Source organism: Copadichromis virginalis, linkage group LG3, assembly GCF_057382275.1.
Source record: "Copadichromis virginalis isolate Kocher_CV1m ecotype Utaka linkage group LG3, C_Virginalis_male_GT1.1, whole genome shotgun sequence".
NCBI classification, from domain to species: Eukaryota; Metazoa; Chordata; class Actinopteri; order Cichliformes; family Cichlidae; genus Copadichromis; species Copadichromis virginalis.
In genome coordinates, this window is record NC_140620.1 from 37,053,589 (window position 1) to 37,158,009 (window position 104,421).

The following is a 104,421-nucleotide window of genomic DNA, read 5'->3' on the forward strand; positions in this document are numbered from 1 at the left end:
GGTAGACACAGGGTGGTCCTATAAACATAAGCAACCGAAGTTCATATATACAGGTATATAAAGGTAACAATGTACAGGATATGTATAGAAAAATTGAAAAATTGTATGGAAATATGTATAAATTAAACAGGGTTATGTATCAAATCTACAGAGCTATGTATAAAATGTACAGTAAACAAACAAGCTGGTGAGTACGATGACCAAAAGAATGTTAAGCTGAATTATAGAGTCTGACAGCTGCTGGTAAGAATGACCTGTGGTAGTGCTCCTTCCTATGTGGATGTAAAAATCTACTGCTGAACGAGCTGCTCAGTGCTCGTACAGTCTCATGCAGGGGGTGGGAGGTGTTGTCTATGATGGATGCTAGCTAAGATGGATGACTTAGCAGTACTAAAACTCATAATGTAGCCTGTCTTCTGATGACTGCTGTAGAGTCTGTTCCAGCTGATATTTAGTTAGCAACTGATTTTTCCACATTCATTTCCATCTTTTTAACATCGCATTCTGAGATGTGCAGTCTGATCTTGCAGCTCACCCTCGTCATAGAGCAATAAAAAATCTTACTCTGTGGTTCTGAGCTTTGTTGTGGACACAGACACAGGACACACAACTATCTTTGATGGTTAAACTGAATGAAGAGGTAATGAATACTTCATTCACACATATCATCTTGCAACAAGATGATATGTAAAAAAAAAATACAGTAGTTAATTATTCTGCTGGAATATTAGTGACTACAGATTAGGTCCTGCACAGAAGTGGACAAACAGGAAGAACATGATGTAAAGTGAGACACGTAAAATGTTTATAGGAGAAACAGAAGTAACATCAAACCTGCCTGATCTCTTTGTGTTAGCAGCAGCTGTACTTTCACTGATACTGACACAGGAAGTGCAGGTTTTTTAAATATCACGAAGCACAAGACCAATAATAATAATAATAATAATAATAATAATAATAATAATAATAATAATAATAATAATAATAATAATAATAATAATAATAATAATAATAAAGGCCAAATTACTCAGTGTTGATCCCAGATAAATTACTAAGAACACTCAAAACTTGTTCACAGCCTTGTGCTATGAAATTCACAAGCTGCAGTTCACCTATCTTTAGATGTACAATGGTCAACCACAAAATGACTGTGCTACCAGTGTTCAATTTTTTGCTTTTTTGTTCTGTGGCCACAGTGAAGGAGACAAAAGAGCGCAAAAGCATGCAAGCTAGTAGATTAAGTGTAACATTCACAATCAAATATAAACAGGTGGAAATTATCAGCAAGCATCAAAGGGGCTACAATGCAGCACAACATCAGATGCAGAATCCCCAGCATTGTTGGTGGTCTAACTTTCAATGGTGTCTGATAACAGCAAAACTCACAGAAAGAAACCTTTATAGAAATGGAAAGTAGAGGATTTAAAAATAAATCAGTGGCTGACCTGTACAATGGTTTTGAAGCACCTCATTTATAAATAGTGTTAATTTAACCAAACCATGCCTCAAAAACAGGCATTCAGAATAAAACACTGTAGCATTCTACCTTGTAATCATGTCATAGCTGTGGCAAGTTAGAAAAAGAAGAAGTTAGTCACTTTTGAGTTATCCTTCTGCGCAAATTCAATTTCTGTTCATATCTGCTGAAGTTATGCTGTTGAAATATTTCACAGAAATGCATGCTGTTCACTTCTGATCAGAGAGCATATAGTCCACACAGCTGTCACATACAGTGGGCAGGCAGAAGAAAGTAAGGCCAAAATTCATTCATTATACAGCAGTATTATAAAATTCATAAAAGTCTGTATATATACACGCCCAGGTAACAACACTGTCCACCTTTCCAATGCATAAAATACAATTATGGAGATGGATTATGAAAAAGTCAACACAGTGATGCATATATAAGTATAAAAGGTTAGCTTTTAGGACAACATTCATCTGCATTACTATATAAAGTATAGTCACAGTAGTTTATCAGGCTTGTCAGTAAACTATAGTTACACATCAATATAACTATTTATAACTGCTAACTAATGATCAATTTAGATTTAGATTTTAGATTCAGACCTGACTAGAATCTAAACTAAAAGTGACAATAATGAAGGGACTCAAATACCTGAACTGCTGTCACTGCTGCACAGTTTCATCAGCCAACAGCGCCGTAGTTTCACTGGTCTCTTGTCATGTTAATGTGACGGAAGTGAGAGAACACTAGCAGTTTGAAACTCTGTGTGGTTTTTCTGAGCGAAACACCTGCGCATTGCATGTATGTGACCTACATACAGTGTTATCTTTTGTGTTTCTTATTAACTTAAAGGAACACCTCACAAAACTGACAGTCACACAATTTGGTTACCACTTCAAAGAGAAGTCTATAGTTTTTTAACTGAAAATGTAATCAACATGTTAACTGTTTCCATGTTTTATGTTTTTACATTCATCGTTAGCTTCATTATGAAGTTGATCATTCAGAAAAATAAACTGTTTGAGTGCTGAAACCATGAAATCTAAAACATGTTTGGTGATATTCCCAAGTAGGTGATGAGGTCCTGAGCAGTTCTAACTGAGCAAAGCAATTCTGACCAGTCAGTCATTAAAGAAACAGAACCAAGACAGACTACATATGTATAATACGCACTCTGAAAATCCTTTTAAAGATAATGCTCCAACACAGAGTTAAATCATTTATATCAATATATCTTGCAATAAAGTTTTCACCAAGTTATATTTATTGTAATGACTGATTTCTGCAAAAATACATTCATATTGTCACAAAATCACCAAAATAACACCTGCAAAGCATATTTTTCAACTGATATGTTGCTATTCACATTGTACTCATACAAAGATTAAAGGAGTGCTCTTGCTTGCACTCACAGAAGCACCTAATTATTAAGGTCAACAAACCACCAAGCAGAAAGTAACTAAAGGAAAACCACAGGAAACCATCAGAAAGTTTAAAAATGCAATCTTTTAAGAAAGCCGCTGGGAACTAAATAAAATAAGAGGAGAAAACACACAGAACAAAACACACAGAGAAGAATGAACAATGTATAAAACTTAAATAAGAAACTCCACAAATATTACATATATACAAAACCAAGACACCACTAATGCAAACAAAAAGACAGACAGGAACTGAATATGGAAATACCAAAAGACAAACAAATGACAAATCTCAAAGACAGGATTTAAAATTCCATACATTTAAAACAAAAACTTATATTCCCAGTTGATGCCTTGACTGCTAAATCCTGCATAATAGGCTGGTCAGAAGCCATGGCTCAACAGTGAGGTGAGAGCCCTACTAAGAGCACGTGATCAGGCCTTCAAATCAGGCCTTCAAATCAGGCCTTCAAATCTACAAAGAGTCAGTCACTGCTTAAAGGCATAGAAGAAGCCAAGCGCAAAATACAAACACCGTATCGAGGAACACTTTAACACAAAGAACTCCAGAAACATGTGGCAGGGGATCAATAATAATAATAATAATGGATTGGATTTATATAGCGCTTTTCAAGGCACCCAAAGCGCTTTACAATGCCACTATTCATTCACTCTCACATTCATACACTGGTGGAGGCAAGCTACAGTTGTAGCCACAGCTGCCCTGGGGCAGACTGACAGAAGCCAGGCTGCCATATCGCGCCATCGGCCCCTCTGGCCAACACCAGGATCAAGACACTCACAGGCTACAAAGACAGTTACACACAAACCAACTCCACGGACATCACCTTACCTGACACCCTAAAACATTTCTTTGCCCACTTTGACCAAGAAAACAGGGACACCATCACTCATCCTGCCGTTACAGAGAGGGACGATGCTCCCATCCAGCTGGAGCAGCATCAGGTCAGAGCCACACTGCACAGACTCAATGAGAGGAAAGCAGCTGGTCCTGACGGTGTAGCTGGTAGAGTGCTTAAAGCATGTGCAGACCAACTAGCAGAGGTTTTCACCACCATCTTCAACCTCTCACTGCTACAGTCTGTAGTACCATCCTGCCTTAAGTCAGCCACCATCGTTCCAGTGCCCAAGAAGAACACAGTGAGCTGCTTGAATGACTATCCTCTAGTTGCTTTAACACAGAATTGCCTATTTTTTTGAACAGCTCATCATATCACACATTAAAGCTGCCGTCCCTGCAGAACACGATCCATACCAGTTTGCATACAGGGCAAACAGGTCGACAGAGGAAGTTTCTCGGAGTCCACATCTCGGCCGACCTTACCTGGTCCACAAACATCTCCCACCAGATAGGGAAAGCACAACAAAGGCTGTACTTCCTCAGGAAACTACGTCAGGCCCAATTACCCCAAAGACTGCTAGTAAACTTCTACTGCTCCACCATTGAGAGCCTTCTGACTTACTGCTGCCCACTTTGGTTCAACTGCTGCACCGCGGAGAACAAAAGGAAACTGCAGTGGATGATGAGGGCAGCAGAAGGGGGCAATCGGCACTTCACTAAACCCCCTCAGAGACATCTATACTGGCAGACTTCAGCAGAAAGCCAGCATCATCCTCAAAGAGCCCTCGCACCCTGGACACTCACTTTTTTCCCCCCTTCCGTCTGGTAAACGTCACAGGTCCATCAGGTCAAAGACAAACAGACTCAACAGAGGTTTTTACCCACAGGATGTCAAACATGCCCTTTCTTCTTATTATCATTAAATTTTCTGCACACTGTTTTTTACACAGATAATGTACTGAAAGTGTAGTTATTTTAAATTGCAGAAAACATTTAAAATCATGGTAATGACTTCTTTAATAACCACCACAATAGCTATCAAGCCAAAAACGACACATGAAATGAAATGTAAAGTCTCCTGTAGCAGTCATATCACCATTCACCATTCCTGAGTTACTATTTATTGCATCATGTGCTGAAAGGGAACATGTACAGTATATACACACAGATACTCACGTGTGCATGTGTACATATATACATATACACATACGTGCACAAATAACATAAAGAACCAAGATAAACTAAGACAGAACAGACCCATAGCCGGTTTCAAAGGGACCCAAAAGCCTGTGAAAATAGCTAGGTCTTCAAGATTGATTAAACAATTTCCAAACAGGAGGGGGACTTTACAAAAGAGGGGAGACTCAGAGAAAGACCTCTCACCTTTAGATTTTAAGTGGAAGTGTGGACAAGACTGAAGGACAAGCAGAATTCAAGTGGAAAAGTGCAAAAGTATAAAAAAAAATGAAAGAAGCAGCTTTAACATCAATCCAGACAACTGTAAGGGCTACAGATGCAAAATATGTTCAATTACAGAGAAAATCTTCCTGGACCCTCTCCCAGCTGTCACAGGGAAAAAGGTGGGATACACCCTGAACATTTTGGCTAACACAGTCAGATGACTTTGGACATTCACAAACACAGTTAACCTAACATGCATGTCTTTGGACTGTAGGAGGAAGCAGAGTACTCTGAGAGAACCCACACAGGCACAAATAAAATGGAAGCTGCACACAGAAAGGTCCAACTAGGTCGATTCAAACTCAGGAAATTCTTGCTGTAAAGCTGAAGCTTCTTTCTATGAACTTGGATGAAAATATATATACAGATGATGTATATTGTACATAGATGAAACACACACACACACACACACACACACACACACACACACACACACACACACACACACACACACAGACAACAGACTTAATATGTGCCTATATTACCAAGAGCTGTTTTCCTGTAGTCTGACTTCAGAATAGATAGCGCCATCCGCTGCTGCCTGTGATGGTCTACCTGTAAATGGAGACACCAGTTAAGGTCCAGATTATGTGTGTTAGATGTTACATAAGATGTTTAAAGTCTGGCCATTTAATAGCAAATTGTGGAGCCTACAAACAGAAACAGTCAGTCTTGAGAGTTAGGAGTGTGCCAGCTAACAAAGCCGATACAGGCGTGGTTTCAAGAGCCAAAACAAAGCTCTGTTTCTTCTGCCACAAACCTGGCCACCTGGTTGCTCACTGTTTGAAAGCAAACTCAAAGCAAAATCGATCTGTTTTCAAAAGAGTGAACTGTGGTTCACAAACCGACAAAGTTGCCAGTCCTAGGCAACAGTTGGAGCATAATTGCTCAGTGGTGTCATTTGGTCACTGTCAGAGATCAACTAATTGTAATCTGCCACCTGATGACGGTCTCTCGGGTCCAGATGACCTACAGTGTGATAGATTGTGTGTGACACAACCATTTCAACCTGCACCTCTGGCTAACCAGCATGCCTTTTGCCATGACCTAGCGAAGAAGCGTCAGAGAAGTGTTGCTGTAAGGCCTTCTAGCTGCCTGATGGGTTCTCCATATGTGATGGCTCAAAAAACATTTGGCTGTCATTTGGGACACTATGTTGAGGGACTTGAGCCAACCCCGTGCAGTGTTTTCAACCCATCAAAAAGGTCTTGGCAGATTCGGCAGGGTATGCCTAACCGTTATTATGGTGGATGGTAGGTGATATGTTTAAAAGCTGGGTAGGACGTTCTATGACAAACCACTGGTTTGTATTTATGGGAGGGGGTGTTACGGCCCTAGCTGGGCCTCCTGATACTGCCCTTGTGTGGGCGTGGTGTTTTTCTCCGCCTCCTCCTCTTTTGCTCCACCCCCCGTCTCTCTCTTGCTCTTCTCTCTCCCCAGGACACAGCTGCTGCTCATTGGACTCATTTACCACCTGGGCCCAGTCAGCAATCACCTCTCGGAGGTCATATAAGCTGGGGATGAGCTGTGAACAGGGTGGGGTGTTCTCTGGTGTCTCTGCGTTGTGTGTGGTTAACCTGCTCAAAGTGTGGAGTTGTGGAAACAGCATAGCTGCTTTGCGTGAGTAGTGTGGGCTTGTGAGCCTTGGCAGCAGCAAAGCCAGCTGCTGTTAGTGACAGGGTGAGCTTGTGGGCCCCTGGAAGTACCTCCTCGTGGTGTGGAGTTTTTGTTTGGTTATTGTGTTCTTTGTTGTTGCAACCCTTTTTCTCTTTTTCCAAGTGTTATTGGTAAAACGGCGTTGCCGGCTCTTTATGTTAAGATGATCTATAATAAAGACTATTTTATTTACTCAAAACACTGGTCTGTTTTCCTTTCATTCTGTTCTGGACTCATTTGTTACTGGTCCCCTCACTCACATGCCTAGACCCTTTCGGGGGGAACGTAACAATAAATTACAAAAACAATCAATCAAGTTTAACTAACATGAACAGAAAATTGAATTGAATGCTAGTTTAAAATACCTGCATTGTTCTGGGTTTCACCTTTGTTTTTGTGCATTACCAGGGCATACAGCAGATTATCATCTAAAAGATGACAGAAAACAGACAGTTTAATGATATTTCAGAAACTGAAATGCTGCAAAAGTGGAATCTAATTTTAAAAATATGTCCGTACATTTAAAAAAGGTACATCATAAAGGTTTTTTGTCAGTAACTTTTAAAAACTTTTGAAGATTTGGGTTAGTTAATCAAAACTGACCATGGACTTCAGAGTAGAGCGCTTCAAGCTGACATGCATTCTGGCTAACCTCAGAAACTGCAGAATCAACATGGGTTTGTTTGCACTGTGTTCTGTAAAATAATTGAAAGAAAATAATGTTAAGAATATTGAAAAAAAAAGTGAATAGAAATAATTGATAACTAATAAACATGTATGCTCTTTAAGATGATTACTCAATAATTTTTATAAGGAAAATATATTATTTTGCATTAGAAACTGAAGGCAGAATCAGATTTTAATCAATTGAAAAGGCCTCACCCTTTGACTTTCAGATAAATCACGAGTAGGATAGCAATCACTAAAATCCCACAAACAAATCCAATAATCATCTGCGCAGTAAATGAAGACTTTAAAGGCCTGGATACCGCTACAATAAAAAACAAATACATTTTATTTTTAAGTTTTATGTTCAGTTGTTTTCACAAAGTATGAATACTCACTACTATTAGTACATTAATGTGATTTAAAATGATCCATATTCACATAAAAACACCAAAAGTGTTGTTGCAGGGAGTATTTGCAAAAAGAAGGGCTGAAGAAGAGTTTTAAACAAACTTACCCTTTACTGACATCCAGCTCTGTGGTGACTGTTTTTCTGAATATTGACACTTGTAAAAGCCTTCATCTGATTTTGACACTGCAGGGATATTCAGCCTCCCTCTGGTGTCATTGCTGATGAGGTTATCATTTCGAAAGAAAAGCACAGAGGATTTTAAAGTTTTGTTCCTCAGTTTGCAGTGGAGCGTAACAGCTTCTCCCTCAGTAACTGGGTGGACCGGGCTCACAAGTATTATATTGCTTTCTGTAAAACAGTCAGACAATGTCATATCAGAATACGTACTAGAGGACGGCCCTGGTTACAAAAGACTTGTAGAAAATTCAGAGCATTGTCTGACAGATGTTAAAAGACCTCAGTTGCCTCACAAAATAGAGAGAGCTCTGGTCCATCCTGTAGAGTGGAGTTGTGCTTTTAACCCAGTCCAGTTTATTGTCAGTGTGTACTCCGAGGTATTTATTGTTCTCCACACTGTCTACACTGTCGACCCCCTGCATAAAACAGGGTTTACTGGTTTCCTGGTCCTCCTAAAGTCCACAGTCACTTCCTTGGTTTTTGTCACATTGAGCTGCAGATTATTCTGCTCCCACCATGAGACAAAGAGTGAACCACAGCCTGATACTCTGTCTCATCATCCCCACCGATGAATTCACCCTTCGCAGAGTTATCAGAAATCATCTGAAGATGGCAGGTCTCAGTGCAGTGGCTGAAGTCTGTGGTGTAAAGGTACCAGGACACAAGAGAAGCATCCATCTGCATTACTGTCAGCTTATCACCCAGGAGGGCTGGCCTGATGGTATTGAATGCACTGTAAAAGTCAAAAAGTGTGACCCTCACAGTGCTTGCTGGCTGGTCCAGATCGGCATAAACACAATTGAGAAGTTAGATGATGACATCTGCTGATGTCCGAAGTGGAGCTACTAAGATAAGTGAAGAGGTTCCTAATGTGGCCTGACTATAGATCGGAGCTGGTCGATGATGGAGGCACAGCCCTTGATGAGGCAGGGACTCGCCCCATCTGTCCAGTAGACTTCCCCAAGTGGAGTCTTACTATTTGTCTCTGAACCTGGTTGTGAGTGAAAGTGAAAGGTGGGGGAGAGGTGTCTGTTCTTTCATACTAGATTATGGTGCAGTGAGGAGACGGGAGAGAGTTGCATGGCTGTGGGTTGCAGGCTGACTACAGCTAAGTGAGTAGAAGGGTGAGCATTAACTACAGTGTCGAATCTGTTGACGATTTGACACTGCTGAATGTAACTGACAAGACAGAGGAAGTAAATTGAACATCACGTCACATGAAAAGAGGGACTGTCAGAGCAGAACAGGAAGTGGCTAACAGAGACCATAACAATGTACTAATATTGCAAAGAAATAAAAAAAAAACAACACTTAAACACAAGAAACCAAATACTACAGAAAACTTAAAATACTGTGTTGGAGACACAGGACCATGACAGGAACAGGAGACTACTAAAATAAAACAGGAAGTGACTAAACAAAGAAGCACCTAAGACAGGAATCTAAAGAGCTTGGAAAGGTTTTGGGTTAACCTCGGCCGATTGACAGGGACAGAGATTTAATAACAGATTTAATACAGGGAGGCAAGGAGAATTGAAACCAATGAAATTTGCAAAAGTCTAAAGACAAAATTGAGCAGATATCCATAAAGAACCAAACCAGAAATAAATAAAATTCAAAACTCAAAGACTCAGAACAATTAAACACAAAAGGTAAATACAAAAATTCAAAACTCAGGCAGAAAGATTGGGGCCTGTGGTAATGTTTTCACATTAATGACAAATTGAATAAAAAAATAATAAGATAAAGGTGAGGAATGATGCATGTTGCATTTTTATATTTACAGAAACATAACTCTAACACTTTCAAAAATATAATCTTATTGACTGAAAGGATGCTTACTGTGACACAATGTGGGCAGAACCTGCAGAGTCATACAGGAAAACAAACAAACAAACAAAAAAGAAAAAGAAAAAAAGGATGTAAAAATACTTACTTTGCACCGTGTTGTTGACAGCATTGCTGAAGCCACCCAGTTTAGACTCACACCAGTACACGGCTGGTTTGGTTGTAGCATTTTTGATCATGCAGGTGGATCCACTCATTGTTCCCCAGACAGAACAGTTTGCAAGGTAGCCTGCTTCACTCAGCCTCATCACTCTCCACTCAGAAGGTTTCCCCTCACAGCGCAGTGAGACAGACTCTTCAGAGAAGTGCTGCACTCTGTCAGGAGTCACTTTGACAGTTGCAGTTGCTGAACTAGAATCTTAGAAACATGTAATGTGGGATCAAAACAGCCACTGAGATATTATGAAATTAGGAATCTAAGTGTTTCTTGAAGTAACTGTATTAACAGAAGCTGTATTGTTATGCATCATGGCAATGATATTACATTCACACTTACCTGCAGACCAAACAAATACAGGTTTGCTGTCCGAAGTGAAATGCTCTGGCTGTTGTCTTCCAGCTCTACATGCATATCCTGCCGTCTGTTTCTGTCCATGAACAATGTAGGAATTTTGTGCAGTTCCATTTTTACCACCTGGTAGCAGCTCAAAGTAGTAGCCCTTGCTTGAATTTTTGAAAAAAGCCTGATACCAGTAGAACCTCCATTCTGCAGAGTGATTTCTAACACTGCAGTGTAGAGTCACTGATGCCCCAGGACTCAGCCATGATGAAGACACACTGAGATTAGGTTTGGGTTTATCTTTCAGAAGGAACACATGCATGTCCACGTAAGTAAAGCAAACAATACTCAGCAGTTCTTCAAGATATTTTTGTCATTTTCTTACACAATCTTTAGTAACTATGTTAGTTTTGTGTTCCTTGTCCGTAATACATTGTCAAAGAAACTGCTCAAGTAGCAAAGATGAGTAATCACAGCACGCATAAGTAGTGTTTGTGTTAAAGAAATAAGATTTTGCAGAATTACTGCCTAAACTGGCAGTAATTCTGCAAATAAAATATGGTTGATGGTATTTATGTGATATATATCTATCTGAAGTGATGCAACAGAAACAAAAGAAAAAGCATTCAATCACCTTCAGTTTGTCCGCAAGACAGAAGTGTGTTCAGCACTGAAATAGAAGTTAATACTTATAAAACTTAAAATTAACCTTGCATTTAAAACTTCCTGGTGGTTTACTGATGACAGTATTGTGTGTAATTAACAATGTCACTACTAAGTTAAGTTAGACCTGTGCCAGCTACCCTGCATTAACTAAAAGGTGATCAAAGTGAAGTGGATAAAAATACCATACTGTCTGCGCTCTTAAAGAAACTAATATAAAAATAGACATTGCATAATGTAAATATTCTGTATACTTACAAACCAACCCAGATGCACAGAAGAAAGCATGTCCCATCCTGACATTCAACACTGAAAATGGTGAAAATGTCTCTGTACTTGTGAGAAATGTTTCCACTTTGATGCTCTGATGCATATGAACAAGATAAAAAGAGAAGTGTGGGTGAAAGGAAGCTATATCTCTTATCAGCGTGAGCACACTTGCTTTCTGCGGAGTCCTTTTCTCAGGCCACACCATCTCTCCTCCCTTTCCTGTTTTAAATAAAGCTCTCACAACTGCAGTTACTTCAGTTTTGAACATGTCCCCTGTCAACACAATAATGATAAATAGTAACTCATGAATAGTGACTTGACAGCTGCATGAGGGTTTACATTTTATTTCATGTGTCATTTTTGGCTTGGTAATTATTGTGGCTGTTATTAGAATAAGTCATGAGAATAACTTTAAAGGGTTAAACTAATGTTTTCTGCAATTAAACTAATGACATTTTCAGGACATTGTCTGTGTAGAGAAAACATGTTAGAGCAAAATGAATAATATACCGTATTTATGAAATACATTTCTACATAATATATGTAGGAATATGTATGAAACAGTAGTTTTGATTGCTATTTTTAGTCCCTATTTAGGATTACAAAAGATGCAATTTGTACTAAGCTGTTACTGTGATACTGCAGGGTTTAGCAGACAGGTTGCAGTCAAACACTGACTGATAGGTCTTGGAACCATTTCTACCAAAGGTTAACATAGATTCAATAAATTCTAAATGACATAATATCACCCTCTAGTGCCTATCTGCTGTAAACACAGTCCATCATTGTACTGTGCTTTGTGTTATAAGATTGACGTAGGAAATATGGGACAAAGAGCTAGAGCTGTATAGTCGAGTAGAGTGAGTGATTTATTTATGTTTTAGGTTTATATTTCGGAGATTTCTTCCTATTAAAAAGGAGTTTTTCTGGAGGGGGTGGTCTGACTTTTTTTTGTTCCTGTATTATTATTTTTGTGATTTTGATGCTTTAAAAGTAAAACTGAATTGAATTGCGTGTAAAGTTAAATATTTCATTGTTTACATTTTTTACAATTTTGATGATTACAGCTTACAGCCTAAAAAAATACATCTAACAATTACAGACATATAAACTCAAGTCAAGTGGCTTTATTGTCATGTCAACCATATACAGTGGTTCAGTACACAGTGAAACGAGACAGCATTCCTCCAAGACCTTGGTGCTACATAAAACAGTAAATCAATACAGGACTACATAAAGTGCACACTACATTGGATCAATACCAAAATGTTGTTGCCCATCGTTAATGCAAGATGCATAGCAAAGCATGTAGAAAGCAACAAAAAATGACTCAAGAAATCATGCTACATCCTGGCTTGTCCAAGTCAGAAGGCTTTAAACAAAAATCCAGACAGAGAGCAATGGAGAGGTGTGACTGCAGAAAGGAGGGCACTTTCATAACCAAGCTCACTCAGAACAGGGGTACCTCAAGCCCAGGTGTTCCAACATTATATGCAGAGATGAAAGGATAAAGCTGTTCAGTTGGTCTCAAAATTGCGAAAAAAAAAAAAAAAAAAAAAGTTGCTTGGTTGATTTTTGACCAACCCAGATTGCCAAAATTTTGAGATTTTGAGTCTTTGTTTGAAAATAGTATTTTCCCATTTTCAGTGAAGATCGGAAGAAAAATGGTGCATGAGCAAATTATTAGGTCCAATATAGAGGAAAATTTTTATAGCGGAGAATTTACTCTGATTGGATTTTCTAAACACTCATTTTTCAAAAATAATAGAACCCCAGTACTAAATGTCTATTAACTTTAAGCTGTCTCTGTGATTTGCTATTCATATTGTATACATGTTCATCTAGTTGAAAGTTACAAAAGATAAATCCTTTACATTTTTACAATTATATTGTAGAGCTATATCATGATAGAACAAAAACACTGCTCAGGCCAAAATAAAAAAAGATAAAAACCCAAACTATAACTACATACAATTTCCATGAAGAAATGCATTTATTCACACATTTAAATCCATACAGTATTACATCAGTCCTCTTTTAGGTAATGTTCAAAAACTTTCAATACATGCATTTATAGTATTTCTTTATACCCATAGATCTTATGTTACACTGCAAAAGCTAACTTTAAATCATGTTTTATTATTAAATGAATACAGATAATATGAACACTAAATGAAAACACCTTGTCTGTACCATATATTATATATATTGTATACTGTATATTATAATGATGATGACTATCACTAAAAAAACTGTACAAAATACTGAACAAGCTACAGACATTTCTGTATAAGAAGCTTGAGGTTGGTTTTACTGCTACAATTCGGTTCAATGACCTGTTAAACAGCCACAAAAAGGACATAGGGATTATCATTTAGTAACAATATTATGAGCTAAAGAGTACAAATAAATCACTAAATATAACAGTCATGTTAGCTTAATTACAGAGGGCACTTCCTAATTTAACTTCAGAATAAACTGCTTCATCAGCTGATGCATGACTCGAGTTTACTGTGACTGGAGAGAATATTATTTAAAAGGCTTAGCTGTAAACTCATAATAAAAAGTAAGTCTTTAACTCACAGGTCAATTAAGTTAGTTCTCAATTGTATCTGAGACAAATACAGAGTATGACATATTAGTGATACAAACTAAAATGTATTCAAGTAAAAAAATAAGTAAAGCAGATTTTCATGTTATTTATTCCAGTCAAATTTTAAGATCATCACTGGAGAGGATGGCAGGCTTTACTTACGCTGGTTGTTCTTGGATGCTCTTTTATTGTGACGGTTGACCTGGGCATACGTTGGACTGTCTTCTAAAAAAGAAATGAGATCTCAGGATGCATTTATGCCGCAGAAAACAATGATATACAGCTGCTGAACTTGTGGACAGCCTTAGAAGTTGACATAAATCGTATGAATTTCATAATATTCTTTACTATTATTATTATTACACAAAACTGTGTGTTTGTTTGTTTGTTTGTTTGTTTGTTTTAACCCCCCTGTGTGGCACCATTCCAGGAAGCATATTCATCAAACTCTGACTTTAAAAACAAACAATAAGTTGATTAACTCTGAAATTGGCAACTCTGTGTCTTCTGTTCCAGAACAGCTGATCAGAGTTAGTTCAGTCAAATCTGAATATGTTCACCCGATGCATGAGCAGAGAAAAAAGCAATCATCAGTGGATCCCCAATACTGCAATTCAACATGCCAATGGGTAAAAAAATAGCAGACCATTCATTTTAATACAGAGGACCAAGAAATAAGATATGACAAGAGATTGACATTCACAATATGAATGTCAATCTTTAAAAACAGAAAAGAAGACAACAGTATATATATTTTTTTCTTAATCCTATCCTGTCTGGCAGCGTTTGCAATCAATGTCATGTCCTCAACAGTTGACCTGTCCTAAGTGGCTCAGTGCAGGGAGTGAGCACTGCTGTAAATAAGTCATTTTGGATTAATCTTGCACTACGGATCGGGAGGAGAGCACTGCACAAGAGTCGGGAATTTTGCCACGGAAGAAATTGCACTGTTTGTTCTAACACTGTAAATAAATTCACTGCTGCAACCAGGAAAGTCCTGCATTTGGGTCCAGTTCCTAACTAAATGTGATAAACTGTTGTTCCAAACACATTTTGGTTTTTCAAGATCAGCTCTATAAATTTGCTATGGGCGCTTCCTTTTCAGGGTTTATCTGTTTATTTTGTCACTTTTATCCATGTTATTTCAATTATTACATTGTATATGGTACACAATATGACAATGTCTAAGACAGGACAGCCGGGCAGGGGAGGGGGACCTAATAAAAGGAAAGAGTACAAATAGAATTGCACAATGTATCACCGACTGCCACACCAGTAAGAAAAATGAACATACAGCACCTGGAACACAAAAATTCAAAAAATGCACCTATACTTGGTACTAACTAAATGAATGTGGAAGCAGTCATGGTAAGTACACAAAATAGCAAACTAATTCAAGTCTAGGATTTCAGTTCTTGTTAAAACATAAACTTCTGCAAATTAATTCACTTGTCAATGCATCTTTATGAATGAGGAAATGAATGTGTCAGTCAGCTGGTTCAAGTCTGGAAGGAGGGGAGGAGTCAGAGAAACTCAGAGTTTATAGAAGAAAACCTGCCAGTGAGCAGGTTAGGTTTACAGAGACTGTCACCCCAGAAACCGACTAAGAGTTGAAGTTAACACTCTTTCTGGAACAGAAAACCCGAGTTTCACTCATTACAACTCAGAGCTGTTAGCTAACCCTGCTTCCTAGAACAGGACAGTACAGACACTAGATAATGCAGAAGATGGACTATAAGACAATCTATGGGTGCACCAACTCTTTGTGTAAGGTACAGATAGAAGAGAAACTACCAAACAAATCTCTTTGAGACTCAGAAGGAACTGATGCATACAGTTGGCCAAAAATTGAAAGGAAAAAAAACCCTAAACCAAAAAACAACACACATCCACAACAGAAAAAGGATCAGGCAATTGACAAAGCCAAGCAAACATCAATATCACAGCTTTTGTTAGTGATTTAAACTGTGAGTACATACAAACAAAAAAGTAAAATAGATTCACAATTTTAGAATTCACAATCATTAATTATGACAGTAAATTATTAATATAAACTGAAATGCATACACAAATAAGAAAAAAAGACTTCATTTTTAATCAGAAATTATTATTTTTATAATAATTATCAAGTTCAACACTGGAGATTATAGCAGGCTTTACTTACCCTGGTTTTCCTTAGCTTTTGCTTTATTGTGACGGTTGATCTCGGCATATGTTGGAATGTCTTCTATAATAAGAAAGGAGATTTGAGAATATACAGTGGGGCAAAAAAGTATTTAGTCAGCCACCGATTGTGCAAGTTCCCCCACCTAAAATGATGACAGAGGTCAGTAATTTGCACCAGAGGTACACTTCAACTGTGAGAGACAGAATGTGAAAAAAGAAATCCATGAATCAACATGGTAGGATTTGTAAAGAATTTATTCGTAAATCAGGGTGGAAAATAAGTATTTGGTCAATAACAAAAATACAACTCAATACTTTGTAACATAACCTTTGTTGGCAATAACAGAGGTCAAACATTTACTATAGGTCTTTACCAGGTTTGCACACACAGTAGCTGGTATTTTGGCCCATTCCTCCATGCAGATCTTCTCGAGAGCAGTGATGTTTTGGGGCTGTCGCCGAGCAACACGGACTTTCAACTCCCGCCACAGATTTTCTATGGGGTTGAGGTCTGGAGACTGGCTAGGCCACTCCAGGACTTTCAAATGCTTCTTACGGAGCCACTCCTTTGTTGCCCGGGCGGTGTGTTTTGGAACATTGTCATGTTGGAAGACCCAGCCTCGTTTCATCTTCAAAGTTCTCACTGATGGAAGGAGGTTTTGGCTCAAAATCTCACGATACATGGCCCCATTCATTCTGTCCTTAACACGGATCAGTCGTCCTGTCCCCTTGGCAGAAAAACAGCCCCATAGCATGATGTTTCCACCCCCATGCTTCACAGTAGGTATGGTGTTCTTGGGATGCAACTCAGTATTCTTCTTCCTCCAAACACGACGAGTTGAGTTTATACCAAAAAGTTCTACTTTGGTTTCATCTGACCACATGACATTCTCCCAATCCTCTGCTGTATCATCCATGTGCTCTCTGGCAAACTTCAGACGGGCCTGGACATGCACTGGCTTCAGCAGCGGAACACGTCTGGCACTGCGGGATTTGATTCCCTGCCGTTGTAGTGTGTTACTGATGGTGACCTTTGTTACTTTGGTCCCAGCTCTCTGCAGGTCATTCACCAGGTCCCCCCGTGTGGTTCTGGGATCTTTGCTCACCGTTCTCATGATCATTTTGACCCCACGGGATGAGATCTTGTGTGGAGCCCCAGATCGAGGGAGATTATCAGTGGTCTTGTATGTCTTCCATTTTCTGATGATTGCTCCCACAGTTGATTTTTTCACACCAAGCTGCTTGCCTATTGTAGATTCACTCTTCCCAGTCTGGTGCAGGTCTACAATACTTTTCCTGGTGTCCTTCGAAAGCTCTTTGGTCTTGGCCATGGCGGAGTTTGGAGTCTGACTGTTTGAGGCTGTGGACAGGTGTCTTTTATACAGATGATGAGTTCAAACAGGTGCCATTCATACAGGTAACGAGTGGGGGACAGAAAAGCGTCTTAAAGAAGACGTTACAGGTCTGTGAGAGCCAGAGATTTTCCTTGTTTGAGGTGACCAAATACTTATTTTCCACCCTGATTTACGAATAAATTCTTTACAAATCCTACCATGTGAATTCATGGATTTTTTTTTCACATTCTGTCTCTCACAGTTGAAGTGTACCTCTGGTGCAAATTACTGACCTCTGTCATCATTTTAAGTGGGGGAACTTGCACAATTGGTGGCTGACTAAATACTTTTTTGCCCCACTGTATTTCTATCAGTGCCTCACTGGCTTACTAAGAATTTTGATTCCCTTGTAGTTGGAGCACACCCTCTGGCCCCCTTTCTTAGAAAGGGGAACCACCAACAGTGAGTGTCCCAGTTCAGAGGCAATGCCCCTGATGTCCATGCAATGTTGCAAAGGAATGTCAACGAAGACAGCCCTACAACATTGATGTTCCTCAAGGAACTCAAGGTGAATCTCATCCATCTCAGGGAACCTGCCACCAAGGACCTGTTTAACTACTGACTCCGCCTCCAGTGATGGGTGAGTAATCCCCCTCGCCCCAGACTCAGCACATGATGATTTAATCTTTTTTTTTCTTCTTTTTTCTTTTGGGCCTTTAAATAAAGAGTTTTGTTTTGTTTGGGATTTTCCCCAGTTTACACAAATGTGTACATATGGGGTCAAAAGTATACATACACTCTTACAAATAATTTGGTAAGAGGTCCTTCAGCAAGTTGCACCTTGATCAAGTGCTTTGGGTCACAATAAGCAAGCTTCTGGATTAATTTTTGAGATCAGGCTTTTGGGAAAGCCATTCCAGAAGTTTACTTTTAGCCTGCTTTATCGATTAAAAAAATATCTTTGATCTGTGGTTGTTATCATTGTCCTGTTGAAACACTCAGTTGTGCCCTAGTTTAAACCCTCTAGCTACTGAGTAAGGGTGACGTTTAAGAATTTAGAGGTAGTCCTCCTTTCATTATTCTAACCACTTCCAGACCTTGGCAAGGTGGTGAGAAATTTGAATAACTTGTACTTACATACAGTTGTTTAGGACTGTCCCATTGGAAAGTTCATTCCAGAAGCTCAAAGTTCTGACATTAGCCCAATTGAAAATATGTTGACTACACTTAACTGTGTCAAAAGAAATTAATAAAAGCTGAGAACTACCATGATACTCATGCCCTTGATGAGTGTATGTAAACTTTTGACCACAGCTATATGTGTATGTGTTTAAATACATGTATGTATGTTTATATGTATGTGATTAAATGTGAATGCACTTCTATAACTTATAGATTTTTATATAGACTTATATATTTATTACCGAGACTGCTTTCTAATCTGACTTCGGAGTAAAGTTCCTCATTAGATGCTGCAGGACTTGATTTTTCTGTGAATGGAGAGAAGATCATTTAAAGCACTGATCTGCAGTGTTATGATTACCAATTATAATGTACTTGAAAAGAAGACAATTGATATCTCTACTAAGGAAAAGAAAGAAGGAGTATGATAGCATCAACTGATTTACAAATCTTGACGTAAACTGTGACTACAGACACAAAAATGCATAAAAAGATTTATATTTTCAAGAAAAGATAAGCATATTGAAAAATATTCAGTGGGACTGATGACAGATGTTGCCAGTTATTTCCTTTCTTTACTTTTTTGGGTGGTGTGTGACCTCAACATAAATCAGACTCATATTAAAAAAAAAAGTCAGATTTTTTTCATCCAAAATGTGATACAGAGCTGTTGAATTAATAGACAGATTCAGAGGTGGACTAAAACTATTTTTAAGACACTGAAAAGAAAATCAGCTTTTTGTCACTGACACCGCAGCTAATGCATGCTTATTGATTTTATATATAAGATAAAACAATGTAACAAAAGATTTCTTTGTAAAAATAATTCTCAGCAATAAATATTATACCATTGTGAATCCTGTTTATTTCTCCTTTAATGGTGTCACATTTGTAAGGAAAATGTATTTGTGAGTTGAGCAGCAGCAGAGCTGGGGTGGCTGTAGCTCAGGTGGTGGAGCGGGTCACCTACTCACCGGAAGGTTGGTGGTTTGATCCCAGGCTCCTTAAGTCTACATGCCAAATATCCTTGGGCAAGATATTAACCCCATTTTGCCCTCTGATGCATCCATCGGAGTGTGAATGCGAGTGAATGTTTGATAGAAACACTAAAAACCTTAGATAACGCGCTTGTATGATTGGGTTAGAATGCAGCTTAGAATGCACGAGTTGTATAAAGTGCTTTGAGTGCTCAGTGAGAGTAGAAAAGTGCTATATAAGAACCAGTCCATTTACCATTTAGTTGAGTATGTGGCCTGCGTCCATGAAAAAAATCCATGCCAAATGTTCTCTGCCAGTGTAATGGTAAATGGACTGACTCTTATATAGCGCTTTTCTACTCTCCAGGAGTAAGCACTCTTTATAACATGCCACATCACCCAATCACACCCATTCTCACAAGCACTTTCTCTAAACTCAGTGCTTCCTACATTCATTCACACATTCATACTCCGATGAATGCATCGGAGAGCAAAGGATAGGTACTAGTTGCACATTCTAATCTTGATATCTCTCTTCAGTGAAATGACCGCCAATGATGAAAAGACTTGTTTTTCCATTGAGGGAGAGGTTGCTCCCAAACCGTCATACTAGCTCTACCCTGTCAGTCCAGCATATAGCATAGTGCTCTTAGTGTCTTCTCCACACTTTGACTCTATAATCCATAAGTAGAATCTTGACTCATTGCTGAACACAACTTTCCTCCATATGTTCAGGTTCTAGTGCACAAGTTGCTGACACCAGTATAAGTGGGCCTGATTGTGAAGAACAATTATGGCAGGGCCTCCTGGCAGCTCCACGAGACTGGAGATTTGGTCTGTGAAATTTATTTTGGGTACAATGAGCTATCAGCTATATCATTCTGCAAACCTTAACTGCAAATCTGTAGAAGATGTTTCCTGAGTGCTGAAAGGGTGAGGAAACGGTCTTCTTGTGGTGTGATCTTTTTGGGAAGACATCCTCCATTACAAGGATCTTCCTCTTCAATTTGGAGATGGTACCAGGGCCAAATCTGAATAACACTGGAACATTTTGTGGAACTCCAGCTTGAAGTTGACCTATTGCATGGGCAATATCAGTCAAATGTGACATGCTTGGTGCAGATACCAACTGACAGCTGTAGCAGTCTATCCTCACAGGCGCTACTAATCAGGCCCCACTCAGTCACCGGACTGCCAGCCCCTGTAGTAGTTTTTCATGGGCACAACCAGCATACTCAGCTTTATTGCTCAAATGCAATTTCCTTACAAATGTGGTACCATCTAAGGGACCATTTAGCAGACTTAATTGCCAAGAAGCCTTTTACAACAAAAAATAATCAACCACATAAAAACGTCCTCTTTTTTTCTCATATATATATATATATATATTAGGGGTGCAACGATACACAAAATTCACGGTTCGGTTCGGTTCGATACTTTGGTGTCACGGTTCGATATTTTTTCGATACAAAAAAAAAATGTTCATGCCTTTTTAATTTGTCATTTATTAAAATTATAAATATATGTTTTAACACAAAAGTACAGTTTTTAAATTTAACCCTAACCCTTGTGCGTGTTTTTTTATTTTGACAGCGAATACACACCTGTGGACCACTTATGTGCAGCCCTGGTTATTTAGCTCGTCATATTGCAGCCACAGAAATTCTTTTGTCCATGAAACCATAAAGCTGCACTTTCTTTGAATCACTCATCTTTGGAAAAGAGAGTTTATTACAGAGAAATGTCTCTTTCCAAAATAAAAGCTATACTATCCGCTTCTTCTGGGCTATATTCTCAGCAGCATATTAAACATATCAGGTCTCCATAAGGAGAATCCTGTGCTAACAGCTGTCTAAATGACTCGGCTAAAGTTTGTAGCATGCATGCTTGTTGTTTTTGTCTTTGCACTAGGATGATGTCGGTGTAAATGTGCAGTCATATTCGTTGTGTTCCCACTAGTGCTTTCAGGTTAATCTCGTTGAAATAACCTTAACGCCACAACACGGCAAATCTCCGTTAACGAGCTACCCTATACAGAGGGGCTAGACGGCCAACACGTTAACGAGCTAACTGCGCTAACACACTAGCTCCCACCCATGTAATTGAGCATTGCATGGCACATCCAACATACTGTTTTACTTTAGTCCATGACTCGCTTACCTTCAGGGTCATACGTCACATGAAAACCAAAATAATTCCAAACGCCAGATCTGAATGAGGGTGGGGAGGTCCACTTCTGTCTCGCTAGCTTGCCCTGGGCTCTTCCTTCTGACCATGCTGTCTGTGTTGAGTGCTCAGTGAATCTGCGTTCGACTACTCCGCCTAGGCTGCACTCTCGAGCCTAGGCGGAGTAGTCAAATGCAGATTCACTGAGCGCTCAACACAGACAGCATCGTCAAAAGGAAAGTTGATAAAATAAATTACAAATTTTGTATTGTTCTTTTTTTTTCTCCCCTTTGGTTTTCTTTCTTTCTCTCCCCCTCTTTCTTTCATTCTTTCCCCCTGTCCTATCCCACAGTCATGTCTGTCCCGTTTGCAACTGAAAATAAAATAAATTCATAATTATAATAAAGGTCAATCAAATGGACCAATATGATGATCTACTTGGTAAAATAAATCCTCTTGGCATCTTTCTTGGCCTCAAGACAACAATTCTGATGGCTATAGATCCAAACGGGACACAAAAAAAAAAAAAAAAAAAAAAAATTGAAAAAAATTGTATTGTTCGATACATATGCGTACCGAACCGAAAGCACTGTATCGAACGGTTCAATATCGATACGAATATCCCCCCTAATATATATATATATATATATATATATATATATTAGGGGTGCAACGGTACTCGTATCAATACAGTGCTTTCGGTTCGGTACGCATATGTATCGAACAATACAAAATTTGTAATTTATTTCATCAACTTTCCTTCTGACGATGCTGTCTGTGTTGAGCGTTCAGTGGATCTGCGCTCGACAGTGCAGCCTAGGCAGAGCAGTCGAATGCAGATTCACTGAGCGCAGGGCAAGCTAGCGAGACAGAAGTTAAGCTCTCCTTGCAACATGGCAAATTGAACCTCCCCCACCCTCATTCAGATGTGGGTTTGGAACTATTTTGGTTTTCATGTGAAGCATGACCCTGAAGGTAAGCACGTCATGGACTAAAGTAAAACAGCATGTCGGATGTGCCACGCAATGCTCAATTACATTGGTGGGAACTAGTGTGTTAGTGCAGTTAGCTCGTTAACGTGTTGGCCGTCCAGCCAGATCAGGGGTAGCTCGTTAACGGAGATTTGCCGTGTTGTGGCGTTAACGTCATTTCAGATTAACCTGAAAGCACTAGTGGGAACACAACGAATATGACTGCACATTTACGCCGACATCATCCTAGTGCAAAGACAAGTGGAAGCAGACAAAAACAACAAGCAGCATGCTACAAACTTTACCCGAGTCATTTAGACAGCCGTTAGCACATGATTCTCCTTATGGGGACCTGATATGTTTAATATGCTGCTGAAAATATAGCCCAGAAGAAGCGTATAGTATAGCTTTTATTTTGGAAAGAGCCATTTCTCTGTAATAAACTCTCTTTTCCAAAGATGAGTGATTCCTCAATCAGATATATTTATTTTTTTTATTACTTTGTTGTTTCAGCAGCATAAAATTTAAAAAGTATACTTTTGAGTTAAAATATATACTTATAATTTTAATAAATGACAAATTAAAAAGGCATGAACAATTTTTTTTGTATCGAAAAAATATCGAACCGTGACACCAAAGTATCGAACCGAACCGAATTTTGTGTATCGTTGCACCCCTAATATATATATATATGTATATATATATATATATATATATATATATAGCATACAGTATGTATGAGTTCATGTACAACCTGAATGGTGGAATATGAATATGGAATATGAATAGAGAGTGAAAACATAGGAAAAAGCAATTTATCTGTCATGCATATATCTAAGAAACAAATGGAAAGCAACTATAAATCACAAATTGGTTTAAAAATACTGTATATAAAGCAGGCAAATGTAATAATATCCAAAATATCCAAATGATCTTCGATGTGTGCAAGATTCAACTCTGGTAATATTTATTAATCCTATGAAAGTAGCCAAGCTTGGTAACTGCTAAGCTGACCTGAAACTGCATGCAATGCAAACAATGAGACTGTTATGACTTTACCTTCAACTCCCACCTTCACCTCTGAGTAAATAGTATGCTCCTGTGATTTATGATGCTTCCCTGTTTAGATAATCATATGAAAAACTTTAATAATTTGAACTTTCTCAATTATGAAAAATTATATATTCATGTTCAATGTTTTTTTTACATACTCACTCTTTTTTCCAACATGTTTAAGCTGAATTACAGAGTATGTAATATCTTGTATTTCACCTGCACCTGAAATGCCAACATATCACACAGAATTAGTTTCCTTAAATTAAAAACAAAAAACAAAAATAAAAATACTAACAACAAGAAAATAGCTTTATTTGTAACTACTGTATATATTAAATCATCTCCAGTTTTTTTTCCCACATGGGTTACTGATTCATAGAGCTTAGCAGTACCTAAATTAAAAAAAATAAAATAAAATAAAATAACAAGCCAAGAGTTATTTTGTGCCAAGCAGATATCAGCTGTTTTTAAAGGTAATTACAAAGATAGAAAATCCTGAGGCCTTTTTTAGAGATTAATGAAGATTTTAGATTCATACTGTATAAATAAAAATAAATTTTCATCCATTGAAGTCATAATGATGTTGTAGTATGTGTAATTAATATACAACAATAACATTTGTAGATTCTTTCAATCAAGTAATAAAGGATACAATCAGGTATAAAAAAAATCTGGTTTAACTCCGATCTGTTATTGTCATTTTACTTTAAGTTCAACTGAAAAAGTTTCATTCTCACAGCTTTTGATTTTTAAATATATATTTTAAATAACATTCTTTTGAAAACAGATGACCAAAAACTGAAGCAAAGAATTACAGTTAGGGTAAATGAAAACTTAAAGAAGAACTGACCATGGTCAAGAGAGTTGTGTTTGTGAATTTCACTCTGGTTGACTACATGATTGGTGGTGGTCATTGGACTGTATGGCATAATAAAAACATAACAATTACATGCAAAAAGTCTGATAAACGCATGCACTGCAGGTTAATAAATATATTTACTACAATAAAAAAATACCAACCTGATGAAGCCTGAATCTGTAAAAAAGACAATTGTTTCGCTGTTAATGTAAATACAATTCCCTGTTATAAATGTCACAGTTATCGTTACATTTAAATTTTGAAATTTGAATCAAGGAAAAGGTCTCACCCTTTTTTTTTCTATAGTGATAAAACGAGATTAGGACAATAATAAAGACAGAGATTCCACAAGCCAATCCAACAATCAACCACACAGGCAAAGAAGAGCTTTCAGGACATAACACACCTACTGCAAAGATAATTGCAAAAGTAGAATCAAATGACTTCAAACTTCAAAACACCCAAAATTCTTTATGGACAGCACATCACTTTATTCTTTATGATGACTGTACTTAATGATAATCATGCTAGTTCTCAAATATCAAAATGGTTTACAAAAAAACATGCGTCACATGTCTTGATCCTGCTCACCTTTAACTGACATCCAGCTCTGTGCTGACTCTCTTCCTGAGTACTGACACTTGTAGAAACCTTCATCAGACTTTGACACTGCAGAGATCTTCAGCTCCCCTCGGGTATCATTTTGAATAAGTTTGTCATTGTGATAGAAAAACACATTGGAAAGTATTTGTTGTGTTCTCAAACTGCAGCTCAGACTAACAGAAGCTCCCTCAGTCACAGGATGAACAGGACTCACCAGGATAGGACCATTACCATCATCTGTGAAACAATCACACACAATTGTTTCAGTCACATCAGCTGGTGCACACTTTTAGAAAAAAAAAAAAAAAGAAGACATATAATATAGTAAGAGATAAGAATAGATTGCACAAATGCTACAAATGGCTTTTAAAATCAATCTCTGATTTCCAATCCTGAATATTTAAAAACTATTTTCACAAACCAGTACAAATTAATTGGGTTAGGTTATAATAGTAGTTTTTAATAGTTAAAATAGTTGCGAGTGTGTTAACCCTTTGAGGTCCACACCAAGAAAAAAAGCAATGGAAAAACATTTTTCTTTGCATTTCTTATTGACTTGGGTGAGTAATAACCACAATCAATATTTTTTTTCAATAGACCCTGTAGTTTTTCACCACACTGTGGTTGAAGGTGGATGGTATCATGAGTGTCATGCCACAGGACCATGTGATTTTTAGCCATATAATTGTTTAGCGTCCATATAGTACTTATTAAACATGAAATTATAATTTTGACTACTTAGAAAAATTAATTTACCAGTTACTGTACTTTGGTTAAAGGGTAATTAGTTGTGATATTTGTGATTTCCACATGTTATTCTTGATTTTTACAGTATTTACTAATATTAACTCAGGAAGTTACAAAAATTACTTACTGAGGAAATTATTTCAGCATATTCTTGCTGTGCTAACACTTAATGGGATTTATCAACAGCAATGGATAAACAAAATGGGTCTAGTGGTCTGATATTATGGCAAATAATGAATATAATAACATTAAGTTTTGTTAGCATTAGCACCATAAAGTGACAAATCAGCCGTTTGGTTGGGGAATCATGTTTAAATGATTAAACATTTAATTTCACATTTTTAATGCTGTCAAGTGACATACATCTGTTTAGTAAGTCCTCTAACACTATCATATATCAAAAAATTATATCTTCCTTCCTTAGTTTCATCAAAAACACTCAAAATATGTTGGATGATTTTTTGTTTCTGACTTCCTGGTTGGGAGAGCGATAAGAAGAGCCAACCGTTTACATTCACAGTGTCTTCTGGTGGATTTTTTGGCATTACAGATGTAAACCAATTGGTAGAAAAGATTCAATAAGGTAGGTCAATTTCAGTGAAAGCCTCCGTTAGATATAGGGCCTGAAAATGTACTCTACCAGTTGGTTGAGCAAAACTCTAAAGGTTAAGAGAGGTTTTATAAATACTTTGTTAATTGTAAGTCATGGTTAAAGATATTTTAAATCAGGGGTGTCAAACTCAAATACACAGTGGGCCAAAATTCAAAACTGGAACAAAGTCGCGGGCTAACATTAATATTTATTTAAAAAAAAAATCTTCCTCCAGATATAGGAATGAATCTTTTCTTATGGACTCAAATAAGTTTTGCTGGAAAACTGAATATGGAACAAGCAAAGCTTAATACCAAACAATATATATATTAGCTGTTTAATACCAGTAGGCCAGCTCTAATAGTAATTTGGTATGGCTTCGCGGGCCAAATGTAATTAGGCTGCGGGCCAAATTTGGCCCGCGGGCCAGAGTTTGACACCTATGTTTTAAATCATAACACTAGATGTACCAAGTGATGCACTGTCATTTACGCCAGAATTTAAAGCTAAACACACATGTAAGAGCTATATTAAAACAGATATTGTTGCTGTTTTATGATCATAATCGCTGATTAAATAGAAGCTAAAAAGGAAGTCACAATACATACAAAAAGGAGAAAATTGTGTGAGAATTGCTGCACTAAAATGGCGTTATATTAATCTACAGATTTACTAACGTGTTAGAGTAGTATTTTGAGAATTTTGATTTCATATGCATTATGGCCATTGAATACTGGTATTTCTAGATTTTAAGGAAGTAACATTTTTGTTTTACACAGACAAAGATTTTGATACTCTGGGCTGACAGACTGCTTTTTCCTCCAGGAGCACCCACCCCTACCCGGTGGAGCTCAAGTTGTCTTCAGCTTGTCCTGACCACCCATGCCAGTCTTGTCCCCCACCGGGAAAGCAGTCAGTTTTGTCAGTTCTCAGGCGAAGAATAAAGTTGGAGTGAGAAGTGAGGTCTCTTATGTCATGTTTGTTTACCTCCACATTACTATAAAATAATTTTTACAGCTGTTTTTAGGATCTTTAGGCCTTTAGGATCACGAATGTCAATTAAAAAAAAAATACAAAATCTGACGTTACAGAAAACATAAATGGGTCAATGTTGTTGCCAATCATTCAGCCAACTTAGGACCTAATGAAAATAATAACCAAAGACTTCTTGAAATGTAGTTTATAGAATATGTCTATGAAGGTTCTCAGTCATCCAGGTCATCGTAGTCTAAGCTTGGAAAGAAAAGCGTCTGGACTTCTTTAAGTTGCTTGAAGACATGGGATGGTGGGACTCTCCACCATTTGACCCTAGAACTGTAGAAGCTTCTCGGATGACAGGTGAAACGTCTTGTGGAGATCAGAGAAATATTTTACTGCTATTATTCATAGTCATCATCATTACCATTGCATTAATAACATTAATAATATAATCTACAGCATTGATATTGTATTCAGATGTTTAAACATATTGGCACCCAAATAGCCTTTATTACAGGTGCAGTTATAACCACTTTAAACTGTTGAGTTAAATCTATAATCTTAAATGCTTTGGAATGCTTTTTATAATCTTAAATGTTTATATGTAGATTACATTGCATTATAAAAGAAAGGCCTAACTGAGTACACTCTGTGCCAAAGTAGACAGGAAGCGCAGGCTTTTGCAGAGCGTGCTTGTGAAGGTGAAACTAAAGCAGAGTCTAAGTGTAAGTTACTTTGAGGAGCTGTTGGGAGGATGCTATTTGAATAACCAGGTTATTCATTATTGTCTTTTATTCATTTATATCTTTTGATTAAGCTTTTAGTAGAGGTTCTTGATTAAAACATTTATTCAACATATTACAGATATAGTTTCAGTTAGGTTATTATGCACATGAGAATTGGCCTCTCTTCTCATACAGTGGGGCAAAAAAGTATTTAGTCAGCCACCGATTGTGCAAGTTCCCCCACTTAAAATGATGACAGAGGTCAGTAATTTGCACCAGAGGTACACTTCAACTGTGAGAGACAGAATGTGAAAAAAAAATCCATGAATTCACATGGTAGGATTTGTAAAGAATTTATCCGTAAATCAGGGTGGCAAATAAGTATTTGATCAATAACAAAAATACAACTCAATACTTTGTAACATAACCTTTGTTGGCAATAACAGAGGTCAAACGTTTACTATAGGTCTTTACCAGGTTTGCACACACAGTAGCTGGTATTTTGGCCCATTGGATAAATTGGATAAATATTCACAATATGTGTCTTCTAAATGGTTGAAATGAAAAAAAAAAAGCAGTTAAGGAAATGTGTGTAAAAACATACCATGAACAGTGATGTTGACTGCACTGCTGAACTCTCCTGATCCAGACTCACACCAGTACACTGCAATATCTGACTTTGATGGGTTGATGTCACATGTGGATCCAGTCATTCTCCTACAGTCAGAGTACAGTCGGCCGTCCTCAGAGAACTTCCTCACTCTCCACTCAGCGAACTTTCCCTCACAGGTCAGTGAGACAGAGTCAGAGGTGAAGTGTTGCACTCTGTCAGGACTCACTGTGAGAGACGCTGCTGAATGAACATCTGGAAACAACATGCAGTGAAGACACAAAGCTCACAGATGTTAGGATTCAAAATATCGTGATGAAAATGTACTTTGTTTATCCAAATCCTATGTAAGAAATAATGACTATGTAAATAAAATGAATTTAAATATCCAAAATAAAAATACTCATTGCAAAGAAAAAACTAATTAAAAAAATAGTTGTTTCCATATTATCACATTATACAAGTGCAAAAATAATGAAAAGAAACAAAATCAGTTTGATCATAAATAAAAATGGAAATATTCAATATACACAGACATTTAATTGTCATTATTGAATTTTAATGAGCTGATATTTGGTGAAAAGAGTTGACATAAAATTGGTTTATTGTGATGATAAACAGAATCAAACTGACCTGCAGACCAGACAAATTTTGGTTGACTGTGATCAGTGTGATACTCTGGGTCTCCTCTTCCAGCTCCGCACACATATCCTGCTGTGTGTGTCTGTCCATGAATGATGTAGGAGTTGTTTGCAGTCCCATTGCCATCAGGTAGCAGCTCATAACTGGAGGATTTCTGTGATAGATCAGGAACAGCTTTATACCAGTAGAAGCTCCATCCTGCAGACGGATGTTCAACCTCACAGTTCAGAGTTACTGAGGCTCCAGGACTCAGCCATGATGGAGACACAGTGAGGACAGGACAGGGTTTATCTGTTGAAAAACAATTTTCTCAGAAAACATGTCTAGTAGCATTTCTTAAGACTGAATTCAACTTTTCACCATATATACATACACACATATATATACTAGGGGTGCAACGATATTCGTATCGATATTGAACCGTTCGATACAGTGTTTTCGGTTCGGTACGCATATGTATCGAACAATACAAAATTTGTAATTTATTTCATCAACTTTCCTTCTGACGATGCTGTCTGTGTTGAGCGTTCAGTGAATCTGCGTTCGACTACTCCGCCTAGGCTGCACTGTCGAGCGCAGATCCACTGAGCGCTCAACACAGACAGCATCGTCAGAAGGAAGAGCGCAGGGCAAGCTAGCGAGACAGAAGTTAAGCTCTCCTTGCAACATGGCAAATTGAACCTCCCCCACCCTCATTCAGATCTGGCGTTTGGAATTATTTTGGTTTTCATGTGACGTATGACCCTGAAGGTAAGCGAGTCATGGACTAAAGTAAAACAGTATGTTGGATGTGCCACGCAATGCTCAATTACATGGGTGGGAACTAGTGTGTTAGCGCAGTTAGCTCGTTAACGTGTTGGCCGTCTAGCCCCATGCACGGGGTGATCAGGGGTAACTCGTTAACGGAGATTTGCCGTGTTGTGGCGTTAAGGTCATTTCAACGAGATTAACCTGAAAGCACTAGTGGGAACACAACGAATATGACTGCACATTTACGCCGACATCATCCTAGTGCAAAGACAAGTGGAAGCAGACAAAAACAAGCAAGCATGCTACTAACTTTAGCAGAGTCATTTAGACAGCTGTTAGCACATGATTCTCCTTATGGGGACCTGATATGTTTAATATGCTGCTGAGAATATAGCCCATAAGAAGCGGATAGTATAGCTTTTATTTTGGAAAGAGACATTTCTCTGTAATAAACTCTCTTTTCCAAAGATGAGTGATTCCTCAATCAGATACAGGGCTCGCAATATCGCTAGCCCGACGTCCCGGGGCTAGCGATTTTTCCAGTCGGGCTACCAAAATCTATCTCTTCCCTGCCCGTCGGGCTATTGTAGGAAGGAAAAATATATGTCAATGCTTTTGCATTCTTTCAGAAATGTAGCTGGGTAATTATGTCATTGGCATCGGTGAGCCACTGTCAATATGTGACATATTGAAATCGCGTTTGAATTTGCGCTTGTTTTTTTGCTTTCACTTTGCAATCGCGCGAACTGTGTATAGAGAGCGACAGCACTGATCTGTGAGTGATGATAATTTGTGCACCAATTCCTCTGACATCGTCTTATTAATCGTTAGCTTACTATGCAAACATGACAAGTGAAATCTCCCGCAGCAAGCTTAAACATGTGAGAGGTTGATCGCGCAGAGAATCGCTGAGCTTATGTGAGTGCGTGTGTAAAAGCAGCAGGATATATATTTCAGTTCTGCTGAGCCAAATAAGACAGGTCAGGGTGAAGAAGTGACAGCCAAAGAAAAGCTTACCACAAAACGGAAAAGTAATGACAAATCAGACTATAAGGCAAAAACAAAGTGCAGCTTTATGGTTTCATGGACAAAAGAATTTCTGTGGCTGCAATATGACGAGCTAAATAACCAGGGCTGCACATAAGTGGTCCGCAGGTGCGCATTCGCTGTCAAAATAAAAAACACGCACAAGGGTTAGGGTTAAATTTAAAAACTGTACTTTTGAGTTAAAATATATATTTATAATTTTAATAAATGACAAATTAAAAAGGCATGAACATTTATTTGTATCGAAAAAATATCGAACCGTGACACCAAAGTATCGAACCGAACCGTGAATTTTGTGTATCGTTGCACCCCTAATATATATATATATATATATATATATATATATATATATATATATATACATACATATATATATTTACATATATACACACACACACACATAATAATAATGCCAAACAGGTTAAAGAAATATTATGCTGTTGTGTCTTCATCTAAATGCTGAATCGTGAATTCAGCACGATCGTGAATTTATTCTACATTGTTCTTTAAACCCCAAATCAAAACTTCACTTATTCCCTGTTGTACTCTGTGTGGTAAAATGGGTTATCCTCTTCCTTCTCTGCATGAAGGAAGAGACCTTCCCGTGACACACTGTTTTGTCCACTCGAGTTGAAAATTGCAAGGCTTAAAGGATTTCAAGTCTCATTACAAGTAATTCTATCATGACTCACAAAGATCAGTCAGTGTGACCTCCAATGTGAATTTTTTATATTTAATTCACTGTTTTAGGAATATATTTGTTATAATAATAGTAAATGTTATACTTGAAGTGTGACATAATTTACTGATCACACTCTAGAAGAATCAGATGTTCTACTGCAGAGAAATGAACACTTTCTAATCCTAAATACATTTAGTGGATACATTTTATGTACTTTGATTTCGTCTAAGAGTTAATGTCAATAATAATAATAATAATAATGTAAATGGAGAAAAATGATAAATCATATCAGCACCAGCCAAATCTTTAAATAAAATTAGGCCATTTTACAGTTTTAAATCACAGCTAGACTTTTTCCAAATTTTCTATTTAAAAAAAAGTGTGTCTAGCAATCCATTTAAAAATAAATTTAGACTAAAAACTGAACTAACTACACCATAATACAGTAAGTTGCTGGAATAGGTAAAACTCCACATGTGGAGCCACAGGAAAAATTCTCAGATACTCAGAAGACAAACCAGTGAATATAGAAATGGAGGAGAAGAAGAATAAAAGGAAGAAGAAATAAATAATAAATTAAGACAAATACATATTTTTTTCTTAGTGGATGTGCTAAGACAGGTTCACCATCTGTACAGTAGATGTTGACAGGGCAGATAAGAAAGATGATGCTGTGATACACATTGTTCTGTACTGGATCTTTCACTGTGAATACTATTATTCAACAAAGAAAAAAAAAACTACTTTTATTGCCATCTGAAAGTTGAGCAGCACTAAGATAGCTAGAAAGCTGTATCATAGAATAAGCCTTTTTTTTTTAACCTATTATAGATGAAACATCTCGAACTTACACAATACAGTCAGTGTGATGATATCACTCCACTCTGAGAAGAAATAGTCCCTCCTGCCCCGGCAGCTGTATCCTCCACTGTCAGACTCAGTAGCTCTGATGATTCTGTATTCATTGGATGTTGGAGGTGTGTTTAACTTGGCTGCTCTCCATTCATACGTCCACTGAGCTCCTTCACCTCCCTGAATCTCACATCTGACAGTGACTGTCTCACCGCTGTATATCTGAGGCCAGGATGGCTGCAGGGTCACAGTGGGCTTACTGAGAACTGTTCACAGAAAAATATTCATAAAATAGAAACAAAATCAACAGAGAAATATTAAGATATGTATTTCATAATAATGGTAAATTTGTTGTTTTATAGTTAGGAATGGACCTGCACAAAAATAAAAAGATCATTTTCTGTTCATTTAACAGATGGAGAAAAACAGTGAGACCGTGAGGAGAAACTGTATGACTATATGACTGCCTTTTCTGGTGCCACTGTGGCTGTGGGTTTATCTGCTCTTATGAAAAGGACATATACATGTCATGAATCGCTGTGCGGCAGGCAGGAGTTGGACCCAAAATGCAAGACTCACAGACTCAGGGGATGAACTCAAAAATCACAGCTTTATTTGCTGGTAAGACAAACATACAAACTAAACTAAACTGGGGAAACAACAAACTAAGAACTCACAGAGAGACACAGGGAGATCCACACAGCATGAGGGACAACGCGACACTGACTCAGAGAAACACAGGGTTAAAATACACTGGGAAGTAATGAGGGGAATGAGACACAGAAGGAGGGCACAGCTGGGAGAAATCAGGACTGACGAGACAAGCAAAGCAGGACACATTCACATAAGACACGGACCTTCAAAGTAAAACAGGAAGGATCACACAGAGACGCGAACTTGACACAGTGGAGACAGCAACTAAGAAACACAGAGACATAAACCATAAGGCAGAGGACTCTAAGAACCGAAAGACACAGAGGGGAACTCAAACATGCAGACACAGACTTACACAGAACAGAGGGGACACAGAGAAACATGAAGGGCAAGGGATCGAAACTAGAAACCATAGAATAACTCACACAAGTACAATAATACAAACATCACAAAGAACTAAAAACGCTGGGTCAGGAGACCCAGGACCGTGACAATACATACATACACACACATATACTACCAGACAAAAAGTTGGACACATGTTCTTATTTAAAGGTTTTTTCTTTATTTTCACGACTATTTACACTGTAGATTCTCACAAGACATAGCCACCCCTCGCTTCAATTACTGCTTTACACACTCATTATCTCAATGACCTTCATGATGTTGTCACCTGAAATGGTTTTCCAACAGTCTTGAAGGAGTTCACAGAGATGATGAGAAATATCAAACAATCAAACACCAGTTTTGGTCAAGTTACTTGAAAAAAGTAATCAGTAACTAATTACTGATTACTTCCCCAAAAAAGTAATCCCGTTACTTTACTTATTACATATTTTCAAAAGTAATTATTTACTTAGTTACTTTTTTAAAACACGATTTACAACCTGAAGAGGTGAAAAAGCGATAGATCTGTCAGCCCAATTCTACTTTTTCTGCATAATCCATCATACAAAATGTAATCAAATGGAAAAGTCCCTTTTTAAAACTTGTTTTATTAGTTTTAATCTTTTAACTTTATGCATCAAGCAAAAATTTAATTATATGCACCATTCTCTGACTGGAAGAAATTTGTTTAATATTTAAACCTATTTTCTGCACATTGCAGCACATAAAATATTTTTTTTTGTGTGTTAACACTCACTCTTTCAAATAGATGCAAGTAAAACAGCAGAAAATAAATAAAATCAAAGACTAGCGGTCCTGTTGCTCTATTTTCACCTGTAAAGCAGGAGTGGGGTAGGCGGAGGTTTACCCTGGTGCAGGTGTGCCGCAGCGGTCAGTGGAAGAATCCGCAAGTTTCTCTGTGAATTTCCCATTACATCGTAGCGCACTCGGTGCTTGCTTGGAAGTTAAGGGGTTTTTTTCGCTATAAAAAGAAGTTTTCTTCCCACTCACAACGGACACTAATGTTTTTGTCACTTTTTATGGAATCAAACTCAAAATAAGGTCAGTACTTCCACGCTTTAACCACTGCACGCTCATACTCTCTCCCGAACTCGATATATGATCCATTGTTGGTCTGCACACAGCTGTTGTCACGAACGTCGCACTCGCTTACGTCAATGTCGTGAGACATTCTCGCAAAAAAATCACGGTTTTAGTAATGCAGTAACGCAGCGTTCCTACGGGAAAGTAACGGTAATCTAATTACCGTTTTTGCAATAGTAATTCCTTACTTTACTCGTTACTTGAAAAAAGTAATCGATTACAGTAACGCGTTACAAGTAACGCATTACTGCATATTTCTGTCAAACACAAGAAACACAAGCCGGATGGGATAGCACATCGCTGCACAACTCTGTGATAACCATGCTGGTTCAGCGTGTCTTCAATTTTGAATAAATCCCCAACAGTGTCACCAACAAAGCCCCACACTATCACACCTCCTCCTCTATGCTTCATGGTGGGAACCATGCATGTAGAGACCATCTTTTTACCTTTCCTGAGTCGCACAAAGACACGACAGGTCGAACCAAACATCTCAAATTCTGACTCATCAAACCAAAGCACAGATTCCCACTGGTCTAATGTCCATTCCTTGAGTTTCATTGTCCAAACAAATCTGTTCTGCTTGTTGCTTTTCCCTAGTCGTGGTTTCTTAGCAGATATTTGACCATGAAAGACCGATTTGCACAGTCTCCTCTGAACAGTTGATATAGAGATGTGTCTGCTACTGAAACTCTGCGTGGCATTTATCTGGACTCCGGGCTCCTGTCAGCTGTGTACCAACCTGACTTCTGCACAACTGATGGTCCCAACCCCATTAAGAAGGCAAGAAATTCCACAAATAAACCCTGACAAGGCACAGCTGTGAAGTAAAAACCATTTCAGGTGACAACATCATGAAGCTCATTGAGAGAAGGCCAAGGGGTTTGGAGCACTGTAAACAAAGCAAGGGGTGGCTACTTTGAGGAATCTAAAATATAAAACTGTGGCGGAGGTGTGGTCCGGGGCACGGCTGCAGGGGAGGAGTGGTGCAGTGAGCTCAACGGGGCGGTGCTGGTAAGAACAGCTGATGGCGATTTTGGACTGATGGTGGTTTTCCTTCCCTTTATATAGTGAGGCGGAGAGGAGTGGAGACAAGAGACGCTGGGGAAACCGACCGCTGTCAGACGGTGTTCTGTTGTAATTCAGTGCACACTCTTAATAAATGTGGGATCTGATGACAACGACCTGTGTGTGGGTGTATCTGTGCCTAGCGTGTGTCACAAAAACATATTTAGAGTTTTTTATGATTTTTTTCTTTGAATTCCATATACCTTGCTTCATAACTTTCATATCTTCAATTGTTTGAATCTACAGTTCTGTCTGACTAACAATGTAACATGCTTTGTAGACCATTGAATTCATCCTGTGCTGACCATGATGACATTTGTCAAATGGAGATCACACAACAAACATGACTTACTTGATGCTGACAATGTGAAGGCTTCACTCCACTCAGTTGAAGAATATGAGTCATCTCTGCGTCGACTCTTACACATGTAGTCTCCACTGCTGGACTCAGAAACTCTGAATGTCACATCATTATTGTGTGTCCACTGTGTGGGTGTGCTGGGTCCTCTCCATTCATACCACCACTCAGTGGTTTCACCTCCTTCCTGCACCTCACATGTCAGAGTGATCGTCTCACCTCTGAATATCTGAGGCCAGTTGGGTTGTTGTTTTACAACAACTTTATTGGAAACTGTTTACACATATTAACAGTTGAGATACAAACAGAAACATGAAATCAACACAGAAAACTTCACATTGTATGTTTGATAATCATAATGAATGTATATTTCAAACTAAATTACTGAACTCACTGGTTTTCTCAATGGTGACATCATCACTTATATAAGTGTAGTAAACTAGGTTTCCTCTTGTTCCTCTGCAGCGGTAGATTCCTCCTTCAGATACTCTGATATCTCTGTTTTGTTGATCTCTGATTTTACCTTCATAGGTTGTTTGGGTTCGTCTGAACCACTCATATTTCCATCCATGAGAGCTCTGCACAGAGCAGGTCAGTGTCACACTGCCCCCTACTGTTATGATTGTTGTTCCTGCTGTCAGTGTGGCCCTGGGTTGATCTGCAAGTAATTTACAGGAAAAAGTAGAATAGATTGTCACTTGTCTCAGGAAGAAATTTCTTACAGCACTGATCACACTTTAAATATTCACTTTTAGTAGAAATGACTAATTACTCTGCATGTGACATATTGGACTATGTTACAAAATCAAACTCGCTCTGATTTATTATTTATTGAAAGAGAAATATCGGATATAACAGCTTTAAATTTCTCATCATATCTGTTTCCCTTTTCATTAATATTTTAATAGTTTCAGTACAGTTTCAGTATTGCTGTCCCCACACCTGTGTCCCGTGGATGCTTTACAGGACAAACGTTACACTGGTGCCAAAACCCTGGCGCGATGTCCAATCCCCAGCCCGCTCCGCCTGCTCTCCCGGCGGCTCCGCTGTCCGCCCAGCCACCCGCCGAACCGCTGCAGATCTTGGGCCAGATGATGTTGGACATGGCAGCGATGGCGGCTCATCAGGCTGCCACGCAGGACCACCAGCTGGCGTTGCTTCACCAGCAATCGGAGCAACAGACCGCGGCTCTGGGGCAGCTGCTGGGGACTGCGGCCCCCCTCCACTGTCAGTGACGTTGCACCGGATGAGGGATGGGGAGGACCCGCTGGTGTTCATCGAGGCTTTCCAGGCCACGGCGGTGGTCTGTCACTGGCCGGAGGAGGAACGGGCCGCCCGGCTGCTGCCGCTTCTGTCGGGCGAGGCCCAGACGGCGGCGCTGAGCTTGCCCCCCGGCTCACAGGGGGTGTTTGAGGATGTGTGCTGGGTGGTGCTGGATTGTCTGGGCCTCTCCCCGGGGGATTACCGTCAGCAATTCCGGGCCAGCAGGATGACGGGAGGGGAGCGGCCATTTGGATGGGCTCGGCAGCTGGAGGATACGGCAGCGAGGTGGCTGCGACCGGGCCCCTCGGCTGGGGAGGCTCGGCTGCTAAATCTGATCGTCCTCAAGCAGTTCGTGGGGGGCCTGCCTGAGGCAATGGCTCATTGGGTCCACTGCCACCGCCCGGCAGATCTGACAGCGGTGATTATCTGGCGGCCAACCCGGGACCCAGCCCTGAGGAGCTGCGGCGGAGCGCCTGTAGTCACAGCAGAGGGACGGCGGCCCTGTGGGAACGGAGCCCCAGGAACCCGTTCCGGCCGCTGCTGTCCGCCGGAACCCCGGCGGCCACCGAGGTTGCCCCGGAGCCACGGGGAGCCGCACAGACGCCGGGGCTGGACTGCTGGAAGTGTGGGTGGCTGGGGCACCTGCGCTTAGAATGTCCGGGCAGGTGTTCCGTGTTGCCGGCGCTCCAGCGCCCGCCCCTGGTCCAGGAGGGACGTACTGCGTGCCGGTAAGATGTCAAGGGTGTATTCGCCATGCGTTGATGGACACGGGCTGCACGCAGACCCTGGTCCACCAAAATTTGGTTCGCCCAAAAATAACTTGAACACCAATTTTGAAAACACAACTTTCTTTTTCTTTTTTTTATAAAGCTCTGACTTGTAATATGAGTATGAGTCTGTGGTCTGGGAGAGAGTCCTGTAACTCTCCGTATGCAAAATACATTACATAATGACCAATGTTGGGCAATTAATTATATAGTTACTTCTTCAAAAAAGTAACTGAGTTTTGCAAACACCAAAGTTTTTTGCAACTGTTTACCTAAAAATGCAGCCAAGGTAGTTTTTAAAACAAACATTTAAAACAATTTACAGAAGAATCAGGTGTTCTGCATCAAATTTGATGCCACACAAATTATTTGTGCCACTCCAAAAATAATTTCTGTCCACTATGAGATAAAGGAGAACAACAGCCTGATACCTGCAGGCCTGACAACTGGAGCTGTATCACTCCTGTAACACCTGTAACATTCAGCAGTTGCCTCATTGTTCTGACACACACAACAAAACTATTGACTACACTACACACTAACTTTAGACTCCAAACACACTAAACGTCGCAAATCTCTCACATCTCAAAACACCACCGTCACTCCTAAAAATTACCAACTTCCTACACAATTAAATGCCATGTTGCTGTATCATTTTTTGATGGGTCGACATGGTCCATTTTTCCACCAATAGGAAAGGGTGGGGTTTTTAGGGGGATTTTTTGCTCACAGGCGGAGAGTGCTTTCGAGCGTTTTCCTTATAAAACTCTGTTTTTAGCGTTTCTTCCCGCAGTAAATATAAACAACAATAGTATTCAGGAAAAAAAACGAACATTGCATATATTTTTTATTATAACTCTGCTTTTACGTGGCCTATTAACAGAATTTAAAAACTGGTATAAAGTCCACACTTTGACGGTCAATTGTTCCGTCTGTCCTCCTCACATCCCCAATGGTTGTACACGTTGTCATTAACGTGGCTTCACTCCACATCAGCCACGCCGCTTTGCTAGCTAAAACACCGGTATCGGCACATAGAGACGCTGTCATAGCCTGTCAGCGACATTGATTAGCTGCGTATATACGAATGTGAATCGCATCATTGACTGGAGCAGCCAGTCACCGGTCACTTACTGACTCACACTGCAAAAGAGAATGAATTGTTAACGTATTTATTTTAATTACAATTTAGATTCGATTTTTTTTTGTGTGCAACGCAGCTTTTCTGTGTGCAGAGACCGGGCCAGCAGTGCGCAATTGTGCACGCGTGCAGCTTAGAGGGAACATTGGTGGTTTCCCATTTTGACCTCAGGGCTTCCAGGCCATACTTGGCGCAGATGTTTCTATATACTATGCCGGCCACTTGGTTATAGCATTTCATGTGTGCCCTGCCTGCTAACATCTTGCACCTCGCTGTTATGTGCTGGATTGTCTCAGGAGCATCTTTACATAGCCTGCCCCTGGGGTCTTGCCTGATGTGGTAGAGCCCAGCCTCTATGGATTTTGTGTTCAGAGTTTGTTCCTGTGCTGCCATGATTAGTGCCTCTGTGCTGTCTTTCAGTCCAACTTTGTCCAGCCACTGGTAGGATTTCTGGATGTCAGCCACTTCCTCTATCTGCCAGTTGTACATAACGTGCAGATACTATACTATATTTTCATCCTGTTTATTTATGTTATTATTGTCCTCAGGTGATGGAGCAGCAGGTCAGCATTGGCGTCTCTATACCAGTTGAAAGTTCATGACACAAAGTGGTGACAAACTGTCTACAATGAGGCTACTATCAGCTGCAGCTCTTTGTCTGACTAACAATGTAACATGCTTTGTAGACCATTGAATTCATCCTGTGCTGACCATTATGACATTTGTCAAATGGAGATCACACAACAAACATGACTTACTTGATACTGACAATGTGAAGGCTTCACTCCACTCTGTTGAAGAATATGAGTCATCTCTGCGTCGACTCTTACACATGTAGTCTCCACTGCTGGACTCAGAAACTCTGAATGTCACATCATTATTGTGTGTCCACTGTGTGGGTGTCCTGGGTCCTCTCCATTCATACCACCACTCAGTGGTTTCACCTCCTTCCTGCACCTCACATGTCAGAGTGATCGTCTCACCTCTGAATATCTGAGGCCAGTTGGGTTGTTGTTTTACAACAACTTTATTGGAAACTGTTTACACATATTAACAGTTGAGATACAAATAGAAACATGAAATCAACACAGAAAACTTTACATTGTATGTTTGATAATCATGAGTGAATGTGTATTTCAAACTAAATGACTGAACTCACTGGTTTTCTCAATGGTGACATCATGACTTATATCAGTGTAGTAAACTGGGTTTCCTCTTGTTCCTCTGCAGCGGTAGATTCCTCCTTCAGATACTCTGATATCTCTGTTTTGTTGACCTCTGATTTTACCTTCAGAGGTTGTTTGGGTTCGTCTGAACCACTCATATTTCCATCCATGAGAGCTCTGCACAGAGCAGGTCAGTGTCACACTGCCCCCTACTGGTATGATTGTTGTTCCTGCTGTCAGTGTGGCCCTGGGTTGATCTGCAAGTAATTTACAGGAAAAAGTAGAATAGATTGTCACTTGTCTCAGGAAGAAATTTCTTACAGCACTGATCACACTTTAAATATTCACTTTTAGTAGAAATGACTAATTACTCTGCATGTGACATATTGGACTATGTTACAAAATCAAACTTGCTCTGATTTATTATTTATTGAAAGAGAAATATCGGATATAACAGCTTTAAATTTCTCATCATATCTGTTTCCCTTTTCATTAATATTTTAATAGTTTCAGTGCACTAAACAACAACCTTTATTTCTGTTGGAGTCTGGTGAGTGTTATCATGAATTTTCAATGTAAAATGTTATTTAGCAGTTGTTGCGCGTCTATGAATTATTTAAAATGGAAACATTAAATCAACGTAAATAACTTCCAGTCAGTTTCAATGTGGGAATTTTGCCACTGATGGCCGACCATAAGTGTTCAATGCAAAGTGGTTTATCTTCCTTTTCCCAAACAATTATTTTAAAAACGTTTTTGATAGTAGTTAAAAATAATAAAACACTACTATTAATAGTTCTATTTTAATATAGTACTATTAAAATAGTACTATTTAATAGTAGTACAATTACTTTATAAACTCTGATAAGGACAAATAGTCTGGGTACAAGAATAATAAACCTCTCCCACACTCCAAAAGAAATAAAAGATGCCAGTCAGTGCACTGTAACTATTGAAATATGGTTTTCTGATTTTCACTGATTCAAATAAAGTCTCCAATAATATGATCTTGGTGCACTTTCTCCTTCTCCCTTTCCCTTATCTGTCCTGCCTGGCCCCACATAGCAGACAGGCATCTGCAGCTGGCCCGTGGCTGCACAGAACTTACACAAATGCCCGGTGGGCCGATGATAGTTTTTCGTTTTTATGGGCCGATGTTTTTTTGTTGTTGTCTTTTTTTTCCATAACGGTGTAAACAGTGAAAGGTGGCGGATTGGACAGATGCTGGCAGATGTGTAAAAATAATTCAATTGTTTGGTAGTGGCTACGGTGAAGCTTTCACAGATTCAGTAAAATTAGGTGTTGGAGGTCAGCAGGTGGATGAGGGAAAGGGGAGGCGGAGGGGCAGAGACCCTAGGCGGCCGAGTGTCAGGTGAACTGAGCTTCAGGTAATAAGTTATGACCTGCAGTCTATCTGGGTCAGCTATAAACCAAGTTTAGGTGGAGTTTATTTTCGTTATGCTGACTTTTTACCGTCAGTTACAATAACTCGTACTGCGTGTTAGCTAGCATGACGGGCAGGTGCTATGATGTTACTGATAGTGAACTTTATTTTATTCATAAGGTTAGTTAGTAGTAGTGATGGGTCCTGCAACACTGACGCACTGACACATGTATCAAGCTCACAGAGCGATGCCTGTATCGGTGCGTGTGTCGCTTTAAGAAAAAGTCACGTGATTGATACAGCCGCTGTATCGATCATTGCCAACGCGCCAAACTGTGTTTAAAAGGTACCGCATCCACATCTGCCAACGGAATGAGTCGCGACCAAAAAACCCCACAAAATTACTCTGGTAAAGATTAAAAAAAAATAAAAAATACACATCTCTCCATAAAAAAATGGAGCCCGAAAGAAAAAGAAATGTTTCTGCTGTGTGGGTTCATTTTGATCTTTTAACTGCAAATAAGGTAATAGTTTGTCTGTCTTTGTTTCAGTGTAATCTATCAGAATAGGAAAAACAGCAATGTGACTTGAAGTGTAAATTATTTATTTCATTTTATGCAGGTTAAATGTCGCATCTGTTCTGCGGAGCTTTCTTACACAAACAAAAGCACCTCTTCAGTGTTTAGGCATTACAGAGCCAAACATGAAAATAAGACAAACACACCGAGAATGAACACAGGTCGGCCTATATAGACACTGAACAGCTTTATCATCATTTTTTTTATTAATATGTGTTTTATTATTTTTAAATCAAGCATCTAGGAAGACTGCTCTGGACCAGGCAGTCCTGAATTTTATTATAAAGGACTGCCAACCCCTTAGTAATGTGGAGAGTGTCGGAGAGAAAAATTCCAAGATCAGAGGATGCTTTAACGTACTGAGGGAATAGGAAGACATCTTATCCGAACCTTTTCCACCTGGCTTTACAGCTTTTGTGTACCCCAGCTTCATCTGTGCCTGTGAGATTTACAAAGCTGGGGAAATGGTGTAAAAAAATAAACGCAATAGACTGAATGCAAAAACATTGGACAAACCTATTTTTCTGAATAGAAATTTATAATAAACTGAGTCAAATGGGTAATATTACATTCACAATACTTTCATTTTAATGTTCACTTAATATCAGAAGATGCATATTCTCTGTCATATGGACCTGCATGAATAAACTTTCTGAATCCTTTATCATCTGGAACCGAAAATAGTTGTGGATGATTACTATACCTTTCTAATGTGACGTTGTTGTCCCTGGCTCTTTCTCTCTCTCTCCCTCCTGCTCTGTTCCTGTGCTACTGAGTGTAACTACCGCCTCCCCCCTCTGCCCAGCGTAAAGCACAAGGCTCGCGTGCGGAGTAAAGCGGAAAAAAAGTGCGAGAGAGAGAGAGGGTGAGAGAAAGAAAAAGAAAAAAACCCACGTGACGGCGCGCGTCGTTCACGTCAAAGAGCCAGCTCTAAGAGCCATTTCGTTCGCGAACGACCCATCACTAGAAGTCACTGTGCATTGGCCGGGAAACTGTGTCGACACAGTATCGATACAGTTCGGGAAATGTGCTGAAACGCTTCACGAGGCCTCATCTACCCATCACTAGTTAGTAGAGTTGCCAACTGTCCCATAAAAAACGTAATCCTCTGGTATTCAGAGAAAATTTTACACGTTTCGTATTGAGCTGAAAATAGACGCGATTTGTCCCGGACTTCAGCTAGAATGAAAAAAAAAAGGACACAAAGCTGGAGTTATTCTGTGTCTTTGCCACACAGCTGCCTCTTCTCCTCTCATTCTCTCCCCCTCCCTCTCCTGTTTCTACTTCAATCACGAATCTGATCAATGATGAGCTGATCGGCGTTTCTGCCGCAAGTCCCGTCTCTCTTGCTTATCGCCCACTCTTGCTTTATCGCCCACTTTACGCCAGAAAGAGGAAACTAGCGGAGGTCGAGTTAAACAGCAGAAGCACGTTTAAGCTTGATCAGCTGTTGTTAGAATTTATTTAATATTACTTTCTAGTGTGTGAATGGGTGTGTAAAGCGCTTTCGGGTTCTCAGGGACTAGTAAAAGCGCTATACAAATACAGGTCATTTACCATTCTAGTATCAGCTGATGTTTGTTGGAGCCACAGCTGTAAAAGCTGCTGCTCATTGTTAGGTTTAGTCTGCAAAGACTTCGTGTGCATTCCAGAGTGCTCTGGCATTCACACCCACACCCTGGGAGCATGGGAGAGGTCATACCTTCTCTTATTGTTTCATGGTAGGATAAACATATCTATGTCAGTTTTAGTCTAAGTGCCTTTTGTTTAGATGAACTGCTGGACTTCCAGACCAGGGAAGTCGTTTATGGGGTCATACTCTGACCCCCCCCCCCCCCCACACACACACACACACACACACACGCACACACACTTACACAGTATTCTTTGTCCACATGTGTACCTATATGAAACGTCATATGTTAATGAACCTATGCATATTAATGTAACCTCAATAAAAGAGCAGTGTTACGGGGGAGTGGATGAGAGTCTGACGGAGGTCAAGTGGGTGGAACGACACTTGGCTCCAGGCAGGCCTCCCTCATGCATGAGTAACACAAAGAACTTTGCCTACTTGTGTCTTGCTTTTGCTTTGTAGTAAATTGTTCTTAACGTTCCAGCGAATAGGTTTATGCTACAAACCTATCACTCATGATATCCGTTTGGATATGTGGCGAGAGGGAAACATGAATGTGAAACCAGGAGATGTCCTTACTGAATCGTCAGAGCTGAACAGGTGAAGGAGAAACATGTTTACTTTTTAGATGACAAGAAGGGTTGAAGGAAAGTTATGAACTGTTTCTGAGAGACAACTAACACCAGGATCCTTTTCTATGTAGCTGAAAGCTGGTAACTGTGCAGGGGCGGATCTAGCAAAGTTTTGCCAGGGGGCCAGGTTGGGCATTAACAAGAAAAGGAGGGCACAAAAAATACTTTTCTTTCTTATTCTCATTTAAAATTTCTAGCTTTTAACAAATAATTATCCAGATCTTACAACCAAAGTTTTCATCTGATGTCAAATGTATAGAAATCCATTATTGTACATAGTAATTTTTATTGAGGGTTCCATCATAATTTCTTCAGAAGTAAGTACTGTATATGATGCCAGTATTTTCCCACATTTTCTAGAAACTTCAATTAAGTTTTATTCTTTCTCACCTGTCTTTCTGTCTCCTTTCACTTTTTAAAGGTTGCCATGTGTAACAGAGTTAGAAAATAGCTTAATGAATTTCCTCAAAATTGATGTGCTTTGTGAATAGTTGGACAAATATCGCAACTGCAACTGTTAAGGTTTCAAATTGCTGCACAGCGCATGCCTCAGCAAAGGAAAATACTCCCAAGCTGGTGGTAGGTGCTTGTGAGCGATACTGTTGTCAGTTTTGTATGTGTATTAATGAAAACATTCTTATAGTGGTAATTGTCAATGTGTATTTTGATTGTAAGCAGTACTAGCATGTAACCTGAAAGCTACAGGCATTTTGATGCATGGGTAGTAACTTTATTCAGGAGTAGCATTTTTAGTTAGCATGCTAAGCTAGTACTCGTTAGCTTTTTGACTTACACTCAGCTTTAATGTTTCTCTATGAAATTGTCATTATTCTAATTCTTTTCAACAGAACTGAATGTTGAAGTTGCTTTGCACACTGTTAATGACGACTGTGTGCTGTTTTCTTTGTACCAGGTAGGCACTGTTAAGTATAAGTTTTAATTGATGCTGTTGTATAGGAAAAAAAATGATGACAATGATGATTGTTTTATAATAGAAAAGCTGTTTTTATATGTTATTGTTGTTGTTGTTGGTTAGGAAAAAGGAGATATAATGTCTCTTATCACTCATTTACCACAAGGAGAAAAATAAATAAATAATACTGCTACTATACAATCACAGGTTTGGTTTCAGCTAGAACTTTTAAAAGAAAGACTTTGTTGATGTGGTGTTCTTTAAATATATCTTGTTAAGTGTTATGTTTGGAAAGAAAAAGGAAAATACTCCCAAGCTGATGAACTGAATGTTGCAGTTGCTTTGCACACTGTTAATGACGACTGTGTGCTGTTTACTTTGTACCAGTTGCCAGAATAAAGAGGGAGCCCAGAGTAAGGGCAAGTCCAGCGTTGCAGTGCCGTCCTTTCTACATGGGCATATCACACCACTTGCACGATAGACTCACAGAACAGCAACAGCTACACATGTTAGACAAAATATTTTGCCCTGCCATGCTGTTTATTGATGTGGTAAATGAATAATTTATGAAAATATCACTAAGTCTGTCATTTATTATTTTTAATATTCAGTAATGATCATGTCTCACCTCTAGTCTTCTCTGGCTTAATTTTAGGTTTCCACCATGTGTTGTAGATAGTTCAGGAGGTTAACTCGACCAACTCTTTGGGTTTCGGCTAAGTACTGTTTAGAATACCAGAATAGGGAGGATGGTGTAGGTTTAAGTTTATTAGATTGATACATATGTACCAACAAGACAGTGTACATCACTGTGACAACAGCGTTTGTTTTCATTCAAAGGCTTTATGGTTTTTCCTATAATACCTGGTGGGCCAGTCTCTAGTCAAAATGCCGGAGCCGATTTTTTGTCCCAGTCCAGTGCTGCACATGGCCCACATACCGCAAAGAATGACGGCCCTTTGGTGGCCCAGAACAGGTTTGCCACTCTCGATAGAGGACATTGAGCGACATCTACCAATTCGGAACCACGATTATAGAGTTCTGGCTGATTGGAGCTGGCTCGGACCTGGAATTAGCGAAGAACAAGAAGTGGCTACAGCTATGGTAAATGGTAGATGGCCTGTATTTGTATAGCGCTTTACTAGTCCCTAAGGACCCCAAAGCGCTTTACACATCCAGTCACCCACCCATTCACACACACATTCACACACTGTTCACAGCTGTTCAAAATCCCACAAGGCTGGCTGACATGATGGGCAGGGCTGTGAGTACTGTGAGACTGTGTTTATTGAACACAATATGGATAAGATCTTGGAGAAGAAGAATGGGAATTGAGACACCTGGTGACCAGTGATGGTAGGACTGCACGATTTTGCATGAAATGAGAATCACGATTTTTTGGCTTAGAATTGAGATCACGATTCTCTCACGATTTTCTTTTCCAATATAAATATTTATTGCACTTATTAACTGCACATCAATTTCGTAACAGTTGAGACTGAACATAAAAACAATAAATGAACATAAAAATAAATGTCTCACATTTCGTTGTTGCCGCAAAATGTTGTAATGCTTGTAATTCCGCCTCCACAGTTGCTCGACGCTGCGTGTATAGAGCAGGTAGTGCAACATTTGAAAAATAGCTGCGGGACGACACTGTGTAGCGTTTAACTAGGGTGTTGATCATTTTCCCAAATCCCTCGTTTTGCACAGTGTTGATGGGAGCCATATCTTTAGCCGGGTGATAAGTGATAGCCTCCGTAATTTCTTTGTGCCTGCGGGAGTTCAACGGGTATGGGGAAGCGCTGTATAAGGTTCTTGTTATTGATGTTTGGGTGGTTGACCAGGACGGATTTTCTCCTGTGACTTTCTTGGCCTTTCCAGCTTCGTGATCTCTCACGTGCTCTCCGTTGTTTTTACCCTGCCAGCTGGCTTCTGTATCACGTGGTATAAGGCTCCGCTCCTGTCATTTGTTGAGCAGGAAGAGTGAGCGCTTGTTGTCATGCAGAATATGTCCCGGATCAAAATGCGGTTATCGTCAATCGTCATCTTTTCTTTTTCTTTTTTTAAATCGTTGTCATTTGGAAATGAGATTGCACATAAGTATGAATTGAGATCGCGATTTTCTAACGATTAATTGTGCAGCCCTAAGTGATGGACATTAGACCAACTGTAAAATTGGATGCAGTTTGTTCGCACTAACCAAAACAACTATCACCTTCATCTCATGCGCCCCCCCAGCGCAATTGGATGCTCAAGGCAAAAGCTGATGGGAATAACAAAAATTCTACTTAGATAACAAGACTGTTGTTGTGACTTTCTCCCCCCTCCTTCAACACTACCTACGTCGACACAAGATTGTTGACTTTTGCCTGACTGAGTGAAGGGACACTTTCTCTCGGCTGAATACGGAACACACACACATAAGCATGTACACTGACACAGACCTACACTCAACCCCACCCCTCCAAACACCTTCAAACCTTATGTCTTCTATGTTGTGAGATGTGATGATTCATATGCTTTGTGCTGAGGTGTTTTTTTCTGTTCTCAAACTGTTCTCCCTGTTGGAGCTCAGTCTGGGGGGAGTTCTTTTTTCTCCTCGTCTATCACCATGTTGTGCATTTTCCATTGTTATACCTCTCTGACCTGTCTTCCCCGTGATGTTTGTGCAATGTATGTATGGTTGGAAGGGTGAGATGGCACTGGCAAGGCTGACAGCCTTAACCCAATTTCCCTTGGGATGAATAAAGTATTATCAATCAATATTACAGGCTGTGCTTGAGTTTTTAAATCAGCTGATGTAAATGTAAACATTAAAACATGAAATGTCAGCATGAATCATGGTCCAACTCACATGAAACTGTCAGTCTGAAGGCATCACTCCATCCTGTTAAGAGATAGTCACTGCTACCCCGACATCTGTAGTCTCCACTGTGGGACACTGAAACTCTGCTGATCCTGTATTCACTGGATGTTGGAGGGCTGTTTGTGTTGGGTGCTGTCCATTCATATTTCCACACCTTTCCTTCACCTCCCTGAATCTCACATCTGAGAGTGATTGTGTCACCAGTGAATATCTGAGACCAGCTGTGATACAGGGTCACTGCGATTCTGTTACGAACTAACAAAGAAAAACATGCAGCAGCAGGTTTTTATCGTAATTATTTGAATGCTGATTTGTTGTGCAGGAATGTTTAAAAGCAACTAAAATATTATATAGTATTTGCATAATATAATATAATATAATATTATATAATGATTCATTCAGTGTGCAGACACTCAGCCGTTTGACCCAAGTACTTAAACATTTTGATAGACCTCTGTAGCTGACTCTGCTTTGGTTCCCTCGCAAAATGAATGAAAAAAAAGAAAGTTTCTTTTAAAATCCAACCTAAAATCTTAATTGTAATTTTACTTTTCTGATCAGATCAATAACTTTTGACATAATTTCTCCAGTGATTAGACTGCATGACACATGATTTAATAATTTTCAATAACAAGCACTCACATTTTTGGTAATCACATTTTTCAAACACTGTAATATTAATTAGAAGAAGAAGAAGAAGAATGAACTCCTTACTCTATGCCTGCGCAGACATTGTTGTTTTGTTCCAAATTAAAATTTTAAACTCACCAGTTCGCTGAAGTATGATGTCATTGCTGTCGTCTGTGGAGAAAACTGGATCTCCTCTCCCACCTCTGCAGTAATAGATGCCTCCTTCTGAAATACTGATCGTGTGCTCTGATGTTCCAGCTCCTATTTTCTGAGCTCCAGAAAACTCTGAATCACGTCTGAACCAGTCAAACTTCCAGCCAGCAGAGCCCTCCACAGAGCAGCTCAGTGTCACACTGCCCCCTGCTGGTATGACTGGACTGTGTGCTGTCAGTGTGGCTCTGGGTTTACTTACTGTTGAGTTTAGAGTAAAAGTAAAACATTAGATCATCACTTTTTTCACGAAGAAAATTTCTTATAGTAGTGATTAAACTTTAAACACTCGCTGAGTAATTTATCAGGACTAATTACTCCTGTGGTTTATTATTCGTTGACCGAAAGACAAATATCAAATAAAACAGTTTTGAATACTGCATCATCTCAGTTTCCTTTTGATTCATATTTTAATCATCACAACGCACAGAATTGCTTCTTTTCTTTCCGCTGGCGTGGGAGAGTGTCATTATTCTTACACCCAGACTATTTGTCCTCATCAGAGTTTATAAAGTCATTTTTCTACAACAACTATTACAAACTAAATACCCTGTGATTGTTTGGGAATGGAAGATAACAAGCCTTGCACTAAACACCGATTGTCAGTCATCAGCAGTGCTGGGACTAACGCATTATTAAGTAACGCGTTACAGTAACTACGTTATTATTGTGGTAACGAGCACGGTAACTAGTTATTATGCCAAAATCAGGAACACGTTACTCGTTACTGGGATTTAGATAGGCTCGTTATTCGTTACTTCGTGTGGTGGCTATCGCGGAGCTTCCACAGATTCAATAACATTAGCAAGTGGTGGAAGCCAGCAGGTGGATGAAGGAAAAGGGAGGCAAGAGGAGAGACCTGAAGCGGCCGCTGGTTCGAGAGTGTCAGGTGAACTGAACTTCAGGTAAGAAGTTATAACCTGCAGTCCATCTGGGTCAGATATGAACCAAGTTTAGATGGAGTTTATTTTCGTTATGCTGACTTTTTCGTAATGCATGCTAGCTAGCATGACGGAGTTTCTATACAGCTGGGTGGGTGCTATGTTACTGATGTTGAACTTTACTTTGTTCATAAGGTTAATTATTAGAGTTGCCAACCGTAAAAAACGGAATCATCTCGTATTCAGAGAAAATATTACACGTTTCGTATTGAGGTGAAAGGAACACAGTTTGTCCTGGACTTCAGCTAGAATGGAAAAAGACACAAAGCTGGAGTTTTTCTGCGTCTTTACGCTGCACAGCTGCCTCTTCTTCTCTCATTTTCTCACCCTCCCTCTCCTGTTTCTACTTCAATCATGAAACTGATCAATGATCAGCTGATCGGCTTTTCTCTCTTGTTTATTTGTCGCCCACTTTGCGCCAGAAACAGGAAACCAGCGGATGTAACCAACAGCAGCACTTTTAAGCTTGATCAGCTGTTGTTAGAATTTATTTAATATTAATTTCTAGTATCAGCTGATGTTTGCTGGAGCCACAGCTGTAAAGCTGCTGGTCATGATATGGTTCTGAATCATCAGAGCTGAACAGGTGATGGAGAAACAGGTTTACCTTTTAGGTGACATGAATGAGTTGAAGGGAAGTTATGAACTGTTTCTGAGAGACAAATAACACCAGGATCCTTTTCTAAGTAGCTGACAGCTGGTAACTGTGCAGGGGCGGATCTAGCAAAGTGTTGCCAGGGGTCCATGTAGGGCATTAAAAGGGAAAGGGGGGCACAAGGAAATACTTTCTTATTCTCATTTAAAATGTCTCACTTTTAAAAAAATAATTATCTGAGTCTTACAACAAACAATTGATAGATTGATGCATATATACCATCAGAACAGTGTACATCACTGTCATAACAGTGTTTGTTTTCATTCAAAGGCTTTATGATTTTTCCTATAATGGTGGGCCGGTCTCTAGTCAAAATGCCCAGGATGATTTTTTTGTCCCAGTCCAGCCCTGTATTCAGCTCATCTGCAGTCTGGTGTTACCTACATCTTCCCATTCGGAAGGCAGAATTTCCGAGTTCTGAGTACAATCGAAAGCACCACGACTGCAGTTTTTGTGTTGGATGTAAAAAGCAGGCTAGGATAGAATCAGGTGTGGGATTTCTCTCGTGGAAATGTGCACATTATCTTTTCCTTTCTATTGGTAGGTGGCACAGTGCACTTGTGGCAAGTAAGCAAGCTAGAAGACTGGCACTCTTGCTGGGTATCCAGTTATGGAAGCAACACATTAACAAGAGAATTCTGAGTAAAACCAAAGTTACTCTCCCTAGTAACTAGTTACTCTGAAAGTAACGATTAACTTGAAGTAACTGAGTTACTTTTGATAGAAGTAACTAGTAATGTAACTAAGTTACTAATTTAAAGTAACTTACCCAACACTGGTCATCAGTGACAAAGAAGGTATTTACAGTGATTTAATGTTTCCATTTTAAATAATTCATAGACTTGCAACAACGACCAAATAACATTTTACATTGAAAACTCATCACCTTCATCTATCTGTACCAACTTTTATAAATAAATAAATAAATATATAGGTGAAGATCTGAGATAATCTGACTTCTCCTTAAATTACAGATTGGTTTTCTTTTCCTTTTCCAGATGTTTCATTGTAAGTGTTGTTGTTTTTGGAACCACATTCAAAGCTATTTGTAAGCTAAAAAACAAAACAAAAGCTGCAGTATTGTTGAAAGACAAAGGATATTATCACAATACACTTCACAGATTCATTTGTTATGAATTCATATGTGTTCAACTTACATGATACAGTCAGTGTGATGATATCACTCCACTCTGAGAAGAAATAGTCCCTTCTGCCCCGGCAGCTGTATCCTCCACTGTCATACTCAGTAGCTCTGATGATTCTGTATTCATTGGATGTTGGAGGTGTGTTTAACTTGGCTGCTCTCCATTCATACGTCCACTGAGCTCCTTCACCTCCCTGAATCTCACATCTGACAGTGACTGTCTCACCGCTGTATATCTGAGTCCAGGATGGCTGCAGGGTCACAGTGGGCTTACTGGGAACTGTTCACAGAAAAATATCCATTGACAAGAATCAAAGTCAAGAGAAGTGCATCATGATTTCTGTTTCATATAATAATAAGAGCACTTGGAGATCACAGCTCCCTCTGAAGGGCAAGAGTTGTACTAAAACTTTAACGTTTTATGCTGATGTCAGCATTAGTAATATGGAAATATAGTGTAGCATATAAATATATTGTTGTGCCATTGTGACGTCATATTATGTTGTATTGAAAAAGAAAAGTGGGACCCTGACCTTTGACCTTGATGCATTATACAGAAAATTGTGTATTATTCTTTACCCAAATAACTGCAGCAGAATTGGCTGAAGTCTGTGGCTTCTGTAAAAACTTGAGATTTAAAGATATATTCATGCAGCATGTGAAGCTGCAAAAATGTATGGGGTGGTAACAGGGTGTTGTATTAAAAAAAATTATAGTGTGTTGTACAGCTGTCTCAATGCTGTTTCATATTATATGTTACTAAAAATGGTTTCTAGATTATTTTTTATTTATATATTAAGGACAACTTTGACATTGGGCCCAAAAATGAATTTCAAACTCAAGTGCTTAGCCAACCTATGTCCCACAACGCCAATACATTGTTGTGAAATTTGAAGACGATCCACAAAATTTTACTTTCACATTAAAGAAAAACAAAGTGTTCATTTAACAGATGCAGAAACAAAGAGGGTGATCTTTCAGTCATTGAAATAATAGAGGGAACTCACGAGTTTGCTGAACTGTGACGCCACTGCTGTCCTCTGTGTAGTAAACTGGATCTCTTCTCCCTCCTCTGCAGTGGTACAGACCTCCTTGTGAGACACTAATAACTCTGTTTGCTTCATTTCCTCTCATGAGCTGAGCTTTAGAAGAGACTGAATCACGTCTGAACCAGTCAAACTTCCAGCCAGCAGAGCCCTCCACAGAGCAGCTCAGTGTCACACTGCCCCCTGCTGGTATGACTGAACTTTGTGCTGTCAGTGTGGCTCTGGGTTTACTTGCTGTTGAAGAAACAAAACCATTAAAAAAATTAAATCATCATAAAAAATACATTTCTCATAGCACTAATCACACTTTAAACATTCACAGATTAATTTATCTACAAACACAAAAATTAATTAGTTTCCCTGCATGTGACACATTAGACTGTTTAACAAACTAAAGATTTCACTGATTTATCATTCTCTTATCAAACTGTCATCTCTGTACATTCCTCTTTAAATTGCTGATATTTTAAGAGCCTCCATGGTGTCTCTCCTTTCTGTTTGCACAGTGAGAAAAACTGTTGTCCTGAGCTGCCTGCAGACAGCTGGATCATCGTTGGAGTTTTCCTGTTAAGACAGATGTAAACATGAAAACATGAAATGTCAGCATGAATCATGGTCCAACTCACATGAAACTGTCAGTCTGAAGGCATCACTCCATCCTGTTAAGAGATAGTCACTGCTACCCCGACATCTGTAGTCTCCACTGTGGGACACTGAAACTCTGCTGATCCTGTATTCACTGGATGTTGGAGGCCTTTTTTTGTTGGGTGCTGTCCATTCATATTTCCACATTTTTCCTTCACCTCCCTGAATCTCACATCTGAGAGTGATTGTCTCACCAGTGAATATCTGAGACCAGCTGTGCTGCAGTTTCACAGCAACCCGAACTGTTCAACAAACAAATAAACAGAAACAAATCATGTGTTAGCAAAAATACATTTAAATATATTAAGTCTTACTTTAATTTAAACATGAATTTGTTGAATTTCAGAAAAAAACTATAAACATTCACCTTGTTTCTGAATTGTAACTGCAGCACTGTCCTCTGTGGAGAAAACTGGATCTCCTCTCCCTCCTCTGCAGTAATAGATGCCTTCTTCTGAAATACTGATCGTGTGCTCTGATGTTCCAGCTCCTATTTTCTGAGCTCCAGAAAACTGTGAATCACGTCTGAACCAGTCAAACTTCCAGCCAGCAGAGCCCTCCACAGAGCAGCTCAGTGTCACACTGCCCCCTGCTGGTATGATTGAACGTTGTGCTGTCAGTGTGGCTCTGGGTTTACTTGCTGTTGAGTTTACAGAAAAAAAGTAAAACGTTAAATCTTCACTTGTCTCAGGACCTAATTTAAGTGCTGATCACACTCTAAACAGTTTTTTAATAATTTATCTACAAACACCAAAAAGGAAATTAGAAATTACTCTGCCTATTCCACATTACACTGCCTACAAAACGTCACTATAGGTTTCACTGATTTATCATTCTCTTATCAAACTGTCATCTCTGTACATTCCTCTTTACATTGCTGATATTTTAAGAGCCTCCATGGTGTCTCTCCTTTCTGTTTGCACAGTGAGAAAAACTGTTGTCCTGAGCTGCCTGCAGACAGCTGGATCATTGTTGGAGTTTTCCTGTTAAGACAGATGTAAACATGAAAACATTAAATGTCAGCATGAATCATGGTCCAACTCACATGAAACTGTCAGTCTGAAGGCATCACTCCATCCTGTTAAGAGATAGTCACTGCTACCCCGACATCTGTAGTCTCCACTGTGGGACACTGAAACTCTGCTGATCCTGTATTCACTGGATGTTGGAGGGCTGTTTGTGTTGGGTGCTGTCCATTCATATTTCCACACCTTTCCTTCACCTCCCTGAATCTCACATCTGAGAGTGATTGTGTCACCATTGAACACTTGAGACCAGCTGTGCTGCAGCGTCACTGTGATCCTGTTACTAACTGAAAAAGAAAACCATCACTCTTTTCAGTAGCAGGTGAACAAATGTTCTTTTTTGTTTGCAGGAATCTAAGATAACTCAAATATCAATATAATATAACAGTCTTGAATCTGTGTTGGTGTCTCAGCCAACTGATTGAAAATTAAAAGAGTTTTAATATTTAAACTTGGGATCTTAAAAACAGATGTGGCTATCTGCAATTAGTATGTTTTATATTTGCTTTCATATTGAGATGAAGAACATTAGTAATCATTTACCCACTGATTACACTTCTTGAGACATGATTTAGAAATGGTTAATAAATACGCCACACACTGCTGTTACATGTGTAAATGTGTAAAAAATAATTTGTTATTTTATTCTGTTTAAATATTCAAACTCACCAGTTTCCTGAATGGTGACTGAGTCACTTTCTGTTATGATGACATTTTCCCCTGCAGGTTTGCAGGTGTAGTTTCCTCCTTTCAAGACAGAGATAACTCTCTCTGAAACATTAGACATTGCTGACGGTTTTTCGGATGAGGTTTCTCTGAACCACTCATATTTTAAGTTGGCAGAGTTCTTCACATCACAGGTCAGTGTCACACTGCCCCCTGTTGGTATCGTTCTGTTGTTTGCTATCACAACAGCCTTGTCATGTTCTGTAAGTTAGAAATACAACAAAAGGAGAAAATTGTTCCTAGTGTAACAATTGGGTTGAAACTGTGTGTGTGTGTGTGTGTGTGTGTGTGTGTGTGTGTGTGTGTGTGTGTGTGTGTGTGTGTTTTCACCTGATGGAATTTGAATATGCTACTGCTGTGATGGAGATGTTTATTTTTATTACTTTTCATAAAGGGAATATATTTAATTGTTTAGGACATTTTTGTCTTAAGTGTGAGCTATAGCTCAGCTTGGTTTGCGTGTAAGAAGTTATTGCTGTACCATTGTATTTTTTATGTTTGTAAAGATGTTTCAGTAAAGTAAAATAAATGTTTTCTTGTGTGTATGAGAGGTCATGTGTGTTCACACACACCATAAAATACATTTGTGAAGATAATTTATATTGGAATATGGGTTAGTACATGATTGAATATACAAAATAAGTTAAGTAGTCATAATTTATGGTTGCAATACTGTAACCATTGCAAAACAGAAATGGTAATTAATTCGTTTAAAATGTTTCATATAGCTAAAGTAGAAAGGGTTAATACTATTTCTTGTTTGAAATAGTATTAACCCATGGTGTTTAATCCTTGTTGAGTGGATTCTGCTGGATCACTAATTTTATTTGTAAAGGTGATGAAACAAATGCACAGAAAGATACACATTTGTATCAGTTAATCACACTCTTTGGCTCTTACCTGGCATTTCTAAGACTGAAATGTGTTAGGAAATTTTAAATATATTTTACATTTGCTAGTTCAGCTCCCTAAGCCCCATCCATCCTCCAGTACAGGTACAGCTTCAGATGTGCTGGGGCCACTGGAGTTTCAGCCCCAAATACTGGGAACCTGTATCTCCACACTGCCACATGACAGATTCAGGTGTATCTGATTCTCTCTGGCTCTCACTGAGCCTTATCTCTGTTTTCCTGGATATTCTTCTATCATCATGTGCTGGGCAGCGCTCGCTCCTGCTTCCTGTCAGTCAACTGAAATCAATTCTAACTCACCCTGTTCCTGGCTTTGTTCACCAAATCAGAAAGCTGGTTCTCTCCTGATGGATAATCAGCCCCCTACATTTACCATAGACACCTGTTTCTCTCAGCTACTGATGTCTGTGAAAGTAAACTCCTGATAAGTTTGTCAGTTCTTGTCTGTGTCTGGATTTTGATTCAGCCGTGACAACACATAAACAGAAAGATACAGGAGATACATCAATGCTGTTCATACTTTGTAAACAGGAAGAAAAAAAACTGTCGTACCTTCAGCATTTACATCGAAAAGTGTACTGAGCACTGAAATCAAGATTGAAACATCATCAAAACAGCAGCAAATCAACTCACTATGAACTAAAACATTTTTTAACCTCCTAGGACCTGGCGTCCACAAAATGTGATGGGTCTAAATAACCCATCACATTTTGGGTTATTTAGACCAAAATACTCAATTTTGCTCTACAAGGGCCTGATATTCACTTACGATATTATACTGCTACTGTTCTACCAAAATTTTAAACTAATATCCTCATAAGTGGCTCTTATTTTATTAAAAACAAAAATAAGTTAAAAAAAATCTGGTAATTCTTTGTTTTTACATTCATCTGGCCCCAATGTAACCAAATATCAAAGAGAACTTTAAAATGCATGCTGTGGAAGAGTTCGGGTCTTAGAATCAGAATCAGAATCAGAATCAGAAAGGGTTTTATTGCCAAATGCTGAGCAGGTTTACAACATTAGGAAATTGCTGCGGTGCTTCAGTGCAAACATACTGTCATAAAATTAGGAGGTTAAAGTAAATTTTCAGATCGGAGACTCATCCTCAAATTTCTTTGCTTATATGCTCTAAACTAGTAATGTAAAACAGCAGTGTTTCCAACGCAATACCCTGATTTAAATGGACACAAGGTAATACCATTCGAATTCTCAGAGACTTGTTAACCACCTCATACACTTTAATTTACACCAATATAGTTTCTTAAATTGGTCACAAGAGAAAGTCAGTGATGTACTTACAGAATAACTCCAGCATGCAGAGCAAAGAGCGCTTCATCCTCACATCCAGCTCTGCAGCTCTCTGATGCACAGCTAAGCTTTCAGTGTTTTACTTTCACAAATAAGCAGAAGAAAGAGATGCTGTGCTTAATATAGATGAGACCATAACTTCTTCTTCTCAGTGGCTTCCATGCTTCCTTCCCTTTTACTCTGAGCTCAACCATCTGCTATAACTTCAACCGCATCAGTGTTTACGTTTCCTGTCCATTCAGAACATTCAAGCTTGTTCTCTGCATTATAAAGTAACGGTTCTGTTACTTCAAGTCAGGCAAAGCTTTCATTTAGGTTTAGTTTTACTTCTGTCTTCTTTAGAAACTCACTTTTTTCCCATACAAAAAAAGTCATACAACCCCATACATTTGGATTGCTATAATTCTGGAATATTTGTCTGGGTTTTTGAGACTGTCAGTGGCCGGATGGCAGCATATCATTTATTTCTGCCAGTCCTGAGCAGGTTCATGCAAAACATGCTGGGCCATAGTTAAGGTGAACAAACTTGCTTTGACATAATTAGACCAAAGAATATGCCTATAACAGGGAACAAGGTTAAGATACTCCCTTTTAAGTTGCAGGAAAAAAATAGACTTTTAGCTTGTTTTTTGGACTATTACAATGGAAAACATCCTTTCACTTCTGCTTTGATATGTAAATGTTTTCATCTTGTGGTTGAATTTTGGTTAGAAGGTGGTTGTGACCGGATTATTTATGTGACTGAACTGATGGAAATGAGATGCAGTTTTTACAAACCAGAGGAATAAATGAACCAACGCACAAATTCATTTTCTTGCTTGCTAAATTGCAACGGTACAGATGCACACAGACCTTATTTGGTGGGTAAATGTGCCAAATAAAATACCAAAACACACTAATCAATATCTTTGTGCCAAAAACTATATATTTCTTAACTGAAAACAAAGTATGGCACTCAGTAAAGTAAGCCATTGCCATGCTTCTTTGCTATTCTACCATGTACCATGTGTTCACGTGTTCCTTGTTTGCACTTCTAAGGTAGTTTCTAGTACCAGGTTCTCGACTCTAAAGCAGCCACCAAAAATCAGGATCTTATAGATCCAACACTATTAAAAGATTTGAACTTTATTAACAATTTATTGAATAGTATGTTTTTGAATTTTATAGCAGTACTAACTTTAAAAGTTGAAAGCATATTGAGAAATACACAAAGCAAAAACCATGTATTGCCTCATTATGCTAAACGGTTGACTGAATTTTCTGTTCCCCTTTACACAAAAAAAGATGTGATATGTCAGGGATAAGATGCCACCATATACTCACTAGAGGTTATGTGCGAGCAGACGACAAATGTGTTTAGTGCATGTGCAATCAGTTTTTATTTTGAATTATATAGCAGACATTATTGGCATTATTTGGGGCGACCGTGGCTCAGGTTCAAGGTTGCCGGTTCGATCCCCGGGCTCTCTGTCCTAGTCGTTGTGTCCTTGGGCAAGACACTTTACCCTACTGCCTACTGGTGTTGGCCAGAGGGGCCGATGGCGCGATATGGCAGCCTCGCTTCTGTCAGTCTGCCCCAGGGCAGCTACAACCGTAGCTTGCCTCCACCAGTGTGTGAATGCGAGAGTGAATGAATAGTAGCATTGTAAAGCGCTTTGGGTGCCTTGAAAAGTGCTATGTAAATCCAATCCATTATTATTATTATTATTATATATAGTAACTAAAGCACATCATTTGCAAAATAAAACAGAAAAAAGGGAGTGACTAGTCAGTAATTAATGTCTGCAGCAATGTGATGACAGATGAGAGTGGAGTTTTAAAAACGTGGTATCTTGAGTTCTGCCTATGATCTATCTCTGCTATCAGCTGTCAGGGCTCAATCGTGTTCTTTGGAAGGCTGTACAAATTCAGCTCAAACTGTTCTTCCTCTTTTTGGTTTAGTAGGCCTGAGAAAAAATGATAAAGTCACTGTGTTTTTTACTTAGCAGATACACAATACACAATTACTTTAAGTTGCACTTGAATTTATTTTCACAGGCATAATAACTCTGTGAAAGGCCTGTACCAAATAAGCACATTCATTTATAAAATTCCTCAGCCAACAATTATGTTCAGTGGAATAAGTGGTAGCAAAGTTTCAGTCCGTGGTGGTTGGGTGTGGTTTGTGGTTCAGCTGCAGGGAAGGGGTGGTGCAGTGGGTTCAGGGGGAATGCCAGAGGAGGCTGACCAGCACAACTGCTAGGCATCCACTAATATTCTATCCTGTTTTACACAGTAGCAGGCCTGGAACTGATATGTGTGTGATTTCTGGAAGGAAACTGTCTGAGACTGTATGTGTGTACAGTGGGAGATGTGCTACAAACAGACTGATTATAATCACAAGCAAAATAAAGCTTATTCACCACAACAGTAATTCATCACTCACTATAGCAGCTTAAATAAACTCAGAACTTTCTACTAACCACACACAGAGCCAGGCTGATGTGTGAGCTACGGCTGATAAAAGACAGAGTACATGCTTACTGTATTGCTATGATGGTTTCTAGAGCATGTATGACTTTTGTTGCCATGGAAACCCTGGCAACCCTGCCAACAAGAGAGGGAGACTGACCGAGGTGATAACTAAGTAAGAATAGATTAATGGCAATATAAATAAAGAAAACATGTTTGCCAGCAGGTGAGTAGTGTAAAGCATGCATGTATGTGTGGCAGAGTGTAAAAATAGCAAAATAACTCATCAAAGAAATCATGCTGCAGTTAAGCAAGATCAAGTAAGGATGTGGATGCCAAAGTCAGGACAGAGAGAAGCCTTCATAGCCAAGCTCACTGGGTCCAGGTGCAGCTCATGCAGGTAGTTAGCCTCCAGCAGAACAAAGCACAATACAAACAACATAAATCTAAGACTGAGGGCACAAAAGGCCAAGGGGTCATCACACTTCTAAGGCATGTGCTAAATTTAAGTGAATAAGGAGATTCAGTTTTACAGACTCATCTGCAAAAAAAAAAAAGGAATGCTGCATGGAATGTAAATTCAAAAAAAGAGAGAATTGTGATTTGAAAATCTTATAAATCCATATATTATTTACAAACAAGCATGCTTAAATGTTTAATTGTTTAAAGTGATATATTTCATTTAATTTTACTATGTTGTTCAAATATTTGTTATGATCTCTATGTCTTGGACACAGGGTTTAGATTTTCATAGGATTTTTATGGTTCATCTAGTTTTGTATTTTTTATAATCTTTGTATAATGGTACTATGTTCTGCATGATAGATATATTGATAGTCTTTAGTTTATAATGATAGTTGTTGTTGTTTTTTTTTTTGGGGGGGGGGGGTGCTTTCCTTATGAGTTTGTTATCAGTGCCTTTAGTTCCTTGACTTCTTTATTTAAATGATTGTTTATCCCCTTTAGTATTCCCATTCTGTCCCTCCAGTCTTGTCTCCTTGTTTGTTTATCTTCTGTCTCTATGCCAAGCTTGTATGTCTTTTTCTGGTCTCATCTTATCTTCCTGTCTTATTTTGATCTCTTGTGTCCATAGTGCTTTGTGTTTAGTTCTACTTCCCCATCTTGTCATCTGTGATTGGTTTTAGCTGTCCTCCCACCTGTCTTCCTTATCCTTTGCCATGTTCTCTTTTATGTTTGTGTCTGTCCTTGTGTTTGTGTTTTGTTGCAAGAGGTGTAGTTTCAGATTATTTGGACCTGACCTGCTGTTTGTTGTATTTATTAAGGAGCTCAGCAGTAAAGCTGTTTTTGACTTTTACTTCTTGTCTCCTTAGATATGCATTAAGGGAGAATATTTAGAGAATATTTAAGTGGCAGAGTTTCACCAACTTGCAGAAAACTATATCTACAAAACGCAGAACCATTCCAGAATAATTTTTGTCAGCTTAAAATTGTGAAGACTGTGAATATATGATCATAAAAATACATAATGTCTAAATATTCACAAAGACTATAGAAACTGCATACAAGGACAAGACTGAAATCTGGCATGAAAATCACAGTATGATTGTATTAACAGGAAATTTTCCAGGTTAAAAGTAGAGACACTTCATATAAGATAGATTCAGTTTGCATTTCACTGTGGTGTTCTTCTTTGTCCTTTTCAAACACAAATTCAAAATGACTTAAATGCTGTCTTGCTGGCATAATAATAGCTGAGCTATCTGACACAACCTGCAATCCAGCTGCCAGCAAGTAGGGGAGGGAGGGAAACATACAGATTTTCCAAAGACTGATTTTTGCTGTTGGTGATGTTTGAGTTTGTTTGTTGGCAACAATAGAAATTGGGAAATACACTAATGTAACCTGCTGTTTATGGTATATTATTTGTTGTTTATATACTGCCTATACAAGTTTCAATAGCTATTCAGCAGGGTGGCTTTGACATATAAAGGTTTGAAAAAAAAACATGGGGAAAATATTGAAAAGACCAGATTTATTTTTATTTTTTAAACAGACTCATACAGGCTGTTTCAGTGTGAGGAATTTCAGTTTTACGACATGTCACATTTTTTGTTGCTTTTTTTCCACCTTCCATGTCTCAGCACCACAATGACCACAATTATTTTTCATTGCTTTTCACAGTGTCATGCATTCTTAAATGTAACAGTGATAATTATCAAAGTGATTTTTCCACTGTGCTTTTTGTCTGAACTCCTTGTTTACTCTTTGCTATGTGCTGATACCATGAAAAAAGACATCTCATAAACAGAAGGCTTTTCGTTGAAACCACATGCTTAGTTTCCCCATTTTGGGGAAATCATGAGGCTTTTCGGTTGATAAAAATAAGCCAGAGGCAAAATAGAAAGTAACCAATAAAGGCCTTTTACACCCAAAAGAGTAGCAAATAAAAACATTTATTTTATTCACAATATATAAAATGACTCTAAAAAGAGCTAAAAGATAAATCCCTCTCAAATAGATATAATAAAACTAAGACAGGACAAACAAAATAACTAAAGTAAAATGGACAGAGCAAGCTTGAAGTCCAGCAGTATCCTGTTTTCATGGCAACAAAAGTCATGGCAAACAACTCTGACTTTAAGTTGCGCTATATAAGAAACTAAATATATGATCACATATTTCAAACTATTTTTTTTTGCAGCTGTTGGAACAGGATACATTCAAAGTTTTATACAAAACCTTTAACAATGAATATATATATATATATATATATATATATATATATATATATATATATATATATATATATATATATATATATATATATATATAATCTTCATAAAAATGAGAGCATAGATTTAAATAAAAAATATCAGAGGAGCAAGAGTGGGTTCATAAAAAGCTTCTTCTTGGCTTTGCTGCTACAGCTCTCCTCACTGACCTGTAAGACAAGCACAAAGAGACAAAGTGATTTCCAACATGTAAAGATATTATGAGCTGAAGACATTTAATAATGTGAAGAATAAATCAGCCTGCATGGCAGCAGAATTACTGAGAGAACTTCCTGATGTGACTTCAGAATAAACTGCTGCATCAGCTACAGGACTTGATGTTCCTGTGAATGAAGAGAAGATCATTGAAAACAATAATATCATTAACCAGGAGGAAACTGGATGTCTCCACTGATGCAAAGACAATTGAGTATGATAGATTTTAATCAGCTGATGAATTGTGAATACATAAATATAAACTGTAAAATAAACAGATTTACATTGTAAGAGCAGATAAACATGTTGAACAATATTCAGTGGAGATGATGGCAGACTTTGCTCACCTTTGTTTTTCTTGGCTTTTTCTTTTTTGGGCTGTTTGACCTCAGCATACATCAGACTGTCCTCTAAAAGAGACGTCAGAGCTCAGGACACATTTGTTCAGCACATATATGATACAAACATGTTGGATACACATGGAATTTAAACTTTTTGCAACTACAGTGAAAGAAATCTAAGTGAAATCATTTGTTGCCTGTGACACTTCAGCTTTGCATGTGTGTTTTGTGATTGAGGTCTGAGTCAGAATCTGTGGATGCTGTGATTCAGTAAAGCTGAAACACTGATCAGTAAGTGAATAACTAAACTCCATGTTGACCTATAATTACCTGCAATATAATGATGTGATGACACATTCAAGTACAAACACTGAATGACACTGTTGTGACTGTACCTGCAGCTCCCGTCTTCACCTCAGAGTAAATAACACACTCTTCTGGTTTGTGATGCTTCCCTGTTAAGATGATCAGATTAATTCACAAAAGAAAATAATTAATACAATTTTTTCCCCCACACAATGTGTGCTTTGCATACTCCTCTTTTCAAAATCTTTAAGCTTAATGAGAGAATATGTGACATCTCGGGTTTCATCTGGAACTGCAATAAAAAAAAGAAAAGACAAAGAAAAAGTTAAATGTTTATAAACATATCACGAGATAGTCTTCTTAAATTTCACACCTTTTTCATATCTAGGTGTTGCGTGCTTTTCAAACTGGAGTACACCAATTTCACTGTATTCAACTTGTGTGATTACATAAAGATAACAGTAGTATTAGTATATGTGTGAATAATTAAAGTGTGTGTAGTAAATAAACTCTCTAATACAGAGTGAAAAGAAGAGGCTCTTACACTTGGACTGTCTGCAGCAATACAACAAGAGCAGGAGAATAATAATGAGAGAGACTCCACTAACCAGTCCAACCATCAACCACACAGGAGATGAAGAGCTGTCAGCTCCTGACACAGTTACGTAACAAAAAACAGAAATTAATTAATAAATTATAATCTTATAAATAAATACATTCATAAAATAGAGCCAAGTGACTTTGAGACTTAAATCAGACAATCTAATGTTCCTTCTCAGTCATTGGTTTATAAAACTCCATCACATGTTTTGATCCTGCTCACCTTTAACTGACATCCAGCTCTGTGCTGACTCTCTTCCTGAGTACTGACACTTGTAGAAACCTTCATCAGACTTTGACACTGCAGAGATCTTCAGCTCCCCTCGGGGATCATTTTCAATAAGTTTGTCATTGTGATAGAAAAACACATTGGAAAGTATTTTTTGTGTTCTTAAACTGCAGCTCAGACTAACAGAAGCTCCCTCAGTCACAGGATGAACAGGACTCACCAGGATAGGACCATTACCATCATCTGTGACACAATCACACACAATTGTTTCAGTCACATCAGCTGGTGCACACTTTGAGAAAAAGCTGACAAACAATAATAAGAACAGATTGTACAAATGTTCATCATGAAGATCTGATCTTGTGTATTTAAAACTGCTGTATGTGTTTTATTTTTCCCACATGAAATGACTTCACATACAGCAAAGCTGGGACAAATGTTCATGTGACGTTTAAATCATCCAAATCCAAGTAGTAAATGTATAATAACATACTCTGTACAGTGATGTTGACTGCACTGCTGAACTCTCCTGATCCAGACTCACACCAGTACACTGCAGTATCTGACTTTGATGTGTTGATGTCACATGTGGATCCAGTCATTCTGCTACAGTCAGAGTACAGTCGGCCGTCCTCAGAGAACTTCCTCACTCTCCACTCAGTGAAGTTTCCCTCACAGGTCAGTGAGACAGAGTCAGAGGTGAAGTGTTGCACTCTGTCAGGACTCACTGTGAGAGACGCTGCTGAATGAACATCTGGAAACGACATGCAGTGAAGAGACAAAGCTCACAGATGTTAGGAACAAAAAATGTCAAATTAGTATTAGAAAAAAAATAATGAGCTGAACCTTCGTGGATTACAGTGATGACACAACTTATTAGACAGAATCAAACTGACCTGCAGACCAGACAAACTTTGGTCGACTGTGATCAGTGTGATACTCTGGGTCTCCTCTTCCAGCTCTGCACACATATCCTGCTGTGTGTGTCTGTCCATGAATGATGTAGGAGTCCTGTGCAGTCCCACTGCCATCAGGTAGCAGCTCATAACTGGAGGATTTCTCTGATAGATCAGGAACAGCTTTATACCAGTAGAAGCTCCATCCTGCAGACGGATGTTCAACCTCACAGTTCAGAGTTACTGAGGCTCCAGGACTCAGCCATGATGGAGACACAGTGAGGACAGATCCTGTTGGAAAGTAATGAATATTATTTCGTCAGGCTCACTCTCCGTTTTTTCTCAATGCTTTTCTCAGTGTTTTTTTCCCCCAATATGTTTTCCTTTTTTATGTTCTGTTAATCTGTGATATTTATGTTTCATATTTGTATTCTTGTGAAAATTAATATATTTTACTTGACTAGAGAGCACTTTTAGTCAGTTCCCATGGACTCTACATTTTACATGACTGTTCGTGTTCAACAATTTCCAATAAGAGCCGTTACCGTGAAATATAATTTTGTTTTTCCTTCATAGTAATCCTCAGTCATCAATCTATTTAACATTGTTGGTGAATACAAACTGACCAGTTTTCCCAATCCTGACTGACTGGCTGTCCTCTGTGTAGTAAACTGGGTTTCCTCTTCCTCCTCTGCACCTGTAGAGTCCTTCCTGTGAGACACTGATTTGTCCATTTGAGTGAAAAACTGCATCTTGTGTGGTCAGGGCTTCAGAGGATTTCTCATCTCTGTACCAGTAGTATTTCCATCCAGATGATGATGATGGGTTCACAGAGCAGCTCAGTGTCACACTGCCCCCTACTGGTATGATTAAACTTTGTGCTGTCAGTTTGGCTTTGGGTTTACTTGCTGTTGAGGTGACAGGAAAAAGTACATCAGTACATCACAAAATACAAATGTTGCACAAACAAATTGCTTTTAGATATTTTGTGTCCTGTGTTGGATTTTTCCTGCCTTGTGAATAGCATCTGATGCAGACCCATGTATTTATTTATATATTTGTATAATAATAATAATAATAATAATAATAATAATAATAATAAGAAGAAGAAGAAGAAGAAGAACAAAGTTACCATTAATAGTCAGAGTTCACAGATAGTAACTTTCACATTTAGCTCAAAAGTGCAGCTTTCCAAGTCTTAATGCAAATTTGCATCAGACAAAAGTGTTAAAAGAAGGCCCTTTCCATTGTGATGCAGACCCAGTTTTCTGTTCCATTACAGAGCCTATAACACCTTCAGACAGACCTGGATCAGTGTCACAGTTATGTGGGTTGAGACACTGATATAGATGATTTTCAGTGAAAACATGTTCAGATTCTGAATTAATGTAAAAGCACTTAATAAGTACACAAAATGGCAAATTAATTTTGAATTCTGATTTTCACGCTTTTAAAAACACAAACTACTGCAGATTAACTGGCTCCACTCTGAGGTTTGATTTTGTGAATGAGGAACTGAAACCCAGTGTTAGTCAGCTGGTTCAACTGGAGCAGAAGAGGATGAGTCAGGGAGAAACTCTGAGTTTGTTAAAGAAAACCTGTCAGAAGCCTGTTACCATGGTAACTTGGTAACCTAACTCAGAGTTAGGGTAAGTTAACTGTCTTTCTGGAACAGAAACCCAGGGTCTCACAGCTTACAGAGAATGTTGTTAGCACAGATCACATAATGATCCATTTCAGTTTAACAGAAAACTAAAAATTCAACTCAGACCACTCTAGAAACAGAACAAACAGATTCAGGTCTTTCAGTTTGTTACTTTTGGAAATTACCGGTTTCAGTAATGGTGACTTCATTGCTCTCTTCTGTGAAGTAAACTGGATCTCCTCTCCCTCCTCTGCAGTGGTACAGACCTCCTTGTGAGACACTAATAACTCTGTTTGTTTCACCTTCTCTTATGAGCTGGATTTCAGAGGAGACTGAATCACTTCTGAACCAATAAACATTCCAGCCAGCAGAGCCCTCCACAGAGCAGTTCAGTGTCACACTGCCCCCTGCTGGTATGACTGAACTTTGTGCTGTCAGTGTGGCTCTGCATTTACTTGCTGTTGAGGTTACAGGAAAAGAGAAATATCAGATTTTCACTTGCTTCAGGAAGAACTTTGTTATAGAAATAATAATAATAACTTCTTTTTAAAAGTGCCTTTCAAATACCCAACAACACTTAACAATAGAATAAAACACATAATAGAACAATGACAAAATGAAGAACAACTTCGAGACAGAGAGATTCCCACACCCTGGGAGCAGATCAACTGAAAGCTCTGGTTTCCATGGTGCTGAGATGGAAAGAAGGCACAACAAGTTGGATGTGAGCAGGCAGAAGAGGTGGTGCTTATCAGGTTAGAAAGTTAGGGAGGAGCGAGGTTATGACAGGCCTTGAAGGTGAGCAGAAGAATTTTGTTTACTATCCGGACATAGGACATAGGACATAATCGGTTAATGTTGCGTAGATGGAAATGGGCAGAACAAGTGAGATTATTGATGTGAGATTTATAAGATAATAAACTGTCTAGGATGACACCAAGGCTCTTAACTTGAGGTGAAGGGAAAAATGTGGAGTCATCAATAGTGAGTCAGAATAAGTGTGTCAGAGATGCCAAGAGAGGAAATTCTGTTTAGAAGGATGGCATGAGAGATAGTGTCGAAGGCTGAGCTCACATCCAAAAGGACAAGAATGTTGAGAAAACAAGAGTCAGCTCTGAGTATTCTGAGAAAAGATCACACTTTACACATTCACTCAGTCATTTAGCTTCTAGCACCAAATAGAAAATATTTACTTGCATGTGACACATGTCTTCATGCAAAAACTACAGATGCCCTCTGATTTATTCTTCATCTATTCAAAGACAAATGCTGCACAAACAAATTACTTTTAGATGTTTTGTGTCCTCTCTACATTATCCTTTAATAACACTCAAAGGTAACATGACACTGAATGGTGTCTGTTATTCCTGTGGGGGCTGCATCATATTTACACAGAGCCTACTCTCCCTTTGCCTTTGTCATATGGAAATGACAGTAACATCACATAAAATACAAAAACAGTATTTCACACACTGTTTGAAAACAGGGAGATTCAGAACACTGTAGGTACTATTTCTGTTATTGGTAGAGCATGTGACCATCAGTGTTACTGCTCTATCCAACAGGTGTACTACAAGCTGACATTGGTGGATTAGAAAGCAATGTTGATCTTAAAGTCAGTTTTCTGTGTCATCAAATTAGTTAGACTTTCTATTATTCTAGGGTCTTTACCTTACTGACTGTTAACTGAGCTGAATTGATTTAAGTGGTCTATGAATAGACGAAGAATAAATTAGAGGGAATCTGTAGTGTAGTTTTGTATGAAGACACTCAGTCTAATGTGCCAGAAGCACCAAACAAATCACTGAGTGAATGTGTGATAATTTCTATAACAAAATTCTCCTTACAGCAAATGTTCACATAAAAATATTCAGTTACAAATCCAAATAGAAGCATAAAAACTTTGTTGCTTGTATTTATTTATCTGTGTGTTATGTGTTTTATTTATTTCCCCACAACTAAAGAAAATACCGAAACAACACTGCACAAGAAAAGTTAAATATGTAATATTTATGAGCCTGTTGAAAAGGGAATTTAATTGGTTCTGGACGTTTAAAGTGTTCCAACATTTTAACATAATGAAAATTTGTATTTAATATTATTTGTTATCTGTCCATCTCATGTATAGTCTTTTTTCCTGACAATTTTTGCAACTGCATCAGATTTTAGTATTTTAAAATGTTATATAAACTGTATAAAAATGTGTTAAGAAATAATTTAGAGTGGTACAGGAGGTGTGAATCTGGAAAGCAATGTCATGCATATTCTATAAATGCAAAGCAAAGAAAAATAAATTTCTCACCATCAGTATTTATGTAGAAGAGTGTACTGAGCACTAAAATAAAGATTGAAACATCAGAATCAAACTGTCAGAAAATCAAACAAGACAAGCAATGAAAAACAACCATGTATCCAACATAATGCTCCAGATTAAACTGAGCAAAGGCACCAGCAACATTTTCCTTAAGGATCATAAAATTAAACCGTTTTAACCAGTTATAGACTATAATGCTCACAGATTAGAAGCTTTTTTTTTATTAACTAGTGCCATTCAAACGAAGCTAGAAATGTACTTACACAATAATAAGCCCGTTATGCAGTGCAAAGTGTATCCCATCTTCAAATCTAGCCGTGCCCCACTTGGATCCTCGCCAATCTCAATCTGACTGTTTACTTAATATAAAATATATTTATTATAAATAAAAAATGCAGAATGATGAGAAGCTGCATTTAATACAGACAAGAGCAGAGCTCTCAGCTTCTTCTGGCTGTGGCCTCTCTGTGCTTCCTTTTTTTATACAAACCTCACACAGCTTCTGTAGCTTTGACCACAGCAGCTGTGTGACGTGTTTGCATTTCCTGTCTATTGTAAGCATAAACATTTGTTTCTTGTGTTGTTATATTTCTCTATTTTTGTGTTGCCAGCTGACATATTTCTTGTCTGACCTGACACTTTTTTTCCCTAACACTGATAGATTAGTCTGAAGTTTTCTCTCTCTGTTTCAGAGCTGGATTGACCTCATATTTACATTGTCCTTGGGTTCATTTCATGAGTATGGCGTATTATTGATATACCACCTGATTTGCTGTTAGTTGTTCACAAAATGCTTCTTCTTTTTTCCATCTTTCTGAAATGTGTCAATCAAATATTTCAGTTATTTGGAATAACAATAACAATAGCACATTTGCTAGACTGAGTTTCTACTTTGGAGCCTGTATTTTCAGTGAAATATGCAAATATGTATGCTTATATTGTGTTTCACTGTGAGCTCAGGTATTATCATGCAGTACTATAGTGAGCAAAGCTCCCTTAACCTCAGCATAGATCTGTAAATCTTATCATGTTGTGGTTGAGTTCCTGTTTTAAATTTGTTTGTCACCCCAATCGCAGGAAATAACAATTTGTGTGGTTGAACTGAAACAGCAGACTTTCATATTTCACAAACTAAAGGCAACATTTAAATTCATTCAATTTCTAATTTCTAGTTTAACTTATTGGCATTAAGACATAAAATCTAAAGACAACCTGAAAATGACATGAAAAAAGTCCAAAAAACGTTACAATTGGCAGATGTTTACACACTTTTATATACATTAGCATGATTGTGATGGTAATTTTGTCCTTTTAATGGTTTATGTGAACTGTTCTTATTCCAGGGTGAAATTGTACAGCATATATCTTTCATGACTAAAAAACAGGAACTTGGTGCACATGTATGACTTCTTGATTAGAGACAATCCAAGATTCAAATATTTGCATCACAATGGTAAACATGGCTCTGTCCCAGCTTTGTGAGAAATTCGAAACAGGTCAATATTTTTTTTCTTAAAAATGGTACATTTAAGATGCTTTCTACATTTTATTTTGAACATATGGATTTATGAGATTTGCAAATTACAGCATTATGTTTGTTTGTTTTTTCATTTCTATTTTAAACAGTGTGCTGACATTTTAAGAACTGTGTTTGTATTTTGAAGCTAAGAGTTGTACACTAACAGGAATGTGACACAACATGAATGTGAAAGCAGTTTTATGTTTACATAAAAGCAGTTCAATCAATCATCAATATTGTGAAAATAATTTTGACCATAATCATGCAACCCTAATAAATGAGAAGACAATTCATATAACATGTTTTTAATAAAACTACTTGCATGCGGGAATGGTTGGTTAGAGTTTCATGTGTACAGCAGTCGAGCTCTCTCTGATAACAGTTATCACTCTGAAGCAAGTTATCTGATTTTTTTTGCCTAGTGAAGAGATGGTACAGATAAGCTTGTAGGTATGTGGTAACTTACAGTTATACCACACAAAAATATTAGCACATTAGTTTATTTGGGTGATACTGAGTATAATTCTCACCATCTTATCATGGTTTCAAAACTTGTGAATCTGAAAGGACAATAATGTACAACAAGGGTCTATTTTCATGTTCATAAATTATTCAGCAATACTTCTTGTTTTGATTTCATTAGTTCAGTTAATAATTTTTTAATAATAATGTAAACAATGAGAACAAAGCATAAAGAAATATTTTTTTTTTTACTATTGCTAGAATACTATACCTATACCTTTATTTTTTAAAAATAAAACAAATCATGATTGAGTTTAGATATTAGTTTCGATTGAATTATTTATGTTATTTACAGTTTTATTTCCTAATCACACTACTCAATCTCTTTTTTGGGACCTTTGTCCAAACTCAAATAAAAAACTAGTCTTTGTGGTTTCAGAGCTGCAGCATCATTGTCCTGTTTAAAAGTAGTTTAAAAGTAGAGACATTTCATGTCAGCCAGGCTCAGTTTACATTTCACAGTCAGTTGTTTTTGTCCTTTTTAAATATAAATTCAGAAAAATCATTAATATTATTCAAGTACCGGCAAATCATATACAAATGTGCACAAAAAGCAAAGTCAAATTTCCACTCTGCTCTTGGCTTGCGTTCCTTGTTAACTCTCTGCTGTGTGCTGATAACATAAAGCATGACATCTGCTGAACGGAAGACTTTTGACTTGAACCACAAGCTGCATTTCCTCTTTCCTTGGTGGCCCGCCCAGAAATCTTTCAGTAGATAAAAACAAGCCTGTGACAAAAAAACAAAACAAAACAAAACACGTAAGTTCTACATGTAAGTCTTAAAAGCTACTCGGGCCAATATAGAATTTTTTTTATTCCTTCTTGAAATTTATCAGATTTTTTTTTGTTTGAAAAATGTTTTCAAAGTCTTACATCTGTCAGAAATTGTACAACATTCTCAATTTTCAAAGAAGTTTATTCAAAGACATCAACATATGTCAAAAACAATCTGCTGGGCTTCATTCAAGAGCTTTAAAGTTACCAAATCTTCTACTGAGGTTTTTGTTGAGTGTGCGAGTTGATATCAACAGCAAATTTCTCCATCATTCAAAATATGACCTCACATTTTAAAAACCCTGATTTTGTTCCAGATTTGTCTTTAACTCTTTCAAGTTTGAATCATGAAATTAATTGCCACAAAATTATTTTTTATTTTAAATGGAACATTTATTGAACCTTCTGATATATTTTTTTTAAAACTTAAACATTAATTTGTATTTAAGTTTTATTTTATTTATTTTTATTTTATTTTAACATTTTTTGCAATTTATTGCTTAAAAGAGCATTACGACATTTATTGTGTTTACTGTTTACTGGATTTACATCTTGATTAGTTGGTGAAAGGATAACAAATAAGAATAAAAATTAGAATTATAATCATCATTATCTGGTGGCTGATCATGAAGGAGAGAGGAGTAAATCTGAGAGTGGCTTTGGATCTCTCTTTTGTGTATAGCCGAGCTTTGATTAATGTGCAGAGACTGAGTGAGACCAAAACATGAAGGAAATACTGTCGGTTTAATAAAGAACATGTAAAGTGAGGTTTAATGTTCAAAAGGAGGGATGAGTGCTGCTGTACCAATGTGCTAAATAATGGATCAGTAAAGATAAAAAGGTTAATTTTATTCCATTGTTTTGTGCTCTGTTTATTAAACATGTTATGAAACAAGATCAAGTCTCATCCTCTCACTCTGTGTATCAACACAGCAGGAGAAAAAGAGTAAATAATACAATTCTCCAAACAACTGATAGAAACTGCTTTCAGTTTGAAGCACAGTGCTGATCAGGCAGGCCACAAAGCTAACCTCAGGCTTTGTGTTGCGGATCTCGATGTCATCCTGCACCTGCAGATGGCGGACCTGAAACTCTCCTGCTGTACATATCCGAACGTGAAATTTTATGTGCTGTTTAACCTTGTTTGGCCTGCCAGCACCTATTTGTATCTTTACGCTAATTTTGTCTCAGATTATGTCATAGTGTTTGTCGCTGCTGTCTGTTGTGTTGCTGCTGCAGGTTTCCCATGAATGCATGTGGTTTTGTGTTGTCAAAACAGCAACACACTACTGAATGTCAATAGCTTGAGAGTGTCTAATCTAGGGCCTCCATCCTCAAATCAATTTATTTTGTATGCAGTTATTAAAATGCTGCCTTTAGACTGTGTAATTAAATATATCTGATCAGAAGATATAGCCATACAGCCAAAACATAGCCGGTTACATGCAGACTTAGAGGATGAACTGTACTGTGCAAGCCTTTACAGTATATTTATCCACATACTATTGAATCCACAGCACACATGACAAGCACAGTGGTTTTAAGAACACTGGACATAATCTGAAAATAGTTACAGAAGCATAATAGGATATGGTGTTTGCGGTGTACAGCTGAGTGTAGCTTGTAGCTGCTGACTTAAGTTTAAAAGGAAGGAAGCCCAGAAAGGGTGTAGTAAAAAAGAAGACAAACTGAAGAAGAGCTTCAGTTATGAACCACACTGCCTCCTACTAACCATTCTTTGCATTACACCAGTGACAAAAAAAATCTCCATATTGCCTGTATGTATGTGTTCAGCCCCCTCTCAACAAAAATTGTTGTGCAAAAGCTTGTCTATACACTTAGATTCAATCATGAGCCCTCAGTTTCTCACAGACATTGAAAATATGTTTTACCTCCTCTAATACACTCGCCTTCATTTTATACTCGTGGCCACCTTTTAATGTCACAGATGGGTCGATACTTTCTCTTGATGAATCAAACTGCAGTGAAGAGGTACAAACAAACTCTGTACAGTGATGTTGGTGCTCACACAGTCCAATCATAACCATTCTGTAAGGATTCAGTGATACTCTGTCAAAATAATGCTTCACTTAATAGACTTATCACATGGTAACATGCCATGATGCAAATAATACATTCTGAAGTCAAAGTCTTTATCACTTACCATCAGAGGTGTGGGAAATATTTAACACCCAGCCAAGTAGATGAATTTATTATTCCTTAATCCACGCATCCATCCAGCCTCTTCCACTTATCCAGGGCTGGGTTGCAGGTGCAACAGCACAAGCAAGGATGCAAAGACCTTCCTCTCACTATCTTACAATGCTGTGATTGCAGCCATTCTCCGACTCTTGGTGAATGGTACTGATAGCCATTGATCAATGGTCTTTGATCAGTGATAATTGATCAATGGTCATGTCAATTTGCATATTAACGATCAAGGAACTGACCTTATAGCCCATTGTTCATTCAGTGGGCTGGTTTCAGGCATTCTGCACATGTACTGTTTATAATGTTAGGGAAACCTGGTGTCAGCTGAGACTGAAGATGCCACTTGGATGAATGACCAATGACCAAATGTTTCTCCCACTGAAAACATTAGATCCAGATGAAAATAACATTCCTCTCCCCTGGCTACCACCTCGAGCTTAGACAAGACTGCTAACATTTTTTGATATATTCTTTATAGATTTTAAATCTATCTTAGAAACTACAAAAAACATATACATATATATATATATATATATATATATATATATATATATATATATATATATATATATATATATATATACCAGCTTTTTCTAAATTCCTTGGTTAAAATCTTGGTGTCACCTTTTACTACTGTTGCAGTAATGGGATAATATTCGAATGAAAGCAAAGCAATAAATCAGATACTGCTTCATTGTATAAAACACTTTAAGAGTGAACTGGACCAAAGCTGGCCTATAAGTGGCCAGCAGAGGGAGTGTCTGCTTCCCCTATAATCAGAGGAAGCCCAGACAGCAGGACATTGACTTTCTATCTGTTTTCACACTGTGTCATGCATACTTAAATGTGCCGGTGAAAATTATTACTATTATTTCAATATAGGCAGATCATATGAGCATTTGTCAAACACAAACAGAACAAAGTCAAAGTCTTCTCACTGTACTCTTGTCATCATTCCTTGTTAACTCTCTTCTGTGAGCTGATAACAGAAAACAAGACATCTGCTACACAGAAGACTTCAGGCTGAAACCACAGGCTGCATTTCCTCTTTACTAGGTGGCCCAAACAGACATCGTGAGGCCTTACAGTGATAAAAATAAGCCCGTGGGAGAATAGTCAGTAACCACCAACAGTATTTTACACACATGTAGGCTGCTTAAAAGAACAAATACTTAATTCTGTAATGCCATCATTGCAGTTTGATGTTGTGTTATTCTTGCTTAAAGTTGCTTCATGGTGAAAATTTATCACTGTATTTCTTTGCAGATTTGAATAGAATATAATTTTCAAGAATGTTTTACATCTATCAACAATGCAATATAGGTCCCTCTACCATCTGGCAAATTTTCCTTTTCACTCTTGCTGCAATCCTAGCCTAGCTTCAACAACTCTTTTCCATTTCTTTATGGTGGCTCATCAACCGTATCTTTGTGGAGGTATCAGAACTATGCACATCACCCTTTTCTTCTCCATTCTTCATACATCCCCTCACTCTCTAAGATTGTCTAAACTATCATTTTCCCCGATTTGGTCGATCTAAATTCTTTATTAATATGGGTCAAATGTGACCTGGAACAACCTCAATATATCTAAATTTTAACAGGTCAAAAATCGGTCAAATTTGAACTTAACAATATGTTAAAAGCTACAAAGCACAGAGAGTTTATGTTAAAAAAAACAAAACAAAAAAAACACATACGCATATGATCTTACTCTTACTTACTTTAAACAGCTCTCTAAACTGTACATTTTTTCTTCTTTTGCTTTGTACTGATGTCAGCTCATGCAGCAATTTACTTGATATGGTTATGGTCATCAAATAGCCATCTGTGTCCCCAACCCCCTCACAGTGTGTGGGTGTGGGTGATGCGTCGTTCACTTTGTGGTGGTTTTTTAAGGTTTGCTGTGACACTAAACACAGGAAATGACCCTTTAGATGGTTGATCTTAAGCAAAGCAAAACCCTTTAAATGAAAAAATAAACTCTAAAAACATGTGTTTATTTATTTATTTATTTTCACCAGTAACTCTAAGTGAGCTCAGTTTGACAAGAGGATTTTGCACAGACATGAGATTCGAGTTGTGCCTGTGCCTCCTCCCCCCTGCAATAACAGACCAGCAGATGTCTGTGCCTGGAGATTAGAATTTTGTTGCATATAATTAACATAAAAGTAAATAATAATAATATATATATATATATATATCTATACACATATAAACATACATATATTTTGTATTGTATGTTTCGGAGTTAAAGCTCCTGTTGCTCCTATTGCTGCTGAGACTACTTTAGACTTTATATTCCACATCTACTCCAGTTGCTCCTTCATGCCCGGGTATTTCTCTGTTTTCTCGTGCTCCTTCTTCCTACTGTTGCTGTCTGCTGGGTAGCCACATCTACCACAACTGCAGTCTACTGTTCCTTGTCTACCACCACAAAACTCCCCCATAAAGTGCACTGATGATTCAGTTCACTTATTAGCCTATTAGCTGTGACAAATAACAAACACACACTCATATAATATCAAATTAATTGCATGTTTACTCCTACAGAACTGTTCATATTTGGTCATTATCCATGAATATGTGACTAGCACTGTAAAAGAGGTTGTAGGATATAATATAATATAATATAATATAATATAATATAATATAATATAATATAATATAATATAATATAATATAATCTTAGTCTATCATGATAAATAAATGAAGTCTCTGCACATTGCTTTCCCCCCCAATACCTACAGGAAACACAAGCAGTATATTGCTGCTTACAATAAGTTTTGAAAGGTTCTATCACATATTAAATTCAGTTTACAAGGTCTGGTGTCTACTGGTGTTTTTTCATCTTAACAAAAAAAATAAAATCTAGTATAGCCTGAAAAAAAATTAGCTGAGCTGTCAAGAACATGTCAAAACAAAATGCAACTAATGTCTCAATTATACAGTCTCTCTCTGTGACGGTACACCTTCACTTTATTTCCATGGCTTCAGATCACACCAAAAGTGTTACTGGGAAACTTTTTTTCGCACTAAATTCTATTAAACATTTGAATGCATGACCTCTGCCCCTTTTACCTGCTCTGTGCATCTTGACAAAGCTTGAGAGAAGAAGAGAAATGAGAGACTAAGATGCATCTGATGTATTTCAATAGTTCCCTAAAACAGTGGTCCTCAACCCCCGGGCCTCGGACCGGTACCGGTCTGTGAGTCGTTTGGTACCGGGCCTTGAGAGTTGAGGCTCAGGTGTGAAATGTATAGTTTTCAGTGTTTTTATCATTAACTCGGCTTCCCTGGGTCTTTTCCCATGTTGTAGTTGTGTGTCTTATTTTGAAAGAAATGTTTACGTGTTACCATAGTGACCAGAGAGCCTTAAGGGGCAGAGAGAAGGATGTTACTCTAAATGTAGTTGGCACATTTCAGGAGGATGCTGCTGATAAAGTTACACAATTACACAGTGAATTCATGTTTATTATTATATTTACAAAATGCCACAGTTTTTGTCTTGGTCGTATCATTTTATTTTGTTGTATTTATCGGCAACACCTTAATTGCAGGTCCGTGAAAATATTGTCTGACATTGCCCTAAAACCATGTTGACCAATCAGAAGCTTGAAAGGAGATCATGTCTTATGGAAATCTGAAACACACTTATGTACATATAACCAGGTTTCTTTGTTAGATTTATTAAAGTAACCAGTAAGTAACAAGTAATCAAAGAAGTAAAACAGACCATCAGATAAAGGCAAAAAGGAAACCATGTGCTACTCAAAGTGATCTGATGTGAAATCAGCATCATACTTAAAATTTACAGCATCTAATGAAGTAAACATCACAACACACATTTCTATACATGCATATATATATGTTCTCACCCTATTTAATATACAAACTACATTCAACAAAAATAAAAATAATATGGACTAATACAAAGGTAGACTCTATTAGTTCAATAAGAAGTATAACTTGGAGGAATTGAACATAATTTATTAAGATTGAGAAATGAATCAATGCCTTTGGCAATTCAACTTCAATGACCCATCATGGCAGAACAGAATCCAAACAGTGATAGGACTTAGGAGAGTTTCCCCTGGAGTCTAAACTCTGGTGGTGGTGAAGATGAAGACTGAGGCTTGGATGGAGCTCTGACTGAGGTGTTAGTGAGGTGGAGATTGGGAGGATGTGGGTGACGCGAATGAAAGTCTGCAAGGGAGAACGATATAAGAGCACTGACATCCAAAGCATGCACACATATTTTACTTGTCATCAGTTCCTATTTCAATTTCAGAATAAAGGCTTCGTCAGATTTAGGACACATGTATCCAAAGCTCTGTAGCTTTAACAGTAAAACGATATCTTTTTCTCTAAGTATCATTTTATAGCATCATTGACTGGGATTCACATTATTGTGGTCAAAGCTCTCTGTAGTGTCACATTTCCATATAAAGGTGATGGTATTAGTACATGTACTAACCCATACACTCTGTTTCCTCTGACACTGCTGATGAAAAGTAAAAAAAATAAAAATAAAATAATTATATATTTTATTTTATGTACTTACTTCTCTTATCAAGAATAATAGTAGATGCTACATTAATGTATTCATGTGCTGGTCTCTCTACACCGTTAACCTCTAAGAAGTCTATTAAAGTTTATACTGTACCACTTCGAGTGATTCCAGAGTTTCTGATCGATTCATAGACAGAAAGATCACCTACAGGAGAGTAAAATACAAGAAATAAAGTAAAATTAGTTTTCTTTTGTTTGTTTTTGTATGTCTGTATCTTTAGTGCTAAATGACTTTTAATAGTTACAAAAGTTATCATTTTTAGCGCTGACCGTGGAGAAGAGAGGAGTAAATCTGAGTGTCACTTTGGTTAGGAGTTTGGGGTGCAGCAGAGGATTGATTGATGTTTGGAGACTGCATGAACCTAAAACATGTCGTGTAAATGTAAAACTCATGTGTAACATTGTCATGCTTAAAAAGAACAGAAACAGTACTGTACAAACCTGTTTCTACAGCGATCTGTCAAAAAAGGGAAAGAAATGCATACTGTAATCCCTTTAAAGCACCAGAATGTATAAACCCTTCAGTCTAATATAAATATGTGGTAGTCTCACCTCTTATCCTTGTGTGGCAGCATATACAGCACAACAACACGGGAACAGTGAGTAAACTTCCAAAAACAAGTCCAATGATGAAAGGCACAAGAAACGAGTGGCTTTCACATCTGAAACCTTAAATTATAAAATATAAAACAACATAAACGATGGAATAACATTTTGGATGTAGAGAGCACAAACTCTGAGTGGTCAGTGACAGAAAAGCATAGATTACAGCTAAAGTCAGACTAAAATGAAGAAGTCAAACTACATGTATCTTTTAAAGACAAGAAATGTGATAAATACTACTGAGTAAGAGTAAGTTGGTAAATTAAAGAAATATGAACATAAATCCAAGCAGGATGTCCTTAAAACTCCCTGAAAAGTCTTCAGTTAATCCAAATTGCTGCAGCAAGAGCAGCAATCTAGGGACTAGATTACTGACAGGGACTAGAAAGAGAGAACATATTTCTCCTATATTATTGGCTTCCCTTCATTGGCTTCCTGTTAAATTCTGAATTGAATTCAAAATCTTGCTCCTCACATACAAGGTCTTAAATAATCAGGCCCCATCTTATCTTAAGGACCTTATAGTACCATATCATTCCATTAGAGCGGATCGCCCCATGCGTGGGGCTGGATGGCGCTAACGCGTCAACGAGCTAACTGCGCTAACGCGTTGACGCCGTGCACCCCCACGCACGGGGCTAGATGCTAGATGTTTCTTACTGTTAAAAAGGAGTTTTTCCTTCTCACATTTGCTGAAGCACTTGCTCATAAAGGGTCATATGATTATTGGGTTTTCCTCTGTTTTCTTTGTATTATTGTAGCGTCTTTACCTTACAATATGAAGCACCTTGTGGCAACTGTTGTTGTGATTTGATGCTGTATAAATAAAACTGAATTTTAATTTTTACAATTTTTTTGAAAATATATAAAATGATTTATTAAATTAGGAATTTATATTAGATGCCTGAGTTAGCTTTTGTTGCTTGATATTTTTCATGGCTGGGCAAAAATATTCACAACCAGGAGGTTGAGGAAATGCAGTAGCATGCAAGGACCTGGAGCCACACATATGAAAAACGCTGCAGAGACAGCCGTCATTGGCTTTGAGGTATGAACCCTGAGTTGGTTAATGTGTTTCACCACACCAGACGGTCATAGCATGGTTTTGTGTGCGTACACCATACCAAAAAAAATAAATAAATAAAAGCTGTGAGATGCCAAATTGACTCCAAACCCACAGGTAGCAGGACCTGGCTATCGTTGATGTATTAAAATGTTGAGCGATAGTAATAGATAAATAAAGAAGAATCAGCCCCTTCATCAGCAGTATGAGCTGCTGGCATCTAAATATTGTTTTGTTAACAGATTACTTTTATTTATTACTTATTTCTTTTGTTGGTAGTACCTATATTCATCTTTTGAGAGCGATAAACAGAAAAGTTGTATCTGGTGTTCTATTCCTGTCAGGATTTTGCTATAAATTGAAACAAAAGTAATTCAGATCTATTGTACAACAAAATATAACAGATTCTCATTTTGGCTCCCTAGGTTTTGAGAATTTTAGCAGTTTCACAATCAATTATATATATATATATATATATATATATATATATATATATATATATATATATATATATATATATATATATATATATATAAACACCCAGCACGCCCCTGTGGGCGGTTTATCCTTCAAGCTCGGGTCCTCTACCAGAGGCCTGGGAGCTTGAGGGTCCTGCGCAGTATCTCAGCTGTTCCCAGGACTGCGCTCTTCTGGACAGAGATCTCCGATGTTATTCCCGGGATCTGCTGGAGCCACTCGCCTAGCTTGGGAGTCACCGCACCTAGTGCTCCGATTACCACGGGGACCACCGTTACCTTCACCCTCCACATCCTCTCGAGCTCTTCTCTGAGCCCTTGGTATTTCTCCAGCTTCTCGTGTTCCTTCTTCCTGATATTGCTGTCATTCGGAACCGCTACATCGATCACTACGGCCGTCTTCTTCTGTTTGTCTACCACCACTATGTCCGGTTGGTTAGCCACCACCATTTTGTCCGTCTGTATCTGGAAGTCCCACAGGATCTTAGCTCGGTCATTCTCCACCACCCTTGGGGGCATCTCCCATTTTGACCTCGGGACTTCCAGGTTATACTCGGCACAGATGTTCCTTTACACTATGCCGGCCACTTGGTTATGGCGTTCCATGTATGCCTTGCCTGCTAGCATCTTGCACCCTGCTGTTATGTGCTGGATTGTCTCTAGGGCATCTTTACACAGCCTGCACCTGGGGTCTTGCCTGGTGTGATAGACCCCAGCCTCTATGGATCTTGTACTCAGAGCTTGTTCTTGTGCTGCCATGATTAGTGCCTCTGTGCTGTCTTTCAGTCCAGCTTTGTCCAGCCACTGGTAGGATTTCTGGATATCAGCCACCTCCTCTATCTGCCGGTGGTACATACCGTGCAGGGGCCTGTCCTTCCATGATGGTTCCTTGTCTCCCTCCTCTTTCTTGGGTTTCTGCTGCCTGAGGTATTCACTGAGCACTCGGTCAGTTGGGGCCATCTTCCCAATGTATTCTTGGATGTTCCTTGTCTCATCCTGGACTGTGGTGCTGACACTCACCAGTGCCCGGCCCCCTTCCTTCCGCTTAGCGTACAGCCTCAGGGTGCTGGACTTGGGGTGAAACCCTCCATGCATGGTAAGGAGCGTTCTTGTCTTTATGTCAGTGGCTTCTATCTCCTCCTTTGGCCAGCCTATTACCCCAGCAGGGTACCTGATCACGGGCAGGGCGTACGTGTTGATGGCCCGGATCTTGTTTGCAGCTTTTCTAGCGGCCTCTTCATGGTTCCCATTTGCCTGCGGGATCCCCAGGTACTTGTAACTGTCCTCTATGTCTGCAATGTTGCCTTCTGGTAGTTCAATCCCCTCAGTTCTGACTACCTTCCCTCTCTTTGTTACCATCCGACTACACTTCTCCAGTCCGAACGACATTCCAATGTCATTGCTGTGTAGCCTGGTAGTGTGGATCAGTGAATCGATGTCTCGTTCACTCTTGGCATACAGCTTGATGTCATCCATGTACAGGAGGTGGCTGCACCCTGTTTTCGTGTCTTGCCCACCGATGCCTTCTTGTTCCAGTAGCCCACTTTTCGTCAGGGTGCCCTGGTTCCTCAACACCTGACGCGGACCTTGTTGATCCGGGCGACGTCCGAGCCGGCATGCCTTCATATTTATCTGTCTCGCTCATGTCTGCGGTAGGCTTGCTTAGCATAGGGGGTCTAGCCTTAGGACCCTTACTGGATACAGACGCCCCAGGCAGGAATCGAACTTACGATCCTATATATATATATATATATATATATATATATATATATATATATATATATATATCCCTTCTTTTGACTCTGCCTTAACCAAGTAGTTTAAGACATGGGACAAAAATAATGAATAATGAATGAATCAATAGCAAAGAAAATTTTGTCAGCTGTTAATTTCATGTTAATTATGGATTTCATTTGTTTTATATCTGAATAAAATACAACACTTACCATTTGTCTCAATTGTGACTGCAGCACTGTCCTCTGTGAAGAAAACTGGGTCTCCTCTTCCTCCTCTGCAGTAATAGATGCCTCCTTCTGCGACACTGAAAGTGTGGGATGATGTTCCGTTTGTTATTCTCTGGGCTGCAGAAGACTCTGAGGTACGTCTGAACCAGTAATATCTCCATCTTGCAGAGTCGTTCACAGAGCAGTTCAGGGTCACGCTGCCCCCCAGTGAGGCCCGAGGTTTTTCAGTTTGTGCTGGTCAGTTTGGAAAACACAAGTAAAGCATTAAGGTAGAAAAAAGATGGTTACTTTATTACATCTTAATAGAAAAGAATGCCAATATTGTTAATTATTATACATGTAATCCATAACATCAATGCAGGACATGCAAATCTCATAAATGCAAATTTTATTCACAGTATAAGATAGAAAACCTATCAAAATGTTTAAAGTGATAACATGTACAATTTAAATAAAAATATTTGCTAATTACTTATCCTTATCAAGGTCATAGGGGGGCTGAATTTCTATCCCAGCTACCACAAGGCAAGATGCAAGGTACACCATGGAGATGTCGCCAGGCTGATGCCCTGGAGACAGACCTGGGGAGGGTGCACAAGTTGAGCACCTACTTGCTGGGCCTTAGCCCATGGGGCCCAGCTGGGTGCAGCCCAAAAAAAGGACATGGGACCACCCGCCTGTAGACCTGCCATCCACAGGAGGCAGGCAAAAGGGCGACTGCAGTGTGTGCTTGGTGGCAGTCAATGGCATAAACCGTGGCAGACAGATCCCTGGCAAACCGATGGTTTGTTCTCTGCAACTTCAGGTTGGGGAAAGGGTCCTGACTGTGATCTGCAGTTATGCACTGAACAACAGTACCTGCCCTTGTTGAAATCCATGGGTGGCTTGCTTAAGAGTGCTCCACCTGGGGACTCTGTCGTCTACTGGGAGACTTCAACACTCATGTGGGAAACTACACTGAGACCTGGAGGGGTTTGATTGGGAACAATGGCCTGCCTGACCTGAACCTGAGTGGTGTACTGTTACTTACTTTGACAGCATTCTGAGGGAGACTGCGGACATTAAGTCTGAATGGACCATTTTAAGCACCTCCATTGCTGAGACTGCTGCACTGAGCTCCGGCTGCAAGGTGGTTGGTGCCTGTAGTGGTGGTAACCCACAAAACAACTGGTGGGCACCAGAGGTGAAGGGAGCCATCAGGCAGAGGAAGGAGTCATGTTGGGCTGTTCAGCTGAGTTTAAAGTGGCAGAAATAAGAATCAGCACCTCCAAGTCTGAGGCTTGAGGTCCTCAGCTGGAAAAGGGTGGCATGCCCAATCCAGGTCAGGGATAAGTTGCTGCCCCAAGTAGAGGAGATTAAGTATCTTGGGGTCTATTTCACAGGTGAGGAGAGGAGGAGGTTTGGAGATCTGCAGTTACTGGTTTCCTTTTATACACTCCACCTTAGCACTTTGTGACTTTGTGTCATGGTATCTGGTCAGGTGTCCCAGTATTCTGAGTTTTAAATGTATTCCTTCCTCAGGGTTCCTCCCTCGAACATACCCTGACCATTATTCTCATCACAGCCATCTGTTATGTGTTTTTTAACTTTTTGAGTTTACTATTAGCCATTTATCATCACCTTATCTTTATCAAAAATAAAACATATAACTGATAGATTCTGTTATTTCAAACATATGAGTGTACTGGTTGGAAAACAACTAGCTAGTTAATAAACAAACTGGAAGACTGAACAACAAGATAGAATCAAAATATAATGGAAATACGTTCAATTGGCTTTGAAAGTATTAAAGTATAGAAAGACAGACAAACAGTGCAGATCACAAATACAATGAGTCACTGTGCCTTGTCAGAAATACTGTAACAGTTAAACTCACAGGTTTCCTCCACAATGAATTCACTGCTGTCCTCTGTGTAGTAAACTGGATCTCCTCTCCCTCCTCTGCAGTGGTACAGACCTCCTTGTGAGACACTAATAACTCTGTTTGCTTCATTTCCTCTCATGAGCTGAGCTTTAGAAGAGACTGAATCACGTCTGAACCAGTCAAACTTCCAGCCAGCAGAGCCCTCCACAGAGCAGCTCAGTGTCACACTGCCCCCTGCTGGTATGGTTGAACTTTGTGCTCTCAGTGTGGCTATGGGTTTATTTGCTGTTGAAGATACAGAAAGAGAAAAAACAGTAGATTGATGTCAATTTTCTTTAACAAGAATTTTGTTATGAAAACAATCACACTTTATACATTCAGTCAGTCATTTAAATTGTAGTGAGCTCCAATGTTAAGAAGTGGCTCGGACTTCCCAAATGCCTCATCAGCTTTGGACTCTATAGCAACAGGATACTGTCATTGCCTATCGCTAGCCTGGTAGAGGAGTTTAAATGTGCCAAAGTGAGGCTTGAGATGTCACTCACAGACTCCCGGGACCCCATGGTGAGAGGCACTGCTCCCACCCTAACAAGTGGGAGAGTGTCAAAAAGAGGAAACTCTTCTGGGGAGTTTCATCATCCGAGCAACACACGATGTGCTACCTTCCCCAATAAATCTGCAGCTGTGGTTTGGAAAGGACCCATCCAGCCCCCTGTGTACAATCCCAGCCACACTCAAGCACATCTTGGTTGGTTGTAGGACTAGCCTTACTCAGGGCAGATACACATGGAGACACAACCAGGTCCTCAGTTCTCTAGCCGAGAAAGTTGAGTATAAAAGAAAATCCATCAAAGCTCAACCTTTCACAAACCAAGAGGAGCGTCAGTTTTCATCAGCATTTATCCGGGAGGGAGACAAGCTGAAGCCAAGCCCCTCAAACCCGGACCTGGGCCCACTGAAGGTTGCCAGGGATTGGCAGATGCACGTGGACTTGGATCAGAGGCTAATTTTTCCACCGAGATCGTAACAACTACTCGTCCTTTGGTCTAACTCCCCAAAAATGGTACCATGGGAGGAAGCAATTGAGGAAGCTTTTGAGCTTAAGAAGCTCAAAGTACAGAGGCTGGAAGATCAAGGTGTGCCCAGTGGAAGTGGGGTGCAGGGGCTTTGTTGCCAGTACAACAGCAAAACTGCTTAGAGAGATTGGGATCAAAGGACAGGTGCAACGGCAGGCTAAACGGCCGGGTAAAAGACCGAAAGTTGAGGCATAACGATGAGTGCTGCTGGTAAAGTTTCTGGGCTGCCTTTTCTCATAACAGCCATTCCTCAAGATTTTGTCCATTCAAAGCAATGCATTATCAGGGACTGTAACATCTAGTCCTTTTACTGAACCTGATTTTTCAAACTGTTTTTGGAGTTTATTATATATATTACATCTCACCACTTTATAGGGTCATGTATCTTTGCAAAGTAAAAAATGACCTGTGCTCATATAAAAAAAAAAAATCAAATTTAGAACATGATAGACACGTGGAATCATTATAAAGCTGGTTTTTGTTTTGTTTTGTTAGTGCTGTTGTTAAGAATACTTTTTTCTGGAAAGTCATAATTTTGGAAAGTGGGGTGGGGTGAAAGTCATTAGGTCCCTTTACCATCACCGTCACCACCACTGCCTCAGACTCGGTGCAATCTAAACATCCCCTCAGTATTTTAGCTACATGATGTAGAGGCACACATAGACTGACTAAAATTATCAAAAGATTTTACTGATTTCTTAACACTGTACATTCCCTTTTGAGAAATAATATTATAGGTCTCCCTTTCCTGTCTTTCACATGTGTACATTAAATCTATTTTTTATGTATGCTAGACAGTTCAACTCACACAAGACAATCAGTGTGAAGGGGTCACTCCATTTTGCTAAGAGATAGTCACTGCTACCCCGACATTTGTAGTCTCCACTGTGGGACACTGATAATCTGCTGATCCTGTATTCACTGGATGTTTCAGGGATGTTTGGGTTTGGTGATTTCCATTCATATGTCATCTCCTTGTCTTCCCCTCCTTGGATCTCACATTGAAGGATGATTGTCTCACCAATGAACATCTGAGGCCAACGGTGTTGCGACTTTACAACATACAGGACTGTTCCCAAAAAACAAACACAATGTGAAGAAAAACAAAAAAAGAAAAAGAGAAAAGAAATTAACAGGTAAAAGGTTTATGAAGTGTTACTTTGATGTCAGTGATTAATATTTGTTATTTCAAAATGTAACACTCACCCCGTTTCTTAATTTTAACTGGAACGCTGTCCTCTGTGGAGAAAACTGGATCTCCTCTACCTCCTCTGCAGTAATAGATGCCTCCTTCTGAAATACTGATCGTGTGCTCTGATGTTCCAGCTCCTATTTTCTGAGCCACAGAAAACTCTGAATCACGTCTGAACCAGTCAAACTTCCAGCCAGCAGAGCCCTCCACAGAGCAGCTCAGTGTCACGCTGCCCCCTGCTGGTATGACTCCCTCATGTGCTGTTATTAAGGCCCGAGGTTTACTGGCTGTTTAAAGAAAAATATAAAACAAGTAAAACACAAAGATATGACTTGCTTCGTGTATGACTTGCAATACATTTGTTATAGAAATTTTTAAAAAATCATTATCTGGTTTGTGAGCTATTATGGACTGAAGCTATTAAGTTTTCCTTAATAACTTATTAAGGCAGTAGAGTTTTATGTGATATCAGTCAGCCATATAGGTAATTTGTGCTGGGAGCATCTGGCAGAGTCCCCAGTTATTCATTGTTTTTTTATTTATGCAGGTAAAAGCATCATTGAGATTAGAGATTCCTTTTTTCAAGAGAGACCTGAATGTCACAAATCTCCCTGGTATGGATATCCTATCTATTCTCAATATGTCCTGGGATTGCTCTGGGGCTACCTTCAGTAGGACATGCCTGGAACACCTCACTGAGGAGGCTCCCAGGATATCTGAACCACCTTGTGGTTAATGCCAGTGTGATTGAGGATTTCTTTAAAGTATTACTTCTATATCCAACTGTATCCTGAACTAAGGTTGCCATATTTCCATGGTTGCACTGCTTTGCTTCCTGAGTCACATGGTCGTTTGCCAGGATCACTTTTAAGTCAACCAAAGGTTTTGTGACATGGAACCAAACTTCTACCACACCTGAGTTTGTAATTAAGCGATTGCCAGAGTTGCACTCCCCTTCATTTATTGGAACCTGTCAGGTACAGGCTAACCAAGCACAATAGGACTGCTATTATTTTCACATACAAGAGTCTGGTTCTGGAATTACTGCAACAACAGGCAACAACCATCTTGTTTTCCCCAGCTCTATATATCCACTCCAGCAATGGAGGTGCAGAATAACAGCTAAATCCTTCTGTGCATTTTAAGGATCTTTTCCACCTCTTCATACCTTTCTTCACTTCCTCCACCTGTCCTCGTCTCTCATTTTTGATTTTCTTTGTTATGCAGATGATACACAGTCCTACCTCTCCCTAAAACCAGGCGTTGATAGCACATTGCAGAAAGTTTCAGATTGTCTTAGTGACATAAATTGCTGGATGTCTTTGAACTTTCTCAAACTAAACCATGACAAAAGTGACATTACAATTTTTGGCCAACAAGACTCTGTTAGTCTCACAAGAAATGACTTGGGCCCACGATCAGCTAATCTACATCCCCATGTTAAAAATATTGAGGATTCTACCCTCAAGCTGTACAAACAAATAAATTGAGTTGTTGTTGGCAGTTTCTTCCAGCTCAGGAGCATTTCTATCCTCAAAACTATCTTGTCATCTAAAGATCTGGAAACCGTTATCCATTATTATTATTATTATTATTATTATTATTATTATGCCTTCATTTCATCATATCTTGATTTCTGTAACTCTCTCTATTTACGCGTCTGTCAATGAAGCCTGTCCCGCCTGCAACTTGTTTAAAATACAGCCGCAAGGCTCCTGACGGATGCGAGAAAGAGAGACAGTATTACTCCGATACTCACATCTTTACATTGGCTGCCAGTTAAATACCAAATTGATTTCAAGGTTTTATTATTTGTTTTTAAAGCCCTCCATGGCTTGGCTCCAGCTTACATTTCAGATCTCCTTAGCCTGTACCTACCCACTCGAACTCTGCATTCCTCCAGTCAGATGTTTTTACTGGTTCTACGCACCCAGATAAAATCCAGAGGTGACAGGGCTTCCTCCATCGCTGCTCCGAGACTCTGGAACAGTCTTCCTCTTTTATAAAATTGTCTTCCTCTTTGGAAATCTTCAAATCAAATTTGAAGACCTATCTATTTTCAAAGACTTTCGGATCTGATGCCGCTTTTGTTACATTTTAGCTATTCTGGTGTTTTATCTCATTGGATCATTTATACACGTGTATATGTATACATGTATTTATGTCCACGTGCGTACTCGTGTGTGTGTGTGCATATATGCATGCATACGTATGTGCATATGTACTGGTACATATATACTTGTATAAACAAATGTATATAAGAGTCTGCTTGGGTGTGTGTATATATTTGGATGTTTTGTGATGTTTTAAACTCATTTATGTTAATTATTTCTTTTATTTGATTACATCATCCCTGTTCAGCACTTTGGCCGATACTTGATGTCTTTTAAATGTGCTATACAAATAAAGCTGACTTGACTTGACTTTCCTATACTTCATGATTCCACTGCTAAGTCTCCTTGTCCTTTTTCTTCTGTCAAGAGAATACATCGAATATGTTCCTCATGGTTTCCCTCACCTCTACAATTGTACTTTCCCAGTCGTCTGGTAATTCTTGCCTACCACCCAGATCTATCTCAACTCCTCCCTGTGCAGCATTCTTCCTCCTTCAACTTTCACCATTTAATTCTTCCCTTTGCCTTCAGTCGCTTCCTCTTCTTCTTGATTTAAAAAAAGTCTCGATTCTTCTTCTTAATATTCAAAGTACTTTACATGTGCAGTATCTCATTATTAGGACATTTGGCAAATTCAAGAGATTAATTTCATTCAAGAGGTAATGGCAATAAATACGAAAATAAATAAATAAAGACTGAATTACATTTGAGGAAAACAAGAAAGAAAGAAAAAATCTCACCTGTAGCATTTCCATAGAAGACCGTACTGAGCACTGAAATGAAGATTGAAACCTGATCAGATTTTGTTAAACCTGTTTTTGATGAAGTTAAGGAATCACTCAATATAATTATATTGAAATAAACTTTAAATGTGCTACATTCAAGACAAATTGTATTGTCTGGAAATTTACTGTAATTCTCATAATTCAGTTCAGTTCAGTTTTATTTATTTAGCTTCAAATTACAACAACAGCCACATCGAGGCACTTTACATTGTAAGATAAAGACCCTACAATAATACAGAAACATGTTCAATAATTTGTGATACTCATAAGACACAGTTATTAATGTACTCACATAATAAATCAAGCATGCAGAACAAAGAGTGCCTCATTGTCACACCCAACCCTGCTGCAGTGCTAAAGTCAACGTGTTCTAACGGTGAAGCTGTTTCCTTGTAAAGTGTCTTTGTGCTTCCTTCCCCTTTATAATGAGCTCATAGAACTATAAACAGCTACACAAACCACAGCAGCACCGTTCCACTGCTGACATTTGTTGTCCACATCAGCTTGCTTCTTGTGCCAAGAAAGGTCAAAACAGTCACATTATGTTCTGCATTTATTTATGTAATTATCATTTACAGTGATCATAGCACTACTTTCTGGTTGCAGTGGTTCCCATCATTGGTAATTCACTATGAAATACATGCATCATCTAAACTACTACGTGGACTAGTGTGATTACATTTGTTTCCTCGTTACAATATTAAACATCAGTAAACAATGAGGAAAAATTGCCATTTGTTTGACTGACAAACGCACTCTTTGCAGCTTCTCTACACATCTACACACACACACACATGCACACACATGCACACACACACACGCACACACACAAAGATATGTGTCATGGCCATAGTCACTCCAGTTCTCTCAAATTTTTCATAGCCTTGCATTAACACTATGGGTAGCACAGTGCAAAAGGAGCACCATTAAATTCCCACTGTGCTCTTCTTGACTAGATTCCTTTTTTGATCGTCTGCTTAAAAATTTGGTGAACATAAAAGCAGCTCTAAGCTACAGACTGCATTTCCTTTTCTCTAGATGACGTAATTCATCAGGTCACTTTCAGTACATAAAAATAAGTATAGCAGAATGGACAGAAACTACATATGCACATATGCAAAGCTGACACAAAAAGAAAGTAGTACAATTTACTGTACTGATTATGTTACTTTTATTAAAAAGAATACAGCATTTATCATCTGCAAAGTCTTGAACTCTACAGGTGAAGTTGTTGTTGCTGACATGATCACAGTGTATAGGGATACAGTGCTCCCATCAAAAGTCAGAGAGTGCAACACTGTCAAAACAGTAACATCCAATCAATTGTTTAACCTCTTATCTAATTCAAAGTGACACAGGGACAAAAAGTGGTGTACATCTTGGAAAGGTCGCCACATTATCAGAGGGTCAACATAGAGAGAGAGAATCAGCCATTCTCAAGGACATCTTTGGTCTGTCAGAGGAAGTCAGAGTAAAGTTTATTCTGGCTTACTCTGTGGGAAACTCCACAGAGAAATATATGAGCAGGCTGTGGTTAGTACTGCGAGCCAAGTGTGCTAATCATAGATAGACATTTAATTTTAAATATAAAAAAAATGTGATCCCACACATAATTCTCTATCATCTTGATGAAGATGTTGGAAGGGACTGGGACCAGAACAATGAACCTTAGGTGCCTTGGTTGGAGGTCAACTGTAGCAGCGCAGGAACACAGAGGCCCTCTGAACTCGGTGGCGAAAAATCCATGGCGTCTGGTCCTGGTTGCTCAGGGCCCATGGGCTCTGATTCTGTTTGTATGGGATGACTGGTGACTAGAGCAGCACTGAAGGCTTCAGAGATGACTCGGGAACCTGGAGCTGCTCAGGAGGCTTTGGTAGCCTGGGTTTCTAAAGCTTGAGCTGCACAGGGCTCACAGATTAGCAATTATCCTGGGCAACATAGGTGGGAGCTTCTACCTGGAAGAGGGAGCTCGAGGAGTTAAGGTTGCAGATGCCTCAGACTAACTAGGTGCAGAACCACCAATGAACTGCTTGGTATCATCAAGCCAGAAGAGCTGGCCAACATTGAGTCAGGAATTTCCAGAAAAATGGGCAAAGGTGAGCTCCCCAGACATGCTGCAGGTCTTGGGCTGGTAACTACTACTTCAGCATCAAGAGCTTCTTCATCGTGCGAGATGCAAGTACTGGCAGAAAAGAAGAAATGGTGAGCATGGAGGATGAAGAGTGAGGGGCTGGTGAAAGGCTAAGCCTAAGCAGAGGAGAAGTGGTGGACCAGGACATCTTTCTACATTGGTGCTGCAGTGGTGGAGAAAAGCTCTGTCAATGTGTCAAATCTTTTCGTCCATTTGCTTCACCAAGGACAGATCACACAAAGACCCCTTTAACAGCTCATTTGGAAGTACAGAGATATGCTGGTCATTTGATGTAGGGCAGCCTACGTGGATATGTAAATGATATGTCAATTACAGATAGGGTTGCCAACTTTTAAATATCAAATAAGGGACACCGTGGCGTGCCAGAAGCACAGTGCACAACAAGCTGGGCATAGTGTAAAAATGCACTGTGTGTGACATTGCGGGTAACCATCAATTTTCATGATATTTGGTAGAATAAGGGACAAACCAATTTTGCTCATTATATGGGATGTGCCAGCTGAAATGGGACAGTTGGCAACACTAATTACAGAATACCCATATGAGGTCCTATACAGGCCCAGACTGAGTGTCATGTTGTGCTGTTTTTCTGTTCCTGTCCCTGAATCCTGGTTTGTCCCTCCTGGGGACAACTCTGTTTCTGCCTTTCTGCTCCCAGCAATTCTCCGGACTCCAAAACGAACATAGATTGGACATTTCAGTTTCTCACTCTTCCACTTCTTCAGCCGGTGAGTCACAGACAGTTGTTCTGTGTCTATGCTCTCTGTCTACCAGCTGTCAGAGCTAAAATATGTTTTCCATAAGCTTGTACACATTCAGCTTAGATTGTTCTTTGTCATTTTAGTTCTGTAGTCAAAGAGATGAAGATAAGGTCTTTCATGACTCTGTGAAAAGCCCCGGGCAGATATTATTTTTGGGCCTTGCCACCACACTGAACTGGAGCAAACACAGCATCTCACATTCTGTATGTTTATATGTATGTATCTCTCTCTCTCAGACACACACACACACAACCACAGACACACATATTATAATATGAACGCATATTTTCATGGAGAAAAAGCAAATTATTCCATAATTGACATCAACAGGTTCATTAGTATTTTGCACAAATACAATCAGATATATATCATATTATATCAGTCTTCTTTTAATAATATAGAAGATTATTGCATACAAAAGTATACCGTGTTTATTGCCCAAACATTAATAAACCATACGTAACACTGAAAAAGCTGACCGTAAGTCATGCTGTTATTATCACTGAGTGAATAGAGAGAGCATGAAACTAAACAGAAGCACACCAGTTTGTACTTTTGTGTGCTAAAATACAGTAATATGTCTACAGTTATTAATACAGATATTGTATTTCATAATGATGATGACCTATAACTCTTATACTTATTGGGTGTGTATGACACTTGGGTAGCAGAGGAGCAACAGTGGCTTCATAAAAAGCTTCATTTTGGGGTTGCTGTTACAGCTCTCCTCACTGATCTGTAAAGCAAAAAAGACAACAAGATTTCCAATTTGAAACAATATTATGAGCTAAAGAACAAGAATAAATCATCACATCATACTCCATGTCAGCATAAATACCTAGAGTGCTCCCTCATTTGACTTCAGAGTAAATTGCTTCATCAGCTGACACAAGACTTGATTTTCCTGTAATGGAGAGAAGTTTACTTAAAAGACTTGTGTAGTCTCATAACAACAACAACAACAACAACAACAACAACAAAAACAACAATAATTTTCTTAAACCACAGGTTAAGAAAGTTTTCTTTATCACTGTTTTTATTAGTGATATAAACAAAAATGCACACACACACAAACAAACAGATTTACATTTTTAAATTTAATCATAAATCATTATAATAAATTATCCATGTCATCACTGTAAATGATTGCAGGCTTTACTCACCCTTGTTTGTCTTAGTATTTCCTTTATCCCGGCAGTTGACCTGAGCATACATTGGACTGTCCTCTAAGAGAGATATGAGATCTCAGCATACATTTGTGCAACACAAATATCACATACAGCTGATGGATCAACAGAAAAAGGTGGATGGAGGTAAAATATAAGAAATTTACAACGGTCTGAAGATAATCTCACAAGTGAAGAAAGAAAGTGTAAGTAGCTTGGACACAGCGGTACCTAAATATTACACATTTTTTACATATATCTTTGCAAAAATGTGCAAAATCTTAACTTTAAAGCTCAAATACTAAAGATGACATATCTAACTTTTGCCTTCAACGTTTTATGCAAAAAATGTTAAGTGAGGATATAGTTAGATTTAGATTTAATAATTATATTTTCATATTACCTAGAGCTCTTTTTAATTTGACTTCGGAGTAAACTGCTTCATTGGTTGATTCAGGACTTGATTTTCCTGTAAGTAGAAAGACAATTATTTAAATTTCTTCCTATTCACATAATTAAAATCAATAACTGTTTTGTCCAAAAATTAGAAAATAAAACAGCACAAAAAATAAATAAATAGAAAAAAAAACAAACAAAAAAAAAAAACATGGGCTTTTTTTGCTGCATGGAAGAGAAATCAAATCAAAGTTTTATACAGAAGCCTTGAAATATAAAATAAATTAATAATTAAAACAAATTAAATTTAAAAAATGATTAGTCATTAGATATGAATGCACCTGATTTTACTTGTGCTGAAACAGAGAATGGAATTGATTCTTCGTCTTCATCTTATTATTACTATTACTACTAATAAAAGTGCTTCCTAATGTGATTATTTATGCACTGCTACTGCTACACTGCTACAACAGTAATCTATAAGATATATTTTATACTTAAAAAAAAAAATCAATGTAATTGTACTTAGACGAACAATTCATATAAAAACAAATTATATCAATTAAAAAAGATTAAAAAAAAGAAGAAGCTTTTATTAAATTATGTAAACTGTGAATAGAAATTGTAACATAGGAAGATTTACATCTTTAAGATAAGAAACAGACTGAACAATACTCAGTGGAGATGATGGCAGACTTTGCTCACCTTTGTTTTTCTTGGCTTTTAGTTTTTTGTGGTGGTTGATCTCAGCATACATCAGACTGTCCTCTAAAAGAGAAGTGATATTTATTCAGCAGAAATATGATATGTAGCTATTCACTGAAGGGACAAGAGGTTGACTGAAACTGAAATGAAAATCAACTGTTGTCTTTATGTATGCTTAGCTGTCTTAGACAAAAGACATACAATGTGTTTTATATTTAAAGATATAGATAAGTTCTGGGTATGGTTGTAACATGGGGAGAGTTGTAACGCCACTAATCTCATCCTATCTATCTCAGGGATGAGATAGGAGTCACATGATGATTTCAGTTTTTACCCACTTCCATCCCTGATTTCACATGGTGCTTGTCATGGTTGCAAGTGTATGCAGATTTTATTGAGAACAAACTGGTTGTGACATACAAAAGTTTTTTTGTTTTGTTTTTTGTAGCACCAAATTTGTAGCAAATTTTTTTTTTTTTTTTTTTTTTTTTTAAAATGGTATAATCAGATGCTGGCAGATGTGTAAAAATAAGTCAGTTGTTTGGTGGTGGCTATGGTGGAGCTTCCACAGAGGCCAGCAGGTGGATGAGGGAAATGGGAGGCAGGAGGAGGAGAGACCGGAGGCGGCCACCGGTCCCAGTGTCAGGTGAACTGAACTTCAGGTAAGAAGTTATGACCTGCAGTCTATCTGGGTCAGATGTAAACCAAGTTCAGGTGTAGTTTATTTTCATTATGCTTACTTTTTACAGTCAGCTACAATCAGTGTTGGTCAAGTTACTTGAAAAAAGTAATCAGTAACTAATTACTGATTACTTCCCCCAAAAAGTAATCCCGTTACTTTACTGATTACTTATTTTCAAAAGTAATTAATTACTTAGTTACTTTTTAAAAACACGATTTACAACCTGAAGAGGTGATAAAGTGATAGATCTTTCAGCCCATTTCTACTTTTTCTACATAATCCATCATACAAAATGTAATTCAATTCAATTCAATTCAATTTTATTTATATAGCGCCAAATCACAACATAAGTCGCCTCAAGGCGCTTCATAGATACAGAGAAAAACCCAACAATCATATGACCCCCTATGAGCAAGCACTTTGGCGACAGTGGGAAGGAAAAACTCCCTTTTAACAGGAAGAAACCTCCGGCAGAACCAGGCTCAGGGAGGGGCGGCCATCTGCTGTGATTGGTTGGGGTGAGAGAAGGAAGACAGGATAAAAGACATGCTGTGGAAGAGAGACAGAGGTTAATAACAGATATGATTCAATGCAGAGAGGTCTGTTAATACATAGTGAGTGAGAAAGGTGACTGGAAAGGAAAAACTCAATGCATCATGGGAATCCCCCGGCAGCCTATGTCTATTGCAGCATAACTAAGGGAGGATTCAGGGTCACCTGGTCCAGCCCTAACTATATGCTTTAGCAAAAAGGAAAGTTTTAAGCCTAATCTTAAAAGTAGAGATAGTGTCTGTCTCCTGAATCCAAACTGGAAGCTGGTTCCACAGAAGAGGGGCCTGAAAACTGAAGGCTCTCCCTCCCATTCTACTTTTAAATACTCTAGGAACAACAAGTAGGCCTGCAGAGCGAGAGCGAAGTGCTCTAATAGGGTGATATGGTACTACAAGGTCATTAAGATAAGATGGGGCCTGATTATTTAAGACCTTGTATGTGAGGAGCAGGATTTTGAATTCAATTCTGGATTTAACAGGAAGCCAATGAAGGGAAGCCAAAACAGGAGAAATCTGCTCTCTCTTTCTAGTCCCTGTCAGGACTCTTGTTGCAGCATTTTGGATTAGTTGAAGGCTTTTCAGCGAGTTTTTTGGACATCCTGATAATAATGAATTACAGTAGTCCAGCCTGGAAGTAATAAATGCATGAATTAGTTTTTTAGCGTCACTCTGAGACAGGATATTTCTAATTTTAGAGATGTTGCACAAATGGAAGAACGCAGTCTTACATATTTGTTTAATATGTGCGTTGAAGGACATGTCCTGGTCAAAAATGACTCCAAGGTTCCTCACAGCGTTACTGGAGGCCAAGGTAATGCCATCCAGAGTAAGAATCTGCTTAGATACCATATTTCTAAGCTTTTCAGGGCCGAGTACAATAACCTCAGTTTTATCTGAATTAAGAAGCAGAAAGTTAGCGGCCATCCAGGTCTTTATGTCTTTAAGACATTCCTGCAGTTTAACTAATTGGTGTGTGTTATCTGGCTTCATGGACAGATAGAGCTGGGTGTCATCTGCATAGCAGTGAAAATGTATGCTATGTCTTCTAATGATACTGCCTAAGGGAAGCATGTATAATATAAACAGAATTGGTCCTAGCACTGAACCCTGTGGAACTCCATAATTAACCTCAGTGTGTGAAGAGGACTCTCCATTTACATGCACAAACTGGAGTATATTAGATAGATATGATACAAACCACTGCAGTGCAGTACCTGTAATACCTACAGCATGTTCTAATCGCTCTAATAGGATATTATGGTCGACAGTATCGAATGCTGCACTAAGGTCTAGCAGGACAAGCACAGAGATGAGTCCACTGTCAGAGGCCATAAGAAGATCATTTGTAACCTTCACTAAAGCGGTTTCTGTGCTGTGATGAGCTCTGAAACCTGACTGAAACTCTTCAAATAAACTATTCCTCTGCAGATGATCTGTTAGCTGTTTGACAACTACTCTTTCAAGGATTTTTGATATGAAAGGAAGGTTGGAAATTGGCCTATAATTAGCTAAGACTGCTGGGTCTAGAGATGGCTTTTTGAGTAAAGGTTTAACTACAGCTAGCTTGAAGGCCTGTGGTACATAGCCGATCATTAGAGATAGGTTGATCATATTTAAGATCGAAGAATTAATTAATGGCAGGACTTCTTTGAGCAGTTTTGTAGGAATGGGGTCTAAAAGACACGTTGATGGCTTGGAGGAAGTAATTATTGAAGTTAACTCAGGAAGATCAATTAGAGAAAAAGAGTCTAACTTAACATCAATGGTACTAAGATTAGCTGTAGATAATATTACATCTGTGGGATGATTATTGGTAATTTTTTCTCTAATGATAAAAATTTTATTTGTGAAGAAGTTCATGAAGTCATTACTAGTTAACGTTAAAGGGATTGTTGGCTCAAAAGAGCTCTGACTTTTTGTCAGCCTGGCTACAGTACTGAAGAGAAACCTAGGGTTGTTCTTATTTTCTTCAATCAGTGATGAATAGTAAGATCTTCTGGCTTTGCGGAGGGCTTTCTTATAAAGTGGCAAACTATTTCTCCAGGCTAAATGATGATCCTCTAAATTTGTGACACGCCATTTTCTCTCCAGATTACGAGTCATCTGCTTTAGGGTATGTGTTTGAGAATTATACCACGGAGTCAGGTACTTCTGATTAGAGACCTTAGTTTTCACAGGAGCTACAGTATCCAGAGTCGTACGTAGTGAGGAGGTGAAATTATTAACAAGATAATCGACCTCTGTTGGGGTAGCGTTCAGATAGCTGCTCTGCTCTATGTTAGTACAGGGCATTGAAGATGATAATAGCGGGTGGATTATATTCTTAAACTTAGTTACAGCACTTTCAGAAAGACATCTACTTTGATAAAGTCTACTCTTCACCGCTGTGTAATCAATTATTGTAAAAGTAAATGTTATTAGGAAATGATCAGACAGGAGAGGGTTTTCAGGAAACACTGTTAAATGTTCAGTTTCTATGCCATATGTTAAAACAAGATCTAGAGTGTGATTAAAGTGGTGGGTGGGTTCTTTTACATTTTGAGAAAAGCCAATTGAGTCTAATAACAGATTAAATGCCATGTTGAGGCTGTCATTTTTAGCATCTACATGGATGTTAAAATCACCCACAATAATTATTTTATCTGAGCTCAGAACTAAATCAGATAAAAAGTCTGAGAAATCAGACAGAAACTCTGTGTAAGGCCCAGGTGGACGATAGATGATAACAAGTAAGACTGGTTTCTGAGTTTCACAGCTGGGGTGGACAATGTTAAGCATCAGGCTTTCAAATGAATTAAAAGTCTGTCTTGGTCTTTCATTAATTAATAGGCTGGTGTGAAAAATTGCTGCCACACCGCCCCCTCGGCCTGTGCTTCGAGATTTCTGGTAGTTAGAATGACTCGGGGGTGTTGATTCATTTAAACTAACATAATCATCCTGCTGCAACCAGGTTTCTGTAAGGCAGAGTAAATCAATTTGTTGATCAATTATTAAGTCATGTACTAACAGAGACTTGGAGGAGAAAGACCTAATATTTAATAATCCACATTTCACTGTTTTACTCTTTGGTTCAGATGTGGATACTGTATTGTTCTTTCTTTGTAATTGTTTATGTTTAAGTTGTTTGTTGCTGGTTTTTAGTTTGTTATCAAATGGAAAAGTCTCTTTTTAAAACTTGTTCGATCAGTTTTAATCTTTTAACTTTATGCATCAAGCAAAAATTTAATTATATGCAACATTCTCTGACTTGAATAAATTAGTTTAACATTTAAACCTATTTTCTACACATTCCAGCACATAAAATAAAATATTTTTTGTGTTTACACTCACTCTTTCAAATAGATGCAAGTAAAACACAGCAGAAAATAAATAAAGTCAAAGACTCAGCGGTCCTGTTGCTCTATTTTCACCTGTAAAGCAGGACTGGGGTAGGCGGAGGTTTACCCTGGTGCAGGTGTGCCGCGGTCAGTTGAAGAATCCGCGAGTTTCTCTGTGAATTTCCCATTACGTCGTTGCGCACTCGGTGCTTACTCGGAAGTTTAGGGGGTTTTTTCGCTGTAAAAAGAAGTTTTCTTCCCACGCACGATGGACGCTAATGTTTTTGTCACTTTTTATGGAATCAAACTCAAAGTAAGGTCAGTGCTTCCACGCTTTAAACGCTGCACGCTCATACTCTCTCCCGCACTCGATATATGATCCATTGTTGATCTGCACACAGCTGTTGTCACTAACGGCGCACTCGCTTACGTCACTGTCATGAGACATTCTCGCAAAAAATCACGGTTTTAGTAACGCAGTAACGCAGCGTTCCTACGGGAAAGTAACGGTAATCTAATTACCGTTTTTGCAATAGTAATCCCTTACGTTACTCGTTACTTGAAAAAAGTAATCAGATTACAGTAACGCGTTACTTGTAACGCGTTACTGCCCATCTCTGGTTACAATAACTCGTACTGTGTACTAGCTAGTATGACGGAGTTTCGTCCCGTATTCAGAGAAAATATTACCCGTTTAGTATTGAGCTGAAAAGGAAGCGATTTGTTCCATACCTTAGCTGAAATTAAAAAGACACAAAGCTGGAGTTATTATGTGTCTTTTCTGTGCAGTTGCCTCTTCTCCTCTCATGCTCAGACCACACTCCACCACACAGACTTGCATTGTACTAACTTTTTACTAAGTGTCTGTCGTATTATGAAAGTTTGCTCTACTAATCTAATGTACACAGCTGCACATGCCAGGGTGTGTTTGAGTTATGGTCAGTCACAGAGAAATAGAGACAAAAACTGTTATTTTATTCCAATACATCACTTTTTTGAAGCACATTCTCTGGTGTCGACTTACACTTCTCCCCAGCATGTGTTACAACCCACCCTGATTGTGGAGTAGGTGATAACAAAGGAACACCATGTATTTAACATTAACACACAAGGTCTGTGGTATTCTTGCAGGGCTTTGAATGGTTGACATTTATAGGGAAAAAATGGGTAATTTGTGTAAAGGTTTGTGACCTCTAGCACAAAAATTAATTGTGTTATGGGTGCTGGAGCAAAATGTGTTACAACCATACCTGGTCTCCCCTAAAACACGCAAACTAACAAAACAAAACAAAACCCCAAAAATATGGGGGAATATCTCTAAGAAACAGCTGGAAACCATTTCTAAAAGTAGACTTCTTGTTTTTTGGATATGAATTTCCACATGTGCGCAAGATTCAACTCTAGTGATCAGTACTACTACACGCAATGACCGGATAACTGGATGAGACTGTTGTGACCTTACCTGCAGCTCCCATCTTTACATCAGAGTAAATGGCACTCTCCTCCGCTCTACGAAGCCTCCCTGTCACGATAATGAAATCCACAAAGGAAAAAAAAAATTTATATATATATATACAGGGAGTGCAGAATTATTAGGCAAATGAGTATTTTGTCCACACCATCCTCTTCATGCATGTTGTCTTACTCCAAGCTGTATAGGCTCGAAAGCCTACTACCAATTAAGCATATTAGGTGATGTGCATCTCTGTAATGAGAAGGGGTGTGGTCTAATGACATCAACACCCTATATCAGGTGTGCATAATTATTAGGCAACGTCCTTTCCTTTGGCAAAATGGGTCAAAAGAAGGACTTGACAGGCTCAGAAAAGTCAAAAATAGTGAGATATCTTGCAGAGGGATGCAGCAGTCTCAAAATTGCAAAGCTTCTGAAGCGTGATCATCGAACAATCAAGCGTTTCATTCAAAATAGTCAACAGGGTCGCAAGAAGCGTGTGGAAAAACCAAGGCGCAAAATAACTGCCCATGAACTGAGAAAAGTCAAGCGTGCAGCTGCCAAGATGCCACTTGCCACCAGTTTGGCCATATTTCAGAGCTGCAACATCACTGGAGTGCCCAAAAGCACAAGGTGTGCAATACTCAGAGACATGGCCAAGGTAAGAAAGGCTGAAAGACGACCACCACTGAACAAGACACACAAGCTGAAACGTCAAGACTGGGCCAAGAAATATCTGAAGACTGGTTTTTCTAAGGTTTTATGGACTGATGAAATGAGAGTGAGTCTTGATGGGCCAGATGGATGGGCCCGTGGCTGGATTGGTAAAGGCCAGAGAGCTCCAGTCCGACTCAGACGCCAGCAAGGTGGAGGTGGAGTACTGGTTTGGGCTGGTATCATCAAAGATGAGCTTGTGGGGCCTTTTCGGGTTGAGGATGGAGTCAAGCTCAACTCCCAGTCCTACTGCCAGTTCCTAGAAGACACCTTCAAGCAGTGGTACAGGAAGAAGTCTGCATCCTTCAAGAAAAACATGATTTTCATGCAGGACAATGCTCCATCACACGCGTCCAAGTACTCCACAGCGTGGCTGGCAAGAAAGGGTATAAAAGAAGAAAAACTAATGACATGGCCTTCTTGTTCACCTGATCTGAACCCCATTGAGAATCTGTGGTCCATCATCAAATGTGAGATTTACAAGGAGGGAAAACAGTACACCTCTCTGAACAGTGTCTGGGAGGCTGTGGTTGCTGCTGCACGCAATGTTGATGGTGAACCGATCAAAACACTGACAGAATCCATGGATGGCAGGCTTTTGAGTGTCCTTGCAAAGAAAGGTGGCTATATTGGTCGCTGATTTGTTTTTGTTTTGTTTTTGAATGTCAGAAATGTATATTTGTGAACGTGGAGATGTTATATTGGTTTCACTGGTAAAAATAAATAATTGAAATGGGTATATATTTGTTTTTTGTTAAGTTGCCTAATAATTATGCACAGTAATAGTCACCTGCACACACAGATATCCCCCTAAAATAGCTAAAACTAAAAACAAACTAAAAACTACTTCCAAAAACATTCAGCTTTGATATTAATGAGTTTTTTGGGTTCATTGAGAACATGGTTGTTGTTCAATAATAAAATTATTCCTCAAAAATACAACTTGCCTAATAATTCTGCACTCCCTATATATATATATATATATATATATATATATATATATATATATATATATATATATATATATATACATATACATATACATACACACACATATATATATATATATACTAAGGGTGCAACGATACTCGTATCGATATTGAACCGTTCGATACAGTGCTTTCGGTTCGGTGCGCATATGTATCGAACAATACAAAATTTTTTATTTCTTTTATCAACTTTCCTTCTGACGATGCTGTCTGTGTTGAGCGCTCAGTGAATCTGCGTTCGACTACTCCGCCTAGGCTGCACTCGACAGTGCAGCCTAGGCGGAGTAGTCGAACGCAGATTCACTGAGCGCAGGGCAAGCTAGCGAGACAGAAGTTAAGCTCTCCTTGCAACATGGCAAATTGAACCTCCCCCACCCTCATTCAGATGTGGCGTTTGGAACTATTTTGGTCTTCATGTGACGTATGACCCTGAAGGTAAGCGCGTCATGGACTAAAGTAAAACAGTATGTTGGATGTGCCACGCAATGCTCAATTACATGGGGTGGGAACTAGTGTGTTATCGCAGTTAGCTCGTTAACGTGTTGGCCATCCAGCCCCAGGCAAAAGACAAGTGGAAGCAGACAAAAACAACAAGCAGGCATGCTACAAACTTTACCCGAGTCATTTAGACAGCCGTTAGCACATGATTCTCCTTATGGGGACCTGATATGTTGAATATAGCCCAGAAGAAGCGTATAGTATAGCTTTTATTTTGGAAAGAGCCATTTCTCTGTAATAAACTCTCTTTTCCAAAGATGAGTGATTCCTCAATCAGATATAGGGCTCGCAAAATCGCTAGCCCGACGTCCCGGGGCTAGCAATTTTTCCAGTCGGGCTATCATAGGAAGGAAAAATATATGTCAATGCTTTTGCATTCTTTCGGAAATGTAGCTGGGTAATTATGTCATTGGCATCAGTGAGCCACTGTCAATATGTGATGTATTGAAATCGCGTTTGAATTTGCGCTTGT

At 38.6% G+C, this 104,421-nt stretch overlaps 5 protein-coding genes across 5 annotated transcripts in view; all 5 read right to left on the minus strand.

The window, feature by feature from the left end:
* Nucleotides 1-3,480: 3,480 nt before the first annotated feature.
* LOC146714516 (uncharacterized) lies at nucleotides 3,481-11,492 on the minus strand. Its single transcript, XM_085450926.1, has 10 exons — nucleotides 11,392-11,492; nucleotides 11,105-11,140; nucleotides 10,468-10,770; nucleotides 10,060-10,329; nucleotides 8,052-8,294; nucleotides 7,751-7,859; nucleotides 7,472-7,563; nucleotides 7,234-7,296; nucleotides 5,698-5,767; nucleotides 3,481-5,556 (listed from the first exon to the last, which is right to left on the minus strand). Exons 1-10 carry the CDS (start codon nucleotides 11,426-11,428, stop codon nucleotides 5,550-5,552), a joined length of 1,230 nt encoding a protein of 409 aa, XP_085307052.1. The 5' UTR covers nucleotides 11,429-11,492; the 3' UTR covers nucleotides 3,481-5,549.
* Nucleotides 11,493-12,510: 1,018 nt separating this feature from the next.
* LOC146714517 (Fc receptor-like protein 5) lies at nucleotides 12,511-53,609 on the minus strand. Its single transcript, XM_085450937.1, has 21 exons — nucleotides 53,439-53,609; nucleotides 52,445-52,708; nucleotides 49,624-49,892; nucleotides 48,844-49,110; nucleotides 40,837-41,100; nucleotides 40,436-40,714; nucleotides 36,901-37,164; nucleotides 36,501-36,779; nucleotides 32,935-33,201; nucleotides 29,596-29,895; nucleotides 28,957-29,217; nucleotides 25,299-25,547; nucleotides 24,997-25,116; nucleotides 24,869-24,884; nucleotides 24,699-24,766; nucleotides 24,008-24,070; nucleotides 23,852-23,911; nucleotides 18,921-18,986; nucleotides 16,161-16,223; nucleotides 14,159-14,221; nucleotides 12,511-13,739 (listed from the first exon to the last, which is right to left on the minus strand). Exons 1-21 carry the CDS (start codon nucleotides 53,567-53,569, stop codon nucleotides 13,732-13,734), a joined length of 3,621 nt encoding a protein of 1,206 aa, XP_085307063.1. The 5' UTR covers nucleotides 53,570-53,609; the 3' UTR covers nucleotides 12,511-13,731.
* Nucleotides 53,610-54,081: 472 nt separating this feature from the next.
* Nucleotides 54,082-56,784, minus strand: LOC146714518 (Fc receptor-like protein 5). Its single transcript, XM_085440098.1, has 5 exons — nucleotides 56,778-56,784; nucleotides 55,821-56,078; nucleotides 55,172-55,438; nucleotides 54,494-54,766; nucleotides 54,082-54,368 (listed from the first exon to the last, which is right to left on the minus strand). The coding sequence occupies exons 1-5, from the start codon at nucleotides 56,782-56,784 to the stop codon at nucleotides 54,082-54,084; spliced, it is 1,092 nt and encodes a 363-aa protein (XP_085296224.1).
* Nucleotides 56,785-63,463: 6,679 nt separating this feature from the next.
* On the minus strand, nucleotides 63,464-89,632 carry LOC146714519 (basement membrane-specific heparan sulfate proteoglycan core protein-like). Its single transcript, XM_085440109.1, has 23 exons — nucleotides 89,597-89,632; nucleotides 88,835-88,916; nucleotides 87,681-87,953; nucleotides 87,283-87,543; nucleotides 85,411-85,683; nucleotides 83,517-83,768; nucleotides 79,981-80,097; nucleotides 79,870-79,885; nucleotides 79,699-79,790; nucleotides 79,523-79,573; nucleotides 78,937-79,062; nucleotides 70,093-70,188; nucleotides 69,818-69,850; nucleotides 67,701-67,973; nucleotides 66,497-66,778; nucleotides 65,871-66,161; nucleotides 65,468-65,728; nucleotides 64,969-65,217; nucleotides 64,690-64,797; nucleotides 64,375-64,437; nucleotides 64,235-64,294; nucleotides 63,846-63,908; nucleotides 63,464-63,626 (listed from the first exon to the last, which is right to left on the minus strand). The coding sequence occupies exons 1-23, from the start codon at nucleotides 89,630-89,632 to the stop codon at nucleotides 63,502-63,504; spliced, it is 3,483 nt and encodes a 1,160-aa protein (XP_085296235.1). The 3' UTR covers nucleotides 63,464-63,501.
* Nucleotides 89,633-93,832: 4,200 nt separating this feature from the next.
* Nucleotides 93,833-104,421, minus strand: part of LOC146714520 (uncharacterized) — a 21,231-nt gene continuing 10,642 nt past the window's right edge. The window contains exons 6-11 of the mRNA XM_085450932.1: nucleotides 101,758-101,817; nucleotides 95,746-95,808; nucleotides 95,048-95,113; nucleotides 94,642-94,704; nucleotides 94,317-94,382; nucleotides 93,833-94,214 (exon numbers count right to left, since the gene is read on the minus strand). Coding sequence (XP_085307058.1) covers nucleotides 94,330-94,382; nucleotides 94,642-94,704; nucleotides 95,048-95,113; nucleotides 95,746-95,808; nucleotides 101,758-101,817 — 305 coding nt within the window. The 3' untranslated portion in view covers nucleotides 93,833-94,214; nucleotides 94,317-94,329. The remainder of the gene's footprint in view (nucleotides 94,215-94,316; nucleotides 94,383-94,641; nucleotides 94,705-95,047; nucleotides 95,114-95,745; nucleotides 95,809-101,757; nucleotides 101,818-104,421) is intronic.

Bases quoted from the DNA above. Each gene is read 5' to 3' on its own strand.
- LOC146714516 (XM_085450926.1), bottom strand. From the start codon at position 11,428: ATGGGACATGCTTTCTTCTGTGCATCTGGGTTGGTTT. The intron at 10,330-10,467 runs GTAAGTGTGAAT...CATGTTTCTAAG, and splicing joins TGTATTTGTTTGGTCTGCAG to ATTCTAGTTCAGCAACTGCA. The intron at 7,564-7,750 runs GTGAGGCCTTTT...ATTATTTTACAG, and splicing joins ATTTATCTGAAAGTCAAAGG to AACACAGTGCAAACAAACCC.
- LOC146714517 (XM_085450937.1), bottom strand. From the start codon at position 53,569: ATGAGAGGAAATGAAGCAAACAGAGTTATTAGTGTCTCACAAGGAGGT. The intron at 25,548-28,956 runs GTATGTTTTTAC...ATTGTTTCACAG, and splicing joins AGTCAACATCACTGTTCATG to ATGATGGTAATGGTCCTATC. The intron at 25,117-25,298 runs GTGAGCAGGATC...TTATCTTTGCAG, and splicing joins GAGCTGGATGTCAGTTAAAG to TAGGTGTGTTATGTCCTGAA.
- LOC146714518 (XM_085440098.1), bottom strand. The intron at 54,767-55,171 runs GTGAGTTGGACC...TAAACTCAACAG, and splicing joins CTTCAGACTGACAGTTTCAT to CAAGTAAACCCAGAGCCACA. The intron at 54,369-54,493 runs GTGAATGTTTAT...TTTGTTGAACAG, and splicing joins AGTTACAATTCAGAAACAAG to TTCGGGTTGCTGTGAAACTG.
- LOC146714519 (XM_085440109.1), bottom strand. From the start codon at position 89,632: ATGGAGGAAGCCCTGTCACCTCTGGATTTTATCTGG. The intron at 87,544-87,680 runs GTGAGTGTTACA...TTTTGGGAACAG, and splicing joins AGTTAAAATTAAGAAACGGG to TCCTGTATGTTGTAAAGTCG. The intron at 65,218-65,467 runs GTATGTTATTAT...ATTGTGTCACAG, and splicing joins AGTCAACATCACTGTACAGA to ATGATGGTAATGGTCCTATC.